The sequence below is a fragment of the Arachis hypogaea genome, chromosome 13 (assembly GCF_003086295.3).
Source record: "Arachis hypogaea cultivar Tifrunner chromosome 13, arahy.Tifrunner.gnm2.J5K5, whole genome shotgun sequence".
Classification (NCBI taxonomy): Eukaryota; Viridiplantae; Streptophyta; class Magnoliopsida; order Fabales; family Fabaceae; genus Arachis; species Arachis hypogaea.
The window spans coordinates 7,202,151-7,322,655 of NC_092048.1; the positions used below are offsets into that span (position 1 = coordinate 7,202,151).

The following is a 120,505-nucleotide window of genomic DNA, read 5'->3' on the forward strand; positions in this document are numbered from 1 at the left end:
ATATAAGATAAAAATGAGATGGATGAAATAGTATGAGGAATAACATAGCATATATAACTCACTCTATTTTTTTTTTCTATCTAGTCATTATGCTTCATTAAATTCTAATTCATGCATAAATAATTCTACCATGGAACTTATAATTAATTATTGAAATTATTTTTGAATTATTCAATTTTATATTTGTTTATAAAATTACCTAATCTATGTAACCTTCCTGAATTGGGAGTACGTACGTTGTGATAGTAGTATTGATCTTCTCATAATTTTTTGTGGATAAGTTTGTTGCTTCTGTGGAGTCAAGAAAAGACCCAGCAGGAATGGTAGAAGGATTTCAAAGCCTTCTCCAAGTGAAGACTGAGAATAAGCCAAATACTCAAGAGGAAAAAGTGATCATAGAAAAGAAGGTGATATTAGAAGATTTTAAACGAAGGCCAAGTATTACAGCTTACAACAATGACAATATTGATTCCAAGTTAAAGAACATTAAATTTGAGCCAAGACCAAGTGCTACTGCTTACAACAATGATAATATTGATTTCAAATTGAAAAACAGTGAATTTGAGCCAAACCCAAATGCTATTGCGTTCAATAAAGAATTTGAACCCATTCCAAGCCTCACCAAGTATAACGATTAGATGGATTAACGCACAATTGGAAACTTGTGTGTAGTAACTTTCTTTGTATCCAATAATAAATAATATGGTGTTATATTTATATGCATCGACAGATCTTAATTAGAATATGCATGCTTCATGGTTCATGCTCATTGAGCAATAGCATTTTGTTGGTAAAAGTTGTGTAAACTAAAAAGAATATGTGTAATTTTATGTTTGAATGATCATGTTAAGAGAAAACAAAATTAGCCAAGAATCGCAACAACAACGCAAACTTATCGCTCTTCCCTAATTTAGTTTTCTTTTATTTCTTGGGCCGTACAGCCTCTGCTTATAAAAAAAGGCCCTAAGGCCATCCTCCTTTTTCTTTTATCCAAATATATTGAACTGGAAGCCCAGTCCATTAAGTATCGAACCCAAACCACATGAAGGTCCATTCCTCTTTCCCCAAGTAAATTCATTAAGATCATGATAAGCCCATTATGTGGAAGAGAACTAAGGGAATCCTTTTGTCAAGTCTTTTGTCCAAAAACATATATCACTCGAGTTTAGGTATAGAAATGGCTCTCGTAGTCTTACCTGAATTTTTGACATACAAAAATAAGAGGTACTTATCCGGTTCAGTCCTGTATTGCAGAATACAAAATCTTCTGTCTAGAGATTGGCGAGTCCTTATCAATCATATCTATCGTGAGGTTAACTCTTGTGTAAACTGGTTAGTAAACTATAGTCTTGAACAAGACAATATTATGCCAATGAGCCTTATCTCACATGGTATATTTCTCTCTCTACTTTAAAAGTCTTGGGTTTAAATTCTATCAATTATAATCGAGGAGAAAAATCAAATAAGTATGTGAAAAATGTGTGGGTGTGTTATGTAACTTAAATTGGTAGTTGTCTAATCCATCTGGAATATCTAAGACTGGGTCAATATTTGCTAGGTGATGCCGTTACGATCTCTAGGTTCAGAGAAACCAATAGAGTGTAGTTTCTTTTATTTGGGCCATTAGCCCCTTTAAAAACCGAAAAAAAAATAGAGGTAGAGTGTCACAAAAAAATAAAAAAGAGGGTAGAACATTCTAAATTTAGGTACCCACCCTTTAGGTAATATGATGTCTTGATGCATACTTGATCTATGTTATCATTATTCTAAAATACATTAATGTGCTATATATATTAATCATTAGCTTCCTTTTAGTATATTATTTAAAATTTAAAATGTACTAGAACTCATTATTGAATTAATCTTAAATATATATGAAAAAAAAATATTGGTACCCTTAATTAAGGGTGTTGAAATTTTTTGATAAATTTGTTAAATTTAATAATCATAAAAATATATTATGAATCATGATAACTTTACATTTATTATACACTAACATTAAGTTATTTATATCTTCCTATGTCTAGTCCACAAAATACAAATACAAAAATCACCCAAAACTATAAACTCAAGAATATATATTATATATATTAAAAAAATTGAAGCATACAAATTAAACAAAGAAGAAACTTACTCAATTAGCTAGCATGTAAACTTATTTAATGTTATTACATTAACAATTATAGCCTTTTGCATCTATATATTAGGTTATTTAAAAAAAATTGCTTACGTTTCATTCATTTATTTATTTTTTTACTTTTTTTTTTTTTAGATGTTGGCTACACATGGAATAGAATGATATATTTGTAAAGATTTTACTTTCTAATTTTCAAAACCAACATCTTTTCCAAGAAACTATTTTTATATACACTTAGAGCATGGTAGTAAGTTAAAGTAAGAATAAATTAAACTTTGCATTATCCAATCACTTGTTGAGACCAATAGCACTTGCAATAATTTGACCTATCAATATATATTATCATTATCATTATTGTGATTTGTGGAAGCTTTACATTTCACAAGGGACAGTTGAGAATTGACAACAAACTAACACACACACACGCACATATATACACTTCACTGTTTCGGTTTTTTTCAGTTGCAAAAGTGGCAACTGCCATGGCCTAACAACATTAAATATCGAATCTTTGACTGTCCCTTGGTTTGAGTGGAACTAGAATCCAAATTCCAAAGTGTTGTTTTTCAGCCACATACATTTGCACGTGAAATCATTACTCAATAGTTCTCACAAGTAATAACAAAGGAACAGAATGAGTATATAAATAATTTTTTGATAATATTAGTTGATTATATATACGAAGATGGCTTGCATAGCATTATTTGGGGTTTGGGCTATCCGTAATTACATCTCAATATATATATACACCATTATGTCACGATAAATCTTAAAAAGTTAAATTTAATGGTATTTGTATAATTTTCTGAAATATTTGAGAATGTTCTAGATGATTGCGGAACGTTCTAGAATGTCCTAAAAGGTCTCGTAATACTCTAAAAGGTTCTAGAAGACTCTAGAAGGTTATAGAGTATTCTAGAAGAGTATGAATGTATATAGAAGTATGAAGAGTAGTATGGAATAATCTAGAAGTATTTAGAAAATTGTGGTAGGATAGATATTTGTAATGAAGATTCGAGATAATTAATCTAGACCGTTAATTAGATTTAATCCTAACCATCCATTGAGGAGGTGAATAGCTATAAATAGGAGGTGAGAGTTAGTGTGAGTCATGTGTGAGTGATTTGTAACCAACACTTGAGTAATAAAGTGTTCTTTCCACCAAAGCATCCTTTCTCTTGTATTCTCTTGTGTTCTTAGCTTTCTTGCTAAGTATTGAGGGTTAGGCTTACTTGGTCTTAGCTCAAGAGGTTGAGTAAGTCCGAGTGCTGGCACGGTAGCATTGGAGTGTGTCCAAGGCCGTGACAATTTGGCATCAGAGCAAGGTTCGAGAGGGAGTATAAGTGGTTTGTGGGTATGGCTTCTAGTGTAACCATGGAGCATCTTGAGCTTCAAAGGGGAAGGGATACTATTCCTTCTCAATGGGAAAGCAAGAAGGTGCGCTCTTCAAGTGAGCCTAGAGGTAAGAACTTTAACTTCTTAAAGAGAGAGTTTCTATGTTAGAGAATGTTCTATCATCTATGGATGAGCACTTCCAAAATGAGACCCTCGAGGCTCACGTGTTAGGAGAACTAGATGCTTTCAAAGAAAGCATGCTCCAAATCGAAGAGAAACTTGAGAATTCCTTGAAGCTATTTGAGGAAGTTCGAGTTTGGTTCGAAGAGGCAAAATCTCGACCAACCATTATAAGGGAGACGACAAAGATTGATCTCCCCAAGCCAAAGGAGTTCAAGGGCGTGAGGGACGCTCGAGAGGTGGAGAACTTCCTATGGAAAATGGAGAGGTACTTTGAAGGCCAAGGGGTGGTCAAAGAAGCAATAAAGGTACGCATTGTAGCTCTCTACCTTTCTGATAATGCTACTTTGTGGTGGTGGAGAAAGTGTATAGATATGAAAAATGGTACTTGCAACATAGCCACATGGGAAGATTTCAAAAGGGAGTTGAAAAGACAATTCTTTCCTGAGAATGTGGTTTATGAAGCAAGGAAGAAGTTGAGAGAATTGAAGCACAAGAGTACGATTAGCGACTACGTAAAAGAGTTCACTATTCTCACGCTTCAAATCCCCAACTTAGCATCAGAGGATGCATTGTTCTTCTTCAGTGATGGACTCCAACCTTGAGCAAAGCAAGAACTACAAAGAAGGAATGTTAAGGATGTCGATGAGGCCATCGTAGTGGCTGAATCACTCAATGAATATCATAGGGGAGATTCTAAACCTAAGTCTTCCTCCAAGCCTAGTTCTACTAAAGGTGGAGAAAGACAAGGGGAAGAGTTTCTCAACCAAGAAGAAAGAAAAATACTCTTCAAAGAAAGAGTACGAGGAAAAGAAGAAGGCTTTCGTGACCAAAGGAGGATGTTTCGTGTGTAAGGGACCACACCAAATGAAGGACTGTCCCAAGTTAAGGTATCTGGCATCTATCGCCAAGGAACGAGAGGTTCAATCGCAAGTAAGATCCAACACATGAATGTTGTGAAGGGCAAAGAGGCAAGCACTGCAGAAAAGAAAGGCTTGATGTATGTCAAAGCCTTTATCAATGAAAAACCCGTCATGGCTATGATCGACACTGGTGCTACACACAACTTCATCATGCCTGATGAAGCAAAGAGGCTTGTGTTGAAGATCACCGAAAAGAATGGTTGGTTCAAACCCGTGAATACCAAGGGTGAATCCCTTAAGAAAGTAACAAAAGGGGTTGAGATGACTCTTGGTTCTTGGAAGGGCCTTGTGGATTTCTCAATAGCACCCATAGATGATTTTAAAATAGTCATCGGGCTTGATTTGCAAAGGAAGGCAAATATAATACCTATGCCATATTATGACATAGTATGCGTCATGGAAAAAGGGTCTCCATGCATGGTCTATACAGTCTCTAAAGTTGGAGGACCACCGATACTCTCTACTATGCAACTCAAGAAAGGGTTCAAGAAAGGAGAGATTACATATTTGGCTCTATTACAAGAGGAGTTAACATCTGAAAGAGAAGACGTTCCTTCTGAAAATCAAGAAAGTCTTTGAAGAAAATAAGGATGTGATGCCTCCTGAGTTGCCAAAACAACTACCACCTAGGAGGAAGGTGGACCACAAGATCAAATTGGAGTCAGGAGCAAAGCCGCCTGCTTCAACACCTTATAGGATGGCACCGCCAGAACTTGAGGAGTTGAATAAATAACTCAAGGATTTGCTAGATGCTGGATTTATCCGTCCATCGAAGGCATCTTATGGCGCACCATTCTTATTCCAAAAGAAGCATGATGGTTTGTTGAGACTATGCATCGACTATCGAGCACTTAACAAGGTAACCATTAAGAACAAATATCATATTCCTTTGATAGCCAATTTGTTTGATCAATTTGGTAGAGCCAAGTGGTTCTCAAAACTGGACTTGAGATCAGGATATCACCAAGTGAGAATTGCTGATGGTGATGAGCCTAAGATCACGTGTGTCACGAGGTATGGATCGTATGAGTGGTTGGTGATGCCTTTTGGCTTGACCAATGCTCCTGCGACTTTCTGTACCTTGATGAACGAGATCTTTCGACCTTACCTTGATCAGTTTGTAGTAGTCTACTTGGATGACATTGTTGTCTATAGCAATACCTTGGAGGAACATGTAAAACACTTATGAACCGTGTTCAAGATCTTGCGAGAGAATAACCTATATGTGAAGAAGGAAAAGTGTTCCTTTGCAAGGGAGGAAGTCTACTTCTTGGGACACATCATTAAAGGTGGAACTCTCTGCATAGATCAAGGAAAGGTGAAGGCTATCAAAGAGTGGGAGCTGCCAAACAAGGTATCTGAATTGAGGTCATTCCTTGGGTTAGCTAATTACTATCAGAGGTTTATCAAGGGATACTCCTCCAAGGCTGCACCATTAACTGATCTTCTCAAGAAGAATCACTCTTAGGAATGTTCAAAGGAGTGTCAAAAGGCCTTTGATGAGTTGAAAATTGCCATCATAGAAGGACCAGTACTAGCACTATCTAACTACTCAAAGGTGTTTGAAGTCTACACTGATGCTTCTGACTACACTATTGGAGGGGTTCTGATGCAAGAAGGACATCTGATTGCCTATGAGAGTCGCAAGTTGAATGATACTGAGAGGCGATACACTGTCCAAGAGAAGGAGATGACCGCGGTGGTGCTTTGTCTGAGAACTTGGCGTCACTACTTGCTTGGTTCACACTTCATCGTCAAGACAGACAATGTGGCTACAAGCTACTTCCAAACTCAGAAGAAGTTAAGTCCCAAACAAGTTAGGTGGCAAGATTTCTTAGTTGAGTTTGATTTCGAATTTGAATACAAGCCTAGCAAGACTAATGTGGTAGCTGATGCACTGAGCCGCAAGGTTGAGATGGCAGCCATTTTCATAGTCGAAGGAGATATTGTGCATACCATCAAAGAAGGGTTGCACCATGATCCATTAGTCAAGAAGTTGGTGGAGTTGGCTAGAGAAGGTAAGACCAACAGATTTTGGCTAGAAGACGACCTTCTCTACACTAAAGGGAGAAGACTATACGTCCCTAAGTGGAAAAATCTAAGAAGGAAGTTGGTAAGAGAATGCCACGACACCAAGTGGGTTGGTCACCAAGGTCAACGAAGGACCTTAGCACTCATTGAATCTTCCTATTATTAGTCTCAAATGAGAGATGAAGTGGAGAACTATGTGAAGACTTGTTTTGTGTGCCAACAAAATAAGATTGAAAATAAGGCACCAAGTGGGTTGTTGGAACCTTTGCCTCCATCAGGGCGACTGTGGGAAAGTGTCTCTCTAGATTTTATCTCTGCCTTACCGAAGTCTGAGGGGTTTGGATCTATTCTCGTGGTAGTGGATCGATTTTTGAAGTATGCTACCTTTATACCTGCCCCTACTGACTGCATTGCAGAGGAGGCAGCACGACTATTCTTCAAGAATGTGGTGAAATATTGGGGATTGCCTAAGAGCATCATTAGTGATCGAGATCCACGCTTCACAGGACGACTATGGACACAGCTGTTCAAACTCCTTGGGTCGGAACTTCATTTTTCAACAAGCTTCCATCCTCAAACCGATGGGCAGGCTGAGAGAGTGAATGCCTTACTCGAGTATTACTTGAGACATTTCGTAAGTGCTAATCAGAAAGATTGGACAAAACTCCTAAACATTGCTCAATTCTCATACAATCTGCAAAGAAGTGAGTCTACAGGGAAGAGTCCGTTCGAGATTGTGACTGGATAACAGCCGCTTATACCTCACTCTCTTTCTTCCTCTTACTCAGGGAAGAGCCCTGGAGCTTATCATATGATTAAGTCATGGGAAGAACAAGCAGATGTCACTCATTCTTATCTCGACAAAGCTGTAAAGAGGATGAAGAAATAGGCAGATAAGAAGAGGAGGCATGCAAGTTATCAAGTGGGAGACAAGGTAATGATTAAACTTTTTTCACAATAATTCAAAGCCTTTCGCAAGGTTCATAAGGGCTTAATCCACAAATACGAAGGGCCATTTGAGATCATTGGACGTGTTGGGGAGGTTGCTTACAAAGTACAACTCCCTCCCTCTATGAAGATCTACCCGATCTTCCATGTGAGTATGCTTAAACCATATCATGGAGACCAAGACGAACCGAGTAGAGGTGACTCGAGTCGTGCTCCACCCGTGGTGATTAGATCCTTTGATAAAGAAATCGAAGAGATCTTAGCTAATCGCGTCGTGCGACGAAGAGGAGTACCACCAAGTATCCAATACTTGATCAAGTGGAAAGGGCTCCTGATAACTGAAGCTAGTGGGGAAGCTCGTGAAGATCTGTGACAATTCCAAGAACGCCTAGAGCGCTATCATGAACAGAACACAACGAGGACGTTTGCGCATTAGGTGGGGGAGAATGTCACATTAAATTTTAGAAAGTTAAATTTAACCGTGTTTGTATAATTTTCTGGAGTGTTTGAGAATGCTCTAGATGATTCCGGAACGTTCTAGAATATCCTAAAAGGTCCCGGAATACTCTAGAAGGTTCTAAAAGACTCTAGAAGGTCATAGAGTATTCTAGAAGAGTATGAATGTATATAGAAGTATGAAGAGTAGTATGGAATACTCTAGAAGTATTTAGAAAGTTGTGGTAGGGCAGATATTTGTAATGAAGGTTCTAGATGATTAATATAGACTGTTGATTATATTTAATCCTAACTATCTATTGAGGAGGTGGATGGCTATAAATAGGAGGTGAGAGTTAGTGTGAGTCATGTGTGAGTGATTTGTAACCAACACTTGAGTAATAAAGTGTTCTTTCCACCAAAACTTCATTTCTCTTGTGTTCTCTTGTGTTATTAGCTTTCTTGCTAAATATTGAGGGTTAGACTGACTTGGTCTTAGTTCAAGAGGTTGAGTAAGTTCGAGTGTCGACACGGTAGCGTTAAAGTGTGTCCAAGGCTGTGACAATTAGCTCCTCCTTTTGGCTTATACTATTAATCCTTAACTTATTATTTGAGTACACTAGTTCCTTCAATTATTTCAATTTTTCATAATATAATCACCATTATTCCCATCTTATAAATATTGGTTTAGTTCATAATCTTATTATTCGATCGAATAAATTATTAACACAACAATCGTACAATTATTTTTTTAGAGTAAATAATTATTTAGGAAAATTTACTTTTTTAGAATAAATAATTATTTTGATTTTGAAAAAATCTTAATTTTGACAAAATAATTCTTATAAAATGATAATGATAAAATTATCTCAAAAAATATATTCTGTTTGACAAAATAATCTAAATGTTAGTTTATGGTTCATTTTTTTAATCAACTATTAAATTTGTTTTGATATTCTTAATTTACATTTATCTTTTTTTTTTTCTCAAATATCATCAATATCACTCTTATTTTCTCTTATTCTATTCTATTATTACCACCTTATATTATTGTCTTCATCCATTTTTATCACCATCAACTTCTATCCCACACAATCTCACTGCCACTTCGCATTATACCCCATCCATCACTACTCACCCATGGTTGAAATCATCATCATTATTACCGAAAATACTATCATATCCCATCCTATTGCCACCAATCCACCTCACCTGTCACTCATTGGTAATATTATTGTCTTCATCAACACCTCACTTCTTACAGCTTCTCACTTACCATTATCGTCACTTCCAATCTCTATTATCAAATACTTAACCGTAACTCTTTTATCGCCGTCATATACTTAAAATTATTATCATCATCAATAATAATAAATAAAAAAAAGAAACTGGGAGGAAGAAACAAATTGAAAATTAAGAGAGAAAAAAAATGATAGAGAAAATAGAAAAATATATCAAGAGAAAATTTTTAAAAAGTAGAGGTGGATGTAATAGTCAATGAGAATAATAGCAACGATTGAGAAAGTGTGACAATGATAGAATTGTAGGATGATGTTAATGGGTGCAAAGCAATGACAATGAGATGGTAGCAGTAGAATAAAATAAGTTAGGGATGAAAAAATTGGTGATGAGTAATGGTGATGAAAAAGAGAAGAAGAATGAAGATTGATGATGGTAATTTTTATAAAAAAAGGAGAAAAGGAATTGATGACGAGTTGATGATGATGAAAAAGAGGAGGGGAATTTAGAAAGAGAGAAAAAATAGGATAAGAATTTTACAAGAGAAAGTAAGGATAAACTGATAATTTTGTAAAGGATAAAGTATATTTTTTGTCCCTAAAGTTTGACAAAAGTTTCAAAAATACCCATAAGTTTTATTTTGTTTCAATTTTGTCCCAAAAGTTTTTAATTTGTATCACATATACCCTCAACGACTAAATTTTCAAAAAAATTAAAACCAATCTAACAATAATACATGAATATTATGCTTGATTTACTTTTATTGAGGGTTATTCTTATGAAGTTATTATTGAATTAGTCTTAAATTTTTTGAAAAATTAGCCGTCAGGGGTATATTTGATGCAAATCAAAATCTTCTAGGACAAAATTGAAACAAAATAAAATTTAGGAATATTTTTAAAATTTTTGTCAAACTTTAAGGACAAAAAGTATACTTTACCCTTTTGTAAAAATTTGAACGGTTGACTAAATAAAATAACCATTGACTAAATATTTAGATTATTTAATCAAACAAAACATATTTTTTAGAGATTATTTTGTTATTATTTTATAAAAATCATTTTGTTAAAATTAAAATCTTCTAAAAGTCAAATTAAGTATTAACTCTTTTTAAATATTATAAATAACATTCTTTTAAAAGTGATCTATAAAATGATTAAAATATAAATTTAGTTGGTATATATGATATATGATGATAATTCATAATGGAATTAGGTGAAACTCTCCTCAAAATTCAAGTATTCAATTTTAGATCTAGTTATGTATCTAGAAGTGCATAACAATTTGTTTTTCTTCCGTTTTTATGATAATTTCCTTTTAGAGTTAGCAGGTAGAGAGTTCAAACACATAAACACTTCAATGGTTTTACTAGAGCTTCAACTTTAATAATAGAACATTAAAGTTTCTTTATCTTTAGAGTGATTTGATAACATTCTTATTTTTTAAAGGTAGTTTATTAAAATTAAATTTTAAAATATAGTATTTTAAATATTTTAATATTATATTTGATAAATTAAATTAAAAGTATTTTTAATAAATAAATAATAATTATATTTAGTAAAATAATTTTAAAATCTAAAAATATCATAATATATGTAAATATAAGAGTAATTAAATTTGAATAGTCATTAATACATGAAATAATATTAAATATTTTATTTTGATAAGTATAAATTTTACCAAACACAAATATTATTTCAAAAAATATAATAATAAGAGTTTAATTTTAATATATTGATAATATAAAATATTTTATCAAATTATCTACTTATATTTATTCTTTTAGATTATTTTAGGAGATGTTCATATATAGGTTGAAGAAATCGAATTTAACTTAGCCCATACTTAATTCCAAACGATATCTATGTCAATTTTTTAAACTTTTACTTGATTCTAAATTCGACAAAACTTCAATAATTCAGGCCAATTTTTTATTGGGTCTATACTAGATTTAAATTTGAATCTAAATTGAAAAAGATGTGGAATAACATAACAAACAAAATAACAAATTAAACAATATCATCAACACCACAACAGATTGCATATATTCAAATTTCTTTAATTTTGTGTAAATAACCTCTAATAGAATCAACAATCATTCGTATAAAAGAAATAAATTGAAAATTTTGTCCATAATGATGTCAAATTTAGTCACAAAAAGAAGAAGAACGAGGTATAAGAATAAATCTAAAATGACGTGAGTTCCAAAAATAAAGACATAGAATAAAAGCGCCACGAGATAATACAGAATAAAAATTTAACAAGGTAAAGCAGAACAGAAATAATGATGAGACAAAGCATAGAAATTTTTTTTACCAAACTAATTATAAGTCTTCGAATATGACCGAATTATATTTATTCGTATCCTTACTCAAAACATAAAGTCAGGCCCAATATGAATAAATGGCCTAACCTTAGAAGGTGGTCTCTATTCCATATCCGACCTCTAGAGGTCGGACACTGACAGAGGGATCCAACTCTATTTGTCCAAATAAGTAACTGCTTTTGGATATCCTTCCGCTACATCCAAAAGGGAGATCTTAACAGACTTCTAAAAGAAAGGAAACATTTATCCATAAAAATGGAACTACTCCAACAAATATGGTTACTGACACTACTATAAATACACTGACACCCCTTAAGTATAAGACACGTTCTAATCTACTAAAAAAATTTCTGCCTAAAGTCCTTGCTAATTTAAGCATCGGAGTTTCTTGCAGGAAACACCTGACCTCTTCACGAGGAACTCGGACATGCGACACATCGGCATCAATAAGTCAGACGTTGCCATACAAAGGGATATGGACCTCACGTTCAGACCCAAATCAACATTTCAAGTAATCCTCGAAATAATATTCATCTATAATTCACATTGCCAATATAAAATATAATTGAGTAAAGTATCGTTTTTGTCCATAACGTTTGGGGTAAGTCTCAAAGTTGTTCCTAACGTTTTAATCGTCCTATTTAAATCTCTAAAGTTTCAAAATTGACTCAATGTTATCATGCCGTTAGGGATCCGTTAACAGAATTGACGGCAGGACAAAATTGAGATGATTTTGAAACGTTAGGAACTTAAATAGGACGAAAACGTTAGGGACAAAAATGATACATAAAAATAAATTTTAATTTAATTTTATCTTTCAATAATATTATTTTTTTACTGTACATAATATTCAATTATTTTTTAATTACATCTAAATAAATTATACATAGTCACATTACTTTCATTTTAAATAAATTTATTTTTTTATAATTTTAAAAAATTTTGATACATTAGAGACAAAAAGTATAATTTATATTTTATTGTATATATATATATATATATATATATATATATATTATTTTTTTCTTTTCTGCAAATTTATATACTAGTCATTCTACAAACATTTCATGATAACTAAAAATCTTTAAGAGTGAAATTAAAAAAAATTTATTTATTTAAAATAAAAGTAATATGATTAAATGTAATTTACTTAGACGTGATTAAAAAATAATTGAATATTCTGTATAGTAAAAAATTGATATTATTGAAGGATAAAATTAAAATTTATTTCTATGTATCATTTTTGTCCCCAACATTTTCGTCCTATTTAAGTCCCTAACGTTTCAAAATCGTCTCAATTTTGTCCCCGCCGTCAATTTTGTTAACGGATCCCTAACGATAGGACAACATTGAGTTAGTTTTGAAATGTTAAGGATTTAAATAGGACGATTGAAACGTTAGGAACAACTTTGGTACTTATCTCAAATGTTAGGGACAAAAACGATACTTTACTCAATATAATTATTTTTATTGATATAATTTTATGCAATAAATTAGATATATATAAAAAATGATTTTACATTGTAATAATAAAGTCATTTAATATAAACTCCTAGCTTTGAGCGAGGAGGGAGGGAGAGAAAGAAAGGGCAAAGGGGAGAAGCGGTTAGGGGCAGGCAATACGGAGAAAAGTGGAAATATCAAATTTTCGTTTGATGCGATGACGTATATCTCTCGAGATTGAGAACACTCAAGAAGACAACACAAACCAACCCAAACCCCCAATTTCTCGCTTCCAATGGAGGAGAAACGTCGCGATGCCGCACCTCCACCTCCTTCCGCCACCGCCGATTCACCCGCATCTGAGCCTACATCCACGCGCCGCCGTGCCGGAGCTCAGAAGCGCAAGGCCAGCTCCCTCTCCGGAAATTCCTCCTCCTCCACGCCTTCTAAGCGCGTCACTCGCGACAAGCCCTCACCTCTCCACCACCACACTCCTCCCCTTCACCACAATGGTCCTCTCACTAGGGCGCGTCAAATCCCCGCCTCCGCCGCCGCTGCGTCGTCTTCCGCGCCCGGTTCTGCCGCTGCTTCTGCTTCTGCTCCGCCGGCTGTGAAGCACTCGGAGCGCGGTTTAGGCGCGGACGCGGTGGCGCTGGCTGAGGAGATCAGGAAGGCGAGCGAGCGGGAGTCTCTGGAAGCTTCGATGGAAGCTGCGTTCGAAGCTATCAGATCTCGTGGAACTGATTCTCATGTCGTTCCGAGTCATTGCGGTGAGGATTTGTTCCTAATTTGTTCTTGTTTAGCTTTGGGACTTAAATTTTATGGTTTCAATGTTGTGAATTGTACATGACACATTCTTTATTTTACTTCATGTGATAATTGTTCACTTCGGTCTCTTGAAATGAGTGATTCAGCTTAACTGGCGTTTGAAGATATGATAGACTCTGTCAATTGGCATTTTACTTTCAACCATTTTGCATTTTGATTTTTTTTTCTTTAGTTCTATTGGTATCTGCAATTGTTGTATTATGTTACCCTTAGTTTGTATATTTGGTTGAAGAAGGCGAGGAAATTGAATGTGTTATTCTGAATTCAGAAATTTGAGTTAGGCAAGCTGAGCGGGTTTCTTCTCAAAATAAATTTTCAATGTTTAGTTATTGACTTATGATTTATCCTTTCACAATTGGCATTGAGTTTCAGGTTGGTTTTCATGGACTGATATTCATCCAATTGAAAAGTTTATGATGCCTTCTTTCTTTAATGGCAAAACTGAAAGTCGTACTCCTGATATATACATGGAGATAAGGAATTGGGTAATGAAGAAGTTTCATGCAAATCCCAACACACAAATCGAAGTGAAAGATTTGTCAGAGATTAATGTTGGAGACTTGGATTCTAGGCAAGAGATAATGGAGTTTTTGGACTATTGGGGTCTAATTAATTACCACCCTTTCCCATCTATGGGTTCTGCTGATGCCAGTACAAGTGATGATGGGGAGGCGGAAAGGAATTCCTTGCTTGAAAAATTGTACTATTTTGGAATGCACCAATTGCGTCCGCCTGTTGTTCAAAAGGCTAGCCTAATGACTCAAGCTACGACCTCTGGCTTGTTTCCGGAGTCTGCAATTGCTGAAGAATTGGTGAAACAAGAGGGGCCAGCAGTTGAGATGCTTGAGTATCATTGCAACTCTTGTTCGGCTGATTGTTCCCGCAAGCGTTACCATTGCCAGAAGCAGGTTGTTATCTGACTTTGAGTTAGTCATTGAAGTTTGTAATTAAGTGGTTCATGAAGGACTTTTTCATTTGCCTAACCTTAACTACATATATTTAATTTATAGTTCCTACTGTACTTCTCAAATATGGTGTTATTCGAAGCTTGATGTTCTTGTAGAAACACAGGGTAATGTACATTGTTTAGTGTAGTTGCATTTCCTACCATCTGAGTAAAAATTTTAACATGTTTTGCTTCTAGAAATCTTATTTGGTAACTTCTATTTGTCATCTCTGCAGCAGATATATTGTGTCAGATTTCAGATACCTTGTGGGTTTATGGTACAGAACCAATTTTAATCTTACCTGAATTGAATTAGATCTCTCAAAATATTTGTTCATTAAGTGCCCTATAGTAACATCTGTCAGTGGCGGAAGCATAAGCAGAAGTTAATATGTTATGAACAACATCATATTCAATAGTTCTGAAAAATCAACTCAGTGACCTGTTCAAATACTGGCTAACTTAGAAGAGAATGCATTAGGCCTGGTGTTTGCAGATTTAGAATGTCCTTATTCATGTAGGTTTTTTGTTGGCATAATGATTTTCGTTTAGTTTGCAACTAGTTGGTTAACTATTTTAACTTTTAGTTGATTTATCAAACATGCATTGTTGGAATGCTTGTTCCATTGATGATTATTTATTCGCATCTTTGTTTCATGTTATATATTTCATCAGTTGTGTGATGTGTCTGACAGGCAGATTTTGATCTATGTTCCGACTGCTTTAGTAATAGAAAGTTTGGCTCCGGGATGTCCTCATCGGATTTTATACTCATGGAACCAGCTGAAGTTGCAGGAGTTAGTGGTGGAAAATGGACTGATCAGGAAACCCTCTTGCTTCTTGAAGCACTAGAACTGTATAAAGAAAATTGGAACGAAATTGCAGAGCACGTTGGCACAAAATCAAAAGCTCAATGCATTTTGCACTTTGTTCAAATGCCTATTGAGGATGCCTTTATGGATTGTAAAGATGATGTTGAAACCAGTTGTAAAGAAACAGCAGATCCAGCTGCAACTAACAATGATGCATCTGCAAATAAAGATGCTTCTGAATGTAATGAGAATAACACTGGTGATAATACCGAAGGCCATGGTGAAGCTTCTAAGTCTGAAGAGGTTAAGGCAAAAGTAGATCAGGAGATTCCGAATCAAGAGGATGGTGTGGGTGAGAAAACCTGTGAGGGAACTTCTAAATCAGAAGATGCCGATAAAGTCAAAATTTGTCCAGAAGGAGGCAATGACTGTGCCCTGATTGCTCTCAAGGAAGCATTTGTAGCTGTTGGTTATTCTCCTGAACCCGAAGGCCCATCTTCATTTGCTGAAGTTGGTAATCCTGTCATGGCATTGGTAAGTTAAATGCTTGGGTGTATGAACAATTGCATTTCCAATTCCATGTTTTTGGACAGTCAACAAGAACTTAGTCTGAATTATTTATTTAAAGTCTTATCAGTTCAAAAATGATTTAAAATTAATTTTTATAGTTTTCTGTATATGTTGTTGTTATCATCTTGTTTTATACTGTTATATCTATTGCTTGCATGATAAGTAACAACTAACTTGCTAGTATTTAATTTTTTTTCTTATATACTATTTGTTACTGCTTAACTAATACTATGCTTCTACTTCCTTTCCTTCCTGTCATGTATATGTCTCCTTGTCAATGTTCAGTCTTATGCATTGATGTCATGCTTTTCTTTCTACAGGCAGCTTTCCTCGCACGCTTGGTGGGTCCTGATGTGGCTGTTGCTTCAGCTCATACCGCCTTAAAATCCATTTTGGGAAATTCTCCTGGCACCGAGCTTGCTGCGAGGAATTCTTTTATTCTGGGAGATCAACCAGATAATAAGGAACCAACTACGAGGTATGTGATGTTATGGAAAGTGTGCACTTTTGAAAATTCCATAACTATTCCATTTATGATTGGTTGGGACTTACAACTTTGTACCCAATATTGTCATAGGGATTCTAAAAATGAGGAAGGCCAGGATGGGATAAATGCAAAGCAGGATAAACCAATCTCAGAGGACAAAGATTTACCGAATGATCACAACAACATGGAAATTGAAGATAATGTTCCAGAAGATAAGAAACAGCTAGCTTCTGAAAATGGAGACTTGGAAAAATCAAATACTTCAAAGGAGCAAGCTATTATCAACCATGAGGGTGGGCTTGACAATGGTAATGGCTCCAGCAATTCGAAGCTACCCAATGATCAAGCACCATCCACTCTGCATGATTCTGGTGGTTCAACATCCAAGGCTGAAAATCCACCTAGTTCTGAGGAGCTACAAGAGCGAAGTTTGAATAAAGAACTGTCCCATTCAGAAGTGGAAACAAAGGACATGCCTGCTTCGGACTTGTGTCTGTCGGACAAGAATGGTCTTCGGCAGTCTGTTAAAGCTAATCTTGCAGGAAACCATCCAGAACCAGTAGAGAAAACAAAGAATACTGATGTTGTGTCTGATTCTGTGCCCTCAGACAAGGACAAGTCACAAACGCTATCTTCAAGTTCTGCTGGTGACACTCTGCAAAAGAAAGACTCCGTAATGGATGTTGAGCTGCCAGAGAAAAGTGAATCTCAGCCACCATGTGCTTCAGTTTCAACCGAACATAATGGGAAAGAAAATGATGTGGATATGATGTCTCCTTCGCATCCAGTTGGATCAATTTCTGGTGCTGAAAATGGCACAAAAGCAGGTCTGTCCTTTTTTCCCAACATCCAGACACATTTAGAAGAAAAACGAATGCAGTGGTTATTTGTAAACTAATAAGGGGTGTATGTAGAAACAAAAGTCTAATTCAGTATGAGTTTTTTGTCTCTTTAATTTTTATTTTGGGTGCGTCATAAATATATCAGTTAATGAAAACGAATATAACCTTCATATGATGACAGGCAAAGATCAAACAGAGAATGGTGCAAAAGGAGAAGACGATAGGACGGAGAAGAAAGATGATAACAATTTTGAGAAAGTAAAATGTGCTGCAGTCACAACACTTGCTGCAGCAGCAGTAAAGGCAAAAATTCTAGCAAATGAGGAAGAGGACCAAATCCGAGAACTTGCTTCTTCATTGATAGAAAAGCAGGTAATCTCTTAGCTTGTAAGGTTCATTGCATTGTATTTATATGTGCTGATTCGTTGACTTTGTTGGTGAATTTTATCAACTTGCAGTTGCATAAGTTGCAAGCAAAGTTGGCTTTTTTCAGCGATATGGAGAACTTAGTAATGAGGGTAAGGGAACATTTGGAGCGGTCACGGCATAAGCTTTTCCATGAGCGTGCTATGATAATTGCTTCTCGGCTTGGTATACCACCTTCCTCATCTAGAGGTGCACCACCAAACTTGCCAGCCAATAGAATTCCTATGAATTTTGCAAACTCGCTCCCAAGACCACAAATGATGATGAATCCCCAAAGACCACCAATTCCTCGACCTTTTAGCACGGCAGCTGCTACCATTCCAAACCCATTAGCATCTGCAACTGCAGCAGGAAACGCAGTTCGGCCACCGAGCCAGGAAAAACTTTCGTCTGTTGGGACAAAATAAATGTAGACTACATATGGAAGAAAATAGTTATAGTCGTCTTACTTACTGATCACCTGCCACCACTTTGACAATGTGAGTAAACATTTTGATTTTGTCGTGGTTCATTTCCTTCATCAAATGAATGATGACATATATTAAGATAAATTGTGTGTATAGTTAAGCAGACAGACCAGAACTAGGAACTGCAATGGAATTAGAATGAACATATGCAAAACAACTTGAGAATATACATGAAATCAAATATTCCTAGTTAAGAATACATAAAATCCTATTTCAATTGATAGAAATCATGCCTTTTCATGTAGATTGCTCTTCTTTCAACCTGTTTTTCACTCTGGTATATTGGGGATATTTACAACCAGATTTTGTTTTCTTTGCCCAGCACTGTCCTCAGCTCCCCATTCTTCTAAGTATGATTCCATTTAATAAATCTGATTATGATAGACTAGGAGAGGAATGAATGGTTAACCAGTGCTTCATTGCAAACTACTTTTTCTTTATTGTAAAAAATGTGTTTGATCCATTCTCCCTCCACCTTCTGTGCTGGTTTAGTTTATCCTTATAAAATGCCAGAGCAACTGGTTGATTTATCATTCTGTGCTTGTTAATTTATTTGACATCCCCAAATGGCTTGTTTGCTGCTCTAGTTGCTTATTTGGTTCTAATCTTGCTACTTTCTATAGATTAGTTGCTTGCATTATTAACTAATGATCAGTATTTGATGCAGTCAATTTGACGAAGGTCAAGTGCTGGTGAGGACTAACTCTAAATTGACAGCTATTGGGAGCTCAGTGACCACAATAGTGCATTGTTGTAGGCTCATCTTTTCTATATATAATGAGTGGCTAGAAATGAGAGGATGAAATATTTAGTGATATGATATATATTTGAATTTGTAGAGGGCAATTGGTTTTGTAGTTTTGAGGATGGTTTGATAACTTGAACAAGTGGATAGTTGTGCAAAACTGGTGCGTTCAATCCCTGTAACTTAAAAATGGTATTTACTATTTCATTATTGGGTAGGAGCAGCATATGGAAATTTGGGCGACTTTATTAAAGAATATGTCAACAAGTTAGCAAGGCAATGCTGCTTGTTTTACCATTCTCTTTTATCCAAATCCGCTTCCCAACCGAACTTTGAAAATTAAGGAATCTCCCCTTTAAGCGGTTTTGAAGACGTATTTTATTCACACCATCCAGTTTTTTATTCACTAGAGAGGATCCACTCCCTTTTAAAGGGTGTACTTAAATATTTTGGTTACTCAGACGGGCAAACATTAGGTTATGTTTTTCCTTGACCTAAGTTTAGTGGAATTGCCAAAGCTCAAACATGATAGAGCGAACCAAATTTAGATTATGTTCGTAGATGTGTGTAAAAATTTTATCGAATCCTAAGGCGCACCTTATACATGTGTGTGTGTCCTCACATTTATTCATTCTGATAGCTAATTATGATTCAGCCGGAATCCTGGTGCCAAAATCATGCTTGGCGACTTTCAATCAACGGTAATTACTGATCATGCCTCAACCGAGTCACAACGACAATTTATTTTTTCTACAAACCATGTCTTTACCCATCTAATTTGAACAATGTTTAAACTAAATGAAATAACAATTATCAACTAGTGATCGAAGAAAAATCGTATTATTATCCTTGATTCGTTGAACTCTGGGCGATTGTATCTAATAAGAAAAATAAGCAATCAAGTATTCATAACTGGAGGATTATCTTAGCCGTGCAAGCCTGTCACAATAATGGAATGACATACAAGGTGAAAAATTAATCCGATCAAACAGGCACCATGCAAATAGGTCTTGACCAATATGTTTTTGAGCAAACACCAATGTACAATGAAGCCTCAGACACCAGAAATAGCTAACACAGACAAATTTTATTGTATTGAAAACAAGTCTATATCTCAGCATTCACAACCTGTTGCCCGTTGCTGACTGCTGGTTCCAACATCAATTGTGTCGGGTAGGTATCTACAATAAAACAAAGTTACCACAATCAGAGCTTCGGTCAAGACGCGGAATCAATAACATATCGGATTATCTCAGTTTTTCCAAATTATATATGAGATCTATAAGGCTGTATTTGTTTCCAGGCACGGGATACCGAGATAAAGACACAATCATATTTGGCAAATGAGACATGGACACAAACATTGTGTTTAGAGTCACCAAAACAATTTATTATATTTTCCAAACACAGAGACATGGACACAATCATATTTTCCAAATTTAGTATATTTTGTTTCCTTCCTGACAAGAAAGACACTAAGATACTAAAAAACGACAATTTATTTTTTCATTTCTTCTTTTATTATCTATCAACTTTACATAATTATATTTTTTATCTTTATATTATTCTTCCTAAAATTTTTTGCAAGAAAAAAATGATTAAATTAGACTTTCATAATTTCTTCTTTCTTATATTTAATTTATCATCAAACAAAATACAACACTCATTTTTGTGTCCTTGTCATCTGTGTCTTGTTCTCATTATCCTGTCTTGTTCTGTTCTCAGAACTGAACGCAGCCTAATATCTGGTAACTAAATCAAGAAAAAAATGAAACGAAGAGCTAACTTAAAAAAATCGGTTATACTCATTTGCAGGGTATGATTATATAAACTGGAACCACTATATCCAATGTAACTTTAAAGTGCGGTGGTACTATCTAATGTAACTTCAAGGTGTAATAATGAGTAGTCAACTATTCAAGGATGCCCCCGCCTTATTATTATTATTATGTCAGTAATGGTTTGTAATTGTTTCCATAATCATCATTTATAGATCTTCCCCTTTGAAGAGAGTGAGAGACAAACATGGCTCTTGTGAGCTAAAACACCAACGGAATTATAGTATGTTCCCCCAACCAATCAACTGATTCTATAATCAGAGATTCTAAATGTATTTGTGCCTGCATTTGTTCACATACACTAAAGAAGAAGAGAGATAACATTTGAGAACTTACAATTCCTCTTCTTCCCCACTTTTCAGGGCATTCTTGGCTATGCACTGGAATGCTTCTTCAACGTTAATACCTTCCTTGGCAGATGTCTCAAAATATGGGATATTTCCTTTTGATGCACACCAAGCCCGAGCCTTCTTTTCCGAAACCTGCAGTGACACAATCACTTTCTTGTGTTCAGTAGTTCAGCTGTCCAGCAGTATATTTCAGGTATTTTATGAGTATGAACACATCTGACCTAATCAAACATTTGATGGAAAGAAAAGAAACATGGAAAACAGCCAACTTTAGGAAAGAGAAAACGTACCACTCTACTGTTTCCACCATCAATATCTACCTTGTTTCCTATAACAACAAAAGGAAAATTCTCTGGATCGGAAGGACTAGCCTGAAAAAATTATTGCACAGCTTAACATTTGAAAAATCACTTGGACATTGCTTGTGATAATAGATAAGACTGAGAAATATGTCCAGCAAGAGGAACGCAGGCCTACCTGAATCAGAAATTCCTCCCTCCAGTTGTTAAGGTTGTCGAATGATTTCATTGAATTAACATCATATACAAGAACACAGCAATCAGCCCCACGGTAGAAAGCAACTCCTAGGCTTTGGAATCTTTCCTGACCAGCTGTATCCCAAATCTGCAAGGAGCAAATATTAAAATAAAAATAAAGAATAGTAAAATTTGACAACTGTTGTAGCTTAAAACTTTCAAGAGATAGCAAGAGAATTGTTGTATCATGTATCTAGATAAGAGTCCAAGCATTATTTATATGACAAAGTTACATAGATGTATCAGATAGCACTAGTGTGAGATCATTATATCTAATCACATGTATGTGCCTCATCCAAATGTTTCATATGATGAAAAACAATTTCTGAGACACAATAGGAAACAGTACCAACTGATACAACCACAATCCCATTTTCAAAGACATCAAGAAGACAAGAACCAATAGGTTTCAAAGACATCAACTGATACACTTTAAGGCTTAGGCTTTCTAATATTAAAGGTACAACAAGGAAAGAATCTTAATCCGAGAAATCATCACAAATGGTAAGAGTCTCGGGTAAATATGTTATGCTTTTCCAACTAAGTGTTTTTTTTCCACAAGCTGATAATATCACTCAGAAACAACATATCCAACTTCGTTCACTTAGAGAGTTGCAGCCTAAGTTCTTTACCTAAAATCAGTATGTATTATGAAATATAACATATAAAATACAGAAAAATCTAAGTAGTATCAGATAAATTAATAGTCCAACACATAGTATTTTTCAAGCAACTAGTCAGATATATCCCTGAGATTCGCCAACTTACCTAATTATCCAGTTTATGCATATGGATATGGTCAAGCACACACACATGCACCAAAAAAAAAAAAAAAAAAAAAGCACAACTGAGTACCGTTCACAAACCTGCAAGGTGAAAAGCCTATCTTCAAATTGCACCTCCTTTGTTAAAAAGTCCGCTCCAATGGTTGCCTTGTACTGGTTGCTAAACTTCTTATTCACATATCTAAATTATATTTGTTAGGGAAATGCATGCTTTTAAGTCTACTCAACCGAAATTCAATATGTAACCCCTTGGTACAGCGCTAAACTATACGAAACAAATCGCGTAAAAAAAAAAAAAGAATAAACTAAGCAAGGACGAATGAATTTGAAGAACCAACTACCAAAGGATACTGATTCATCAAAGATGTCTTCCCCACCCTGCAACAGCACAAACAGTGTTACATAAACGCAAGCTGCTACCAAGATTGAAAGTGCACATATGATTCAAATCACTATCACATATAGTGAAAATTTCTTTGCAGTATCAACCAATCGTGCGTATGCATCAAGAAAAAAAGTTGAAAACAAAAGGCAATTTCCGCAGCAGAAAGCGACAAAAATACAAGATCCTAGGGAGAAAATTTTTTTTCGATCGAATTGAGCTAAGTAGGTAGCAGAAAAACGGAAATCGTGAAGGTTAAAGCAAAGATCTGCAGAGAAATGATGTTTGCAACAAAGAAGAAAGAGTGGAATCGAAAAGTAACTTACCCGCTGTCACCGAGAATGATGACCTTCAATAGAGTTCTTCTTCTGGAAGGCATGGTTACTTTTTCACCGATCGGGAAAAAAAAGTGTAACTGCTTTTTGTTGTTGTTCTGTTAGAGAGATCGGAAAAAAGGTGTAACCGCTTTCTGTTGAGAGTCTCAGCAAAGCAGTTGCGTTGAGAGTTAAGACTTGGTGCGAGCTTTCTAGTCCTCCTCAAATCAAAGCACACACACAACACAACCCCCAATCTTTTTTCTTCTTCTTTTTTATTTTTAATTTTTTTCCTTCTAATATTGAGAAGAATATTCCCCTGCTGACAGCTGTAGCTGATTCACACACTAATTTAATAAATAAACTTCACTTAAATGGCAAATTACAAATTAGTACAAATTTCCAACTTTCTCTTTCTTTTTTTTTTCCCTAATCCTATTTCTGCAGTTCACTGTTGTAACTTGTAAGGGTGCGTTTGGAAAATTTGTTGGAAGAGAAGAAGTACGTTTAGACTTCTTGAAAGCTTCAACTTTTGGTTTGGCAAAATTTTTTTTCATGAACGCAGAAGTGATTCTGCTGCCAAAACCAACGTTTACAAGAAGCAACTATTTTTAGCTTCTGCGTTTTCCTAACGAGCTTTTTAGCCATGATACTAACCATTTATTTATCTTTTACCAATTTTATCCTTCATGTATATTATTATATTATTTATAAAATTCTTGTTATTTCTATTTATATGAACTCTATTTTTTTATTTTTTATTTTTTTTATTTTTTTCAACTGTTTGTTTGATATTATACATTTTTATAATTGTGATTTTTGTATATTATGTTTGTTATTATCTTTTTATAATATGATTTATTGATTCTATTAGGTAAAATAAATTAAACAAAAAATTAACTGTAAATAATAATAATAATAAAAAATTATAGCATACTAAAAATAGTGTACTAAAAGTATACTATATAAAAAGATCATCAAGAATTTTCAGATTTATTTTCGTTACTATAAAGTAAATATTTAATTTTTTTATTATTTTTAGTACTCTCTTTTATAATTGTAATTCCCATATACTATGTTTTAGTGTAATTTTTTATAATATAGAGTATGATTCTATTAAAAAAATAAATTAAATAAAAAATTAATCATAGATAATAATAAAATCATAAACGTTGAATTCCAAATTAATATTAAGAATAAAATTATTAAGAGTACTAGAATAAGAGTACGATGTAAAAAAATACTAAAATGTAACATATTTGATTAAATATTCTTTTATATATATATATATAAAATTTATATTGTTTTATTTTTATTTAAAAATATATTTTATCTATTTTTATATGTTATTTTTATTTTAGTAAGTAAATATTAATTTTATTATAAAATTAACTAATAAAATTTATTTAAATATCTAAATTAAAATTATAGGATAATATAAAAAAATTATTTAAGTTGAGGTTTATTTTAATAATTTTTTATCTAAAAGTGATTTTAAATGGTATAAGCCAAACAACATTTATTTTACTAGAATTAATTTTGATACAAAAATTACCAAACATAAATCACTTTAACACAAACTTACTTTTTATCAAAATCAAGTTTGCAAAATCAATTTTATACAAACTCCCGTTTACAAACTATAATCCAAACACACGCTAAGACCTAAGAACACCGAAACGAGCTAATTAGCAAATATTATGTAGATAAAGTCTATTGTGCATTTGCCGGACAAGAAAACTACGCGATTAAGTAACTTCGCATGAGTTATAAAATATATTCGTAGCAAATTTACGTGTCATGTATAAATATTGGTAAAAATCCACGTGTAGTTAATTTTATGTAAAATTAATAATTGAGAGTTGTTAAATGATAATTTAATTAGATTAATCGAATTTTTTAATAATTTTTAATTATCAATTTCATATAAAATTAACTGTATCTAAGTTTTCACAACAAAATTTATGTTATAGATAAAAAATTTTGTGTTATGTAAAAAAATTATGTTATATTTATAAAATGTTTTGTGTATAATTTTCTTTGTATTATTTATCAAAATTTATGTACTATGTTAATAAATTTTTGTACTTTTTAATAAAAAATTATGTGTTGAAAAAACACAAAGAAAAGTGATACATGGGCACATATTTTTTTGTTAATTTTGTGTAACTTAGTTAAATTTAATTATAAAAATATTTGTTCCAATGAATTATAGTTCAAATATTATAATTTAATATAGTCAATGAGCTATAACTCAATGACATAGTCTTTTCATATTCACTTAGAGATGGTGGGTTGGAGTCTCCCTATATTTGATAGAAAAAAAAATGGTATAATCTAATATCATAATGTTTAAGGACTAACAATTAGTTTCTACTTCCATTGGAGGTTATAAAATCTATTTATAAGAGTCATTTTAAAATATCAAATTCAAAATGTAAAGTTTAAACAAGCTGAATAATTATTATTTATATAGAGAAAATGATAAATATATTTTTAATTTTTTAATTTAAAAAAAAAATTAATTAATTAAAAATATAAAAATATTTTTCATCTTTTGTTGTGACTCAAGATAATAGTTGTGTTGCTTGTAGTAATTTCAAGTCTTTGTTAATCGTCCTCTGCAATTGCATGATTATCGCTCATAGAACATGAAACTATGAAAGAACTTGGATGTTAGATTGAATAGTGATAATTTCTTCAACAAACCTCTCTTAGCTTGGTTAGTGAAGAATATATATCTACCCAATCTCTCTTTAAAGGAGTTTTGTAGCCTCTTATTTTTGTATGAGTACTATATGGTTCTATTGTAACAAATTCATTTTTGACAGATCCAACGCCTTGGAGGTGGAGTCATATTACTTAGCTAAAGACTATTATTTGTTCCAAACAAAATTCTCTCAAACAAAAAGAAAAATTGGTGAATTTAAGAAAGACAAATTCATTGACATTTTCACAAACAACATTTTGCTAACTTGGACAGTTCAATTTCTAAGGATGGCAAAGCAGCATATAATGGTATTACTCTTGAATCTTTCATCTATGAATAGTGGACGATTTCTTTTCTAAATATATAAGAAATTAACCTATATTGTAGCAGTTATTCATTAAGTGGACAATATTAATAATAGTGAGAGCACAATTACTTATACTCTAAATCGGATTGGATATAGATAGTGATATTCGTGTTTTAAATAAGTCGGGTTGGACACACTCTCCTCTAAGTACTTCTTTAGGTCAATTTCTTTTAAATAACTCCTTTTCGACCATAAGTTTAAGTGTTTAGGCTATAGTATGAACTATTATTATATGTGTTTTTTCCTTACTCCTATATTTTTCTTTGTTATCATGATTACTCTATCAAAATTTCTTTTTTATCAATATAAACATCAACAACTCCGAATTGGATCGGTCTCTCCTCAACAAATAATTGCTTGGGCAAAAAAAATCTTACCTAATGGAGAGATAGTTGGGGAGGTAACAAAGCCCTATATTTTTCATTACAAAACTAATAAGCCTAAAAAAAATGGATTATTTTGCGAAAGAATTTTTGGGTAATTTTTGTCAAATTTTTGCTCTGTTTTGCATAAAAATATGTGTTTAGATAAGTTATTTTGAATGAAAAAATATATTTTTTAAAAAATAAAGTATTTTTATTCAATTTTAAATTTATTTGGATATATTTTTTTTAAAAAGTATTTTATTAAAAAATAAATTATTTATATTTTTTAGAAGCTAACAATATTTTAGTTAAAAAAATAAAAATAAAAAACATTTTTAATACTTAAAAAATATTTTTTAAATAATCTATCCAAATATAAAACAATTTGTGTCTATTAATTTTTTAAAAAAAAATTAAAAAATAAATATTTTTTTTAAAAGTCAATCTTTTCATAATAATTTTTGGTGAATATAAATAAAAGAATAATAAGATAATTAATTTTTGAATTTATAAATTGTCAAAAAAATAATTTTTGAGAAAAAAATATGATAAATTTTTTAAAAAATAAAGTATCAATTAAGTTTTAAAAAATTAAAATGTTGGACTTATAATTTTTCAAATAATTACAATATTCACACAACTGATAAATCCGTGTTGTAATTTTTCATTTCCTCCAGTACTTACAGTAATTTGTATTGTATTATTAGTCAAATATAAGGTCCCAAATACAAATAAATAAAGAAATCAAAAATTAAATTACCACCTCACCTATTATCATTGTTCTGCTATGCGTTTAAGCTTCACAATAACACATTTTCTTCTTCCTCTTATTCTTCGTATTTTCCATTGGTGGAGTTAAGTGGTGCACTAGCAGAGGCACCTTCAGACAGAGAGAGAGATTCGCATAGCTGAATCTTCCAGATCTTGCAGATTCATCTTCTGCTCCTCCCATGGCTCAGCCGCTAGTGAAGAAAGACGATGACCGCGACGACGAAGGTCATTCATTTTCTCGCTTGCTTATCTCTATCTTAATTCGATCTGTTATCTACGTGCTTCTGCTTCGCAAATTCCTAGTTTCTTTACCTCTCTATACTGCTACTGCTTGATCGCTAAGTTTCGCTTCCAGATCCAATGCTTAATTCCCGTTTCCCATTCTAGATGCGATAGGATTTGCTTAGATCGTTCGGTTAGTGTGCTGTTGAACCTCTCGCGTGTTGATCTGGTTCCATTCAACATCGTTTTAACAAACTTGAGTTGATCTAGGAACGTAATTTGCAATGCGCATCGTTAGTTCTGCGCAATGGATTGTTTAGAAGTAGGAATGCTTATCCTGCTGAGTTGATAGATATTCTAGATAGATTTCTCCATAACTCCATTTTGCATTTTTAGTGCCAAATAACGGTGGTATATTTTGATGAATTGGACTATGCTATCATGAATGTAAGGTATATTGGTATTGATATATTTTTTTTACTCTGGTTATTTTAACAGCCGAGTATTCTCCCTTCTTGGGAATTGAAAAGGGGGCCGTCCTTCAGGAGGCCAGAGTCTTTAATGATCCACAACTAGATGCTAGGAGATGTTCACAGGTTTCTATTTATTTCTTTATTTATTTATCTGCAGCTGTATAATTTATATTGTTTCCCTTGAGTTATTCAGCAGTTGAATTTTGACGTTGTTTTATGTTGTACATTTTCAAGGTTATCACAAAACTGTTATACCTACTGAATCAGGGAGATACATTTACAAAGGTAAACAGTTTCACCTGAGCCTTTTAATTTGTTTATTTTATGGAGTTATCTTGAATATATATTAAAGATCCTTGCTTATTTATAGAGTCCTTGTTAGCCCCTTTGCATAATTTGTTCTTGCTGCAATTGCATAGATTGAAGCCACAGAAGTTTTCTTTGCCGTGACTAAGCTCTTCCAGTCTCGAGATCTTGGGCTAAGGAGAATGGTCTACCTCATAATAAAGGAACTTTCACCGTCTTCAGACGAGGTTACAAATTCTCATCCAAACTTTATTACTAGTCAGATATAAATATTGGTATTACAAATTTAGTTTCTGACTCTTCTATTACCATTTTTATTCCCCCCCCCCCCCCTCTTTCTTTTTTTGTTCCAAAGGTTATCATTGTCACAAGCTCTCTCATGAAGGACATGAATAGTAAGACTGATATGTATAGGGCAAATGCCATTCGTGTGCTTTGTCGTATCACGGATGGAACTCTCCTCACCCAAATTGAGCGGTATTTGAAACAAGCAATTGTAGATAAGAATCCTGTTGTTGCAAGTGCGGCCCTAGTTAGTGGTATTCATCTACTCCAGGTATTACTAAATTTTATTTGTTTTCTTATTCTGCATATTCGATTACATTGCTTGCTTATCTCATGTCACTCCTTTCAGACAAATCCCGAGATTGTAAAAAGGTGGAGCAATGAGGTTCAGGAAGCTGTTCAATCAAGAGCACCTCTTGTACAGTTTCATGCACTGGCTTTGTTACATCAGGTATACTGCACAAATGGTTTGATAATATACAGGCGGCTCTAGGTGTTTCAAAATAAATTATACTAAATAATAATGTGTCATCATTAATAACAATGTTGTAAGTCAATGCAAATTCTGTTGTTCATTTCTGTTCCTCTAAAGTTCTATATAAATATCCACATAACCTGATCTGGTTTACCTTCTCAAGATACTAGTTTTATTATTACATTGTTACATAGTAATCTACTAAGCATTATAAACAGAGTTAGTGACATGTGGTGGCTTATGCCATTGCAGATACGGCAGAATGATCGACTAGCTGTTAGCAAGCTGGTTACCAGCTTGACAAGGGGAACTGTTCGCTCGCCTTTGGCTCAATGCCTTTTGATCCGTTATACTAGTCAGGTGTGCTTTCTTTTTCATGGGTAGCTATCACTGTCTTGATATTTATTTGCATGCAATTCATTTAGCATAGTCTTTGCAGGTTATCCGTGAGTCAGGAAATAATACACAACCAGGGGACCGCCCTTTCTATGATTATCTTGAGAGTTGCCTACGTCACAAGTCAGAGATGGTTATTTTTGAAGCTGCCAGAGCAATTACAGAGCTCAATGGTGTAACAAGTCGAGAATTAACACCTGCAATTACTGTTCTTCAACTCTTCTTGAGTTCTTCTAAGCCAGTTTTGAGATTTGCAGCTGTCCGCACTTTGAACAAGGTCTACCTTCTTTAATTGTTTGAATTTCATAAGACATGCTTGTTATGCTTGTTGATTTTGAGAAAGGTTGCATGACAACCCTTGTCCCCCTTAAGGAAGCATTTTTTCTGTTACATTTTGAGGAGAGTTGGTTGATTTTTCTTTCTTTATTTTTTTGTTAATAGAAAGATCTTCTGAGTTTCATAAATTTTCTCTTACAGCGAATGCATCTCAGGATTTAAAATTGATCATTACTTTTATTTATAACTAATGAGTATTGCTTTGAACTTTGCAGGTTGCAATGACACATCCAATGGCTGTAACTAACTGCAACATTGACATGGAAAGTTTAATTTCTGACCAGAACAGAAGCATTGCTACACTTGCTATTACCACTCTTTTAAAGACAGGAAATGAATCAAGTGTAGACCGTCTTATGAAGCAGATTACAAATTTCATGTCTGATATTGCTGATGAATTCAAAATTGTTGTTGTAGAAGCAATAAGATCATTGTGCTTGAAGTTCCCTTTAAAATATAGATCTCTGTGAGTATATGCGTCACTCTATTGGTCTCTTTTCACGGATGTTACATCTTTCTTATGAATATCTTTCTAGATAAGTGGTCTAAGTTACCAGGTTCTGTTATGTTATTATTCAGGATGAACTTCCTAAGTAACATTCTCAGAGAAGAAGGTGGTTTTGATTACAAGAAAGCAATTGTAGATTCAATTGTGATTCTGATTCGAGATATCCCTGATGCTAAGGAAAGTGGGTTGCTCCATCTTTGTGAGTTCATTGAAGATTGTGAATTCACTTATTTATCCACACAGGTATTATCTCTTGTTTTGTGCTTTGTTCTTTACCATTTGGTTTTGGAATTTTATCATTTGGCATCAGTCATTTTTCTGTTGTACCCTAGATACTACACTTCTTGGGAGTTGAAGGTCCAAAGACATCAGACCCCAGCAAATATATTCGTTATATTTATAACAGAGTACATCTTGAGAATGCAACTGTTAGGGCCAGTGCTGTGAGCACACTGGCAAAGTTTGGGGCTGCAGTTGATGAATTGAAGGTGCTACTTGGCTCTGTTTATTAATTATTTTTTCTAGTTGATGGTATTTCTCTAGGATTTTACTTTTAATTTTTTTATGTGATAATTGGTATTAACTCACTTTAAAACCTCATATATGCCCTTTTCAGCCTCGCATATTTGTTCTGCTAAGGAGGTGTGTTTTTGACAGTGATGATGAGGTAAGTTTTCTTTTGGGGCATTTTATAATACGTGAATAAACATGTTTTGGAGAATATAATTGTGAAAAATATGAACAATTGATTTGCCTATTGATATTGACAGTAGAAGATTCATATACAAAAATGTAAAAGACTAGTCAGAACTCAGAAATTACAATAACTGAGAGTGATACTTTTCTAGGTGTGCATCGTTTCTATAAAGCCAGTTACTAGGTTTGCATAGTTTCTATGTAGACCATGTTTCTTTCCAATATTTCCCATCAAGCTGGAGCATATAAGTTAAATGCTCCAAGTTTGCTACAAAAATACTAAATCTGAGGTCCTCTGAGAGGTTTCGTGAAGATATTGGCTACTAGTTGTTCCCTGGAGCTTACTGATTCAGTCACTACTTTTGTGTGGACTTTCTCTCGAACAAAATGACAACCAACTTCAATGTGTTTTGTTCTTCCCGGAAATACTGGATTAGAATCTATATGAAGAGTTGTCTAATTATCATAATATAATTTTGTTTCTTTGAAGTCACCAAATCTCAAGTCTTGAAGGTGTTTGATCCAAATGAGCTCACAAGCCATAGCACGGTATTCTGCTTCAATACTAGAATGAGCTAAAATATTTTACCTTTTACTTTTCCAAGAAAAAAACACAATAACTTTAGTAGATCGTCTATCAATAGGACAATCTGCCCAATCTGCATCGCTGAAGCCAATAGTCTGAGAACTCCCTCTGTCTTCCTAAAGTATCCCCCGTCCAGTAGATCCTTTAATATATCTCAATATTTGCATTATTGCATTCCATTTATTTGAGCAAGGAGATTGCAAAAATTGACTTACTACTCTAACTGTAAAACAAATATCAGGTATAATAATAATGAGATAGAGGAGGTTTCCACCTAGTCTTCTGTACTTTTCAGGACCTGAAACTAGCTCCCATTGATTAGGTAATAACTTGAGATTCAGATCCATACGGTCATCAGTTGGTCACAATTTATCATCCCATTTTCCTTCAGTATATCTAGAGCATACTTCTTTAGAGAGATAACAATACCTATGCTTGATTGAGCAACTTCAATTCAAAGAAAGTATTCTAACTTTCCTAAATCAATGACTAGATAAATGTTCTCTTATTGGATTAATCCTCTCATGAAGTGACATTGAAGAATATGATTGTGAAAAATATGGACAACTGACTTGTTTATTGATATACAAAAATATAAAAGGCTATTGTAAAACGTTATAATAAATTAGAGTGATAATTTTCTAGGAGTGCTTAGTTTCTATGCAACTAGTTACTAGGTTTGCCTAGTTTCTATGTTGTCATTAGTCAATGTTTCTACCGACAACAATTACATGGTTTATGATATCAGCAGATTTTCTGCCCTAGAGGTATGTGAACTGCTGCCGTCTTTGATTTTTTGTTGAACATTTTCATTTCTATGCAGGTCCGTGATAGGGCAACACTTTATCTGAACACACTTGGAGGTGATGGTTCAGTTGTTGAGACAGATAAAGATGTGAAGGACTTCCTGTTTGGGTCATTTGATATTCCACTTGTCAATTTTGAGACTAGTTTGAAAAATTATGTAAGTGCTTTCCATTTTTCTTGCTCTTCATTTGTTAAGGATATACCTCATGTTCTGTATGTGAATGCAGGAGCCTTCTGAAGAGCCTTTTGATATTAACTCAGTACCCAAGGAGGTGAAGTCTGCACCTCTTGCAGAGAAGAAAGCAGCGGGTAAAAAGCCAACTGGTTTGGGTGCTCCTCCTAGTGGGCCTCCATCTACTGCAGATGCATATGAAAGGATGCTTTTGTCCATTCCTGAATTTGCAAACTTTGGAAAGCTATTCAAGGTTCTTTCACCCAAAATTTTCAGAATGTTTTAGTTCTGTAATTTTCTTTGGATGTCTTAATGTCTAGATATCTAATTTGATATGTATGCTGACATCATGTCTTTCCAGTCCTCAGCACCAGTGGAGCTTACTGAAGCAGAGACAGAATATGCTGTTAATGTTGTTAAACACATATTTGACAGGCATATTGTGTTTCAGTACAACTGCACAAACACAATACCAGAACAGTTATTGGAAGATGTAATGACCAATATTAGATACTGTACATTTTTATTCTACAGTTAACTCTGGTTCAATTATATTTGATCTTTTCCACCCAATACCAGGTTATTGTAATTGTGGATGCTTCAGAAGCAGAAGAATTTTCCGAGGTGTTCTCCAAGCCTCTCAGGTCTCTTCCTTATGATTCACCTGGGCAGACTTTTGTGGCATTTGAGAAGCCTGAGGGATTGCCAACAGTTGGAAAATTTTCTAACATTCTGAAATTTTTTGTTAAAGAGGTACGTTTCCCTTTTATTCTTCTAAGCTCTTGGTTCTCTACTTCTCTTTGTCCCAGTCTCCCAATATGTATGATGATGTGTATGTTTCATGCCTAGAACTTGTATACTTTTTTGACACCAAGAACTTTTTAGAAAATAAAACCTACAATATTTTTGTGCAAGGAACATACTAGACAACAAGTATTTTTGTCAGAATTTTATTTGTAGAATGATGTTACAATGCCAGTAACCCTCGCATAAATAACTGGGTCTGTCTTTCCACTTTATTTCATCCAACTATCACCATGTTTTGTGTAAAAAAAAATTGGTTGCATTTTGTGGTTGTGGAAACTTCATCACTACTACATAATTTTGATCAGGTTGACCCATCCACTGGTGAGGCTGAAGAAGATGGAGTTGAAGATGAATACCAGCTGGAGGAACTGGATGTTGTTGCAGCAGATTACATATTGAAAGTTGGTGTCTCTAATTTCAGGAATGCATGGGAAAGTATGGGAGCTGATTGTGAACGAGTAGATGAATATGGTCTTGGCCCAAGGGAGAGTCTGGCCGAAGCTGTAAATACAGTCATCAATCTTCTTGGCATGCAGCCTTGTGAGGTAAGCTGTCAATGTCAATTACTGCATTGGTAGATGTTTTTTGTTTAGAGATCTGTTTTTTTGGTATGGTTACAAGCCATTTGTACATTGCTTGGTGCTATACATGATAATCTTCTACTCCCTAGGTTTTCTGAGTTATAGATATATCTCGTATATATAGATTCAAATATGGTGACCCATATGATGATATAAAAGACTTTCTTGCTCTGATTCACCTTTTCCTTTGAAAGAATGGGAAGTTGAAGTTTGTTAGGAAAAAGTTGAGTTTCTTTTATATTTAATATCTGCTTACGGTTTATTTACTGGTATAGTGTTATTTTCTTCAGAAAAGTGGTGTCTTATTAACTTTCATCTTGTCCACTTTGCAGGGCACGGAGGTTGTCCCACCCAATTCAAGGTCACACACATGTTTGCTGTCAGGGGTATACATAGGGAACATTAAAGTGCTTGTACGGTTGTCCTTTGGACTCGATGGTCCTAAGGATGTGGCGATGAAACTGGCTGTCAGATCTGAGGATGAAGCCGTGAGTGATGCCATTCACGAGATCGTGGCTAGCGGCTAGTTCACTAAGTCAAGAAATGTTGACTCAACTCGGCCTTTCTTTTTGTTAAGGAAAATGGAGTTAAATAGCAAATAGATAGACGTGTGTAAAGAATTGCAGAACTGTACGCTTTGGACGCATTTGCAATTTATGTCACTTACTGCAGGCTTGTTAGACTAGCAATCATACTCGGAAGTCGTGATTATTTTACTTTTAATCTTCTATACATCATTTTCTTTGTAGCAAATGTATTATGAATTTTGCGGATTCGCCATAATGTTTGTTTCGTCAATGAATTTGACATTTTGTTCAATCGCAATGTCTACTGCGAAAGGCTCAAAGGCATTCTCTCTTATTTAGGTTTGAAATATATCGTTTACACATCATTATCGGGAAGTTTTGGTTCAGTCAGTTTACTTCAAAACACTAAAATGAAATGAAAACAAAGCTGTTTCATCCAATCTTGATATTTGTCTCGCACAATAGCCGCATTCACTTAGTTAAAATAGTACGCATGACTACCTGAGCATTCTAAAATTGGAAAAATACTCTAATTTTTTGAACACCAAAAGAAAGATAAGATGGTCAGCACAACAAATTTGATTTTAATATTTTTATACAATTCTACATAGTATTGCATGCTACATTGACATTGGAGAGGCAAGCAATCAAAGTCCATTATGGTTTACACACATTGACAAATGGACACAAGGGTAAATGATCAGTCGCCCTAGTTCCAATGCAAAAAGGTTATAACCTTCGCATTCCACACTGTTCTTCTCCTACAATGGAGAAACACTTGCACGCTTCTGAAACATTTAATGAATGCTCCAGGAACATTCACATCCACCAATAATGCTTTCATATCAATGGACCTAACAAGGGAACTCAATAAGTCTTTGCCCCACCTTCAATGGCTCAGACCATCCTCCTATGCCCTCCAAATGCCCATATCTGCTAAGACAGCAAAGTTGTTAGCACACAAGATCTACAAGTGAAAAAAGCATACTAGATTCAGTTGCATGACTGTTTTCATCCTATAATATCTATTGACTATTGGAAACTCAAGTCAAGCACACATATAACCTAATTTCATAACTGGTAACCCAACTTTGTAGCATCTTACTCTCTTTTTATCAATGTATCTAGATACAATTATCATCCTAGATAAAAAAGAATAGAGGGGGTATTTGATAAGGCCAAAATGCAATGATCACCTTTAGGTTTGTGTCCCAACTTCCTGTACACAAGGCACTTCCATCAGCTGCCAGACCTAAACAGCTGATCCTGCCCTCATGAGAGTCTTGAAGAGACCCTAAATTCAACACCACCTGCAAAGGAACAAATAATCAAGCATATGTTACAAAATTTAACAAGGTTTCAAATTACATTACATTAAGGCACAAAGTGAGTACCTTTGCCAACAAAGTGTCCCAGACATAGCAATCTCCATTTGTGTATCCAGCAAAAAGGAGTCTTCCTGATATGGAGAATGCAATGGAGGTCACGGGTGGAATGTCATTGTCACTGTGCTTCTGACAATATACTTGAAGTTGATGTCCAGTCCGAATGTCAAACAATCTGCATGTTCCATCATCTGAGCCAGTACCAAATCTATTTCCATCTGGAAAGAACTTGACTGAATTAACATCTCCTTCATGCCCATGGAATGTCCGAACTGCTCGACTTGCCACACGAGTATCCCATAATCGAGCAGTGGCATCACATGAACCAGATGCAAATATTCTTGAGTTGGAGCCGTTAATGGAGATGCTGAGGCAGGACAAAGTAACAGCATATTCCTAAGATATGATTGCATAATAACATATATCTAGCCACCATATTGATCACCATCAAAATTTCAAAATCTTATCAATGGAAGTGCAGAAGAAAAAAATTATTCAAATTATATAGATACTTCATCTTATGAAGCTAAAGTGGCCAGATTATTCTTTCCTCCCCCAACAAGTTAAAAACAACAATTGTACATCGATAGTGTGTTACTCTCCTCACCCTAATATCTACCATTCATAAAATGCCAAAAAATAAGATTTCCAAAGTAGTATCATGCCTAACAAGTTCTTTGACTAAAAGATTATCTGACAAGTGTCCTGTGGTTAAAGGGAAGAGAACATTCAATATTTTGGTTTTAATTCAAAGCATTGGACACTTAAAGCAATCATTTAACTCTGCCGCACCCTAAAACAAATATGCTCTTCCCTTTTCTCAAATTTAAAGATGAATGGCATGGGAATAATATTTGACTATGAAACATCCATGATAAATTGAATCAAGTAAACTCAGCACTGTTTTGAAGTTGATGCAATGTTTTCCAAAAAGAGATGGAAGTTATTTGTATGTCTGTGTAATGAAAACGGAAAAAGGTATGGTAAATGCAAAGTACAGTGACCGGGATAATAATATACTCCATACTCCGAAAAACAAATATCGACACAAATAGTAAAATTAGTTTCAGCAAATCACCAAACATACCTAAGTACATCTGCAGTATGTCCAGACTGAAATTCACCTCCGAAGACAGAGGTTTTAAGGCCAGTAGTAATATCCCATAGAACACAAGTCTGATCACCAGAACCAGTAATTAAGTGAGTGTCTTCATCTGGAACATATTGACAAGATGAAATGTAACCCTTGTGTCCGCTAAGCATCCGGGAAACAGGTAGATTCCCATCCTTGTCAGTGGCGGAATTCAGATTGAAAATAGAGCAAACACTATCAAGACCACCGCATGCAACCGACTGACCAGTTGGTGAGAAAGCAGTTGTCATGACCCATGCACAAGGAAGCTTTATGGCATGGATTTTCTGCCTTGTTAGAGCATTCCACACGATTAATCGGCCATCTTGGGATGCACTAACAATCCGATTCCTCTCAGACGTCCAATCTAATGAATACACCTATAACATTTGAATGAAAATGAATTTATCTAATTCTTCAAGTTTCATGTTCAGTAAGCTCTACTCTAAATTTTGTCAATATAACTGAACAATGAAGCAGAGAAGGAAGAAGTAAACAACTCTTTTGATCAAGCTTAATTTCTTAAACAAATTTGTTAATGCAGCTAAGCTATATAAATAGAAGAATCTCCACTCTACAGCTTCAACTTTCAAGGTATAATCTTTTCCATAATTCTTTAAGTCTCAACATACTAACGCTTGATATGATAAGGCAATTCCATAATCATTTACAACAAATGTGTTCTTGAGACCGAAAAGTCAAACCCAAGCTTACTGAAGCAAAAGAACAAGCAAATAATGCATAAAGAAGAGGAAGAAAAAGGGTACCTTTCCTGTATGTCCCTGCAAAGTTCTACAGCAAACCAGATCGGTGGGGCCAAAAGTCACAGGACTCTTGCCCTGAGACCTCGCATACCCAGCAACTGAAATCAACAAAACAAAAATAGTTCAAACAATGAGTTCAGTAGATCTAAACCCAATTCCGCAGTATAGAGTAAAAAAAAAAAAAAGAAATTGTTTTTGGGTTTACGATCAGTATCAAGCAAAGAACGGCGTGTGTGGTTTAAACGTTGTTTGAGATTGTTGAGTGTGTCAGTGGCAGCTAAGTGACGCTCCTTGAGCTCAGCAACGGACATTTTGGGTTGAGAAAGGGACATATGAATATGAATGTGATTTTTCACAGCGCAATACAAGTTCAGTTTGCTAACAATGAATGCAAGTTAGGAAATTTATGTGGATCGAATGATGGGTTCTTCTTCTTCAGTAGAAAATCGGAAGAAGTCAAGAAGAAGAAGAAGCAGCAGCAAGGTGTAGTACCTGAGCTGAACTGGAAGTGGCAATTTTTTTTTTTCTGAAATAGTTAAAATCAGATTTTTTTAAAAAATTTAAAAACACCAACATTTTTACTAAAAAAAGAATTAGAGAAAAGGACAAATAGGTTCCTGACCTTTTGTCTCCCGCGGACATTTTTGTCCTTGACCATTGAAAAATATTTTTAAGTCCTTGACTTTCACAAAATTTGGACGGATTCGTCCTGACGGAGATATTTGGACAAATTAGTCCCTGACGGAGGCATTTGGACGGAGGGACTGATCTGTCCAAGTTTTGTGAAGGTCATAGACTTAAAAGTATTTTTCAATGGTCAGAGACGAAAATGTCCATGGGACAAAAAGTTAGGGACCTATTTGTCCTTTTCTCAAAAAATTAAATGCTATTAGTTCTAGAACTTTTTAATTTTAATATGGAGAGATGACTAGTATATAATAGAATTATGGAGGTATATGGTGTTTCACCAGAACTGCGCAAGACAAATAAGACCGTTCGATTGGAAGTATTGAAATCGGACAGATACGGTACAAAAAATCCAAGATCCGATTTATGTACTGGCTCCACATGACACGCATGCAGTTGGACTCTGATTGGCTTGGATATTTCCAATAGCCTTTGGAATGTTACCCCCTCCCAGTAGCATCATTTTCACCCTCAACCACAAATTTCTCTCTGTTTGCTCCCCAAACCCACAACCATCTCCATCTCTAATTTTAAAAAAAAAATTCTGTTTAGAAAATCTTAGATCCGATTTCAATATTCATAAAATTCTGCTCCACATAAATTGAACATTCGATTTGTGTCTTTTTTTCTCTGCAATGAAATTAAACAGTCCAATTTCTTTTCACTAAAATAAAAAATGGAACGCCGTTACAATAGTGTATATCCCCTCAATACTCTATAACTCAGTGTAACTCACATGTTAACCTCATTTGAAAAAAAATTAGCCTTAGTTCTAAGATAAATATAAAAAGTACTGATTACTTAATATTTATTATATAAATTATATCAAATGATTTAATTTGTTTGAAGTTATTGACTTATTTTAATGATGCAAATCAATTTAAGTGGATTATTTTAGAGGAATTGGATCTAATATATTTTCCTTTTGGGTATACATAAATACTAATATGTTCTATCAAAGTATTTAAAAATTAACTTAATTTAAATAAATTTCAATGTTCACTAACTATGTGATCTATTTAAACAATTTAATTTAATTACAACTTTTATGACTATTCATATAGGTGTTGCAAAAGCCAATGAGTTATAGCTCAAATGGCATAGTCTCTCCATATTCAATTAAGAGGTTGCGGGTTTGAGTCTCCTATCTTTGGTAAAAAAAAAAAAAATATAGGTGTTGCAAAATAATTATTTATTATTTACCAAAAACAATATTATTTTATTATTTATTTTTTTGAAATTTATTTTGTGAAAATTATAATCTTTAACGATCAAAATTGTTACTTGTAAGAAATTACTTAACTAGATCTCTGTGGTCTATGCATTGAAATTTAATTTTTTTTTTTTTTTAAAAAGGTTGAAGGTACACCCCGATTTTGCGTTTAAACTTTACAATACCACATTTCTTCTTCTTCTTCTTCTTCTTCGTATTTTCTTTCATTTGTGAAGTTTAGTGTTACTCAGCAGAGGCACCTACATAGCTGAAATTTCCAGATCTCGCGGATTCACCACCTTCTGCTCTGCCCATGGCTCAGCCTCTAGTGAAGAAGGACGATGACCACGACGACGAAGGTCCTTCATTCTTTCTTTCCCTTTCTTCTTCCTACTTTCTTTCTTTCTGTGCCACTCCTCCATCACTATGTTTCGCTTCCAGATCCAATGCTTAATTCCTGTTTCTCATTCTTAGATCCTCGTGTCGGTGCCTTGTTGATCTGGTTCCGATTCGACATAGGACATAGTTTATTAAGATACTTGTGTTGATTTAGGCACGTAATTTGCAATGCAGATCGTTATTTCTTTGCAATTGATTGTTTAGAATTCGTTATACTGCTCAGTTGATTCATTCATATTCTTCATAGCTAGTTTTCGCATCTTGCTCCAGAGTCACGCTTGTATACTGAGATGAGTTTGAGTGTACTATCATGAATGTGTTGTATTAATTTCATTTTTTCTCCGGTTTGTTTAACAGCTGAGTATTCTCCCTTCTTGGGAATTGAAAAAGGGGCTGTTCTTCAGGAGGCCAGGGTTTTTAATGACCCGCAACTAGATGCTAGGAGATGTTCACAGGTTTCTATTTATTTATCTATCCTCAGCTAGGTAATCTATCTTGTTTCGGTCGAGTTATTCAGCAGTTGAATTTGACATTGTGTTTGTTCGTTGTACCTTTTCAAGGTTATTACAAAACTGTTATACCTACTGAATCAGGGAGATACATTTACAAAGGTAGAGAGTTTTGCCTAAGCTTGCATTTATCTGTTGTGGAGAGTTATCTGTTTTGTACCTTGAACATCCTTGCTTGTTTATAGATTGAGCCTGCATAATTATGTTAGAGTCATTGTTGATTTTTTTTATAATTTATTCTTGCTTCAATTGTGTAGGTCGAAGCCACAGAAGTTTTCTTTGCTGTGACAAAGCTCTTCCAGTCTCGAGATCTTGGGCTTAGGAGAATGGTCTACCTCATAATAAAGGAACTCTCCCCTTCTTCAGATGAGGTTCAAATTCTCACGCAAACTTCATTATTTGTCAAATACACATTGATCTGTGCATTACAAATTTAGTTTCTGACTGTTCTCTCCTTTGTTTTTTTCTTTTGTTCCAAAGGTTATCATTGTCACAAGCTCTCTTATGAAGGACATGAATAGTAAGATTGATATGTATAGGGCAAATGCCATTCGTGTGCTTTGTCGTATCACAGATGGAACGCTCCTCACCCAAATTGAGCGGTATTTGAAACAAGCCATTGTAGATAAGAATCCAGTCGTCGCAAGTGCGGCCCTCGTTAGTGGCATACATCTCCTCCAGGTAATACTTAGTTTGATAGTTTGTCCTTATTCAGCAGATTCTATTGCTTGCTTATCTTATATCACCCCTTTCAGACAAATCCTGAGATAGTAAAAAGGTGGAGCAATGAGGTTCAGGAAGCTGTTCAATCAAGATCACCTCTTGTACAGTTTCATGCACTGGCTTTGCTACATCAGGTATGCTGCATGAATGCTTTGATAACATACATATACAGGTTCTTGGTGTTGCAAAATAAGTTGAACTAAAATAAATACTTTATTGGTCATTATAAATCATTTAGTTAGTCAGGATCCTAGTTTTATTTTCACATGGAATCAACTGTGAATTACAAACAGTTTAGTGACACATGGTGGTTTACAACATTGCAGATACGGCAGAATGATCGACTAGCTGTTAGCAAGCTGGTTACCAGCTTGACAAGGGGAACTGTCCGCTCACCTTTGGCCCAGTGCCTTTTGATTCGTTATACAAGTCAGGTGTGCTTTACTTTTCGTGTATTGCTATCACTGGGATGATATTTGTTTGCATAATATTTAATGCATATTGTTTGCAGGTTATTCGGGAATCAGGAAATAATACACAATCAGGTGACCGCCCCTTCTATGATTATCTTGAGGGTTGCCTTCGTCACAAATCAGAGATGGTGATTTTTGAAGCTGCCAGAGCAATTACGGAGCTCAATGGTGTAACAAGCCGAGAATTAACACCAGCAATTACCGTTCTTCAGCTCTTCTTGAGTTCTTCTAAGCCAGTTTTGAGATTTGCAGCTGTCCGAACTTTGAACAAGGTTAACTTTCTTTTATCATTTGAATTTGAGGGGAGAAAAAAAAATGCTTTTTATGGTTTCATTGATTCTGAGAAAGGGTCCAGCACAATCCCTGTCCCCCCTGAAGGGAGATTTTGCCTTTTGCCTGTTATGTGTTGGGGGAAGTCAGTTGAAAAACTTTTAAAAAATCTTCTGAGTTCATAAATTTTGTGTTAGCTAGTGCATCTTAGGATTTATGTTGGTCAAACCTGATCAGTTACTTTTATTCATAATTTCATAATTGTTGAATATAGCTTTGAACTTTACAGGTTGCAATGAAACATTCAATGGCCGTCACTAACTGTAACATTGATATGGAAAGTTTGATTTCTGACCAGAACAGAAGCATTGCTACACTAGCTATTACCACTCTTTTGAAAACAGGTAACGAATCCAGCGTAGACCGTCTTATGAAGCAGATTACAAATTTCATGTCTGATATTGCGGATGAATTCAAGATTGTTGTCGTTGAAGCAATAAGATCATTATGCTTGAAGTTCCCCTTAAAATATAGATCTCTGTGAGTATATGCGTCATTCTGTTGGTTTCCTTTTTCCCGGATGTTACATATTTCATACGAATATCTTTCTAGATAAGTGATTTAGTCTAAATTAATGGGTTCTGTGATGACATTATTCAGGATGAACTTCCTGAGTAACATTCTTAGGGAAGAAGGTGGTTTTGATTACAAGAAAGCAATTGTAGATTCAATTGTGATTCTGATTCGAGATATCCCTGATGCTAAGGAGAGTGGGCTGCTCCATCTTTGTGAGTTCATTGAAGATTGTGAATTCACTTATTTGTCCACACAGGTATTATTTTTTTACTTTGTTCTTTATTGTGTGGTTTTGAAATTTTATCACTTGTCATTAATCATTGTTTTTTCCCTGTCATACAATAGATACTACACTTTCTGGGAGTTGAAGGCCCAAAGACATCAGACCCCAGCAAATATATTCGTTATATTTATAACAGAGTACATCTTGAGAATGCAACTGTTAGGGCCAGTGCTGTGAGCACGCTAGCAAAGTTTGGGGCTGCAGTTGATGAGTTAAAGGTGTAACTTGCCTCTCTTTATTATTTTATTGTTATTATTATTATTTTTTCTAGTGGATATTATATCTGTAATATTTTCTTTAGTTTTTTTAATGTGAAGTTGCTATTAAATTAGTCTGAAACCTCATATTTACCCTTTTCAGCCCCGCATATTTGTTCTGCTAAGGCGGTGTGTTTTTGACAGTGATGATGAGGTAAATTTCTAAACATATCTTTTAAGGGATTTCTATAATTGCATGGTTTTTGACATCACAGATTTTCTCCCCTGGAGATGTGTAAAACTGCTACCTGCTTTGATTTTTATGTTGTTCTTTTTAATTTCTATGCAGGTCCGTGATAGGGCAACACTTTATCAGAATACGCTTGGAGGCGATGGTTCAGTTGTTGAGACTGATAAAGATGTGAAGGACTTCCTCTTTGGGTCATTTGATATCCCACTTGTCAATCTTGAGACTAGTTTGAAAAATTATGTAAGTCATATCCATTTTTCTTGCTCTTCATTTGTTAAGGACATATCTAATCTTCTGAATGTGAATGCAGGTGCCTTCTGAAGAGCCTTTTGACATTAACTCAGTGCCCAGGGAGGTGAAGTCTGCACCTCTTGCAGAGAAGAAAGCACCTGGTAAAAAGCCAACTGGTTTGGGTGTTTCTAGTAGTGGGCCCCCGTCTACTGCTGATTCATATGAAAGGATGCTTTTGTCCATTCCTGAGTTTGCAAACTTTGGGAAGCTTTTCAAGGTTTTTTCACCTTTTTTTTTTCTTTTTTTCTTCTTTTTCTTCCTGATCCCGTTAGTTTTATATTTTTCTTTTTATATCCAATATTATACGTATGCTGACATCATATTTCTTTCCAGTCCTCAGCACCAGTGGAGCTTACCGAAGCAGAGACAGAATATGCTGTTAATGTTGTTAAACACGTATATGACAAGCATATTGTGTTTCAGTACAACTGCACAAACACAATACCGGAGCAGTTGTTAGAAAATGTAATGTGAAATACATTTACTGTACAATTTCATACTACACTACCTCTCTGGGTTGACTATATTTAATCTTTTCCCATATACCAGGTTATTGTAATTGTGGATGCTTCAGAAGCAGAAGAATTTTCTGAGGTGTTCTCCAAGCCTCTCAGGTCTCTTCCTTATGATTCACCTGGGCAAACTTTTGTGGCATTCGAGAAGCCTGAGGGATTGGCAACAGTTGGAAAATTCGCTAACATTCTGAGATTTATTGTTAAAGAGGTATGTTTCCCTTTTATTCTTCTAAGCTTTTGGTTTTCTTTATCAGTCACCCCAGTATGTATATAATGATGTGTATATTTCATGCCTAGAGCTTGTATTTTTATTTTTTTCCCTTATGCCAGAAATTTTTTGAAATTACAACCTACCATATTTTTGTGTAACAAAAAGTTGAAAATACTCAGCAGCCACCAGCCAGTGTTTTATCAGAATTTTTATTGCTGGAATGATTTGGCCAACACCGTTTTCCCTTTGCATAAATGGGTGGATCTTAGGGTATCAAAAGAAAATAAATGAGTGGGTCTCACCACTTCATATAATCCATTTTGTGTATAAAAAATAAATTTGGTTACATTTTTTTGGTTGTGAAAAACTGGAAATCTCATCACTACTATATAAATTTGATTTTGATCAGGTTGACCCATCCACTGGTGAGGCAGAAGAAGATGGCGTTGAAGATGAATACCAGCTGGAGGATCTGGAGGTTGTTGCGGCAGATTACATATTGAAAGTGGGGGTCTCCAATTTCAGGAATGCTTGGGAAAGTATGGGAGCTGATTGTGAACGAGTAGATGAATATGGTCTTGGCCCGAGGGAGAGTTTGGCGGAAGCTGTAAATGCAGTCATCACTCTTCTTGGCATGCAACCTTGTGAGGTAAGCCGTTGATGTCGATTTGCTGCGTTGTTACATGTTTCTTGTTTTGAGACCTATTTTTGTTAGTCTGTTAATAAGCCAATTGTTCAATATTTGGTTCTGTACAAGATTAATCTTCTACACCCTAAGTTTTCCGAGTTTGACATATCTCACATATAGATTCAAGTACATTGGTGCATACAAAAGAATTTGTTGCTCTCATTCATTGTGTTCCTTTGAAAGAATCGGAAGTTGAACTTTGTAAGGATAAAAGTAGAGTATCGTTTGTGTATCTCTTCATGACTCTCATCTTGTCCACTTTGTAGGGCACGGAGGTTGTCCCTCCCAATTCAAGGTCGCACACATGTTTGCTGTCAGGTGTATACATAGGGAACATCAAAGTGCTTGTGCGGTTGTCCTTCGGACTCGACGGTCCTAAGGATGTTGCAATGAAACTGGCCGTCAGATCCGAGGATGAAACCGTTAGCGATGCCATTCACGAGATTGTGGCATGCGGCTAAAGAACAAACGTTGACTCAGCTCGGCTTTCTTTTTGTTAATGAAATTGGAGTTAAATAGCAACATAGATAGACGTGTGTAAAGAATTGCAGAACTGTACGCTTTGGACTTGGCATATGCACCATTTATTTGTCACTTACTGCATGCTTGTTAGACTAGCAACCATACTCCAAAGTCTTGATTATTATACATTTATACTTCATTCTTTGTAGAACATTTTATACAAATTTTGCGCATTCACCTTAATTGTTCCTACAATGAATCGATATTTGTTCAATAGCAATTGTCTTGTCTGAAAGATATTCTCTCCTACTTAGTTTTGAAATCTATTGTTTATTTCTTGATATCATTACGTTACAGGGTTCATATGTCGCACTTAGAAAAGCCGCAATCTTCGTTTAAAATATTAAGATGCATAGAGAAGGTAAAAAATAAAGGTAAAAGAGAGATAAGATGCATAAAGAGCATTTGCCTATATATTCTAATGTTATAACGAACGTAAATATTGTTTCATACTACATTCACAATCGAGAAAATGTTATATAACCTTTGTATTCCACACAATTCTTCTCATCAAAGGAGAAATGCTTATATATAGTTATATACTACATGCGTTAGGAACGTATATAGCCACTCGTATAGGCTTTCATATAAATGGACCTAACAAGGGAACTCAAATGTTTAGTCTGTACCCTCTCCTTCAATGGCTCAAATCATCCTCCTATGCCCTCCAAATGCCCATATCTAACCAATAAAAAAAGCGGGAAAAACAAGAGTTAAGTTCTACAAGTGAAAAGTATATTAGATTCAGTTGCCTCACTGTTTTCATCCCATAATATCTACTATTAGGTATTAATTAACTAATGAAACAACATAAATATCAAGCAGACATAACACAATTTCATCAACTTCATATATTATATAAGTTACTCCTTCCGTTTCTTTTTATCTGCCATGTCACTTTTGGTATATCATTAAATCAATTTATCAAGATACAATTACCATGACAGAAAATGAATCAGAGGGATTTGATAAGGCCAAAATTCAATGCTCACCTTAAGGTTTGTGTCCCAACTTCCTGTACACAAGGCACTTCCATCAGCTGCCAGACCTAAACAGCTGATCCTGCCCTCATGAGAGTCTTGAAGAGACCCTAAATTCAACACCACCTGCAAAGGAACAAATAATCAATCATATGTTACAAAATTTAACAAGCTTTCAAGTTACATTACATTAAGGCACAAAGCGAGTACCTTTGCCAACAAAGTGTCCCATACATAGCAATCTCCATTTGTGTATCCGGCAAAAAGGAGTCTTCCTGATATGGAGAACGCGATGGAGGTCACGGGTGGTGTTTCATTGTCACTGTGCTTCTGACAGTATACTTGAAGTTGATGTCCAGTCCGAATGTCAAACAATCTGCATGTTCCGTCCTCCGAGCCAGTTCCGAATCTATTTCCATCTGGAAAGAGCTTGACCGAATTAACATCTCCCTCATGCCCATGGAATGTCCGAACTGCTCGACTTGCCATACGTGTATCCCACAATCGAGCAGTGGCGTCACAAGAACCAGATGCAAACATTCTTGAGTTGGATCCGTTAATGGAGATGCTAAGGCAGGACAAAGTAACAGCATATTCCTAAGAAAGTATTCAATAAATAACACACAATAGTTTTCCAACGAACATGTTACCTAGTCAGCACATTGATTACCATCAAGATTTCACCACCTTATCAGTGGGATTGCATGAGAAGAAATGTTTAAAAGAAGAGAATATTCATTCTTTTGGTTTTAATTCAAAACATTGGACAGCACACCAAAGCAATCATTCAATTCTGCTGCATCCTAAAACAAATATGCTCTTCACTTTTTTCTCAAATTTGAAGTTGCACAACATGGGAAGAGTATTTGACTACAAAATTATCAACGAAATCAAATGAACTAAGCAGTATTTTAAGTTTAATTTTATGTTTATCACAATGCAGGAGTTCTTCTGAACATTTGTGTAATAGATGGAACATCTTATTAAGTAAATGCAAATCATAAAGAAGGGGATAGTAATATACTCAAAAGTCCAAAGTCCGAAAAAAATCAACAAATAGTTGAATTAATTCATAAAATCATCAAACATACCTAAGTACATCTGCAGTATGTCCAGATTGAAATTCACCACCAAAGACAGAAGTTTTAAGGCCGGTAGTAATATCCCATAGAACACAAGTCTGATCACCAGAACCAGTAATTAAGTGAGTGTCTTCGTCAGGAACATACTGACAAGATGAAATGTAACCCTTATGTCCACAAAGCGTCCTGGAAACAGGTAGATTCCCATCCTTGTCGGTGGCGGAATTCAGGTTGAAAATAGAGCAAACACTGTCAAGTCCACCACATGTAATTGACTGACCAGTTGGTGAGAAAGCAGTTGCCATGACCCATGCACAAGGAAGCTTTATGGCGTGGATTTTCTGCCTTGTTAGAGCATTCCACACAATTAAACGACCATCTTGGGATGCACTAACAATCCGATTCCTCTCAGATGTCCAATCTAATGAATACACCTGCAACAGTTAAATGAAAATAAAATTTCTAAATTCTGCTAGTCTGATGAGTATTAATCTTCGCGAAACTGTTGATATATAACCAAGCAAAGGACCAGGTCAATGTGGGGAAGCAGAGATGAAACAATTGAATAACTATTGATCAAATTAATTTCTCAAACATTTGTTAAATTCACAGGTGCAGCAAGGAAAACTATATCCCCGCCTTGGTTCCAGTTTCTCAAACTACATACACACTAACACTAGTTTATAGATAAGGTATTCCCACTTTACAGTTTCAGCTTACAAGATATGATCTTTTCCATAATTCTTTAACTCCCAACTCAAATTTCATGAATAATAGTTCATACTAATACTTGATAAGGCAATTCCATAGTCATTTAACAAAGTATTAACTGATAAAAACAACTAACTATTGAATGAAAAGAACAAGAAAGTAATGCATTACTTTTCACATATGAAGGAAAGAAGAGGAAAAGGCAAAAACAGCAAGAAAAAAGGTACCTTTCCTGTATGGCCCTGCAAAGTTCTACAGCAAACCAGATCAGTAGGTCCAAAAGTCACAGGACTCTTACCCTGAGACCTCGCATACCCAGCAACTGAAATCAACAAAATAAAAATGCTTCAAACAGTGAGTTCAGAAGATCTAAATCCAAATTCCAAAGTATAGAGTAAAAGAAGAAAAGAAATTGTTTTTGGGTTTACGATCAGTATCAAGCAAAGAACGGCGTGTATGGTTTAAACGTTGTTTGAGATTGTTGAGTGTGTCAGTGGCAGCTAAGTGACGCTCCTTGAGCTCAGCAACAGACATTTTTGGTTGAGAAAGGGACATATGAACATGAATTTGAAGCACCACACAATACAAGTCAATTCACAACCACAATTACAATCACATTGCAGTGTGTTTCAGAATGAATGCAAGTTGGGAAATTTATGCCGATGAAATGATGGGGTTGCTTGAGTTTTGTGTTTGGTGCTGTGTTACTTTTCAACTTGTTCTTCCAAACAGAAGAAGAAGAAGAAGAAGAAGAAGAAGAAAGGTGGAGTTCAACTACTCATGGAAGGAAAGTGTGAATGAATTATGAATTTTTTAAATAATAATATCAAATAAATAAATAAATAGAATAATTTATTTTGTACTTTGTAGGACATTTCCTTTTCCTATCTCTACTGAAACGAAGACCTGAGCTGGCAAATTTTTTTTTTTAATTTGCCATATTCAAATATCTCTGCTACGCGGACTTTGATATTACATACTATTTTTGTTAATTAAAATAATTTAAATATATAATTAATTAATAAAAATTGTATTTTTATATGAATATTAAGAGCTTCTGGTGTATATCATATATTATTGATATTTGTTTTATATTTTTTTATTAGAAATTAAAGAAAAAAAGGTTAATATAGTTGAATTCATGTTTAAGTTTAACCGAAACTGCAATGTTCTTTCATTTATAAGAATAAGTAAATAAATTCAAAACGTGTGTTCTTATTGTAAGATTTTGAAGTAATGCATACTTGAATCAAGTATATATTCTTTGAAATGTTTTTTTTTTTTTTTTGGTGACTCTATTCTTTTAATGTTTAAGTATATTAAATTATTAATATAGTTGTACAGAAAAACATAATAAAAAAAGAACGAGAGATAATTGACTTTTAAAGTTTTAACCTTGGACACTACTGACTACCCCACTTCCCAAGCATCCACCAAACACAAATTAAGATTAAGGATAAACATGACAAATTAGGCCACCTCAACATGAGATCTTTTTCTAAATGGGGACTAGCCAAGTTGGAGTGGGTGGAATCTTTGAAAACTACGTTGTGTATCGAATGAGAAACCCAGGATTTTACAAGTGGCTCTTTTGCTCATAAGTCAAAACCAAATCTTTCATATTAGGAGCCCACCTTTGTGGAAGAATGCTCAAAATAAGTGTACATCATATCATATCATTGTGAACAGAATAGCTAAGTTAAAGTATTTTCCATCTAGCATCAGGAATAATGATGAAAAAAATTCCGTTGCCGGGAATCGAACCCGGGTCTCCTGGGTGAAAGCCAGATATCCTAACCGCTGGACGACAACGGATGTTGTTGTCAAGTATACCATGATATATTTGTTATAGTGAGAGAAAACTAAACGAAACTGAAGATTACATTTATGCATCTGCCAATTTTCTTTCCCCTAAACTAATTTTTGTTTATTTTTACACTATTCTCTGCATAATGCATATTATTCATGTGATAGACAAATGTAAATCATGACAAAGATATCGTTAATAATTGCTTATCCTATTAAAACCTTTTAGGGTACACATGGCCCGGTCCCGAATATTTTAGAGACTAATTTAGTGTGATTTTACCGAATTTAGGACTGGATAAGGATCTTATAAATAGCTCCGGACTAGGTCTAGATCAAGACTAATCCGACTTCACCCGACCCATGTGCATTAGGGAACTAAAAAATATATATATTTTAAATTAATTTTAATATTATGTTATATTAAATTATTAATTATAAGCTTATTATTTTATTTTTAATCACACTTGTTAAATTAAAAAATTAGATCAAAGAAGTATCAAATTAAAATTTATGGACAAATTCAAATTCAAATATGAATATCAACTTTTCGGTAACAAATTTTTTTTATAAATTTCTTTATAAATTATTGTTAAAACTTTAAAGACTCAGTTTAGACTCAATATAGTTGTGGGCTTGTGGCTCAAAAATATTTAGGTTTCATTGGGTTTAAGATCAGATTAGGATCTAAAAAATAAACTCAATGTATATTTAGAGGTCTGACCGGTTTCACTCAACCTATGAACACACCTCCCTTCCCTTCTCCCACGGAAGCTTTTAGTTCCAATAATATTAAATTATTAATAGATATTGCTAATGCTTTTCGCTAAGGGATCTGGCTCGGGCTGAGAGAGAGAGAGAAGCGAAGTAAATATGGATCATCTGAAATCTAAAAATCCAATTACATAACCCAACTTCACAAGAAAAACAAGCTCAAGCAGACACAAATTCTGCCTCCAAAAAAAGTCACATGGACATTATATTTCCAATGGCTCAATAAGCCAATGGAATAATTACACTGGTAAGAAGCCGATCATTTATATGATGAATCAAAACCTATATATATAAATGAATCAAAGAAACAACAAATAAAATCATTCTGACAGCAATCCAAGGAATAAGATGATATGAATATATAGATAGAAGCTTCAAACTGCAAATCAGTTTAGCCTCCAGAGTGAGAAGCTGGAGTTGTTTCAAAACGACCATCCTTGAACACATGGATATATTGTTGGGGCAAAGCATGCTCCACCTGTAATAATAGAGGAAGTGTTTAAAATTTGGAATATTAAATAAATCACTTGAGTTCCCTGGGTCACTAATAATCTAAGAACAAGATAGATGCATTTAATCAATAATTTACAATGTAACAGATAAAATTCGAAGTACATGGCTGGAATTATTTCCCTTCTTTTGGGGATGGGGGGTAGAATAGGCTTTATTTCATATTTAGATGGCAAACCATATTTTGCTATTAAGAAATTAAAGGATACAAATATTAGAAAAACCAAAATTTGCAATATGTAATAGAACAAACATGAAACATACCCAATCACCATCAGGCTCAGCACCAGGAACCATTACATTAATCTCACTTGACTTTGCCGTTGATATGGATGTTTCTAAAGAATCCTTGCTCAGATAAAGCTGGCAGCCTCCAGTATTGTCCACGGAAATTGTTGGAGCGGAACCCTGTATCAGTGAAAGCAAAACATGATTATAGCTAAACCGGATTTGACTTAAAATCATTATTTATGATCAAACCTTTACCCTTTATCATATTTGACGTGCCAACAACATTAGAAGTTTTTAGGGAGTAAACTGTAAAAGGAAGAGGAAGGAATAAAAGTACCTGACACTGCACCTCTATCGAACTACAGTTTACGACCTCAAAAGCTGCAACAACATCCTACATTTTAACAACAGAAAAATTAACTTTGTATATCCCTCAATATCAACTGCATTCGTGTTATGGAAAAAAAAAATAAAAGCTGCATTTCTCATGCCTCACTAACCTTAAACACAACTCCCATCTTAATGCATTTGTCAACGGTTATATTGTTGACCTTGCCTGAAAATTGTACACAAGATATAAAATCAGTTTTAGCATTTTCACCAATTCATAAGTTCGAAACAAGCTAGTAAAGAAAGAATCTTGTAACACAATTATGATTACCTTGAATCTGTAAAACAGAGTTCTTGCATCCATAGACATATACAGACTGCTTTGCATCACAATCTTCAATGACCAAAGATTTATTCTCAATTTGATTTTCAACAACCCACCTACAGTGGCAGAGAATAGTTAGGTCTGGGAAATGGACAAGTGTCATTCTTAATACTGAATCGTTCATAACACAGTGACTAAGACACAGACAGACATATATAAACCTACTTGCGGCCCATTTGAAGCTCAAATTTCGGAGGTCCTGCTTTAGGAGTTGCCTTTGGAGCTGCATGACTTTCTTTTTCAGTAGTTCCAACAACTCCAGTTCTATCCGTTCGATTCTTTGCTTTCATGTCATTTGTAACCTTTCTCAAACCTAGGATATAAAAATATAATTTATATAGGCCGAATGTTCACTCAAGATTGCAAGAGTAAGAATAAACTACCTGAAGTAATATCTCCTGAACTGATCTGTTGAAAAACAGCAGACATCCCTACATTTGGCTTAGAACATGAAGCCCGAGATGTTTCAGAACTAAGGAGAGAAGCAGGTGGAGGAGGAGGGGCAGCAGGTGAATTAGATGAAGGAGCTTTTGATGCAGCAATTACTTTTCCTGTTGGACTCCATACAGGGCCTAAAGGATGAAATTTCTTGACATAATCCCTCAAGCCAGGTACATATAAATCTTTCAGAGCTTTGACCCACTCAACATGATTTGGGTCTTTATTTCTGTACTCGACAAGGACCTGATTATTACCAAAAAGAAAAATAATCCTTCACATGTGAAATTTCAGTGAATATGAATTAGTAAAGTGAAAGAAAAAGTCTAAGAGGATATTGCAAGATTGGAACACATAATTATGTAACTAAAGTATTTGCAAAGGTAAATTGCAAATCCAGCATTTGTCATCATAGTTACCGAGTCTAAGCATAATATATTCCTCAGAATTAAGCCAATGTAACTCAAAAAATGGATATACATTCACAAATTACAGGGGAAAAATGGATATACATTCCTGCTTAATCTGAAATATGGAGGAGTATATGATTATTCAACATAAATCAAGAAGCCTCTGACAGAATACCTTGTTGCTATAAAACTCAGCCATCTGCCAACTGTCTTCCACGTGCGCAATAGGCATACTCATACCTTGAAACAGCAGAAGAAAAATATGATGCCAAAAAGATCAGAATTTATATGAGAATAACCAATTAACCATACATCACTTACCACATTCCTTCCCTGTATATGCAATCCATGCTAGAGCTGAGAGACTGTCTCCAGCAGCCTTCAAGTGATTGAAATAATCAGATCTCTTTCCTTCTGCCATTGCGTTAGCTTTTTTGATAATGTCATTCAATGGTTTCAGAAATTCAGCCATTCCCTGAGGGCTGGGCTTCTGCATGGTGACAATATGACATATTAAGTCAGCATTCACAGACATTGGGACTTTCATCCCCACCCCAACGAATATCAAAACATTGAACCACATCTTTTATGTACTTTCTTTTCTCCTACTACCTAGATGAATTTCTCTTAGCGATAAACAGAATTACAATTCTCTCAAACCAATCCCCGTATCCCACTGGATCAATTTCAAATTACACAAGCAGAGAGGGAAAATGTTTGATCGAGAAAAATAGCAACCTCAACTGAATGAATATACCAAAACATTAAGCTAAATTTCTTTATATATATTTTTTTTCTTTCAAGAATTGACAGTGTCATCTTTTTTTTTTTTTTTTTTCAAATCTCATTAAACATGTGAACTCACTGTTTTCTCCTACAAGGACAATAGGTAACAGAAGCATCGAATCCACACAAACCATAACAATGTTCATGGATTTGAATCCGAAAACATAACAAAACAAAAAATCAGACGAAACATGCAACTCCCTGCACTCAATTCCAGAATACTTATCACAGAAAATAATATTGTCATGATTCACGAAATGGCGCACGTATAATTAAAAATCCATTAATTTCAGAAGAGGTAGAATTAGATGAACCTGAGTGTGCTTGAGCGTAATCAGAAGCTCCTTCTGCGCGGCGAAAGCTTCCTTCACAACGTTGCTGATACCCAACACCTGACCTCCGATGACCTCCGCCGCAGCAGAGAGCTTACTTAGGTGCTCATCAATAAGATCGCCGAATGCCACGACGGACGGATCTCGCGCCGCATCATCGGCACCACCACCACCGGCCGTGAAAGCTCCGCCATGTGATCCGGAGGATAGAGCCTCCAAGCGCGACACCGCGGATTCCAACCTCTGTATAAGTTTCTCTTCCATCACTCTCACAATCATACACACTCTTCTCTGAGAAGATATGAAAATAGATCTGGTTACATGTGGTGTTAGGCCTTTACGTGCTTTCTATTTTCCGAATAAGAAATTGAAAAAGACAAAAAAAAAAAAAGAAAAATAAAGAGAAAGTTAGTTTCGGTTTGGGAATTGGCGGTTGCAGTTTTACTTTTCGCGCGGGATTGCAGCTTCGGACCTGCACTTACACGTGTCCTTTTTTCTGGGCTAAAAAAAATGGACTTTTTTTTGTTTACAAAAAATTAAACTCTTTTTTTCTGGTTGCTCATTTCTTTTCTTGTGTATTTAGCAAATACATCAAATAATCGTACACCTAAAAAAAAAAAACATACATCAAATAATCAATTGCCTTTTTGCCTGTCATATGCAAAATGCAATGATTTAGTAAAGGAGATCATCATACTCTTCACTTATTAAATATCTTTTTACTACGGTAATAATTCACATAAAATAATTTTATATAAAAATATTAGATAATTTAATATATTTGACTAAAATTTTTAATATAGTACATGTTTACATATTAGTTAGTAAACATTTTTATATGAATAACTATCTTTTAGTAGTTCAAGATTAAATTACCAAAAATACATCCATATAATATTATAGAAATGTCTTTGTATATGAACGTTTTTAGTTACTCTTTTTTTTTTCTTTTTTCTTTTTTCTTTTTTCTTTTTTTCTTGTATCGCATCCTGGGTTATTCCATGAGAAAGGAAATTGCATGTTCTATTATTATATGTCCCACCATAAAATTGGACATTCTTTTAGAATAAGTTTCAATTATTATCAGTAATGGAAACATGTGTGAGTTGATACATTCGGTGACCACCAACTAACCCACGTATACTTTCTGTTTCTCTCTGAGGTCTCTCGTGTTTGGTGTTATGACTTTCATGTAACGTTATATGTATCTTCATCTAACAAACTAGATACACATGTTCATTCAAAGATTAGAAAGAACTCAAGAATAAGATCCACTCATGCATAATTACTAAAAATAACACGTAACTTGCTATGAATATGAACCATGCTTGCAGTGGCAGTAAAGACACCAAACTTAAAAACTAACCTAGAAATCTAGAATCATGGAAATAATGCTGTCTTGGTTTAAATTTTGAAATATTTGTTAGCCGACTATGTGTTAATTAGCTGCAGGCTCCATTAGTGTTGCTGTTGACAAGCATGAAATATATAGGCACGGATTTTTTTAAACTATAAATTTAAAAAAGAAATCGAAAAAACATTTTCCCAACTCTAATTTTGGGATACAATTTTTTTTGGTTTGACATTTGAAGCAAATTTTTCATACCCGACAAACCTCGTTACTTTACTAAAGTTCGCAATACTCCCGACAAACTCTAAGTTATTTATAGAATTCGCCGGAGTAACTTAATACTAGTAACTCATTCTTCTCTTTGATATTGCTATCCTTTTTAATTTACTCTTTACAATGTCCGAAATTTTGTTGATATCTATTCATTATGATGGTAAAACGTGAAATAGTGTATGATAAAAAAGTTCTATTGTATTTAGGTCTATTCGACCAGTGTTTGCATACTTGATGAAGAATTTAATATTATATTCTATTAGCCAACAACACATGATAAGAGTGAAAAAGATTTACTACATATATCCTTCAGAAATAGATAACGTTTTGTTTTACAAAAGGTATATCATAGATGTGATTTTTTTTTGTTATTTTTATTAAAGTTTAGTTTTTGAGAATATATATATATATATTTTAAGTATTGGTTATGTGATGACGAGGATATACATCTTATAAGGGTGTGACACAATCGGTGAACAAATATTCATCTGTTGAAATTATTTGTTTTTTTAGTTGAGTTAGGTGGACGAGGATCATTTGCAGATGTTGTTGATGATAACCCGTTAAGTGGAGCAGTCAGAAAAAAATATTAGAAGGATGATGGTTGACCTAAATATGTCACCTAAAAGTACCCAAAAAGGGTTAAACGTTGAACATTCTAATGATAGCACGATGCAATGTGATGTTGAAAGTCATGAGGGTTCTGTGATTAGGAACCCGATGACGAATCCCTATCAGGTTAATCTTGATGACTGTGAAGATGTCGAGGTTTAACCAATGGAAATTCCTAATGAGAGTGAGGAGGAGGAAGAGATGAACTACTATGGTGACACACAAATTGCGCTAACACAGCCTACCATTTTTCGATCATACGACCGGCCGGATCACTTTTCGATTTTGAATCTCGAGGCAATGACTTCAAATTATTTATTTAGTCATGGAGGCCCCGAAGAGAATCACGTAAGTGAGTTTAAGATTGGACAACAGTTTAAAAACAAGGAGGAAGTCATGTTGGCCGTTAAGACGTACAACATCAGGAGGGCTGTAGAGTATAAAATACTAGAGAGTGACCAGTTAAAATATGTTGTATAGTGTACCCAATTTGGGTCCAGTTGTGGATGGAACATACACATATCTTATCACCGAAAGCAGGAAAAATGGAAAGTGAGGAGATATAATAATCCTCACACTTGCATGCAAACATCGGTGGGTCAAAACCATTGAAGGTTGGATTCGAAGGTGATTGCTCAGTACAAATTCATGATGGTAAAAGCAAATTCAACCATCAACACAAGGGTTCTGCAAGGAGGTGTGGAGAATCACTTCGGTTACAAGACGTCCTACCAAAAGGTTTTGGCTTGCAAAGCAGAGAGTCATTGGTAGGATATATGGAAGGAGTCATACAACGAGCTTCTTCGTTAGTTATTCGCTATGCAGACGTACTTACCTAATAAGATTCATTACATTGTCTTCAATTATGTATGCTTAACGTAGTTAGTCTTCTTTTTTTTTATAATATCTGGGGTTATTTAAGTACTTGGGTTCAACTTATAACACAACCTTGGTCTGCTTCAGTTAATACTATCATGTTTCATTAGGTGTTCTGGACATTTCTTCCACATGTTGAGGCCTTCAAGTATTGCAAGCCACTTATTTTAATTGATGGCAATCACTTGTATGGTAAATACAAAGGCACGTTGTTGATGGTTGTTGCTCAAGATGGCAATTCAAACATATTGCCTATTGCATTTGCAGTTGTCGAGGATGAGATGAAAGAAACTTGGTCATTTTTTTGTTCGTATTTGAGATAGCATGTTATACCCCAACCAGGTGTTTTAATGATTTTAAACAGGCACAAATCTATTAATGCTGTGATGAACGCCGATAAAAATTTATGGAATACATTTAGAAACTCGATTTATGTTATAAAAAAGAATAATGCTATATAAATTTTATTTAGGTGTTCATATATTTGGACATTACAAAATTGTACTTATATATCAAGTTTAAATAAATGAGACGTGAAACATAAAAGTATAATTTTATGGTGGCCAAATATATAAACACCTAAATGATGAGTTTCATATAACATTGTTCATAAATAATGAGAAACTTTAATATAATCACATTAAGCTTTATAATTTTGAATATTGCAACCTTGCAGTGGAGTATACAATGTCAATTGTCTTGTAAATTTGCAAATAAAAAAGTTTAGGAGATCAGTACTTTTATTAAAATCTAGCTAGTACTTAACCAGTAAAAGAAAAGTGAATAATTCTATACTATTGGATAAAATCTCACACCATTAAAAATACTAATGATAGCTAATTGATAACTATAAATCACAAAATTTGTTTACTCCCTAACACTCCTCTTTGCAAATTCATTAGTTATAGGTTAAGTACTTGTAAGTTGTATGGAATTGATTCGTTCATTCTCTTATTGCAAATTGGTGCTTATAACAACATAAACCCATGTCATCCCATTAAAATTATCAATGAAATTTGTAGTTGGATTAGTAAACCCACAAATGTTAGAGTGTACCATCCCTAACAAGTTCCTTCATGTCATTTCATGACACACACTAGTAATATTGCAAAAACACATCGACATGCAGACAGAAAATTGATATATCTTGAGATACATATTTACAAGGCTCATCTCTTCCATGTTCCCAAGATAAACAAATACATCAAAAAAGGTGCATGACCTGAACAAGTGACTACACTGTATAGCATATATGCACAATGCTGACTAATTTAATTTGTTCGTGGCATACAAAAAATCATAAGAACAAACAATTTGATCTCCTTAGTTTGCGTGTCCAAAAATAAAATACAAGCAGTTATTTCCATCTTGATTTTCCTATGGACTCTGCATATTTTGATTCATATGGCACTCTTTTACTCGAAACATCTGCAGAAGAAGGGACATTGTCTTTCTCTTTAAGTGTACGAATTTCCTAATTTAATAAACAAAACAAGAGTTAGTTATTTAAGGCAAATTGAATTGGCATATAGATTTTGTTATTATTATTTTTTTGAAAAGCATATAAAGGGCTTACAGAACGAAATGGAAAATCATCTGCCTCAAGCATATGAACAATTTGACCCATCTTTGGTCGCTTAACAACATCCAAATCAATACAGCGAAGACAAATGAGTAACATTCGCTTCAGGGATCTTTGAGAGGGCTGAACCTCGATTAAAGGATCGACTAACTCTTCACCACGACGATTTGCTACCATTCCCTTGAACCAATCAACCAAATTCATCTGAATCAAAATAAAAAACGAGCAGAGTTAAGTAACTATGGTGTTCATCGAATGAACCAATGAAAATCAGTTCAAAAACCAGTAATCACCTCTCCAGGAGGTCTAGAATAATCAATGGGGGATCTTCCTGTAATTATCTCCATGAGAAGAACTCCGAAGCTATACACATCACTGCGCTCATTAAGCATACCGGTGCTTGCATATTCAGGTGACACATATCTGCAGAAAATTAGTGGTAATAAGAAATAGTAGAGTATAGACAACCAAATGAGTTCGATTTGGATGAACAGCAATAATTACCCAAATGTTCCCATTACACGCGTAGTCACGTGGGTTTTCTCGGATCCTAAGAGCTTGGCAAGTCCAAAATCGGATACTTTGGCATTCCAGTTTTTGTCCAAAAGAATGTTACTGGATTTTATATCTCGGTGCACAACTTTGGGTTCTAAGCCTTCATGCAAGTAAGCTAGCCTGTTTCGCAATTCAGAACCATTAGTTCTCACTTAAGATAACATAATTTATTAATCATCATGGAACAAATAACATTCTGAAATACTTATTGGACATGAAAGATCCCACTTAACAAGTAATTGTATTATAAAAGTAAATTAAAAAAATTGAAGTAATCCTTAAATGATAAGTATCTACTATTATCAAAGAACGAGATAGAATCCTTGAGATGAATTAGTCAAATTTCCGGTAAGAGAATCCGACTAGCATTGACAAAGACCAAAAAATATAGAAGGTGAGATAAAACCGTAAACAATAAACACACCCTTTAGCAGTGCCAATGGCAATCTTCATCCGAATATCCCATGTCAAGGGGCTAACTGGTCCTACATCACCATGCAGCCACTGCTCCAAATTTCCATTGTTAACATATTCATAAACAAGCATCCTGAATGAGATGATAAACAAAATTGGCATTAAAAAATTAAAGTGGGATCTAAAAGACTTTGAATCAAAAGAAAATCAGGCATTAAACAGAATAATATAATTAACAATACCTTTTAGGACCTTCTGCACAATATCCTACCAGCCCAACCAAATTCTTATGCCTTACTTTTCCAATGGCTTCAACCTCCACCTTAAACTCCTTCTCCGCTTGACCCCTGTTCACCAAAAAAAAAAAAAAAAAAAAAATTTAATAGGACTATATTATAGTTGTTGCATTGTATTATTTCAGAAAACTTGATTTGGCTTAAGGACTCTTCCATGTACTACACTCCTGAAGTCCTAATATTCTGCTGCATGAGTTGGAATTTGAAGTAACTTATGTTACCACAATATATTAGTAATAAGTAGTTGCAAATCCCGGAATAGACATAAAGCGCGTTAGTTAACGTAACTTGTAATCTTGTATCCAGTTCCAGAATCAAGACACATTAACTCTTTTCCTGTATTAATAAACTAAAGTTTTCTCGGGATTAAGAAAGTGTCTTACCAAAGGACAAAGTTAATCCAGCAATCATGGAATAATATGTTAAAATAAACGGACAGAAAGTAAAAGTAAAGAGTAAAGTAACATTACCCCACCCCCAAATAAAAAATTGACTTTTATATAGTGAAAGAATCAATTAACTATATCCTAATATCATGCCATTAAAAATATATAATTAACAACATAGAAGAAAAACAAAGTGGACAGTTACTTTTTCTAAATGAATTTCAACAAAATGTAATACTCATTTCCACGGCTTTGATCCAACTTTCAATTACTTTTGACCAGAATGAAGACCTAAATATCCCATTTCAGAAATTTATTCCCCACTTGCGAATTAATTAAACAAACGAATACATGCATGTGCATAAACAGGGAAAGAGTCGACTAAATAATACTTAACTGCATCGACTTACATTCTCATAATAATCATCATCAATGAAGAAGCAAAGTAACACAATAAACACACAAGCATAGCTTAAGCACTGAAAATTTGAATAATAAAAGAAAATTAAAAAAATAATGAACGGAGATGAAAATTGAAAACATACTTGTTGTTGAGAAGATTCTTGACGGCAACAACAGAACCATCTTGCAGAACTCCTCTGTATACAATCCCATAGCCACCTTCACCAATGACATTCTCCTCCGCGAAGCCACGTGTCGCCACCTCCACCTCCTTCAGACTATACCACCTCCCCCACCCGATGTTCGGATCCTCCACCGACATCGACGACGCCTCACTCCTTCTCCCACCGGAAATTGACACGTCATCACTCCCTTCTCCCTCACTCTTTTTATTCTTGGTGCCTTCACCTTCCTCCTCCTCCTTCTTCTTCTTCTTTAGATCATCATCAACAACAACAACGTCTTCGAGAATCTGTTGCTGTTGCTGTTGTTGTTCGAGATCTAGGGATTTGACGACGTTGATCTCCTTTGAAACCAGAGGGATTGTTCCTGAGCTATGTTTCCCGAGGGTTCTGTGGTTTCTGCAAGAGGAGGTTCTGCTTCTTCTGAAGCAGAAGAAGAAGATGAGCAAGATCGTTACCACGATCGCAATGAAGATAATTGCAACTAGAACCACGAGCTTCACGCCTAGAACCGATGATGTTGTGTTCAATTCAGGTAGAGGTTCGCCGGAGGAGTTACCGGAAACCGCCATTGACGTGAAGAAGAAGAAGAAAGTGTGAAAACAGTGAATACTTTAGTTTTTTTTTTTTTTTGTCTTAGCGAAGAAGGAGTGTTTGGTAGCTAAGAAAATTGTGAGAGGGTTTTTGAAGCATTGAAAAGAGAGTGTGGAGGAAGAGTGGGGTTTCAACGGATACAATAAACGAAAGTGAAAAACAACAACGAACAAGGGGGGGAAAAAGAAAGTGAAGTGTTTTTTGTGGGCTTTGGCGTGGAGGGTGTAATTACCGGAATGCCACCCTCACTCTCACTATCGCCCTTTGATTGCTGACTTTGTACGCACAAAAGAAGGAAACACACTGTGCGACGGTGGGGACATGTTGGGTAATTGGGAAGAACTCATTATTACATGAAATTGTGTTATGTAAGGGGAAAAAAATCTTACATTTGTAAAGGAATAAATTAAAATTTTCATGGCGACGATATATGTTTTTTTTTTAACAAACTCCAATTAAATTGACATAAATTTAATAAAAAAATATGTGCATGTGTCATTGTCTTTTTTTTATATATTTTTAGTATAGAAATTTTTATTGAATAATATCAAAACTTATTAATATAATACATAAATTTTTTACATAATACATAATTTTATATGAAATACACATTTATTGATATAACATAAAAAATTTTATATATAATACGTAAATTTTTATTACGAATATAATTTATTGGTATGAGTAAATCAATGTTTTAAATACGTAATTTTTAAAAAAATTGTGATGTATATCAAAGATTTTGTATTGTGCATTAAAAATTTATGTATTTTGTTAGTTGGAGTTAATATTTTAGACATAAAGTCATTTAAAAATTTTTGTATTGTTCATTAAATTTTTTATGTATACTAAAATTTACATGCTATACTTATTTTGTGGGTTAGATATTAATGTTCTAGAACATATGTGATTCTTTAAGAATTTTTTATGTTGTGTATTAAAATTTCTATGCTGTGAATCAAAATTTTTATGTTATAATTTTTACATATATAGAAAAAAAAGAAGAAGACAACGACAATGATAATAATGACAGAAGATGATAAGAAAAAAATAAGAAGAAAAAGAAATCAAACAAAAAAAATATTAAAAAAATGACAACATTAAAAATGAACAAGAGAAAAAAAAAATAACGACGATGGTGATGATGACGTTGTTAAAACGATAACACATTCGAAGAATAAGCATGTTATGATTTCATTTAAAAAAAAGTTGAACTACTAATTTTATTAAAAATTTTACTATTAGTGTTTAATTATTTTATTAGTTCTATAATTTTATTAAATTTATAATTAAATTTTATATTTTTAAATTAAATTTTTATATTATTTTTAATTTTATAATTAGATTTTTACTTGGTATAAAAAAAATTGGAGTTATCGGAAATCCCGTTTGATATGCAATGATGACTGTTAAAATTAACTTAATATAGTCTTTTAAGCATATGATTATTTTTGACTTGATAAGCGCATCTGTATCTTTTATCCAAAAAGAGGGTACATATAGTTGTTTGTATCTGAAAGAGAAAACGTCTATTTTAGATACCCTAATTGTCTAAATGATTTATTTAAATTAAAGGTCCTATTTAAACAATGAACGAGACTCAAAATAAGACAAAGCAAGGGGTTGAATTTGGTATCCCATTGTTGAACCGACTGCTACGTCTTCAGATTTTTAAGTCATGTTTTAATATATTGGACCATTTTTTAATTTGAGCCAATCAAATTACATTCTTTGAACATAATCCTTAATTATCATAGACCCTGGATTTGGATGTATTTATATGTCATATTATTGACTGGTTTGTGATTCCACGTGAACGTGATTCAATATTAACTCACCACCAAACGATTTTTTAAAGAATGAAATATTCCTCTAGCTTATGACAATTAATTTCACCAAACTCACCTTCATATTCATATGTATATATATAGCTCTTTACTTATGGAAATAAATATATAACCTTTAATGGAGTAACAACACAATCTAGTACGTTTTGTATTTGGTCCGTTTATTAACTAATATTAAATAATGTTAAAGAAAAGGACAATATGGTACTTCTTAGCTCAGTTACTCAAACCTAATACATTGAAGGAAATTAGGTTAACACACCATCCACTACTTAACATATTTTTTTTTTAGTTATTTACCTTATTTTCTCATTCGACAAGTAAAGAATGAATTCATTACAAATTTAAATTTCATTTAAAGATTTGCTATTAATCAATGAATCTGTTTGTATAAAACAAAATTTAAATTTTCAATACTTATTTAAACGGACAAATAAGCTGATCACTCGACCAATTCAAATTGAGCATTATTTAACGTATATAAGGGAAAGGATTTTACAAATAATTTTATTAGGACACTGAAGCTGTTACGTAATTCAAGCTTTCGTAACTCAATGTATTCAATCATTTTTTGTCCAAAAAAAAACGATTATTGTAGAAATTAAGAACGTATAATAATGAGATGTTATTGCCTTAATTTTTGGAAGAAAAAATAAGCATCTCCACTCACCGATAAAACTAGCATAATTTTAAAGATAAAATATTACATTAAATATGAAAAGTATTGTGTATGAAAAAAAATAATAAAAAATTTGGTGCCTACTGCGATGCTCCTGCTTCTGTCACCATCTTTTATAATCCAATAACTATAATTTTCAGAAAAAAAAAATGCGGTTAACTTGTAGGAGGAGAATGGCAGACTTTCAATTAGAGGGGATTCAATAAACTAACAATGGAGGATACATCTAAGAAATTTTAACGTTTAAATCAGTAATAATTTAAAAATATAAGAATTAGAGTTAGATAATATATTTTAGAGGCGCACATTAAACATTTTATTTATAATATTTAGATAAAATATTGTGGGAAGATTTGAATAGGATTTTTTTTTAAATTTAAGCTGATATCCTTTAAATTTGAATATAGATATTCTTATTTAATTTGCACCGAGATACTCCTACAAAGGGTATTATTGGGTTGACCATCACACCGAATCCAACAGGAGAGCTAGTTCGTAATAATTACATTTTTTTTCCAACATATACACAATTTGCCCAAAAAAAAAAAAAACACATATACACAATTATATTCTCAAAATTGAATAGAATAAATAATAAGTGTACTATTAGCTAACAAACATGTATCTTAAAAATACATAATAAATTTATTATTAGTAAAAGATTTTAATTTTTTATTTAATAAATATAAAATAAAATAAAAACTTCAATTTTTTATATTTTTAATAAAAAAAATATTCAATTTATAATCGTAATATATATTTTTAGAACACAAAATAGATAAATATTTAAAATAAAAATTACGATAGATAGTATTATTAGATAATATAATTAATAAAAAATATTACAGGATTAATAAAATTTATTATTTTTAATTAATAATTAATTATTAATATTTAAAAATATAAATTAAAAATATATTATTAAATTCTTAAATTAAAAAAATTAAATTAATAAAAAATAATAAATTCTAGTAGTATAAAACATTTCTCATAATTAAATATTTCGTTGTAGTTTACAATGAATCATGTTGCAATATATATTAATGGACAGCTCAAAGTACGTGAAAAAATTAGACATATGCTAGCTGCCTTCTCTCATGGTTATTCAATGTTTTCAGGTAAATTGTACCCCTATGTATTTTCAAAAATCAAAACCATTCAAAGGACGACCCTCGATTATATATAGTTTCAACAACTTTCAAGTAATTTATTAAGAGATTAAATTATTATCAAATTATAATTCCTATTATGGCCAATACATTTAAATAAAATAAGTCTAAACGAAAATAAAATTAAACATTTTATTTTATTGGATTTTAAGATTTTATAAAAATCACATCTAAATATAAATAAAAATTTTAAAAATTCAATCCAACATACTAAAGTCGTCTTTTCAATCCATTTCTGTTAAAAGAGTTGTTATTCATCTCTCTTCTAAAGATTTTAATTGAGGAAAATGGAAGAATCATTAGCGATTAATAAGATCAAATTAGTACAAGTCAACACTGACATTACTAACCCTCAATTATGTTCATAGATTCTTATATGCTTTCACATTAATATTTACTTTTTAATGATATAACATTAATGATCTAGGTTTAAATTAAAAAAATCGGTTTATTCTAACATAAACTATAAATTAAAAACTTGAGTAGTCTTTGTTTTAAGGGAAAGTATGAGAAACTAATGGAATATTTGTACAATGTGTACAATAGAGGTTTAGGGAGTATTAGAGATATAATCATTAATGTTACATTTTCTCATAGTTTTTGGGATGAGTGGTATCATGATATGGTATTAGAGCTCTAGATCCGAAAGGTCAAGAATTCGATCATTGGTGAACCCCAAAATCAATTTAAGCTTTTGGGGAGATATTTATTATCCCTAATACTAGGATGGTTATTCTAGATAGTATAGGAGATGTTCATTTTATAACTCAATAACCCATTGTACAAATAGTCCATTGTTTTCCTAACGGGATCCTTGTTTTAATTAGGTGCAGCCATAAACTTATTAAGTCTATCTAAACATCATGTATAAATGAAACATAAAGACAAAATTCCTAAAATTGTATAATTTTCACACTTTGTCATGAATGTGTATTGAGATGTGCCTATAATGTAATGATTTATAGCTTTAGTGGACAACTGAAGATATGCAATGCGTTTGTATTGTTGTCCGGTAATGGCGCAAGGCATCCACATACACCATGTGCCATGCATTAATGCCATGAAAATGATAATTAGTTTGAATATTGAAACAATTGAGTACAACTTTAGAACCTCACATTTACTATTTCATGAAAGTAATAATGGTGATGGCTTTCACAAGTTGGACCAGAAGAAATAATTTACCGAAAGCGAAGGCCATGCCACATTATTATGCTGTTGGAAGTGGAGAAGCACATTCAACTTCCTTTTTCATTTAACGTGTACCATTCCTACTATAACCAATGAATTCAACCATCAACTCTCACTTTAGTAGAAATACCACTACATATAACTAATGTTATCATTAAATCTCTAAAGTAGTTCTTTAGATTTATGACTTGTATTATTTTAGTTTCTCAAATTTAAAATTTATTATATTGTTCTTTAAAACTTAATTTTTGGTATTATATTAATCTCTAAATTTTTTTTTAGCACGTAACGTGTTGAACTAGCTCTAATTTACCACTTTAAATACAGGCTAAACGGCGAACACATCATTTTTGCGCTTAAACAAAGATAAAATTAAAACTTTCTTTTTGATTTGGTTGAAAAACTTTCTTCTTAATTTGGTGTTAATCCTTATATTAGGTGTGGATTTTTTTTTTTTTTTGTATTTCGGATATTTTTATATTAGTAGTGTTGTCCTATTCTTGATCATTATTTTTGATGGCACCAAAAGGAATATGACTGAGATGTAGAATTTGTTTTGTGTCTTCTCTCCCCTTTTTATGTCGAGTTTGTAACCTAATAATCGAAAAAAAAGAGATATGCAAATCGTTTTACCTCTCTTCATTCTTTAAAACGAACAAACATCATTTAACCATATACCTAACGTGATAAGTCAGAACTAACTCAATATTTAATTTATTGATTATGTGTTAAAAATGGTCCAAAAATCAATATGACTGTTGAAACTAAATCTCAGAAATCAATACAAAAAATTTTAAATTTAAAAAATTAAAATAATAAAAATTATAAATCTCAAATACTATTATAAAATTTAGTCAAGCTTTAATTGAAATAGAAAAATGACGGGTTTTGAATTTTCGATTCATTTTTAATAATAATAATGTGTATATAAATTGATCTATTATTCATTTTCTTAAAAATCAGATCGGGAATTTCTGAATTTATCCAAGCTTCACCCTTCTCGATACTCATGGTCTTGGACTGTGATGCAATTATAATGGGAGTTTTGAGGTTGCTGTGGATTTTGCGTTTCTAACTGTTATGGGCTTTTATGTAATTAATGTATTCAGTTGGCATTGTTGGTAAATAATAAAAATGTAGGGCCACAGTATATTCTCAAATTGAGAACTGGGTTGTTGTTTAATTAGTTGTTTTTCTTGATTAAAAGTGAAAAACCAACAATTTAGGCCAACATACAATTTTTCAACTTTGACTCTGAGAGACTAACGTATAATGTATTAATGATTTAATGTTGAATTTGGTAGTGGTGGATCGACTATGGGAGCAATAACAACGTTACGATATAGCACTATTGTAAGGTTAAACCTAATGTTTTTAAATTTAATTTTGATTCACTAATATTATAAAATATTTTATACCATCACTTAATTTTATTTATTTTTATAATATAATATTTTATAATTAAATATACGTATACAAATTATTGTCTTTTGTGTATTGTAATATTTATTTTATGAAATGAGCATATCTCTTAAAAGAAGAAAAAAAGAAAAAGTATTGAAGAATGTTGACAAAGTTTAAAGAGAAAAAGTTATACCATAATAAAGAGTATATTTTAATAAAATTAAAAATTAATTTTTTATAATATAAAAAATAAAAGCATTATATATAATATATACTTTTTTAAACATTAGCTATTTTATTTATTTATTTATTTTTATCTAATTTCACTTTTTTACTAAACAAAATTTTCAAAAGAAAAAAGATAGAAGGAGCCATATGCAAAATGCTGAATGAAGCAATGATCCTAAAGCTAACTGAACTCACAAGGCCCAATAAAATGAAGCCCACAACTCACTTTCTATTTAGACACGTCAGGGGTGGCAATAAAGAAAATAGAGTAGGGTAAGAACTAACTTAAGTTGGTGGAGTAATTAGCTCACTCGTTCGTTTAAGTAAGTGTCAAGGGTGTTTGTGGGTTGAGAATATCCTACCCATTCTTAATCCGTGAGTTACAAAAAAGATGCAACATTATTATATAACTTGATGATAATTTAAAATAGAACTAACTTTTATGTAAAAAAGCATTAAATTATCAATTAATGATTTTTTTTAGTAATTAAGGAAACATATTTTTATATAAATATATAACATATACATGTATAGGGTGTGGGTTGGTCGGGTAAAGTTGAGACTCAACCTACACTCTACCTGATCTATACGAAAACCCTATCCGCACCCCATCCTACTCACTGTGGATCGAGTTGGCAACTCTATCCAATCGGGTGGGATCAGGTTGGGTACCCACATGTACGGTGCATGTTGCCACCCATAATAGACTTATACTTAGGGGTGACAAGAGGGGAAGTCCGCCCCGCCTAGTGAGGCGGTCCCAAAATCCCAACCCGCTCCGCCTAACGGCGGGCTAAGCCCGTCAAATATCATCTTTTTTTATTTTTAACTATTAAATAATATATATAAAGGAATAAAAAACTTTCTTCTATTTTTTTACTTTTAATTATTATAATTTCTAAAAGTATAAATAAATTATAATTTTTATATTCACAAACATTAAAGTCTTTGTAATTATAAGTATCTAATAAACATAATTATAAACCAAGTTTTCATCTAAAACATAATTATAAATATTGTTTCCAAAGTAAAATAAACATAATCCAAAACATAATTATAAATATTGTTTCTAAAACAAAATAAACATAATTCAAAACACTCAATTTTTATCTTTATTCTCTTGTAAGTTGAGTTGGGAGAAGTTGGATTTTGGCAAAAAATATTATAAGAATATCCCTTGCCAAAAAAATACTAAGCCCAGCGAGGAAGCCTGCCCTGTCCCACAAAAGCCCGTAATTTAAGCAGTGCAGGTTAGGCGGGCTTTTGCTATTTGGCGGTCCCAATTTTTCAGCCCAACCCGCCCTTTTAGCGGGTTACGCGGGTCAGCCCGACGGGTCTAGATCCGATTGTCATCCCTACTTATACTGCTATATATTTGCACGCTATATTAAGAACCAATTTAAATAAGTTCATAAGTAATTTTTTATTTTTAACTTATGAAAATTATAATATTAATGTTTAATATAATTTTTAAAATTAAATTATAATTTTTTTTTAAATTATTGAAGTGTTTATAAAAAATAAAAAATTATCTTTTTTATAATAATTTTTTTATTATTTTTATTTTAAAATATTTTTTTTTAAATTAAAAAATTAAAAAAAATAATTTATTTATAAATTATGTTTAATATAAATATTTATTATTTAACTTTTTTTTAACTTAATTAATCGGGTAGACCTAAAAGAAAAGAAAGCTAAAAGTAATAACAGTCGTGTCTCTTTCTATCCAAAACGGAAACATATTTGGTTTGAACTTGAAGACGGGGCTGTATGTGATTTGTCCATCTGTTTATGTGGTAGGACAGGGCACCGTCCAATGCATCCCTTTGGATAAATCTATCAATCAATTCAACCTATCAGATCAAATAATCCAGACTTAGCTTAACCTTATCCACCTCCTAATTCAAGATAACCATTTCTTCGCCTAGCTCCTCACTCACTCTCATTTTATTAATTACATCACTACTGGTACGCTACTAGCCCAATATCCATCTCATCATATTTGAAAATACTCAAATTTTTCTCTAAAGTAGTATTTTTTTATCATATATCTATTAAATAAATAATTTTTTATTTTGATATTACAAAACAGAAATTTAGATTATTTAAAGAAAAAAATTAATAAAAAATTAATAATTATTATATTTATAATTTTTATAAAATATATATCTCATTATTTTAATTTAAGATTAATTAATTCTTTATTTTATTATTTTATTAATTTTCTTGCTTTAAAATACCACAAAACAGTATATAAAAAAGTATAAATACAAAGACATATTTGTATAGTTAATAAAAATTGGGAATTAACAATACGTCCAAAAGATATATTTTTATGAATAAAAAATATTTTCCTCTACAATACGTCTTTGATAGATTGATAATACACGTCTTGGCAGGATTGATAATATGCTCCCGTCAAATTATACTTCTCTTAGCGAATTGTTTATGTCAAAAACGCTTCCAGAAATTTGTTAAACACCAAATTGTTCAATATTTAAGTGATTCACTAACAATAAAATAACATGTAAAAAATTAACCTTAAATAAGACAAAAAAGTATATAAAAAATATCATATAATCATTATAATGAGAATTTAATAACATCAACTAAAATAAAAATGAAAAAAAAAATCAGTTTCTTAAAATTAATTTATTTTTTTCTTAATTAAAATCCCTCCCTCCTTAAGTTTTAATTTTTTCTGAATAATTTAGTCTTTTTTTATTAAAAAAATTAAAAGAATATGCCAAACTAACTATATCATCTATTATATATTACTAATTTTACAATTAAAATATATTACATGTTACTCTCTCATTATAATTGAAATAAAAATATTTTTTTCAAAGATTAAGGAATTCTCCTCTCCTCCTTCTCTTTTTTTCTATCTCTCTCATTTCTTCACCTACTCTATATATATCATTATCAATGATTAATTACAAATTTGACCATCAAAATATATACATGACATTCTCTAATTTTTAAATTAAATTAAAATTAAAATATTAAAATTAAAATTAAAATATAACTATATTATATATTATATATTACTAACTAATTTAATAAAACTTGAAAACCGATTATTGAGAAGATGGAAAAAAAAACTATCAAAATGGAAGTTAGGGTTACTGTCAAGAACGGGTAGGTTGACAATTATTATCGGTATTAAATAATTTACCGATCTACTATCTGAGTTTATTCAAACTACCTAAGGTAATGGCTAAGAAGATCATCTCTCTGCAATCAAAATTTTGTTAGGGTACAAAAGAAGGACGAACAAAGTTACCAACTGTAGCATGAGACACTACACAAAAGCCAAACGAGCATGGAGGACTTGGAGTGAGAGATATCACTATTAAAAATGCTGCTTTACTGTTTAAATGGTGGTGGAGATACTCAACAGAGGATAAACCAATGTGAAAGAAAATCGTATCTTCGTGTAATGTGGTACCTTTAGATGAACCGGTCGATGAGCATAATGTACCTAAGTCTAACGGACCATGGAAGGATATCATAAATAATGGAGTTAGAAGTAATCAACTGTGTAAAGAATTAAGCTCAACGGGTTTTAGAATGTGTGTTGGAAATGGTGAAAAATCAAAATTATGGGATGATAAGTGGTTGAGTGATTTGAGGCTCGGAAAAAAATTTTCAAGGCTTTATTTGATTTCTGCCCAACAAGCAGAAACTATTGCTAACTGTGATTTTTTGGACGGCTTTAGATGGATCTGAACCTGAGATGGAGACACTTTTTTTAGTGGAAGTGTAAACACTGTGAGGAATTACTAGTATTATTATAAAAAAAATTTTTAAATGCAAGTACAGAAGATAAGCTCATTTGGAGTTGCTCGGAGGATGGAAGTTTTTCAGTAAAGTCATTCATCACTTCAGGAGAGTCAAAAGCGTTGGACTTTCCTGAAACACGTCATACTTTTGATAATATTTGGCAGAAAATAATACTTCCGAGGATGGAGATGATGGGTTGGTTTCTGATTTTAAGCAAGCTCAACACAATGAAAAGGCTGACCCAGATTAATGTGGTGGGTACAAATGAGGTAACTTGTGCTTAATGTAGTTTAGATGATGAGGATATAGATCACCTTTTCATCCATTGTAACTATGTTATTCGTTTGTGGTATAAAGTTATGGTTGTGGGGGGAATTACATGGGTTAAGGCAAAGGGAGTGAGGAGTTTCTTTGAATCTTGGTGTGAACAAGAGGTGGTAAGAGTGGGAAGGAGAAAGTGGATAAATTGTTGGTTTGCAATAGTATAGGTGATATGGAGGATTAGAAACCAATTTATTTTTGAAAGAAAGGATATATCGTGGGAGAATGCATGGGAGTTTATTATGTACCAGCTAAAAGAATGAAAAATTCTTAACAAAAAAAAAAAAAGGATAGAAGAGCAGTCAACTACTGTTCAAGGAGCAACAAGTAGTCTAGGATCGAATGTAAACATTGAATATTAATTTTGTTGGTGGATTTGTGTTGAATATGTTGCTTCAAAGCAATGTATAGTAGGTGGCTATCTTGTGAATGCTGAGAATAATATTGTTGTGGTTTTATGTGAGTTTTTGAATGTAGATTTTAGAGATAATGCTTTGGCGGAATGCATTGAAACTTCCGTTCAATTTTTGCTGGAGGAGTATAGTGCAATTCTAGAGCGGGTGGTCTTCAAAACAATGAAGTAATCTTGGTGAGATAGGTCAAAAGAAAAGAAGATAAATATTAGAGGCTGAATTTTGAAAGAAATAAATTGAAAATTTTTCTGTAAAGTTTCAATAATATTAAGGTTCAATATGCTTTACACAAGGAGTTCAAATTCATAAACAATTAGAAAAAAAATGTCAATAATCAGAATGAGAATAGAAAAGTCTTGTAGTGCTAATGAAAAGTTCTGTGATCACTAAAATTATTTTCGTGTGCAACTATGACATTGATCATAGAAATGTGGTCTTTTATACAATACTGGAGACGGAATATTGCAATAAAAGGTGAAGACAACATAGCAAGAGTTATTGCTGCTCTAGTATTTAGTTGGAGAACTTACTTTTTGATTTGGTGTTAGTCCTTGAATTAGGTGTGATGTTTTTGTATTTCGGACATTTTAATATTAGTAGTGTTGTCCTATTCTTGATCATTATTCTTAATGACAATGTCGAAGAAAATATGACTGAAATGTAGGATTTGTTTTGTGTCTTTTCTCCCTTTTTTGAGTCGAGTTTGTAACACAACAATCGAAAAAAAATTAATTTAATAATTAAAATGTATCATGAAACTTTCTTATTAAAGTTGAGAAGACTCTCCAAAATTAATAAACTCCCTTTCTACATTTTTTTATCTATCTCTCTCTCATTTTTTATTTCTCTCTACGCTTTTCATTATATATTTATATATATAATTTATAATTTATATTTTATATTAATAATTTGACAAACTAAAATGTGTCATTAGATAATTTTTCATTACAATTAAAATAAAATTTCTCTTTTCAAAATTAATAAACTCCTTCTCTCATTCTTATTTATCTTTCTCTCTCCTTTTTCTCATTCTCTATGTTTTTTTTTCTACCTTTCTATTTTACAAAAAATAAAATTAACAAAATAATATAATTTAAATTATTATTATTATTATTATTATTATTATTATTATTATTATTATTATTATTATTATTTGGTTTTAAATTTTCACTACTTATCTTTTTAATTTATATTTTCACTTTTCTTTCTTCAAATATTTATTACAGATAATTTGAAATGAATACTAACGTTGCGATTAAAAATTAGAATTAAGATTCAATTGTTTTAAAAATATAATTTTGAGTTAATTTTATAACTATTAATATAAAATTTGTATGCTAATATACAATTATATTTTTATATATATAGAGAAAAAATATTTTTAAATAACAGACATAAAAATTAATATTTCTATTTGTGCAATAAACTTAACATATAATCAAATGTAAAAAAATACACATTAAATTTTTTTAAATTTAAGATAATGAATGTTAAAATTAATTATTTATAAAAAAATAAACTATTTCATATAAAAAATAATAACTTATTTGATTTTTTTTATAAAGACTTTTGGCTTCTTAGCGAACGAAGACTTTTGTCCCGTAAATTTTTTTTATAAAAATAATTTGATTTTATAAATTTTGTGTGTCATAATCTATAATATCATGATATAATTGATATAATTTTAAAAAATTTATATTTCTATAATATTAGTACAAATAAAAAATACTAATAAATTAATATTATCTTACTAAAATGTTGAAAATAATGATTTTTTTTCGTTGAATATGTGGCATTAAGACAAGATAATAATAAATAAAACAAACAAAAAGACACCGTTCATATCCCCTGCGATCGCGTTCTTTCTTCACCGTTCTCGATCCATTTCCATTTTCTACTAAAAAAGAAAAATTCATTTCATTTCATTTCAATCCATTTTTCTTGTTCCGTCTCCGACAAATGTTTCCCGGCGCCGGCGTTTCCAAGAAGAGGCAGCGCACCACCACCACCGCCGCCGCCGCTAGTCGCCATTCCTCCACCATAGCTAACTCTTCATACTCCGATAAAACCCTAACCGAAGTCTCTCAAGACCGCCTCCACCGTTCCCCGAGCACCACAAACGCCGCCGGGGACGCAGCCGCAGCTGAAATCTTCTTCAACGACTCGTCCACCGCGGACGTCGTCCTTCGTCTCTTCATCGACGCTGTCTCCCCCCTCCAACCCACCTCCTCCCCGACCTCCGCCGACTCCGTCTCGATCTCCGACCTCCACGTGTACCTCCACTCCTCCGTCCTCCGCCGCTCGAAGTACTTCTCCGCACTCTTATCCGACCGATGGATCTGCCACGTCCACCCTCCTCCGCCACCGGAACACTCCTCCGCCTCCACCACAACTACTTCCGACGAAGAAAACGAGCTCTTCCGTCTCAATCTCGGAGTTCCTCCCACACCTGGCTCAATCCGATCGCATCTCACGGTGCTTGAGCTTCTCTACACCAACGATTTCGCTACCGCAATCGACAGCGCCTCCACCGCGCTCGATCTCCTCCCGGTGGCTCTAGAACTTCTCTTCGAGGATTGTGTCAGGTCATGCGTAGGGTTCCTTGAAGCAGTTCCATGGACGGAAGAAGAAGAAAAGCGAGTCCTGAGCCTGATCCCGTTCCTCAGCGAAGAAGAATCGAAAGAGCTTCTCGCCAGGGTTTCACCGGTCGGAGAAGACTCTTGCGAGCTCATGCTTGAAGGCCTGATCTCCTCTGCGATGAACAATTACCAGAACACAGCGTTCGTGAAGGCGTTCGTGGCGAAGATCCTAAGAGATTTCTCGTCTAAGGAATCGGCGAAGAGAGTTTTGGAGAAGGCGTTCAAAACGAGCTTGTTGACGGTGAAGGAATCGTTGGAGGATTATTCGAGTCCCGTGTTCAGAGGGGACCATAACGAAACTGAGGCTCTTCAGAGGTTGAATCTGCATAAGGCTTCGACCAATGGGAAACATTTGCTGTGGCTTGTGGAGAGGATGATTGAGCTGAAGGTGGCTGATGCTGCTGTCAGGGAGTGGAGCGAGCAGGCCGCTTTCACCGCCGATCTTCAGAGGGCGTTCCGCGATGATGCGTGGAGGAACATTGTGCCTGGCCTCCCTGCTGTTGTCCTTAGGTGTACTTGCAAGCTCGCTAATGCTGTTAGTGCTGGCACTATTCTGGCATCGAAGCAGGTACCGTACGATTCGTTTTAGACTTATAGCTTTTGCATTTGCATTTGGGATATTGCTTTCTAATGTATGGGAAGTTACATTAACAATTGTTTCAATTACATTATAATTGCTGTTATTTTGAAAATTTTGGGAAACCATAGAGGTTGCCATTGCTATTGTGATGTGATTGTGGTGACTGTTGTAACATTATTATTCACGCTGCAATTAGGGTTGGGGGCAGCAATTTGCGATTTGAAACCATGTCACTAATGTTAATTCTATGACATCATCTGAAAGTTTCATTCTACCGAGGTATTGTTTGATCTTTGATGATCTACCTGGTGTTTCTCTAGGTTATTCGAATTGTTTGGTACTCTTGACTCTAAACAGGATTTTTCTATATGTGCTTGAATAGTTGAGCATATTGCTATGGTTATGACTTGTGATGGTGCTTTTTGCGCGAGGTCAAGGAGTTGAGTAGTTGTTGCTTTAGTTCTCTGATTTCAGCTCCGGTTTATTTGAAAAAGTGTGTTAGTAATAAGGGCTGTTGCTTGTATAAAACAGACCGAATAATAGGAATTAGTTTCCTCCCCATTGGCAATGGGATGTTAACAAATTTGCAAAAATGCTGGCTGAAAAGGGTAGTCTATGTCCATTAAAATCAATGCAATTAAAAGGTAACAAAAAGTTCCTGAGGTGCCAGGGGGCTCTGCACTTCTTCTTGGTTAGGCTTTACCCTTTTGGTGGGACATGCATTTGGTGCCTTATTTTACATTACTGCTTTATCTGAGGAATGTTTAGGTGCCATATTGGTAAATCCCCCATCTTACTCATTGTGAATCTACAGGGGTATAAATTATAATTGTTTGAAGGTTAAAAAAATAGTTACTTGTTGCATTGTTAGTTTCTGTCAACATTTCAGTTTTCCATTTTATTATGAATATAATGCTTCAGCAGTTAAGTTGCATAGAAAATTCTGGAGAGATATGTGTATATTTAGCTGTATTCTATTTGTGGTGCATATCATTTTGGTGCCTTTCATCTTAAGGGTATGTTTGTATGGGGTAAAAATAAGGGGTTTACTTGATGAGAGGTTTAATTTGAGACTGATTTCAGTTGTAATCTGCATGCCTTCTCTCAGGTACTGTTCGTGTTTCCTAATATTGTTATTTCATGCTTGAGATTAATTAGCTTCCATAAGTTACTATTGCATGATATTCCAAATGTTAGTTTAGAAATATCAATAGTAAGCTCGTGTATTCACATCCCTCTTCTTTGCTCTGTTCAGGTTAGAAGGAAACTAGTAGAAGATTGGCTTCCCGTTTTGGTGGTTTGCAAAGATAACGTTTCACCAATATCACCCAGCAATAAATCGCTATATCTGGAGCTGGAAGAAACATTTCTGCGGATCATATCCACACTGCCTATGTCTGACGCTCAGGAACTGTTGCAGCGGTGCCTAAGCTTTTCAACCCGAAACGTTGAAGATTGTCCTCACTTGGTGACAGCATTCAACACCTGGTTCAGGCGTGCCGCCCAACCTCTGAAACCAGATAGCACTTTTGATCAATAAGGGACATGTTTCCGTTGATTGCACCTTCTTTTGGTTGCTTTCTTGTCAATATTTGTGTATATGTCCATGTCCATAACTAACTCATGTTCAGGAAGTTGAACATTAACATTGTACATATGAAGTAAATCCAGCTGAGTCCTTGCAGCGAGTCTGGAGGTGTTAGCCTAGTTCTTTGATGCAAACGGTTTAGTAGGTTATGGGTTAAACTGTGCATAGGAAACTACAAGTCCAAAATGAAAATAGGACCCGTGATTTGACCCATTTCAAATAAGTTGGTGTTTTCTAGCTTTGAATAGAGAACAGTTTGAAGATAATCCGATTCTACATTTAAGTATTTCAAATTTGCAACCTTGAAAAGAAACTACTTTGTTGTTTGTCCGTTGCAGATCTTAGCTCAATTCACTTGTATAACTCTGGTTTTCATGAATGACTAGAAGCTAGTTAATAACGTGACTGGCTTATATTAATTTAAACTGAAGAATGTTACTGTGGTTTTGATGTGAATTAAGCGTAATTGATTTGTGGACATAAAATTGGCGAGTTAAACAAGTGCAATTGTCGCAAGAGCTATTTAGTGACCATTTTATGTATACCTCAACCTCAAGCAGATGGGATAGAGACATTTGCAGGGATCAAATTTTAACCAACCAATTCATTTGGATTACGAAGGAAGGACCTACAAGAGCAACCAGCAAAGGGAATGAACCAATAGCGCATTGTTTTGTTTTGAAGCAAGTGGTCAGTCAATTCAATCCGTCAACTATTTTAATTGATGTTAAGGTGAGAAAACGTTGTCATCCTCGAATTGGAAGTTAGCATAGCAAGGGAAATCAATTTTGAGAAAGTCACAGAAAATAACAGCCACCCATTTATGGATCAATTTCCTCTTTATTGAAGGTTGATTGTTATCATCACTAGGCAAATCCAACAATGTTATTACCATCCGAATGAGTTGAGGATTAAATAACAAAAAAACTCTTCCTGCTTTTACTTGAGATCACAACTAAAAGAGAAAAGTCACTAAAAATAAACTATATATTTTACATATACATCAAACAAGCCAAACAGAACAATTATTTGCTGCACTCGGTTGGAAAAAACATTAACCTGTTGTCTTTGGATTCAGGGAGGGTGTGTACAAAAGGTAGGTTAGTTGACTTTGGATCAACGGGGAAGAAGAAAAAAAAGCACCAACTATAATAACCGTCTTCTGAAGTGGCGAGTGGTGCCTTGGTAGGTTTTAACAAGTAGGCCAACTCCGATGCCAATTCCAAGACAAACACTAAGTCCGATACCAACTCCCACCCTCACACCAGCATTGAACCATGATAGTTCTCCATCTTCACCATCTGCATATGCTGTTCTCGGGTACAGCCCGTTATAATAGTCGTCTTCTGGTTTGTCGCTAAGGTAATCCGGGTCCTGCAGGATTGATAGACGAGTACTAAGAAAGGACGGTCTGTAATTTGCAAGCAAATGGGAGATTCCTATTCTAATTTGTTTGGTTGTCAATTTTCCAATACTTATCAGGGGAAGGAATTTCCACAATGAGCATGTGGTGCTAATTAATTTACAACAAGTGCTCAAGGAGATGGGACCAAACTACTTAAAATGAAGGTGCAGGAATGAATGTCATCCCTATCTTGACAGCTATATCTCCCTCGACGAAATGTATTCCGTCTTAGGTTTCAAATGACTCCTTGAGGTCCCGTTTAGTTCTCGGAACAGAAGTATAGAGACATGAAAACACAAACCTGCTTAGAGAAGATAAATACAGAAACAAGAAATATCTATGTCCGATGAAAATTCATAATTTTCTTATATCTCGTCTGCGTCAGTCTTTTCTATCCTAAGACAATTAACAAATTCAGCCTAAAAGTGCATTGAGGTGGTAAAAACAAGATTAGATAAAGCAAAAGCAACAATAAGGTTAACCGCAATGACAAACCAACATAGCATAATAGTAAATAGTATAATTTGAGAAACACAAAAGAGCTTATGTGGCGAGCAATAATTACCTGCAAAGCAAGTGGTGAATAAGCATCTTTCCCATTTTCACTTGCATCATTCTCAGGAATTGCATCCAATGCACTTTTCCTTGTATGTTTCTTCTGAGAACCGAGCTGCATGGTCTTTGTTAAGATAATTGGAGTACCCGAGCAGGACCCGGCAATGTAGACCTCAATTGTAGGTGGAGCTGAGTCTCGGAACAGGAATTGATTCTCCTTAAAGAAACCGGTGCCGGCTATTACATCCGACTCACAGTTCATACTCCATTTTTGTCCGTTATAGCTCGATTCCCTAACAATACCGTTGCTATTACTTAATTCTAGAACTCCGGAAAGAAGCAGAGCATCTTTATCAAACACTTGAAACTTCACACTGCCACACATCCTTATGCTATCAGTGCTTACAAATGTTACTTCTTCCGATTTTCTGTCGACCCTGTCCCTTTTGAGAAGGGTTGACACCCCATCAGAATATACACCAGCGCGAACTCCATTAACTTCGAGAAGGGTATCCGGATTCAAAGGAACATGATTGAGTGTGAGAACCTCAGGAGTGGATTGATCAAGCTCACACTTACAAACTCTTACATAGAATACTCTTATGTCGAGCCAAGGCAACGATGGCTTCATGGAGGGTTGATACGAGTGCCTCACAACGGCATATCCATTATCGGTTACCCCATTTCCATTGGCCTTACAAGAATTCTCCATTGCCAAGAGAGTTCAATTCTCCTCCCTACTCCAATTCCTTCATTTCAATTGGATCAATGAACAACTCTTTCCAAGTACTAATCCACTGAAATTAAGTCAAAGAGGAACAAAATTCAGCTCAATTTACAGGAGATTTTGGAGGACTAAACAAAACCAACCAGAACAAGTTCATAAAAGAACACACAATTAAATCTAACAAGAACTAATGCAAAAGAACATAATTCCAACCCAACTTAAGAGCCCCAACCAGAACAACACTGGCCATACTAAAAAAACCAACATAGTTTCTTGAGAGACAGAACCCAATTGAGGAAGACATAGCAAACACACTCAATCAGACTTAAAAGATAACAATCAAAATAAATGGATTCAGCAAACCAAACTGATGGATCAAAAAACAAAGAATTAAAAGAAATCAGATTAGAAAAAGATATTCATGCAGTGGAGAGCACCAAAAAGAAGCAAGTAGAAAACCTTGGGAAAGAAGAGACAAAAAGAGGATAAGGGGGAAGTGAAGATGATAAATCTAGAAACTCCTCGAATATATTTATCTGTTCGGTGGCTAAATCTAATGAAAGCACTCTCCAATTATCCAAACAAAAATAAGAAATTTAACCACAAAGCACACAGTGAAACTAAGCAAGCAGCAGCAGAATTAATCACCAGATGGGGAAAAAAAAAAAAATCCCGAACCAAAAATCGATCTTCTCTTGATGGAGAAGTTTGACCCCCCAAAAAAATGAAATAGCCGGTGAATAACGACGCACAGAAACGTTCGTCACAGGAACCCGACAAAACCATCACTAGCATGAGTTAAGTAACGATGCAAATGCAACCCCCAAAAAATGATTACTTAACACCAACCACTAACCCCACTTACCGCAAAATATCTTGTGTCCTCAGCTTAAGCAAAAAAGGAGAATAAGAAACGAAAAATCGAATTTTTATTATATTTGACAACAAAAGGAAGCTTTTTGAGTCAGACCCAGAATCTAATTCGGAGCTGAGTTCAAAATCCAAATAGCTCAGGAAAATTCTGAGAAACGAGGATTCTCCCCTTGTTGTTGGGATCAATGAAACTGATACCAAAAACCAAGATAAGAATCTCGGATTCTATGATAATCCCTCAGAAATTATAAATCATGGGCTGGCACTTATGGTGTTTATGGGTTGAAGTATGAAGAGAAGAAGGTTTATTTGGAAAAAAATTGTTGATATTAATGAAGATGAGTGTGGGGTCCATGGTCATATGAGAAATTGCAGTATTTCTCAAAGATCTTATCCAACAAAGGAGAGTGTGATTTATGGAGTTTGAGAATTCAGAGGAACCGTTAAAATTTGAGAGGTGAAAACGACGTGTTGTGTTGTGTCGTAGGTTCGTTTTTTCAGTGGCTGTAGAAACTAGAAAGTAGATTACTTGCAAAGTTGCAATTGCTTGCTAATATTATTATGGATTCCTCAAAATTTGTAACGAAAAAAATATCAATGTATCTTCTTTTTCTCTTCAGGTTAGGCACTTGTCTTTTTCTCATAAGATCCTCTTAAGTTTTTTGTTATAATTATCTGGTGATTACAACTGTCTAAAAAATGAAAAATAAATACAAAAAATCAGGTGATTACTGATTACTGATCACTCTGTTGTGAGTTGTGACTGGTTTGTAAAAATTTCATAGAATTTTGATTAATATCTTTAGGATAAATAATTGCAATAGCAATGTTTTTTTAATGAAATTTGTATGATTTTTTTATTTTATTTATAATAATTCATCCTGGTCAATTATAACAATTTTTTTTAATTTAAATCAATTGAACAGTTATTTTATTCATGTGTTTAAATAAGTATTAGAGATAGTCACCAAAAAAAAAAAAATAAGTATTAGAGATTCGAATATCATGTTTATATAATTTATTAGTTAATATTAAATTCTTATATAAATCAGATTTTAAGTAGATTAGTTTTTAATTCGTTCAATTTGAAAATTACCAAAAAAACAATTAGGTTTAACAAAGATTTCAAGGATTAGGACATGTACTTGGTACTTCAAAGATGTTTAGGGATAATAACGGGGCCAAACATGGAAATAATGCATTAATGTCGGCACTATGCAATGCATCAGCAAAGGCATAATCAAATCAAAATAAAATTAAAGGATAAACTCTTTTGTATGCTCTTTGTCTAGAGACAAAATAATTATCTCTTTTATTTTTTATTTTTAAAATAAGTTTTATTTTCTAAAAGCTTTTAGATACAATAATTTCTAATGAATCTAAAAGGTAAAAGAAAATTTATTTTGAAACGGAAAAAATATCTAAATAAAAAAGATATATAACCAAAAAAATAATTACTATATATTTGTATATTTATGTATGTTATTTAATATAATTTAATATATATTTTATACAAGTGATTAATCAAATAATTAATCTTTAGATATAGTAGCAAGATCACATCAAAATATAGGACCCCAAAATATATTAACGAGAAATATTTGATGATAGAAGGATTGAGTTGACACGTGTAGGTTGAGGTGATTGTGTTGAAGATTGAGGAGCAAGAAGTGCAAATTGGATCACCTTTTTACGTAAATGGACGAATGCATTGCAACGTGGTTGTTTTTGGCTCCATGTTAATGGAAGACTCATCACAAAACAATGAACAAAGCCATGTGAAATGGGCTACCACGATTCCAATGCCATTTATTTATTCAATTATTCTTGCTCAAAGTAGGAATTATCCAATTCATTGTCATATTATATTAAAATATTAATGTTTGCAAGACAATAAAAAATTAGTTTAAAGATTTTAAAATAATTTTATTTAATATTTATTCATTATTGTTAAATTATATAATTTTAAATATATAAAATATTTAATAATTATTAAAATTTATTATTTTAAACCGTCAATTAATTATTAACGTTTAAGAATATAAATTAAAATATATTGCTGAATTATTAAATTAAAAAATTAAATTAATAACTAAAAAAAATGACAAAATAAAAAATTTTAATAACTCTCTAATATTATATTATATAAGATCATTTTATATATCACCTTAATATTATTGTATTAAAAATAACCTAATCACATTACTTTTGGGTTTCTTGCGGCAAAATTTTAGTACTTTGACCTCGTATTAAGATTATCATTAGTAAAAATTTTAAATCTTTTACTTTAATTGATACATAAATATATTAACTTCACCCAAAAACTTAGGTACTAAACTAAAACTTCATCCATTTTTTTTTACTATTAATGAGAAAAGCTAAGTGAGGAATACTTTTTATTTATTTTTGCCTTACAATTAAATTGATACTAGCCAACTCTCTCTTCTTTTTACGCTAAAAATGTTGACCTTACATTCTCTTGAGAAAAACCAACAATCATCTAAACACACCAGCTAAGGCCATAATTAACAGCATATATATGACAAAGAAACAAGGGAGTTATCCTATAAAGTATAAAGAACAATTAAAAGAAAGAGACTGACAAGTAATCAAACTTACTCCCCCTTAAAAGAATAAAAGTTCCACAAATAATTCATAAAACTTGTCACATGGAAATGAGAATAGATAGAAGGAATAATATGATTTTGTTAAACTAGATTGTGATGCTCCATAGAGAAGGGAGAGAAGATTGAAATGATGGAATCCTTTTAGTTTAGCCTTTGTCACCGAGGCACTGCAAAGTCTAGCATACACATCAATGGAAAATATAAAATTACAATCAGCCCAAATAAGTTTTAAAAAAAGCATAGGTGATTATGTTTGACCTCAGTAATGCATCCCCTTCAAATCATTAACACAAAAACAGACACATAAAACATTGAAGGAAGGTTTCAATGAGAACAAAATGCAAACAACATAAATGTTATGAGATCATTTGAGCATGTATGGAAAAACTTACATCTCTTATTGGTAGTCCTTCCAAATCCATTCAAGAAAAGAATTTGAAGGACAAAATGACACTATAAGCACATTGGTCATGTATTAATTATCAGGGAAACAAGAAAATTCAATTGTACAGAGTCTGCACTTGCAGCATAATACAATGGCCAAACTTTCAACTTTCAATATTTAGAAAAGAAAACCTACAAATTCTCTCCTTTTTTTTTACCCTCACTTTTTAGCTTTCATCTTGAATGGATCCAGCAGGGTCTGTCACAATGTTTTTTCAAGTCCTATACAACAAAGTAAAAGAACATGTCAGGATGAGAATGAAGAAGACAAAAGGCAATTACTAAAGCTGGACTCCCATCTAATTGTGTTACTATTACTATGGGGGTTTTTGCATGGTAGGTATCTATTTCACTAGTAAATATGAGTTTTCTTAAGGTTAAAAAAAAAATCAGTTTTCACATACTTGTATAAATTTTATAAGATAACTTAATTCTTTCCGAAAAAAAGAAAAGGGAAAAACAAGTTTTCGGCTATATAAAAAAAAGAAAGCCTAACCTAGAAGCTTGGATCCCCTACATGTATAGTTTGATTAATTCCCACAAATAATGGAAATTCAGAATGCTAAGAAGGGATAGAACTTCTTATTCATGGCCTAGGCACCCCATATATGTGTATGTATTCGATTCAATTTATCTATGTTCATACCAACCAAGGTAGTCTAAAATTTCAGACTGTTTTGCTAACATCAAATGTAATCCTAATAGATAACAGAACATGATGACGTTGAATCCTTTCTTGTCCATTGACAAGATAGTGTTAAGAGTAAACAAATACAATAAGCACCAACAACTATTCAAGCAAGAATTTTTAAGAGAGTAAAATCTATGGAGTTTGAACATTTGTACTTGAACGACCATATTCTTCACAATTCATAATTATGATTTCTATTAATTGCATATTCCATGTACTAAAAGCTATCAAAATACGAAATGGATAACATTCCATCACATACCAAATACAAAACCGGCATAAATGTGCACTCCATTCCAACACAAAGCTCAACCCCACAATGCAAAAATCGATTTTCCACCAAAAAAAAAAAGAAAAACCTCAATCATAATAGTGATTCTGTTTCTTCTTACCATCAAAAGATCAATCACAATATACCAGCATTGTGCAAACAGAAATAGATAATTCGATGCACATCCATTCAATCATTGCAGATTCATATGATGACATATATAATGAGATAATAACTAACACATTTAAGAATGCATGAAAAACTACACTTAGTTCCATTCCAACCTCTCATAACAAGCAAAACCAAAAAAGAAACATTCTTTTTTTTTTTAAAGTAGGTACCTCTAGAAAGCAAGCTCCAGCAGCTGGAATCAACAGCAATATTGGAAGTGAGTCTTGCATTTGCAATAGCACTGTGAAGTGGCATCAAAGACTCTAAGCTTCCAATAACAGACAGAACCCTTCAAAACCACACCATCATAATTAACACAACTTAACCCCACCAAAATGAGAGCTTTTTAATTCAAAATTATTCCAAAAAAAAAAAAAAAAACACATTTTGAGCTCATCTTACTGTAATAAAGGAACAAAATTGAAACTTGAAAGCAAAAGAAACACGGGGAAGCGCAGTGTTGCAATTGTACCTTGAAGCACGAGGAATATGAGTTGAAGAAGGCGAAGAAACCATAAACGGAGTTGAAGATCTCTGAGCGAAGCTTCTAGAACGATTCGCGAGCGTCCTTGATGCCACTCTCACAGCTGATTTACACAGCATTGTGGAAGCCATAGCACACTGCTAAGCTTTTTCTTCTTGTTCCTATCAAACCCTTAAACCCTAAATCAGAAAAATTCCGTACAAAAACCGTAATTGGGCCAACGGCTAGCCCAAACCCAAACAATTCGGGTCATTTAAGTCCGACCCGTTTTTCTTCCAAACTCAGATTGAAACCTATCTTACTTAACTTTCCGGTGGTGGCGCAAACGAAGGAGTGTGTCTCGTTGAAAATGGCGGAAGAGGCGATTCTGGGATACCTCCAACACAACGAGGAGATTAAGGATTCGGGTGAATTTGCAGCTGAGAGAAACATCGACCATAACGAAATCGTCAATGTGATTAAGAGCCTCCACGGTTTTCGATACGTCGATGCTGAGGTAACTCTTTCTGTTCCCATTCTCCGATGGAACTTTCTAGAATGTTCTTCTGACACGTTTGGAGTGAGTTTCAGGACATAAAGAGAGAAACTTGGGTTCTCACGGATGAAGGGAAGACTTACACTGCAACTGGATCACCTGAATTTCAACTCTTCAATGCTATTCCACCAGAGGGTATCCCTAAAGATGAACTTCAGGTTACTCTATCTTAATTTCTGCTAGAAATGGTGTTAGAAATTTTGCTGCTGACACATACTATGAATCTGAAGTGTTTTTTTTTTTTTTTTGTTTTCTTTTATTTGGATATTTGTATTGAGTTGTTATCCTTTTGTAGCGAAGAATTTTGGTTGGGAGAACTAAAAAGGAAGTGTTTTGTGGTTGCAGAAAAAGTTAGATCCATCTGTCTTCAAGATAGGTTGTGCTCAGGCTGCAAAGAACAAATGGGTGGAGATGGGCAAGCAACTTGTAACTAGAAAGGTAAAAGCCATTCCATTCATCTAACTCTGCCCGGAAGTGTCGAGTTGCGAGGACAGGGTTTGAGGCGACGGAGGAGGCTGTATGTTGAATGGCATCCTATTTTGGTTGCAAATGTTATATATTGAGAATTTAGAGTTGCAACAAATTCATTGTTTTGCCTCTCTCTCTCTCTCTCTCTCTCTTGGAGCTCAGTCCATATGTGACTAAAGCCATTAGAGTTTTGGTTTTGGAACCCCTCACTCTCTCTGTCTGAAGCCTTATTTTGCTCAACTAACAAAGTGTGTCTCCATGCTTCTTTCTTTAATTTTTCAGTTCTATTTTCAGAATTCTGTTTTGTGTGCATATGCATGTAATTGAAATTATTCTGTTGGTGTTCGGACAGTTGTATACTTGCTCAGTCCTTTGAAATGGGAGTAACTTTGCATGTTATGAAACATTTTATGAGCCAATTTATTCCTGCAGGTTCAAAATGTGGATGACAAAGTCAAAGGCCTGCTTCTTCAAATACAGCAGGGACAGGTAAATACTAGTTTGAATTCAATTGCACAACATCCTGAGATCCTTTCCTTTGTTTCCCCCTTCTTGGATTGGGAGAGTGGTTGCTGCAGTTTTTTTTTTTCCTTTTCTTTTTGGATTCTGAAGTATCTTGATGAAATTGAGGAGATGAAATGTTGAGATATATCCAACTATATGGTCAACATTTTGGGTTGGGAAGCGATGATTTGAGGTGTTTCATGTCTCTTTAGTTATGACATGCAACTTCATGTTGCTTTGTGGGTATTGGGGAAACATTTTCATCAATTCCTGTTGACGTTTAATTCTTTGGGTGGATTATTACTTTTTGCCTTTTCCATCTCCTTATGTTGATCTTTCTTTGTCAGTCTTTTGTTTGCTTTACAAGTTTCCCATTTGAAAATTGTGTATCTCTAAGAATCTTGCCATGTGGTAAATGCAGGGCATTGGTTCAGATGATATCAAAGCACTCAAAGCACGAAAGCTTATTGTTCCACAGTAATAATAATTTCTGTTGGTTGTGATGAAGAATTTTGAATATATACTGATCATGCAGTGAATGACTTGACTATTCTTTTCTTGTTGAAATTCTTATTAATATATTATGATCTAGAACATGGAAGGGCTACTCAGTGAGAAAAGGTCCTAATTATGCCCCCAAAAGAAAGCAGGTTGTGACTGATTTGACTCGGGAAAATTTTCAGAGGTATTTTATTTGTAGTCCAAATATGTACAAAAATGGGGCTTACTTAAAACCTCTGCATTAAATCGTCAACTTTATTTGGACATTTTAGTGCATTAAAACCCAATCTCATGAACTTGCCTTTTTGTATTCTTTATGTCAGTGGTGAGTGGAAAGAATTGGAGTTCAAAGAGTACAATTACAGTGCTAAAGGTGCTCCTCTTGAGGGTGGCCATCTTCATCCATTGCTGAAGGCAAGGAACCTTTTCTCCTTCTCCTTTCACTCATGCCCCATAAAATACTACATTCCCCTTGATATTTATTAGGAAAAAAAGAATTGTCTGTTATTATTGCTGACAATTTGAATATCCATAATTACATTTGCAGGAAAACGTATTGTATTTTTAGATATTTAAATTTGAGGATTGATATAGAGTTTTGCTAAGAAACTTGATGGTGATCAAAACATGCCTTGTATAGTGCCTTTTTATGCATTTATTTTAGTGGTTTTATATATATGCATGTGTGCACTATACTACGTGCATACATTGTATTGTGATTTTATTATGGTGCTTTCCCTATAAGATCCTTGCCTTGCCTATGTTATACTTTGTTGTCATTATTTACATGATCAATGCTAAAAGGGAACGTGGTATTTGGTGTATACTCAGACTCTGCACAAAATCGTGTTCAATCTTTACGGAATTTATAAGTGTTACTAGAAAAATTTGGATAGAAAAATTTGGAAAGCACAATTGGGTCATCTGATGAAATTTTTCTCTATGTTTAGGTACGGGCTCAACTGAAACAGATTTTCCTCTGCATGGGGTGAGTCCTATCTTTGTTTTGTGGAAGCTGATGTCTTCTTTGGTTCAACTTTTGTCTTCAACTTTCAAGTATAACATTTTATGATCTAATCTGATGCTGCAGTTTTGAGGAGATGCCAACTAATAATTTTGTTGAGAGCAGGTAACTGTTGTTTCCTTATGAATATCCTTCCCTGTTCAACAGATTGTACACATCATGTGTATTATAGCATGTAGCAGCAACATTTTGCTCTTTACATCTAATTGTTATAATTTGCAGCTTCTGGAACTTTGATGCGTTGTTCCAGCCCCAACAACACCCAGCTCGTGATTCACATGACACCTTCTTTTTGGACGGTTAGTGAAACTACAATTTTATACATTCTATTCTCTCATTCCATGCTTCATTATGAGTAAACATGGCTCATACATCTGCAGCTCCTTCAACTACAAAGAGACTGCCTGAAGATTATGTTGAGAGGGTGAAGCAAATTCATGAAACTGGTGGTTATGAGTCTAGGGGGTATGTATCGCCTTGAGCACACTTAGGATATTTGTTGCAAGACATATAAGTTCCAATATGTTGTGGAAAACCTTACAACTTGTTCCTTGGTAGATATGTATATGATTGGAAAAGAGAGGAAGCAAACAAAAACCTCCTGCGAACGCACACAACTGCTGTTTCCTCGAGGATGCTTTACCAACTAGCGCAGGTGTCCATTTGTGTCTGAACTCAATTTTTTCTTATCAGGTTCTTCTTTGTGTACATCATTATGTCATGTGATCTTACGTGCCATTCATCTTCCTGCTATTGTTCTTCCTCATGATTGCAGATTGAATTTTCTAAGTAATGTATATGAATATGTATGTCTGTTTTTGTGTGCATTGTATACTTGTTTGTGTTTTTTATTCATCTTTAATGATTATTCCCCAAGAATAAGTGATTATGTTTCCATGTTCAAGGACTGAAACATAGACTGCATCATATAATTTTGTTTCTCTTCGTTTTAATGTCTTAGCAGAAGCCATTTGCTCCCAAAAAATATTTCTCCATTGATCGTGTCTTCAGAAACGAAGCAGTTGATCGAACACATCTTGCTGAGTTCCATCAGATTGAAGGTAAAAGTTTTAATTCTTTGAAATTATTCATTGTCATCCTTATGAAACAAACACCTTTGATATTTATCTCTCTTGAAGTCCTGCAATTTTTTTTTTAAAAAAAAAGGGGCAAAGGAATAGACTACAGATTGCTTCTAAATTGTGTTTTTGTTTATCTTGGGATTCAAATTTGTCAAAATGATTCCAACATTTCTAGCATCATTTTTTTTCAGGCCTTGTATGTGATCGAGGACTCACTCTTTGTGACTTAATAGGAGTACTACATGATTTCTTCTCACACTTAGGTAATACTTTCTTATGTCGTAACAATTTACAATTGTAATGTTCTCTATGACCCACAGTCATGTTGGATAAATATGGTCATTAGTAGCATAGTTAAACTGTTGATGTTCCTAGCTAAAACATATTAATTTCATTGTTATTGAGATCAGGCATGACCAAATTGAAGTTCAAGCCTGCTTACAATCCATATACTGAACCAAGCATGGAGATTTTCAGGTGAATACTTCTTTTAATATTTGGCATCTCCTTATCCTGGTGCTGAGAATTAACATGGTCAAATCCTAACAGTTATCATGAAGGCTTTAAAAAATGGGTAGAGGTAGGAAATTCTGGCATGTTCAGACCTGAAATGTTGCGGCCGATGGGACTTCCAGAAGATGTCCAAGTTATTGCCTGGGGCCTGTCCCTTGAAAGGTGAGAAAAATTTGAGAACACCATCATGATTGATTGCTGAGAATATAGAAAATCCATTTGTTAAAGTTACTATGAATTCTTCTGTTTCGGTACTCATTTTCTGTTTGAATCTAATAAAACACTAGGAATTTTAGTACAACATATTAACTAACTACTGAACTTCATTCAAAATTGATTTTGACAAGTTCTTTTGTCTCTGGAAACAGGCCAACGATGATACTATATGGGATCGATAACATCAGAGATCTCTTTGGTCCCAAGGTATTGTTAAGTTATACCAAATATATGGTCCCGTGCAACAACTTTTTTTTTTTTAAGTTTTACAAGTGATATTGTCATAAAACCATGTATGTTTCATGTTTGATGCAGGTGGATCTTGGCCTCATAAAGAAAAATTCAATTTGTCGTCTTGGAATTAACTAGAACAATTCATTTTTCCATTGAATTTCTTGTCATTTGTTGAAAGAAAGTGAAAGAAGTTTTGTGGTCAAATATTAACTGTAAGAATAGTTAGATCTCTTATGAAGAATTCTGGTGTTGGAAAGTTATGGCATTAGCATTTTTTATTTTTCAGCTATGTTTTGTTACTATTATTTTCATATAAAACACTGAATTTTTAGCATCAATGGCCTTGTTACAACGTTTCTACTCATTGATAAAGCTTACATAGACTTCACTTATACAATTTATAAATTTCATTGTGGATATTAATGTACAAGGGATCAAATCAAGGAATTTTACAAGCAATTGTCAAGTTGTAATCATGATTGCATCCTCTGAAAATCAACAAAGTATATACATGAAAGAAGCAAGAAAACAACAATTGAGTGGTGCAACATGCACATTTCAAAGTATATCAAGAGCATATACCTTGAAGCAATGTTGAGTTTAATTCTGTATATATACAAGACAGTGAATGATAGATTACAAGCTTCATTTTGTTAGCATATCAACCGTTGAACAGAAAAATATGATCTTATTGCAAATACTTGCAAGTGAAATTACTATATTAATCTGACTCACAACAATGACACCATTTTGCTCTCCATACAGTCATCAATTTTAATTTTATGTTTGGAGTTTAGTAGTAGTATCCACTGGAATAACAGCCTCGGATTGAGTCTCTTCCTCCTCTTCGCTGGATTGAGTCTCTTCCTCCTCATCGCCGGCAACACCAGACTGAAATTTTTTGCGCTTTCTGATGAGATCATTGACCAGTTTATTGAATTGTACGTCACTGCTAGCCAGCATGTATCTCAGCTTAATATTAAGCTGATTCTCCACAAGAACCTTGTGTCTTGGGATAATTCGCCCTTCAAGAGAATAGCTGAAAAACCTGAAAACAACATAGGAGGTAGATAAATAGATAATCGAAGAAAACTATGCAATATTCTTTAAAAGTAATCTATGATCAAAGTATCATTATGTGATGATACCTTGGAAACTCGATGATATCTTGCAAAGGTCGGATCATGGTTCGCCGCAGATAAACATACTTAGGCCGAAGGACATCGGGATTGTATCTGAGCAGCAATGGGAAATCAGCAACCATCTCGCCTAGCTGCCGGACGTGTATGCCAAGAGACAAAAAATATTTAACATTTACTTCAAGCTTTTGTACAATGCTGCATCCCAAGAGCTCAGGTCCCAGAGCTACAACCTTGGCAATATCTTTCTCAGTTACTCCAGCTTTGGTCATCAAGAATATAACCTTCATCACATTGAATTTCAGCAGATGAGTCAATACATGTCTCTAGATGAATCATCTTATTCACATATAATTATTTATTTCAATTCTTTCTGTCCATTAATAAGTGTCGAATTGACAGAATTGGTATATCCAAAAAGCAGGATATCAAGTTTGTCAATCTAACACTTGTTAATGGACGGAAGTAGCATAGAGTATATAGTACTATATGACACCAAGGACATAAGTATCCCTTCTCACACAAATTTGGATTCCTAATTATTCATTTGTGTATTTGGCTATAACTGTAAGAAGATATGAAAATGGTTACTGATAATATAAACATTTTTATCATAGTTGGGGAATAGAAGGACAAACCACTGGCCTAATCTTCTTGTTGAGGCTGTAAGTGAGTAGAGTAGGAAACTTCACAAGCATGTTGCCAACTGCATCATCTCTAACCCCTATGTCCTGAAAAAATTTTACCTTGATAATATAATAGGTACCATATTGTTAGCAACCTCATCAGCAAATATGCTGGTACAAAAGTCTTACAGAAACTGCTGATTACGTTAGTACAAATTCGTTTAAGGGTACCTTTGGAACAATATTCAACTTCAAATCGGTACAAAAGACCATTGGTTTAAGGGTAAGCATTCTCCTCATGCCATCTTTAGTGATTCCATAATAGTAGAAATACTTAACAAGAGGTTTCCATTGTTCTTCAATGCTACAACCCATCAATTGTGGCCTAAATGCTAGCAACTTGCCAACATCCTCATTTTTAAGCCCAAATTCTTTCAAGTAATTAACCTGAAAATTACAACTCAAGAATCAATTTATAATGTCTATATATCAGAAACCATTGCATATCAAACTACTGTACCTTTTGGTTCATTTCTTCCATAGTTAAGTAACCAAGTGCTCTGGGGAAATCAAAAACCATTGTGCCAAAATCCTTCTCATTCATACCCATGTCGACATAGAACGCCACACGAGTCTTCACTTCTTCTAAGCTGTACGACAACAATTGAGGACATCGACTAATGACATAACCCACCCAGTCTCTCCTAACTCCATTGGACACCAGATACTCTACAATCTCGTCAAGTTCCTTATAGCTGCGGTGCAAAATATTCTCACCACCCTTAACAAGTGCAACCCCAAGGAACTCCCCTTTCACATGATTCGACTTCAACCACTGGACACGGTCCCTTATCAAATCAATTCTTCCTCTTGACAACAAAATGAGCTTTGATATCTGGGGATATGATAGTTCATTATGCTTCAACCATCTAAAAAACACAAGTACAATCCAATCAGCAGCCTCCAAAATTTACTATAACCACAAACATTTTCAATTCCAAACATAAGACATACTAAAATTAAGAATTAAGAAATATAACTAATACAAGTAAATCTACCTAACCATATGAAGTTATTACTTCATTCCACAGAAACAAAAAAACAAACATCTTAGCTTCAATCCAAGTAATCCTTACCTGATAAGTGGCACAACCTGGGAGTCCTCAATGACGGCTTTGGAGCGCAAATTGAAACTAGAGTTATAATATTCTGGCATCCTCTTCAAGCTAGCAGCTTCAATCATAACATAGTCAAGGAAACCTTGCAGCCTATTAGCCAAGTTAGTAGTGTAAGTGATTCCAAACCTGCCCTCCTTCATCATGGCTTCTTTGAAAATCTCCAAAGTCACCTTCCTACGAATCTCAACTGCACGCATTATCATCTCCTCCTCTTCTTCATCAACATGGCCATCACCACCACCACCACCACCATCACCATCATTGTCAACACTTGATTGAAAAAGGTTTCTTATAGGTGGAAGAGAAGAACCCACATCAGAGTCACTTGGGGACTGAACATAGATGGAACCAGGGAACTGAGGGGTCCTCTTCCTAACAAGGGAAAGTTCCAAAAGTTTCACCTTTTCTTGGTGGGGCATGATGGGGTGTTCTTCAAGTTCAATCTTTTGGGAAGCAGTGAGTTGCTGCTGATTCTGGTTGTTCTGGGAAAGGTTCTGAAGGAAAAAGTTTGTGGATTTGGAATTGTGTTTACGGTGAACGGGGCTGTGATGATGTTCATCTGGGGCATCTTGGGAATGTGGGTTATGGCAGTTGAGAATGGTGGAAGTTGAAGTTTGGTTGCAGATGGACTTTGATTTGAATGGTACAGAGGAGAATGGAAGAAGGTAAAGGTTGCATTTTTGACACAAAAATAGCATCTTTTTTGTAATTGATTCGGTGAAGATGGTGATTGGAATTCGCAGTGGATAAGAGTTAACAGTTGCAGCTCAGGTTCGAAATTTCGTTAGTTCCTGATTAACGAAGAACAGGAATCGGAACAAAATATCTCAAATATACAACCCTAATATAAAAAAGTAAGAACCTTGGAACATCTCGGTCCCATGGTCTAGTGGTCAGGACATTGGACTCTGAATCCAGTAACCCGAGTTCAAATCTCGGTGGGACCTTTTTTCCTCTCTGTTCAATAATTTTTTTTCCCCCTCTCAACTGTTTTATAGAACTATGACATGATAAACTTTTTAGCTTCCTTATAAATTGTGCAAACAATATTTTCTGTTTATATTAAATTGAAAATTTCATAAAGCAAAACCAATAAAGAGATGTGGGAAAGAATCCATCATTTTTTCATTATAAAGTTGTAATACCGGAAGAAAACAAGTATTCAGATGATTCCAGACAAAGCTATTGTCAATGCTATAAAGTCAATAAGCAACATATTGGCACAAGGCCAACAGAATCACTATAGCATTGTTTTTATGCTGTCTCTTTTTCTGAGATAAGTGGAGTATATATGATACTAAATTTTAGCTAGCTAATATTAGACAATTTTTAATTATAAAAATTCTTATTTTTTAAAAGATTTAAAATTCTGAATTTATAATTTAAAATTTAGAATTACGAATTTATAATTTGGAGTCTAAAACTTAAGATAAATATAATAATTTTTAAAAAATAACTAATATTGGTTGAAAATAATTGACTCCCTAACATTACTCTAACTCTTAAGTGTTGGATAACAAATGAATTTATATTCTAAGATAGGAACAGAGACAATGGGTTAAAAAAATCAAAAATCAATTACAAGTGGGAGGGGAAAAATGGTGGCTTGTTTCTATCCAAAACAAGCAATAAAAAATATGCATTATCTACCATGGCATTCATCCTCCTTCTGGCTCTCCATATCTCTCTATCTGTCCACCAAATTACTCTGATAACCACTGAAAATGAAAAACAACCCAATCCCCTTTGAAAAGTGACAAAGTTCAAGGGATATGAATGCAACTTTGACCTTAGAAATATACAATATGCACCTTCCAATACCAAATGCAATGCTCAAAATCAATAAGAGCAAGTGGTATTAGTGAACAGAAACACAAATGGAAAGCCTGATATATCATCACCAATATTCAAGACTTCAGGCCTTCAACTCCAGATGGTTCTGGAGATATGGATGACATATCACCACCAACATTTTGGAGGCTAATCTCCGAGCCGGTAGTTCCCGAATGCTTTAAACTACTCTCTCTTTCTATTCTTGTACTAGAGGCTGCTGGAATTACTGCTACATCGGATGAACTCTGACGCCAACTACCAAACAATGTAGCGTTCCATGAGCCTCTCGATGAAGTTGATCTAAGCCGAGCAGAACTGGAATTTTCTTCCCTTACAACTTTAAAAGGGTTTTCTAAAGCCCGAAGAACATGTCTCATTTGGGGTCTTCTTGAAGGTTTAGGATTTAGGCAAGTCCTGGCAACAATGGCCACTGCCCACACTTCCTCTAATAAATCCTCGTCATCAACGATAAGAGATGGATCCACTATTTTTGTTATACGCTCCTTGTCATAAATAGTAATGCAAGGTAGAATCTGCTCCAGCCATTCCTTCGCTTCGGCATCACTGGCTGCACTGATTCCCAGCTTGCCAGTCACCAGCTCAAGTAAAACTTTCCCAAAACAATACACGTCATAGGCACAAACCGATGTTGATGAACCTGTTTTCAAAGGAGATAAAATTCATCAAATTATAACCACTTTCAGCCTAAGAGAAGTAGCAATGACAATGAGATGTGCCCAGATTTTTTTTTTTCTCTTTTTTTTCCACATGACATAACAATGTATCTTTCACAGCTATTGCCCAAAAAAATGCCACTTGAAACCAATTTAGATTACCATATAACATGATATTTCTGCTAGACCAAATTATATGTTGCCACAATCCCTCACAATGCAGTCAAAAGGGGAGGTTGATACTTGAAAGAGGTACTATGCAAGTGTGATATACAATCGAAAGTCAAGACATGGAACTATAAAAACGACTGCCGAAAGTAAAGTTGAATTTGTACTTACCAGATGTGCCTTGTTCAGAAGACCTGACACATAAAAATGGAAAACCAAACATTAGATAAATATTATTCTATTACAAAAATATGCATTTGGAAGATATGACTTGTCAAAAAACTTGATGCAAATCAAATGCATGTTAGTAGAGACAAAAGAAAAAGGAAAGAAAGAACAAAAAACTACTATATGATAATTCAATAATAAGATAATCCAACTGCATCACAACTTATTTCCCAAGACAACACTTCGGTACTCAAAATGTGAACAGATTCCAAGGTCTTACTGCCCGTAAGTTTCTACAGGCAATTGATGTTTTAAAGGAATCAACTCTGAATAAGCTAAAGCAATATAACTACACCCAATAGACAAAGCTCAAAAACATTAAAATTTCAAGAAGAAAATGCATAAGGAACTAGAGATCGCAGTCTAATGCGGATTTCAACCACATGCTAATGTACATTATGTGTACTAGTACTACACCAGCATAATCCTATGCTGATATATACCAAGCCTAGTTTAATTGAAGATGCAAAAGAGATGGGTCCACAGGGTCCATAACTGACATACCAAGACTTTACTGATTAAGTTTTAAACCGTGAATTATGAAACAACTTTCTTTTCCTTATGATAAAATGGATTATGCAAACAAATTAGTTACAATTATTAGAAAATCTAGCACACAAAGGACGCATTGCAATTTTCAAATACTTAACTCAAATAAATCAACTTCTTCAAAACATATGCATCTTCCACCAATAAACAGAATAAAGAATAGTCAAAGAAAGCACAATAATGCAATGCAAAATGAATTCTCAAAGACCTGTCAGATCATGTTCATGGTATTTATCAGATACAATTGTTAGTGGAGTACTTACTGGGGCAACCGTAGCAACCGGGTAATTTTGCTTTGTTGAGTATCCCCATCTTGAGGGCATGCTTCACTTAGACTCCCTAACCGAACTTCGTATTTATCTTCTAAAAGTATACTGCTTGCTTGGACATCTCTACAAGAATTAGGTGAGTTTTCATTACAAGCGTTTACAATTTGCAACATATTCAACAAACTAACAATAAAGACAAGAATTTACAGAAAAAACGGAAAATTTCAACCATACATCATATGAAGTTTCACAATAGACAAGCACAAGGATCATCTATTCTTAGCAAGATGGGAGTCTGGACATACCTATGAACAATTGGTGGATTACATTCATGATGTAGATAAGCCAGGGCCTCTGCTGCTCCAGTAGCAATTTTTAACCTTGTTATCCAGTCCAGTGACTTCAATTTATCATCTTCAGACACCGTCTTTTTGTAGTGCAAGCAATTCGACAAGTCCCCATTTGGCATAGCTTTATAAATGAGAAACTTTTCATTCTCAGTCTCTAAGCAGTGACCCAACAAGGGAACAAATCTCGGATGAGAAACCTTATTGAAAAAATCCAATTCCGACAAGTAAGCATCCTTCTGAGTTGATCGGATGTCAATCCTTTTGATTACTACAGGAATGCCACTTTCCAAAACACCATTAAAGAGGTCCCCACTGTGACCATGTTTAATAAGACTTGCATCACTGAAATCACTTGTAGCCTGAAGTAGTTCATGATATGAAAATGAATCTCCTACACTCGAGAACTTTATTGATGAACCAGCACCGGGATGTGGAGGACTGCCTCCAGCTGGGGCAGGACCCACGCCGTTCCCCCTTTGACTTGAATTACCCCTCTTACGAATGCATAGCAGAAGCAGAATGAGTAACAGCAGCAGCACAAATAAACCAACCCCACCTGAGATTGCTCCAATTAAAATTTTAGTTTTATTGCTCATTCCGGAAGCCTTTCCTGCAGAATCTCCCGTTGAATTCGGACGTCCAAAATTATCAAAAGCGAGGCCCCTTGCAGCATAAAATGATGCACATTCTGCTAATGTCCTCTGCCCTGTCACATTTCGGAGGCAATTCCTACCTATAGATGCATTAACCATGAAGTCCAGAACATTGCCTTCAAAATAATTGCCTGACAGATCAACAGAACTAAACCTTCTAAGCATAGTAGTAAGGCCTCCATAAAACATGTTATGGGAAATATTGAGCTGCCCAACAGTAGCATTAGCAATGGAACTAGAATTTGGAAGCCGGCTAGTGAAGTTATTGCTGGAGACATCGAGGAAGCTCAGTTGTGGCAGAGACCAAAGCTCTACAGGTAAAGCACCAGTGAAATTGTTCTGTCTCAGCACTAAGAATTGCAACTTAGATAGTGTCCCAATGCCAGGGGGAATTGACCCGGATAGATGATTAGCCGAGATGTCAAGGGAAGAAAGATTCCCAAGAGATGAAAACCATGTTGGCAAGGATCCATTAATAAAATTCTTGGAGAGATCAAGAACTGAAAGTACTGAGAGTTGACCAAGACTATTAGGAAGCACACCAGTTAGATTGTTATCAGACAGATAGAGGCTAGTCAGGTTGGTTAAATTCCCAACACCAGGCGGAATAACACCGGTTATGAAGCAAGACCGAAGATCAAGCACACGAAGTGAATGGAGCTTCTGGCCAAACCAATCAGGGATAGGACCGGGAAGCCGGAAATTGGAGGCATTGAAGGACTGCAAGAGGGTCAAATTGGCCAAGGCTTCTACAGAAAACTGTGGATTTCGCCGACCAATTCTGGTTCTCCTAAAGCCAGAGATGTTGATCCCAACAACTCTACCATTCTGGCACCTTACACCAATCCAGTTTGAGCAAGGATCAGCCTTTCTTGGCCATTCCTTGGACCTCAATCCGAGCGAGGACCGAAGTTGAAGCAGTGCTGCTCTTTCAGCTGGTGAACTCAGTTGCTGAACCTGCTGCTCCAATGTGAGCTCAAAATGAAACAGCTTCAACCACAACAACAAGAACAAGGGAATAAACGATACTATGTTTCGCTGATCCACCATGTCTTATTATCATTATCATTCACCGCTGACCAAAAGATCCAGACATGTATGCATTCTGTAACCATAAATGGAGGATCCAGATACCCAATAGGCCAATTCAGAAGGGAGAAAAAAGAAGACTTTTTAAAGAAAAAAAAATATATTATTCTCTCTTTCTCTCTCCCTCTCTCTCCCTCTCTCTCTCTCTGAAAAAATCTTAACTTCCACTTTCCAATAGGAAAATAACAGAAAGATATGAAAACTCTTACCTCAGTCGCAAAATAAGGCTGTTGAATCTTCAAACTTTGGTGTGAGTGTGACACTCTCCCTATTTCTCTATCTACCTGTTCTATATTTTTCTATAACTCTCTCTCTCTCGCAACGCTTCAGATTCTTCGGTTGACGAAACCCACCAACAAAAGAACGATTTTTAAATTGAAAAATATTAAAAGAAAAAAAAAAAGAAAGGGGGCGGAAAGAAAAATAAGAAAAAGAAAATGACAAGTTGAATAGAATATGACACAGCCAAAGTAGCAGTTAGGCTCTGCCACAAGAGAGATGAAGAAGAAAATAACAAAGACAGAGTCTTTTTCAATTTCTAAAAATGGGGTTTTGTTGAATCAGAGTTAATGGTGGTGGGTTCTTCTTGTATGTTGGGCATTGCAAGATTGAGTTTGAAGTTGCAGAAGGAGCGCAAAGGAGAGTCAGTGTAACACTGATGCGACAGCGTTTTGATTCTGTTTGACTCCGGCTAACCCTTTCAACTCTCTCTCTCTCTCTGATGCAGTGGCAGGTTGGAAATTGCCATGGTTGGGTTGGATTTATGTTGGATGTGTTTAACATGTTCCATTCGAAAAACTCAACATCGCTGTTCCAATAAATCAACACCTTATATTTTTGGTGTCATTCATCAAGGGTTCATATTTAAAATGTATTATAATATAATAATATATATTTGATTAACATTATAGACCTACAATTACATGAAATATTATTTTTAGCAAAAATATTAAGTGAATACTTAAAATTCAGTCATCAAATTAGTTATATATTTTTTATATTTTAATATATAATTTATATGTATATTTGATTTAAAATTTAATATTTAAAAATACATAAAATCTTAAAAATAATCTTGTTTGAAGTATGGTAATTTGTGCTAATGAGTTATAACTCAAATGGTATAAGTCTCTCCATACTCATCTAAGAGGTCGCGAATCTGAAGTCTCGGATCTAAAGTCTTCCTGTCTTTGGTAAAAAAAAAAAAAAAAGAAGTATGGTAATTTGTAAAAGAGATATTTTTATTATTTGGAAGTTATTTTTAGTTAATTATAAAATAATAAAATTACCAATAATGATTTACGAATTTGAAATATAATAGCAAAAAATTTAAATGATAGTAATGCTGATCATCAAATAAATATATAATAATATTTATAAATGATGCTTTCAAATATTTAAAGTAAATAAAAATGAAAAATTAATAATATACAAATTAATTTAGAATATTAATAATAATTAAGCAGCATTATTACCATAAAATGACTTAAACGAAACAATATTACAAAATCAAGAATTTATTTGTCTAAAAAAAATCAATTACTTAGTGGTAATTCACTTTATTTTTTGTCTAAAAGGTTTTTCTTTGCACAACAAATAAATAAATAAATAAATATCAAATGGTCCAAATTACTAAGGGAACATTATAGATGCGTCCATGTTGTTTGTGCAGGTTATGCTTCTGTTTGATAAAAGTCCACAACCACAGCTCATTACTCATTAGTAAACTCTCCTGCATGTGTTACTATTTATTATTCATTATATTATTAAGATTCAATCCTAATGATTATAAATATGATTATCTTAATTAACCACTTTCTACTTGTTACTGTTTGTTATTCTCTATAGCTTTTTAACTTGATTAGCATAGTCATATTTAGACCAATTTAAATTAGTTAAATAATTAGTTTTTTTTTTGTCTATTTAAGTAAGTAGAGTTTAAATTCTATTTTGTATATAGAATAATATATTGAACAACAATAAATTTTAAAATAAATTTTTAATTCGCAACATATTAGTCCTTGATTTGACGCTTTGTCGCATTGGGGTATTTCTACTTAATAATTACTGATACATTTTTTTTGTGTAATCTGCATACATTATTATAAATGTTAAGTTTTCCACTAAAATTAGTTATATGTATGGATTTGATCTTTGTAAAAAGAAGAAAAGTGTGATTTGGTTCAATTCTTTATAAAAGTAAGTGAAATCGATCTCTGTTATTATTTTTTATTACTATACTTGTGTATTTCTAAATTGATTTGCATATATTTAATTAGATAATCATTCAAAGTACATAAAAATCAACACCATTCTCTTATAATAATATGAAGTTTTGATTAAACAGAATAACCATCTCTGTCTAAGTTGCCTTGCCCTTGGATTGCTAATAATCAATAGTACACATTTGAAATCATCCAAAATTCAAAAGATTAAATTTTTTTTTAAAGAGATGTTATTTTACTAATATATTTTTCATATCTATCTTGAATTTTTAAACTAACACTAACTAATTCTTCACTTCTTTTTACTAAAAATATTTATCTCCTATCATTTTCTTTTATTAATAATTAAACTGTGTATGACTACATAAATAATTAAATGGTTGTGTGTGAAAATAGTACAATAGCATCATATTGAAAATATTTTTTAAAATCTATTATCAGAGTTTTTAACAAAATCTTCATCGTTATATTAGATAATTAGATTAGTATAACTCATTAACACGTCTTAGTTAGAGTTAAATCATAATTATAATTTATGATTAAAATCATAATTTAAATATTTTAAATGGAATAATTTCATTTAGAAAATTTATAATTCAAACATAATTTTTATATATTTAATAGCTCATTTGAGTTAATACACTTAATACCATATTTAAAAAAAATGAACAATACACATCATATTACTTATTTATTAATTAAATTATTACAATTTAAATTAATTTTAATAAAATAATTTAAAATTATAATTTCAATCTTATTACGTACATGACACGGGATATTACACTTGTTAGAGTTAAAAAATACATCATATTATTATGATAGATCATTTCTAAAAAAAAAAAATTTCGAAATAACGCTTTAATATTTTTCTCTTAAATTAACGTGATAGACTTTCTTTATAATATGCACACACTATCTTATTCGAGTTTATGTTGTGTGTTGCACGAGTTTATTGATATTTTTAATTAAATTATTTAGTTAACAAAAATTATAATTGATAACCTACAATTAGATATAATATGTATATATTCTTTTATTTTCTCTATTTTTATCTTATCTTTTTATTTTATTCATTCATGACAATTCTACTTTATTTTTTTTTCTTTACTAAAAAATTATATATGATTATATCATTTTATATACCAACATACTATATATAACAATTAGATTATTGTGTAATTCTAAATTAGAATAGTAAAACTAATTTTTAAAATATGAAAATAAAGATGTTATAATATTTTTAATTATATGTATCAAATCTAATTATATAATTATATGAGTATATATATGAAAAATAATTAAGAGAATATAACCAAATAAAGTAAATTTCTGTAAAGAAATACATGTACAAAACAGAAAATTTATCATAAAAAGCATTAATTGCTAAGTCAAGTGAATTTTACATTTTTACTGATTAGCATTATTTTCCTTAGCAAATGAATTATATAATATCTTATGTTCTATGTGCACTAATTTAATTTGGGAGGGAGATTTGTGCAATTTAATGATTTGTATTCAACTGATGAACCTAATTATTTCACATTATTGTTGAGTGTTTGGTAGCTAGACCGAATTTTTAATGCACATTATGGATGGTTTGGTGTGCACTCTCGATCTTGAATACGTTTTATGAGTTTATGAAATGTTTGGTGCTTGGAATTTTTTATGAAGCATATTTTATGGTGAGATAATAAATTGTTATGAAATATTCAGCTTGGGAACTAACTACTTGCATTGCAAAATAATCTACTTCTTTGTCTAGTTATCTTTTTATAAGGTCGATTTTTTCCTTGACTATATATATATACATTAAAAAATGGAAGGATTTTATAAAAAATAAATAAATAAAAGTTTTGAATATCATCATATAGTAAATACATATAATTTATTTTAAATAGAATCATCTCTTTTTTTTATACATTTTTAACAAGTATACTATATACTCAATGATCTATAAGATTTTGGAAAAATCATCCCCACAAAAACTAGCTCATGGTGTTGGTCTTCCCATATGTAGGATTTTTGTTCATATTTTAGTTCCAGCAGGCATATAACATAGCATCCCCTTTTAAGAGTTGGCGTTTCGATGGCTTCACTTCACTTTTTGTCCGTTAGAACCTTTCACCCTTAATTTGCAGATAACCCTTTTCAATGAAAGCACCAATTTAATAAGCTACAAAACATTGAGAGAATTATCCTCACAAAAATTAGCTCATATAATGGGAGAATTCAATATCTTATAAGACTCGTTTTAAGTACTGACTTCTCAACTTAAGACCTCTTTTAGGTATTAATTCTATGAAATTTGTAACATACTCATTAGTAAAAATTATAATTAATATTACACGTTGAACTTTTTGTTAAGCTAGACAGGGATATTAGTTTTGATTGACAATTCTGCTAGATAGACAACGAAAAAATTCTATTTAACCAAAAATTCTATCACAAATTATTCTTTAAAAAATTCTATTTTTACCTTTTACACTTTAACCATCCATCTTTTAACATTTTTAACGCTGCATATCCCCTCTCCAAATCCTCATTGCGCTATCGGTCCCTCCCTCACTAGCCAGCTTCAGTGCTGCCGAGCTTCTTCTCCATTAAACCGTCGGTTTAAAATGAAAATAATCATCTACATATCTAGTAAAATGAACATCCAGCAAAATTTATTGTATCTACTTAAATCCAATCCAAATTAAATAAACATCTACTTTAGAATGAAAATAACTATCCACATACCTAATAAAATGAACATCCAGCAAATTTCATTATATCTACTTAAATTCAATCTAAATTAAATAAACACCTACTTTAGAATGAAAATAACCATCTGCATACTTAATAAATTTTCATGGGTCCGAGTTCAAGTTCTTTGAAGCACACGTTTAAGTGGAGAGAAGTGGTGGATGAAGGAGGATCCAGAAGACGTGTTGTACAGTCAGTGTTTCTTCCGGTTGGAGAGGGACTTGACCTAACACATGTTTCCGGTGTTGGTAGAAGTCGTGGTGGTGCAAATAGGAAGAGATGGATTAAGCATGTTGATCAGAGATCTGGGGATGTTCACATTATTAGACGATGAATCAATGATGTTGGATTCGTGCACGTCAAATTTTCAATGCCGTTAGTTTTTCAAATAGGAAATATAGCATGAACATGGAAGGTATGGGTTTCGGCTACTGCTGGGTCTGCACAGGCTGCGAGGGGATAGCGGCGTCGGCGTGATGCGGCGGCATCGGACGGGTTGTGGGTTTCTACTGCGTCTAAACAGGGTGAGGGGAAACGGCGGCATTCTGCTACGTCTGAACGGTTGTCTCCAACGACGACGACTTGTGGGCGTGGACTGGAGAGAGACTGGATGGACTATGTCGCAGACATCAGAAATAAGGTTATGGTGAAATTGAAAGTAACCGTACGTAGTATGAATGTGTTTAATTACTAATCATAATTTTTTTAATTTTAAAATCTGATATTAATTAATTAATTAAAAATCTGAATTTTAATTTTAATTTTTTTAATTTATTATTCATATTGTTTATAATCGTTGTTTTCTGTACTTTCTCTTTGATTTATTTATTTACTACTCTGAAACATACATTTATAATTTATAAGAGGTTGAGAAATTTTATTTGGCCATCATTCAAAATCAAATTGATTGCCCTTTTTTTATACGAAATATTATGAAAATATCTAATTGATTTTATAAAGAGGAAAAACTCGAAGATGACTTTTCAAAGCAAGTGGATCAGAATTCTAAAACTGCAAGTTTGATATTTGTTCCTCAATTTATCTTTTTATTTAATTAAAAAGACAGCCGGAAAAACAAAAGATTATAGCAAATAGAAATTCTTTCCCATCTAATTAATTAAGGTCAAACAAACATATTATGTAGCTTTCAAAATGAAGGCCTTTCCCAAGATTTTAATTTTGTAGGCCTTTCCCAACATATTATGTAACCAATCTACGTCTTAGAAATGTAAAACTTATTTCTATTTTTAACATTTCATAATTAAGGTTCTTGAAAAAAACACTATTATTATTACTGTTTTTATATTTTTTTATATGAAATTATGAAAACGTGTATATATACCGAATTAATTAAAATATTAAAATAAAAAGTGAAAGCAAAAATCTATTTCTCTGGGTCAAATAATAGAAGATCAGATCATAAAAAATTCAGTCATCTATAAAAATTAATAAATTAGTGTAATTCAGCCTAGCCCGGGTTGATTGAGTATAAACAATAAACTTTGAAAACACATGCAAAAAGTCCAATATAATTAAGAGTTTAATCGCTAACAAGGGTCTTAAAATAGCTATTGCGTATACAATACATAGAAAAATTTAATAAAAATATAATATGTTTATATGTTCAAATGCATTAACATTGAATATCTCTAAACATTGTTTAACTAACTTCTATAATTAATATTGTTATGCTATTCGTTCTCAATCTCTCAGTCAACCACCAACTTTGGTCTTTCTTTTCTTAACCGTCTTTTTTTTTTTTTTTTTTGGTGTATGAAGATGGAAAGAAACAAAGCAAATACTATTTTATATTTGAGTGAATAATTTGTTGGAGATCAGCACAAAGTTCAAATCAAATAATATGATTAGAGTTATTTTTAGCATCATATCTAGCCATCTAATCATCAGCTCTATTTACTTCTCGAGACACCCACTCAACGTGAACAAGCCAAGAACAAGATAAAAACTCATAAATCTTGTGAATCAAATCTGTTACTTTAGATGAGTACATACCCACTTGTAAGCTCATGCATGATGGGCAGAATGTCAAGGCAATCTGTTTCACATATAATATCCATCAAACCGCAATCCCAAACTAAAACCAGCCCCCTCCAAGCAGCAAATAATTCACATCTGATGATAGACCAAAGAAAAATGCTTTCAAAGCAGCCCGAGATCCAATCTCCCTTAGAATCTCTAATTGTTTTGATATTATTTTTTAATTTTGTTATTAATTAATAAACTGATTGTATAACATATACCGTAAAAAATATTTTAATATTTATAATCAGGGACGGATCTATTTTTATAGATGTAGGACAAATATTCTCACTATAATTTGAAATTTTATTGAGTAGTATATAATAATAATATTTATTTGTCCCTATTAAATTATTAAATTTGATCCCACAATAATTTTTTATTCAACTTTCGACACTTGATAGTCAATTTGAGAACTTTATATTAGATATCCATTATAATGATCAATGTTCAAATTTAAATAAGATTAATGTTCTTTCTTATAAATCGACTCGAAAGAATATTATCCATCCATTTGTGTTTTTCTTTTGAAATTAGCTTTAATTTTTTTCATAATAATAACTACACTAATTGAATAAACTTTTTTAACTATGAATATCATCAAGAGCTAATTATATGAAAATTAAATTTTAAATGATTGTTTAATAACATATAAAGAAAAGAAGACATTTTGATTATATTGTCGAGATTTTAAAATATAAAATATAAAAAATTAAATTTTAAATTATATGTTATATTATTTAAATTACTATTTTAATATTTTAATTTGTAATTAGATATTTTGAAACCTAATCATATTTTACAATAACAAAATATAATTATAACAATAATTATGCTACGTATATATAAAATAATTATTTGTACAGAATAAATCTTAAAATACAAATTTTTAAATACAAAACACACATTAAAAATAAGTTAAATAATATATGTATTTATGCACAAATTTATAATAGATAATTTGATAACTAATTTTTTTTATAAACGTAATATTTTTATTATAAAAATTAATATTATGTTATATATATTTTGTCCCACTATCAAATTTTTTTGAATTCGTCACTGTTTAAAATGTTATTTATTAGTCACGGATAGAAATTCTATTTAAAAATTTGTCATTAACTAATAAATTGTTATATACATAAGACAAAATTTAAATTATTAATACTTATTCTTTTACGAATAATTTTTTACGAGGGGGCCGGGGATGCAGAAATGTAGAATTACAAGAAATCTTTGTTTTTCTGTCCAGATTTATTATTTTCAGTAATAATTATAAAAAGAAAAAGTTACATTTAATGTACATACTTATTATTCAAAATTCGTTGCTGAATGTTGGCTGACTTGGCTCCTAAGTCATTTTTTATTTTTCGAATAAATAATGTAACGAACTTTCAATTTTCAAATATTTATCCAATATCCATCTTCCTGCCAAAATAGACCAGGCATGCATGAAATAACATTTGTATTATCAACTATGTTAGGTATATATTAAAATTAATCATTATAATCAGCTATTAGTATAAAATATATATTAAAATATAAATATACATTAAAAATAAATTAAACTATATATGTATTTATACACAATATATTAATAACTGATTTTAATATGTAAAAAACATTTTTGTTGTACTATATATGTTTGTTTAAAGATAATATTAATTAGTGTAGGTATATCTTTAGAAGCCTCATACCGAAGCAATGTTCGAAATTCATATTCAACATTTAATTTTGTGTTGACTAATGAAAATTTATAGTTAGAAGCCTCTACCAGAAACAACGGCAGAGAACTGGTCCGAGTGGAAATGATTTGGGAACTTAAGTATGTGATTTTGTGTTTAATTAATTAGGGAAAATATTGTAATAGCAGTAAAAGTGACTTTTTAAAAAATCAACTGAATGATAATGTATTTTATATTATCAATTTGTTAAAATCAAAATACAAAATTAATTATGTATTGTCGTATTAACAAACTAACTAATTTCTAAACTTATTATTTAAAAAGTTATTTAATACATGAATATGATTGAATGATTATATAAAAAATTTCATTACGATCTATCAAAATTAAACTACTTAAAAATAAAAGAAATATGCCAAATGGGGTCAAAATTAAACTCTTACCATTAACAATTTCTAAAAAAAAAAAACACTTAAACAATATAGTGAATTGAATAAATTCTCTCAATTTTCTCTTTTTTTTAATATTTAATAAGGTTAATTGTGACTATATATATATATATATATATATTAGCAGATTGTTATTTATTTACTGCAGGCAATTAGTTAGCCTTATTTAGAGAATAATCTTTTTCATTAGATTAGGGATTTGTTAGTTTGTTAGCCTAGTCTATTAGTTTGTTAGACTGATGTGTGTATGTATATATATTCCACCCAAAGCTAATAGAGATGCAGCAGAAAATCATTTTTCAGTATCAATTTTGGTTTCAACATGGTATCAGAAGAATTTCTCATACTTCTATGCGTTCTTCTCTGATCTTCTTCCCTCTTTCTCGAACCTTCTTTTCCCCTTTCACTTTCCCTCTCTTCTCGAACCTTCTTCTATTTCTTCTCTTCTCTCCAACCTTCAATTTTCTTTCTGCAATGGCGGCGATCGATGAAGCCGATCCTTTTCTGCTCCATTCCTCCGATCAACCGAACCTTGCCTTGGTCTCGCAAGTGCTCACCGGTGACAATTATCCTTCATGGAAGAGATCGATGGAAATGGCGCTCAATGGCAAAAACAAACTTGGATTCGTTAACGGCACGATTCCACCGCCTGAGGAAGGTGCGTCTCACTCTTCCAAGCTCCGCTGGCGTCGTCTGAACGACATCGTCAGCACCTGGATTCTCAACTCTGTCTCCAAGGAGATCGCATCGAGCTTGATCTTTGCTGGTTCTGCTCATGAGATTTGGATAGATCTAGGTCACCGATTTCAGCAAAAGAACGGTCCTCGAATCTATGAACTGCGAAAAGAGTTAATCAATCTGAAACAGGATTCTCTCTCTGTCTCTCAGTTTTTTACTAAGCTGAAGTGTGTATGGGAGGAATTATGCCATTTTCGACCTTCAGTACGCTGTAATTGTGGTGGTGCTCGTGAATTTTTAGCTCATGCTGATGAGGAATATGTTCTTGTCTTCTTGATGGGGTTGAATGATGTGTACCATCAAGTTAGGAGCCAAATTCTGTTGATGAAGCCTTTGCCTAGCATCTCTGAAGTTTTCTCGCTAATCGTTCAAGAAGAGCGGCAACGAGGACTGACTCTTGCTCCTCCAACAAGCAATGAGACGCAACTGGCTTTTGCCGTGAAGAACACACAGTATAACTCCAAGATCCGTCTAGGGAAGAAAGATAAGCCGCTCTGTGCTCATTGCGGTTTACTCGGCCACACCAAGGATAAATGCTACAAGTTACATGGTTATCCACCTAATTACAAGAAGCAAAGTCCAGCCACAGTTCGGGTCAATCATGTGGACACAAGTCAGGACATTCCTCTTCAACTCACTTCTCAACAGTATCAACAATTAATATCACTCCTATCTATACAAGTTCCATCCACAATGCCCCCTATTATCACTGCTGAAGCTTCAAGCGCAGGGGAAGGTAAACTTTTCTCTGCTGCTTTAATTTCTGCACTTTGAGTTAAATCATGGATCTTGGATTTTGGCGCTACTTGTCATGTGACCTGTACTTTGGACAATTTCAAACCTTCAATTTGGTTTGCAAATAAGTTTGTGGTTCTGCCTGATCATACTCGCATACCTGTGCTTGCTTCTGGTTCTGTTTCTTTATCTCAAACCCTCACACTCACTGAAGTTTTGTATGTGCCTTCATTCAAAATTAACCTGATTTCAGTGAGTTCTTTGTTGTTAAAGCAACATTTTTATATTCTTCTTTCTGATGTTGATTTTGTGATTCAGGACCACCTGAACTCCAAGATGATTGGGAGAGGTGAATTGAAACACGGATTGTATGTTTACACACACACACACCAGTTGTCAATGTTAATGAACCTACATGTAGTAGTGCCGATTGTGCCAATACGTTAGTCATTTATGATTCTTGTAATGCAATAAGTGCAAAATTGTGGCACCATAGATTAGGCCACCTTTCTTTCCCTGTTTTGCAACATTTGCCCTTGAATTGTAATTCTTCATCTTCTAATAAAAATTTCCTTTGTGACATATGCCCTTTGTCCAAGCAAAAACGGTTGCCATTTTTTTCCAACAATAATCATGAGTCCGAATGCTTCTCATTGATACATTGCGATACTTGGGGTCCTTATCATGTTGCTACGCATTTGGGGGAGCGATATTTTCTCACTTTGGTAGATGATCATAGTCGATATACCTGGATTTATTTGTTGAAAGCCAAATCTGAAGCTACGACCATCATTAAAGAATTTTTTGCCATGGTTCACACTCAGTTTGGCGCTGTGATTAAGAAGATTTGGTCTGACAATGCACCTGAGTTATCTCTTACTGATTTCTTAAAATCAAAAGGTTCTCTTCACCAATTCAGTTGTGTTGAGCGACCACAACAAAACTCGGTGGTGGAACGGAAGCATCAACACCTTTTGAATGTGGCAAGGAGCTTGTATTATCAATCCGGTGTCCCAATTTATTTCTGGGGTGAATGTATTGCTACTGCAGCCTTTTTGATCAATAGATCTCCCTCCTCTACTCTTGGCTGGAAGTCCCCTTATCAATTACTTACAATAAGGCACCCACATATGAAGACTTGAAGGTGTTCGGATGCCTTGCCTATGCTTCGACTTTACCTTCCTCTAGGAACAAGTTCTCACCAAGAGCCATTCCAGCAGTTTTTCTTGGCTACCCACGAGGTTACAAAGGGTACAAACTCTATGATCTCAAGAATAGAAAGTTCTTTATTTCAAGGGATGTGATTTTTCATGAATTGAATTTTCCCTTCAAGCTTGGCAGCACTTATTCTTCCTTACCTGATCCTTTTGATGATCATGTCCTTCCTAAGCCAATTGAAGTTTCCCTTAATACACCTCAACTCGTTGCTCCGGCTACACCTGTCCCTATTGTGACACAGCCACGAGCTGAGAACCCACAGCCTTTGAGAAGAAGTCAGCGACTCCATAGGGTATCTACCTATCTTACAGACTACCATTGCAATAATGTGGTGAATCCTTTGGCGATGGTGCATTTTTGTTCTTACGAGAGATTGAGTCCAGCATATAAGGATTATTGTATGCAAGTTTCCGAATTTTATGAACCCCAATTTTATCACCAAGCTGCCAAGTATCCTCAATGGCAACAGGCTATGGCTGAGGAATTACAAGCTATGGAGAATAACCGTACATGGGAGGTAGTTCCGCTTCCGATCGGAAAACATTGTATTAGTTGTCGATGGGTATATAAGGTGAAGCGCAAGCAAGATGGGTCAGTTGATAGATGCAAGGCTCGTTTAGTTGCTAGAGGAAACACTCAACAATCTGGTGTAGACTATAAGGATACTTTTTCACCCGTTGCCAAACTCACCACTGTTCGTTTACTCCTTGCTGTTGTTGCTGTGAAGAATTGGAAATTGTTGCAGCTAGACATTAATAATGCCTTCTTGAATGAGGAGGTATATATGCAACTACCTCAGGGATATGCCAGCAAGGGGGAGAAGCTTGTATGCAAACTAAACAGGTCAATTTATGGCTTGAGACAGGCTTCGAGGCAATGGTTTACCAAGTCCTCCACTGCTTTACTTGGTGCTGGTTTCACTCAGTCCAAATCAGATTATTCTCTATTTCATAGAGGAACAGGTGATTCACTTGTTATGGTGCTTGTATATGTCGACGACATCATTGTTGCTAGTAAACTTGGTGACATGGTTGCCCAAACTCAGCAAACTTTGCAGGGTCTTTTCAAACTCAAGGTGCTTGGCCCCTTAAAGTACTTCCTTGGATTGGAGATAGCAAAATCTAAGGAAGGCATTTGTTTGTCTCAACGAAATTACACCCTTTCTTTGCTTGAAGACACTGGTTTTTCGGATTGTAAACCTGCCTCTGTACCCTTGGATCCAAACATAAAACTTACTGCCACTGATGAGGATTTGCTCGAGGATGCGGGACAATATAGGAGGTTGATTGGCAGGTTGCTTTACCTCACTATTTCAAGACCGGATATTTGCTTTGCTGTGAACAAGCTGAGCCAATACATGTCTTCTCCTCGCACTACCCATTTGGATGCTGTCTATCATGTTTTTAGGTATTTGAAGGCTGCACCTGGGCAGGGCTTGCTTTTTTTGGTTTCTTCCCCTTTATCGGTCAAGGCATATGGGGATGCTGATTGGGAAAGCTGTACCGAAACCAGACGATCCACTACCGGCTATTGCGTCTTCCTTGGCGATTCTCTAATCTCATGGAAGTCGAAGAAACAAGACACCGTTTCGAGGTCCATGGCTGAGGCAGAGTATCGAGCACTTGCCAATGTCACTGCTGAAGTTGTGTGGATTATGCGGATGCTTCAGGACTTTGAGATACAAGTTGATCCGCCTTTCATTTTCTGTGACAGCAAAGCTGCAATCCACATTGCAGAAAATCCCACCTTCCATGAGCATACCAAGCATATCGAAATGGATTGTCACTTTGCTCGAGAATGTGTACAGGACGGTACCGTGAAGCTGGTGCATGTGAAGTCAGGACATCAGCTTGCTGATGTTTTAACAAAAGCTGTACAGCCTACCTTGTTTAAGAACTTGATCAGCAAGTTGGGAATCATTAACATTTTTTCACCAACTTGAGGGGGAGTATTAGCAGATTGTTATTTATTTACTGCAGGCAATTAGTTAGCCTTATTTAGAGAATAATCTTTTCCATTAGATTAGGGGTTTGTTAGTTTGTTAGCCTAGTCTGTTAGTTTGTTAGACTGATGTGTGTATGTATATATATTTCACCCAAAGCTAATAGAGATACAGCAGAAAATCATTTTTCAGTATCAATTTTGGTTTCAACAATATATATATAATTTATTTTCTCACATATGTTTTTAGATTCTATTTAAAAGTTAAATAGACAATAAATTATTCTTACACCTTTTCTTTTAATATCAAGTTAAAAAGAGCAAATTCATTTCTGTAAAACCACAGATCAAATAAGATAACACTATATCATTGAATTGAGAAAGCTATTCATAAAGGTCTAGTGTATTAATCGGTTAATCCTATCAATTCAATTCATTTGTAAAATAATAATAATAATAATAATAATAATAATAATAATAATAATAATAATAATAATAATAATAACAACAAATTTAAGAGTAAATATATATATATGTATTAAAATAAAAGAATCATGAATTTAATTCTTGCTTAGAATTAACAACATGTTTTTTTTTTAATTATATAGATGAAAGGTATTCTTTTGGAAAAAAAAAATTTTAATTTTTTTCATATCTCTATGTTATAATAGATCTTATTATATTAATGTAAAATGTAAGATTTGGTAACTAATTTAAGTTGGTCTAGTAGTTAATTTACTGATATGCTTAACTCTTGAATAGAATTTTGATCGATAACAAATTAGTCTTTAGTTTTCAGGATAAAAGATAATGTGAAAAATAAAAAACATATATTTATTTATTGGTACCTCATGAAATTTCCATAATTAGTGCATGATGTAGGCTTAGTTATTATAAGTGGAAAATGAGACTACAAACACATATTCAGCGGCAAATCAGTTTATTGTAATAATAAATATTAAATAATATTACTGGGGCCATCAAACTAGTAGCAATAGTTTAATATTCCATTATTAGAGCCATCATGCATACATGTAAATTAAAATAATTAATTCCCTCATATGATCACAACTGTAGGTGTTTCATTTGTTTAATGATATAATTTGGACAACCCTTTTAGCCCGGTATGAACTTTGAAGATCTCATTTGTTTAATTCATAGTTAAGGATCAGGCCAATATCGTTGACTATATGTCACACATGCATGACACGTAATTATAGTTTGAATGATAGTAATATTACTTCTATTTTGATAATGTTACATTTTTTATTTTTATAAATTTATATAAATATTAACATAAAAAAATTATATGAAGAGTATTATTATAAAAAATAAAAATGATATTATTATTTTCCGTATATTATGTATTAATTAGTTTGTAAAATAAACTGAAATGATGAAGAGCAGTAATATTTATAGAACAACACATAATTAAAAGTAGTAAAGAAAAAAAAAATACCAAATTCATTCTTTAGCTCCTTCCTAATGGCTTGATGGCCGAGTTTGAAGAATTTTAAATTCTACAAAAAAAAAATTAAGTGAGACAATCTACAAAATAATAAAATAAAAAGATAATAATTATTAAATTTATAATATTTATCTTGTAAAATTTTCATAATTTTGATTTTTTTTGTGTGAACATAAATCTAAAAAATAGAAAAAATAAAAGGAAAAACTACCAAAAGTAACCATGAAGTTTATGAACACTGACAAAAGTACCCATAAATTAAGAAAATTAACGATGTACTCATGGAAGATGGTTTCTGTATGACAAAAGTATCCAAACCCTAATTTTTTGTTGATTTTTTAATAAAATTTCCAAACTACTCTCACCCTCAACTTCAACTCACTTTTTCAACATTCCATAACTCAACATGCACCTTTAAAACCCTTGTCATGGAGTCCAAACTACTCCAACAACAGACGAAATGAACCTTTATGGTGAGAGTTTTGGATAGTAACGCAACAGAGGATTGCAGCACCAAGATTAACAAAAGAATCAATCAATACCGATGAAGAATCAGAGAAAAAATCATAAAGGAGCAGTTTTTAATCGTTTTAGTTGTTTTCTCCTTTTTTTTTTCTTAATTTGGGGGCTTTCTTTGTGTGAAGGGATGTGGTAAAAAAAATGAAAAAGAGCTCACCATACTAAATTTATCTGCCAAGAACCGGTCGAAGTCCTCTACCACCACCACCATTGATTTCGGCCTGATCTATTATAGAAGTAATTTTGGACTCCATGACAAAGGTTTTAAAAGTGCAGGTTGGGTTATGGAAGGTTGGAAAAGTGAGTTGAGGTTGAGAGTGGGGGTAGTTTGAAAATTTTATTAAAAATTCAACAAAAAATTAGGGTTTGGATATTTTTGTCATACAAAACCCATCTTCCATAGGTACATCATTAATTTCCATAGTTTATGGGTACTTTTGTCAGCGTTCGTAAATTTCATGGGTACTCTTGGTAGTTTTTCCAAAATAAAATAAGAAAACATAACAAAGAAAACAAGAAACAATGATGAAACTCCTAAGTTATGTTATCTATGACCAGTTAAATCAGGATAGGTGATAGTTATAACCAATCTTTTATTTCGTAGTTACTATGAGCCTCAAATTTTGCCAACCAGTCATCTATGGTATTTAAATTTTGCTAGATCAGCACAAAACGAAACTCCCAACTTATGTTGTTTTTGAGCTCGAAAATCTTTTGAAGCAAAGTCTTCTCGTCATGTTCGACAGAAAAGTACCAATGACTAATAAGAAGAAATGCATTCATCGAGTCCAGTTCACATATAATATTTTTGGTAACAACTTCTGAAACCATCAACAAACCGTACCAAATCACCCAAATTTCTACATAAAGGACACTCACCCCAGACAGGTCCCTAACCTATGGTGAATCCAAATGTCATCTTCACCTCGGAGAAGGAGAACACATCCAAATTCCGTTAGTCCTTCTTCATTGAATACACTTTGTTGCAATTCAATTTCAGAAAACCATCCTCTAGACTAGACCAAGAGATGGGAGGCAATTTAACGAGTTTACATGTGTTAGAAATCTCCAAAATTCTAAAAGTTTCGGCATGGCTCGTACTTTGAAGCTCACCTAAATAGCAAAGGAGTCTTTGTTTGAAATGAATTCTTCATTTTGGTCCAAATCACTTTCTTAAAATGAAATTGACGAACAACTAATACCATTAATAGTGTTTATGAATGTCGAATAAAAAAAATGTCCAAATTCACCACAAACCCGCCACAAATATGTAAAAGTTGTTACTTCCGAACCTCGAAGGATCCAGTTCTTGAAAGTCTACTCATTGAAAAAAGTTAAATTGGCAAGTTCCAAGAGATTTCATATAGCTTTAGCCTTTGAACAGTCCCTTAAACAATAAATGGTAATTTCAGGGTGAGCTTGACATCTAAGATAAAGATCTGACAAAGCCAATCTCCTGTGAGGTCGAAAAGTAGCGGTAGGGAGCGCACTATGAAACCCCAACCAAAAAGTAAGCCTGAATTTTTTTGGAATCTGTAGCTTCCATAACCACCTCCAATATTCTCTAACATCCCAATCAACAAGCTTATTCAATAGCCAAATATCACTCTTTGCAGTATACGTCTCTTTGACCCATCTTCATCCATACTCAAATTCAGCATAAAAAAATGCCTGCTAATTCAAAATCTCATTTCTTAGCTTTTCTAACATATTGGGGAATATACGATTTAATTGTCAAAAGTTATCCATAATGACATCTTTTATCTTGAAACCAGTTTCAATTATCTCAATAACATCCATCTTCCTACCAACTATTCCAGATTTCATTCAATGATAAAACCAAAAAGAGTTATTCAAGGACTTAATTGACCAAGCAAGACCATCCTTTAGAGTAGCTGCTGCTTTAATAATAGCTTTTCAAATCTAGGATGATTGATTTCCTACTTCTATATCAAATATGTTTTTATTTGATAGATGCTCACTTCTCAAAATTTGAATCTAAAGTTTGTCTTGATTGTGAATAAGTTGTCAGATTAATTTTTCTAGCATTGTTAAATTAACAAGATGAGAATTTCAGAATGCAAGACCACCAAACGTCTTGGGAGTAATAAGAGTTTTTCATGAGCTTAGGTGTAGATCCCGGGTGTTGGCTACACCACTTCATACAAATTGTCGCACCAATTGATCAATCTCGTTACAAGTGGCGATGAGAAAATAACTCACTTGCATTCTATAATTAGGAATGGAGGCAATGATAGACTTTACAAGACAAGTTCAGCCAGCTATGTTGAGAAAACTGTCCTTCCATGAAGCTAGTCGCTTTCGTATTTTATCCAACACATCATTAAAATTAGCTTTAGATGGTCTAGAGTATCCGAGTACTATCCCAAGTATTTTCCAAAGGAGCTGAAAAATATTATAGAAGAAATGCTTGTGAAAATATCATTTCTCTGTCTAAAAATATTTTGTAAACAAATTGCTATAAATTTTTTAAAATTTATCTTCATTCCAGAAGTTTTACAAAAGGGGTTTAAGATCTGAAGTGCTTGTTGAACCTATATTCTGATTGCCTTACAAAAGAGAATCAAGTCATTAGAAAACATTAGGTGTGAGACAACTACTAGTTTTCACAGTCTTTGCTCTACCCATTGAGTAATATAACATCCTAGTCTTTCCATGTACATCCCAAAGAGATAAGTCTTTCCATGTACATCCCAAATAGATAAGGTAATAAGGGGTCTCTTTGGTGAAGTCCTTTTTTTGGCTGAAAGTTGTTCAACTTATTATTATTTCATATAATAGACAAAGAGGATGACTTGCCGCATGACATAATGAATCTAGTTATGACTCTGGAGAAACCAAACATAGCTAGAGTTAGCTCTAAAAAGTCTCAATTAACTCTATCATATGCTTTCTCCATGTCAACTTTGAAAGTTAGAGTTTTCTTTTTGGACTTAGTATTCTTTATAAAGTGTAGAGCTTCTTGTGTTAGGATGCTGTTATCTGGGGTACCCCTTCCCGAAATAAAGCTACCTTGTAGTGATGATAAAATGATCTCTATCAAATAAGGCTTCAACCTGTTCACAATCACTTTTATAACTACCTTGTATATAACATTGAAAAGATTGATTGGACGAAAATCTTTCATCCTGACAGGATTATTAGTCTTTAGAATCAGAATAATCAGAGTACCAAAAAGAGATACATCAATAAGGTCATTAGAAAAGGTTTGGCGCACAAAGCTGCTAGACTTTATTACCTACAATATCTCAATATTTCTTAAAGAAAAAATTCTGAAAGCCATCAGCTCCTGGAACCTTGAACGAGTTTATTCTTATTATTACATTATGGACTTCCTCTTTTGAAACTCTTTTCGTTAGCTCATAGCAAGCCTCTGGCGAAAGCTACGGAAAATGTTGAGTACCCATAACTTCAAAGTCCACATGAAGTTCATCGCAAAAAAGTTTATTGTAAAACCTTGGAGTCTCTGCTTCAAGTTTTTTTTTTTTTTGTCGGTGCACCAAGACTCATCTTCTAAAATTAGCCTGTTAACCTTGTTCCTCTTTTTAAATAACCGTCTGTATATGAAAGAATTTGGTGTTTTTATCGCCAAAATGAACTAATTTTTTTTTTATATTTTTTATACTAGAAAATCTCTTTTTGAAGAAGTATTTTTGAGTAATTCTCTTGCAGTTCTAGATTTTGTCGCTTTAAAAAATCTATAATTTTGATTTAAAAACAATTAAATTATTTTTTTATTTTATTAATTTTTTTTCACTTTAAAAGAATTTGATTCTTTCATTTTATTTCGAACCAAGCTTTTGGATAACTTTTTTGAAGGGGCTCATCTGAATTTTCTTAAAATAAAAATAAAAATAAATAAATAAATAAACAAATAATAGTTCAAATTTAGCTTTTAGAAGCAAGCAACCACATACAGCATACACAAATGAATGCAATGTGGATCTTCAACCGACCAAAAGTGCAGTCTTCAGGTGACCTCAACGGATTAAGGTTTGAATAAAAGATAATAATACTATTAATGGTTTTTTTGTGGTTTTGCTAAGGAATCAACTAGAAGAGTAGCCAATTAGAGTCAACTAATAGTTAAAAAATAAGAGGTCTGTTATTAAAAAAAATAACTGCTCGCTATCTTATTTTTTAAAATTTTAAAACTAAAAATACAAAAAATTAATTTAAGTTGACTTAGATTATAGTTAGTTCCTTAGATTTTTTTTTTTTTTTTTTAAGGACTATATATAATACTCGTGCACACATCAATTTAAGTTGTAAATGAGATATTAAATTTTCGGTTGGCAGTATATAGTTGAATCTTGAAAGCCAGCAAAGGGGAAGTTGCAAACTTGAAATGAGAAAAAGTAAAGTTTGAGGGCGACTCAAGTTAATAATTAATTAAATAATAATAGTATTAATAATAATAATAATATTCATTGAATGTTGAATCAAGATCGTTGGTAGTTTACCAAAATAATGCGGCTGTGGATGTGGTTGTCTAATCTAATCTAATCAAATCAATCATCTAAGTTGGAGTCAAATGCATTGCTTCGTTGACTTTTTACCTATTGAATAGGCCTACTTTTGACTTTCTATGTCAAATAATCCATAGATAGAAATTCATGCTTAACACGTAAAATATTAACTTGCGTACCTAAATACAAAAAATAATATAAGCAAATCTTGAAAAATTTTAA

General features: G+C 33.4%; 14 protein-coding genes and 2 non-coding genes across 23 annotated transcripts; 6 read left to right on the plus strand and 10 right to left on the minus strand.

Moving 5' to 3' along the window:
- The first annotated feature begins 13,082 nt into the window (after positions 1-13,082).
- LOC112736874 (SWI/SNF complex subunit SWI3D) lies at positions 13,083-19,373 on the plus strand. 2 transcript variants are annotated; one of them, XM_025786519.3, is made up of 8 exons: positions 13,083-13,767; positions 14,198-14,733; positions 15,467-16,117; positions 16,474-16,631; positions 16,731-17,467; positions 17,664-17,854; positions 17,941-18,387; positions 19,031-19,373. In XM_025786519.3, the coding sequence occupies exons 1-7, from the start codon at positions 13,293-13,295 to the stop codon at positions 18,313-18,315; spliced, it is 3,123 nt and encodes a 1,040-aa protein (XP_025642304.1). In that variant the 5' UTR covers positions 13,083-13,292; the 3' UTR covers positions 18,316-18,387; positions 19,031-19,373. The 2 variants fall into 2 exon arrangements, with proteins under 2 accessions (XP_025642304.1, XP_025642305.1); XM_025786520.2 differs by having other exon boundaries at positions 19,043-19,373.
- A 650-nt stretch (positions 19,374-20,023) lies between these two features.
- LOC112736879 (ras-related protein Rab7) lies at positions 20,024-23,762 on the minus strand. The gene is made up of 7 exons (XM_025786526.2): positions 23,338-23,762; positions 22,981-23,007; positions 22,711-22,810; positions 21,786-21,932; positions 21,599-21,679; positions 21,295-21,440; positions 20,024-20,301 (listed from the first exon to the last, which is right to left on the minus strand). Exons 1-7 carry the CDS (start codon positions 23,388-23,390, stop codon positions 20,235-20,237), a joined length of 621 nt encoding a protein of 206 aa, XP_025642311.1. The 5' UTR covers positions 23,391-23,762; the 3' UTR covers positions 20,024-20,234.
- A 3,738-nt stretch (positions 23,763-27,500) lies between these two features.
- Positions 27,501-35,007, plus strand: LOC112736875 (coatomer subunit gamma-2). The gene is made up of 18 exons (XM_025786521.2): positions 27,501-27,763; positions 28,259-28,356; positions 28,468-28,518; positions 28,653-28,766; positions 28,895-29,095; positions 29,174-29,275; positions 29,552-29,659; positions 29,739-29,972; positions 30,247-30,497; positions 30,611-30,782; positions 30,872-31,027; positions 31,156-31,206; positions 32,645-32,785; positions 32,856-33,053; positions 33,162-33,293; positions 33,380-33,553; positions 33,913-34,152; positions 34,521-35,007. The coding sequence occupies exons 1-18, from the start codon at positions 27,718-27,720 to the stop codon at positions 34,713-34,715; spliced, it is 2,664 nt and encodes an 887-aa protein (XP_025642306.1). The 5' UTR covers positions 27,501-27,717; the 3' UTR covers positions 34,716-35,007.
- Positions 35,008-35,276: 269 nt separating this feature from the next.
- LOC112736878 (guanine nucleotide-binding protein subunit beta) lies at positions 35,277-38,548 on the minus strand. The gene is made up of 6 exons (XM_025786525.3): positions 38,202-38,548; positions 38,000-38,094; positions 37,188-37,612; positions 36,110-36,467; positions 35,912-36,025; positions 35,277-35,648 (listed from the first exon to the last, which is right to left on the minus strand). Exons 1-6 carry the CDS (start codon positions 38,326-38,328, stop codon positions 35,613-35,615), a joined length of 1,155 nt encoding a protein of 384 aa, XP_025642310.1. The 5' UTR covers positions 38,329-38,548; the 3' UTR covers positions 35,277-35,612.
- Positions 38,549-39,983: 1,435 nt separating this feature from the next.
- Positions 39,984-46,038, plus strand: LOC112736876 (coatomer subunit gamma-2). The gene is made up of 18 exons (XM_025786522.3): positions 39,984-40,255; positions 40,653-40,750; positions 40,856-40,906; positions 41,062-41,175; positions 41,285-41,485; positions 41,560-41,661; positions 41,854-41,961; positions 42,039-42,272; positions 42,560-42,810; positions 42,931-43,102; positions 43,192-43,347; positions 43,490-43,540; positions 43,676-43,816; positions 43,887-44,084; positions 44,201-44,332; positions 44,417-44,590; positions 45,003-45,242; positions 45,548-46,038. Exons 1-18 carry the CDS (start codon positions 40,210-40,212, stop codon positions 45,740-45,742), a joined length of 2,664 nt encoding a protein of 887 aa, XP_025642307.1. The 5' UTR covers positions 39,984-40,209; the 3' UTR covers positions 45,743-46,038.
- A 156-nt stretch (positions 46,039-46,194) lies between these two features.
- Positions 46,195-49,527, minus strand: LOC112736877 (guanine nucleotide-binding protein subunit beta-1). Of its 2 annotated transcripts, none has more exons than XR_003168844.3 (6): positions 49,005-49,520; positions 48,804-48,898; positions 47,875-48,299; positions 46,994-47,380; positions 46,796-46,909; positions 46,195-46,484 (listed from the first exon to the last, which is right to left on the minus strand). XR_003168844.3 is itself a non-coding variant. In XM_025786524.3 (6 exons), exons 1-6 carry the CDS (start codon positions 49,129-49,131, stop codon positions 46,449-46,451), a joined length of 1,155 nt encoding a protein of 384 aa, XP_025642309.1. In that variant the 5' UTR covers positions 49,132-49,527; the 3' UTR covers positions 46,195-46,448. The 2 variants fall into 2 exon arrangements, 1 of the variants encoding a protein (XP_025642309.1); XM_025786524.3 differs by having other exon boundaries at positions 46,994-47,351; positions 49,005-49,527.
- Positions 49,528-50,319: 792 nt separating this feature from the next.
- Positions 50,320-50,391, minus strand: TRNAE-UUC (transfer RNA glutamic acid (anticodon UUC)). The gene has a single exon. It is a non-coding gene; the product is annotated as a tRNA-Glu (tRNA).
- An 850-nt stretch (positions 50,392-51,241) lies between these two features.
- Positions 51,242-54,995, minus strand: LOC112736880 (cyclase-associated protein 1). The gene is made up of 10 exons (XM_025786527.2): positions 54,561-54,995; positions 53,782-53,950; positions 53,636-53,700; positions 52,996-53,296; positions 52,778-52,925; positions 52,559-52,668; positions 52,398-52,453; positions 52,235-52,291; positions 51,931-52,074; positions 51,242-51,634 (listed from the first exon to the last, which is right to left on the minus strand). Exons 1-10 carry the CDS (start codon positions 54,855-54,857, stop codon positions 51,548-51,550), a joined length of 1,434 nt encoding a protein of 477 aa, XP_025642312.1. The 5' UTR covers positions 54,858-54,995; the 3' UTR covers positions 51,242-51,547.
- A 3,819-nt stretch (positions 54,996-58,814) lies between these two features.
- LOC112736882 (probable receptor-like serine/threonine-protein kinase At4g34500) lies at positions 58,815-62,352 on the minus strand. Its single transcript, XM_025786529.3, has 7 exons — positions 61,469-62,352; positions 60,484-60,588; positions 60,252-60,374; positions 59,777-59,947; positions 59,566-59,695; positions 59,267-59,476; positions 58,815-59,164 (listed from the first exon to the last, which is right to left on the minus strand). Exons 1-7 carry the CDS (start codon positions 62,077-62,079, stop codon positions 59,048-59,050), a joined length of 1,467 nt encoding a protein of 488 aa, XP_025642314.1. The 5' UTR covers positions 62,080-62,352; the 3' UTR covers positions 58,815-59,047.
- A 12,556-nt stretch (positions 62,353-74,908) lies between these two features.
- LOC112736881 (BTB/POZ domain-containing protein At1g63850) lies at positions 74,909-78,212 on the plus strand. The gene is made up of 2 exons (XM_025786528.2): positions 74,909-76,346; positions 77,614-78,212. The coding sequence occupies exons 1-2, from the start codon at positions 75,099-75,101 to the stop codon at positions 77,896-77,898; spliced, it is 1,533 nt and encodes a 510-aa protein (XP_025642313.1). The 5' UTR covers positions 74,909-75,098; the 3' UTR covers positions 77,899-78,212.
- Positions 78,213-78,766: 554 nt separating this feature from the next.
- Positions 78,767-82,117, minus strand: LOC112736883 (uncharacterized protein At1g01500). Of its 4 annotated transcripts, none has more exons than XM_025786531.3 (3): positions 81,499-82,117; positions 79,917-80,703; positions 78,767-79,320 (listed from the first exon to the last, which is right to left on the minus strand). In XM_025786531.3, the coding sequence occupies exons 2-3, from the start codon at positions 80,616-80,618 to the stop codon at positions 79,093-79,095; spliced, it is 930 nt and encodes a 309-aa protein (XP_025642316.1). In that variant the 5' UTR covers positions 80,619-80,703; positions 81,499-82,117; the 3' UTR covers positions 78,767-79,092. The 4 variants fall into 4 exon arrangements, with proteins under 4 accessions (XP_025642316.1, XP_072069205.1, XP_025642318.1 ...); XM_072213104.1 differs by having other exon boundaries at positions 81,312-81,889; XM_025786533.3 differs by having other exon boundaries at positions 81,282-81,889.
- Positions 82,118-83,880: 1,763 nt separating this feature from the next.
- Positions 83,881-86,409, minus strand: LOC112736887 (uncharacterized). 2 transcript variants are annotated; one of them, XM_025786542.3, is made up of 3 exons: positions 86,183-86,409; positions 85,881-85,999; positions 83,881-84,309 (listed from the first exon to the last, which is right to left on the minus strand). In XM_025786542.3, the coding sequence occupies exons 1-3, from the start codon at positions 86,323-86,325 to the stop codon at positions 84,290-84,292; spliced, it is 282 nt and encodes a 93-aa protein (XP_025642327.1). In that variant the 5' UTR covers positions 86,326-86,409; the 3' UTR covers positions 83,881-84,289. The 2 variants fall into 2 exon arrangements, with proteins under 2 accessions (XP_025642327.1, XP_025642326.1); XM_025786541.3 differs by having other exon boundaries at positions 84,113-84,799; positions 86,183-86,388.
- A 108-nt stretch (positions 86,410-86,517) lies between these two features.
- LOC112736886 (phenylalanine--tRNA ligase alpha subunit, cytoplasmic) lies at positions 86,518-91,609 on the plus strand. Its single transcript, XM_025786540.2, has 18 exons — positions 86,518-86,690; positions 86,765-86,887; positions 87,075-87,167; positions 87,630-87,686; positions 88,123-88,178; positions 88,294-88,386; positions 88,526-88,616; positions 89,153-89,190; positions 89,293-89,331; positions 89,449-89,525; positions 89,607-89,691; positions 89,785-89,881; positions 90,191-90,287; positions 90,500-90,571; positions 90,719-90,785; positions 90,858-90,983; positions 91,190-91,244; positions 91,353-91,609. The coding sequence occupies exons 1-18, from the start codon at positions 86,544-86,546 to the stop codon at positions 91,404-91,406; spliced, it is 1,467 nt and encodes a 488-aa protein (XP_025642325.1). The 5' UTR covers positions 86,518-86,543; the 3' UTR covers positions 91,407-91,609.
- Positions 91,610-91,730: 121 nt separating this feature from the next.
- On the minus strand, positions 91,731-95,036 carry LOC112736885 (transcription termination factor MTERF2, chloroplastic). Of its 2 annotated transcripts, none has more exons than XM_025786537.3 (6): positions 94,173-95,036; positions 93,557-93,965; positions 93,268-93,483; positions 93,049-93,156; positions 92,420-92,694; positions 91,731-92,319 (listed from the first exon to the last, which is right to left on the minus strand). In XM_025786537.3, exons 1-6 carry the CDS (start codon positions 94,910-94,912, stop codon positions 92,052-92,054), a joined length of 2,016 nt encoding a protein of 671 aa, XP_025642322.1. In that variant the 5' UTR covers positions 94,913-95,036; the 3' UTR covers positions 91,731-92,051. The 2 variants fall into 2 exon arrangements, with proteins under 2 accessions (XP_025642322.1, XP_025642323.1); XM_025786538.3 differs by having other exon boundaries at positions 93,049-93,141; positions 94,173-95,028.
- A 53-nt stretch (positions 95,037-95,089) lies between these two features.
- Positions 95,090-95,161, plus strand: TRNAQ-CUG (transfer RNA glutamine (anticodon CUG)). Its single transcript has one exon. It is a non-coding gene; the product is annotated as a tRNA-Gln (tRNA).
- A 562-nt stretch (positions 95,162-95,723) lies between these two features.
- Positions 95,724-100,858, minus strand: LOC112736884 (probable LRR receptor-like serine/threonine-protein kinase At2g16250). The gene is made up of 5 exons (XM_025786535.3): positions 100,237-100,858; positions 98,241-100,043; positions 97,930-98,058; positions 97,061-97,083; positions 95,724-96,705 (listed from the first exon to the last, which is right to left on the minus strand). Exons 2-5 carry the CDS (start codon positions 99,986-99,988, stop codon positions 96,122-96,124), a joined length of 2,484 nt encoding a protein of 827 aa, XP_025642320.1. The 5' UTR covers positions 99,989-100,043; positions 100,237-100,858; the 3' UTR covers positions 95,724-96,121.
- Between the last annotated feature and the right edge of the window lie 19,647 nt (positions 100,859-120,505).

What these genes read in the sequence shown, in the direction of transcription:
- LOC112736885 (XM_025786537.3), bottom strand. Translation starts at nt 94,912, where the DNA reads ATGCTATTTTTGTGTCAAAAATGCAACCTTTACCTTCTTCCATTCTCC. An exon ending in ACAAGAAGATTAGGCCAGTG is followed by an intron (nt 92,695 to 93,048) that starts GTTTGTCCTTCT and finishes AATGTGATGAAG; the next exon opens with GTTATATTCTTGATGACCAA. An exon ending in GATATCATCGAGTTTCCAAG is followed by an intron (nt 92,320 to 92,419) that starts GTATCATCACAT and finishes TGTTGTTTTCAG; the next exon opens with GTTTTTCAGCTATTCTCTTG.
- LOC112736882 (XM_025786529.3), bottom strand. Translation starts at nt 62,079, where the DNA reads ATGGCGGTTTCCGGTAACTCCTCCGGCGAACCTCTACCTGAATTGAAC. An exon ending in AAGAATCTTCTCAACAACAA is followed by an intron (nt 60,589 to 61,468) that starts GTATGTTTTCAA and finishes TTTGGTGAACAG; the next exon opens with GGGTCAAGCGGAGAAGGAGT. An exon ending in TGTGCAGAAGGTCCTAAAAG is followed by an intron (nt 60,375 to 60,483) that starts GTATTGTTAATT and finishes CATCTCATTCAG; the next exon opens with GATGCTTGTTTATGAATATG.
- LOC112736880 (XM_025786527.2), bottom strand. Translation starts at nt 54,857, where the DNA reads ATGATTGTGAGAGTGATGGAAGAGAAACTTATACAGAGGTTGGAATCC. An exon ending in TTACGCTCAAGCACACTCAG is followed by an intron (nt 53,951 to 54,560) that starts GTTCATCTAATT and finishes GTCACCATGCAG; the next exon opens with AAGCCCAGCCCTCAGGGAAT. An exon ending in ATATACAGGGAAGGAATGTG is followed by an intron (nt 53,701 to 53,781) that starts GTAAGTGATGTA and finishes TGCTGTTTCAAG; the next exon opens with GTATGAGTATGCCTATTGCG.
- LOC112736874 (XM_025786519.3), top strand. Translation starts at nt 13,293, where the DNA reads ATGGAGGAGAAACGTCGCGATGCCGCACCTCCACCTCCTTCCGCCACC. An exon ending in TGAAAATGGCACAAAAGCAG is followed by an intron (nt 17,468 to 17,663) that starts GTCTGTCCTTTT and finishes ATATGATGACAG; the next exon opens with GCAAAGATCAAACAGAGAAT. An exon ending in CTTCATTGATAGAAAAGCAG is followed by an intron (nt 17,855 to 17,940) that starts GTAATCTCTTAG and finishes ATCAACTTGCAG; the next exon opens with TTGCATAAGTTGCAAGCAAA.
- LOC112736881 (XM_025786528.2), top strand. Translation starts at nt 75,099, where the DNA reads ATGTTTCCCGGCGCCGGCGTTTCCAAGAAGAGGCAGCGCACCACCACC. An exon ending in CTATTCTGGCATCGAAGCAG is followed by an intron (nt 76,347 to 77,613) that starts GTACCGTACGAT and finishes TGCTCTGTTCAG; the next exon opens with GTTAGAAGGAAACTAGTAGA.
- LOC112736883 (XM_025786531.3), bottom strand. Translation starts at nt 80,618, where the DNA reads ATGGAGAATTCTTGTAAGGCCAATGGAAATGGGGTAACCGATAATGGA. An exon ending in ATTCACCACTTGCTTTGCAG is followed by an intron (nt 79,321 to 79,916) that starts GTAATTATTGCT and finishes TCAATCCTGCAG; the next exon opens with GACCCGGATTACCTTAGCGA.
- LOC112736878 (XM_025786525.3), bottom strand. Translation starts at nt 38,328, where the DNA reads ATGTCCCTTTCTCAACCCAAAATGTCCGTTGCTGAGCTCAAGGAGCGT. An exon ending in CATACTGCAGATGTACTTAG is followed by an intron (nt 36,468 to 37,187) that starts GTATGTTTGGTG and finishes GTCCTGCCTCAG; the next exon opens with CATCTCCATTAACGGCTCCA. An exon ending in GTTGGGACACAAACCTAAAG is followed by an intron (nt 35,649 to 35,911) that starts GTGATCATTGCA and finishes CTGTCTTAGCAG; the next exon opens with ATATGGGCATTTGGAGGGCA.
- LOC112736884 (XM_025786535.3), bottom strand. Translation starts at nt 99,988, where the DNA reads ATGGTGGATCAGCGAAACATAGTATCGTTTATTCCCTTGTTCTTGTTG. An exon ending in AATCCACCAATTGTTCATAG is followed by an intron (nt 98,059 to 98,240) that starts GTATGTCCAGAC and finishes TAATTCTTGTAG; the next exon opens with AGATGTCCAAGCAAGCAGTA. An exon ending in TTCTGAACAAGGCACATCTG is followed by an intron (nt 96,706 to 97,060) that starts GTAAGTACAAAT and finishes CTTTGAAAACAG; the next exon opens with GTTCATCAACATCGGTTTGT.
- LOC112736877 (XM_025786524.3), bottom strand. Translation starts at nt 49,131, where the DNA reads ATGTCCCTTTCTCAACCAAAAATGTCTGTTGCTGAGCTCAAGGAGCGT. An exon ending in TGCAGGGCCATACAGGAAAG is followed by an intron (nt 48,300 to 48,803) that starts GTACCTTTTTTC and finishes TAACTGTTGCAG; the next exon opens with GTGTATTCATTAGATTGGAC. An exon ending in GGGACACTTTGTTGGCAAAG is followed by an intron (nt 46,910 to 46,993) that starts GTACTCGCTTTG and finishes GTTCCTTTGCAG; the next exon opens with GTGGTGTTGAATTTAGGGTC.
- LOC112736876 (XM_025786522.3), top strand. Translation starts at nt 40,210, where the DNA reads ATGGCTCAGCCTCTAGTGAAGAAGGACGATGACCACGACGACGAAG. An exon ending in CCCTTAAAATATAGATCTCT is followed by an intron (nt 42,811 to 42,930) that starts GTGAGTATATGC and finishes GACATTATTCAG; the next exon opens with GATGAACTTCCTGAGTAACA. An exon ending in TTTTTGACAGTGATGATGAG is followed by an intron (nt 43,541 to 43,675) that starts GTAAATTTCTAA and finishes ATTTCTATGCAG; the next exon opens with GTCCGTGATAGGGCAACACT.
- LOC112736875 (XM_025786521.2), top strand. Translation starts at nt 27,718, where the DNA reads ATGGCTCAGCCGCTAGTGAAGAAAGACGATGACCGCGACGACGAAG. An exon ending in CTGTCCGCACTTTGAACAAG is followed by an intron (nt 29,973 to 30,246) that starts GTCTACCTTCTT and finishes TGAACTTTGCAG; the next exon opens with GTTGCAATGACACATCCAAT. An exon ending in AGACTAGTTTGAAAAATTAT is followed by an intron (nt 32,786 to 32,855) that starts GTAAGTGCTTTC and finishes ATGTGAATGCAG; the next exon opens with GAGCCTTCTGAAGAGCCTTT.
- LOC112736887 (XM_025786542.3), bottom strand. Translation starts at nt 86,325, where the DNA reads ATGGCTTCCACAATGCTGTGTAAATCAGCTGTGAGAGTGGCATCAAGG. An exon ending in CATATTCCTCGTGCTTCAAG is followed by an intron (nt 86,000 to 86,182) that starts GTACAATTGCAA and finishes GTGGTTTTGAAG; the next exon opens with GGTTCTGTCTGTTATTGGAA. An exon ending in CTGGAGCTTGCTTTCTAGAG is followed by an intron (nt 84,310 to 85,880) that starts GTACCTACTTTA and finishes TGTGTATGCTAG; the next exon opens with ACTTTGCAGTGCCTCGGTGA.
- LOC112736886 (XM_025786540.2), top strand. Translation starts at nt 86,544, where the DNA reads ATGGCGGAAGAGGCGATTCTGGGATACCTCCAACACAACGAGGAGATT. An exon ending in AGCAACTTGTAACTAGAAAG is followed by an intron (nt 87,168 to 87,629) that starts GTAAAAGCCATT and finishes TTATTCCTGCAG; the next exon opens with GTTCAAAATGTGGATGACAA. An exon ending in CCAAGCATGGAGATTTTCAG is followed by an intron (nt 90,786 to 90,857) that starts GTGAATACTTCT and finishes AAATCCTAACAG; the next exon opens with TTATCATGAAGGCTTTAAAA.
- LOC112736879 (XM_025786526.2), bottom strand. Translation starts at nt 23,390, where the DNA reads ATGCCTTCCAGAAGAAGAACTCTATTGAAGGTCATCATTCTCGGTGAC. An exon ending in ATCATTCTCGGTGACAGCGG is followed by an intron (nt 23,008 to 23,337) that starts GTAAGTTACTTT and finishes GTGCTGTTGCAG; the next exon opens with GGTGGGGAAGACATCTTTGA. An exon ending in ATAGGCTTTTCACCTTGCAG is followed by an intron (nt 21,933 to 22,710) that starts GTTTGTGAACGG and finishes TGCTCCTTGCAG; the next exon opens with ATTTGGGATACAGCTGGTCA.